Raw genomic sequence first — 144,179 nt, forward strand, 5'->3', positions numbered from 1 at the left:
ATAAAAAACAACAAATATTCAGATAATCAGGGCTGGTCACCTACTTTATCTTTGAGACCGTATTTTCTCCTTGCTAAATAAAACTGTCTCCTGTCTTCTCATTTTTGCTTCATATTCCTTGTACGCATGAGAAAGACCCCTCCCTGTAACAACAGCTGGGATTAATTTGATTCACAGAAAAATAAAATAATACAGCTTCCATTGTTGGATAAGATCCTGGCTGTTGTGAACTGAATGCTGGATCAAAAGAGATTTTCTCCAAGCTGGATGCAGAGCCATAGATTTGCACTCCACTAAACCCCAGGGCAAGAATCTGCTGAGAACACCTGGGTTTCTAACTCAGAAATAGTCTAAATCATGAGCCTAAGAGTGCTGACTAAAAACAGAGGCCTGATGTGATCCAGGGGGCCTGCAGGCCCTGGAGCTGAGAGGTGGCCTTCTTCTTGCATCCTTCTGAAAATGTGCATCCTCCTGTTGTTGGGCAGCTGTGTCTGAGGAGGTCTGTGCTGCGCACTAGGTGAAACCTCAACCTGATGGGGGAGGGTTCTTGACTCTGATTGGGAAAGAATTCTCAAACAGGTCAGAAGAGTGTAGGTAAGAAAGGAATTCATTAAAGTGAGGATAGCAGCGAATGGCAGCAGAGAGAAAGAACAGAGGAAGGAAAGGGAAGCTCATTGAACTCTGTTCGGCATAGCGCAGATCCCTTGCCAACTCCTAAAGCCAGATCACCTGGCGTCCGGTGTCCACTTGGATCTGCACCGTGTGAGGACTAAGCCCCTACCACCCAGGATTAGGGGGAGCCGCAGCACACTGGATGGAGAGAGATCATGTTCTGACAACTTCCCAAAGGCAAAGAAAGGAGATTTTCAGGCAGGCTACTACAGAGCACGATAGCATAGCCACAGTCCTGCCTGGGTCACCCCAGCAACGGGAACTTGGAAGCCCAAATCATAGCTCTCTATAACCCTTCCTTACTTGTCTGAGGTACAACAGAGAAAGAGAAGACTTGTGCTTAAGTCTAGAAAATAGAATGAAAAAGCAAAGAAACAAAGACACCACTGGAAGAGCGCAGAGACAAAAGTTGAACAGTGAGAAATCTTTATTTAATGAAAAGTATCCATTCGAAGAAAGGGGCGTGTGGGCAGCCTCAGAGAGGAGGCACACTCGAGGCCTTAGGGTTCTGTCTTTTAAGGCTTTCAAGAATGAGGAAAAGGTGGGGGTGGGGGAACTGTAGGCTTGACATGTGGTCTCATGACGTCTCCAGTGAGAGACATTGTGTCATCATCTGTACTCTGTCCTCTAGATATTCTGGAAGATAAACAACACAAGAAATTTCTTGATCCTGTTCTTCTCTAAGACAGCAGTTACCCTCAAGCACCGGGACATATCATTTAGGACTGCTTGCCCTGCCTTAAGATAGTGTAGGTTATTGGTTGATTACTATAAAATATGTTAGGAATCTTACTTCCTAACTTCCTGTTTGTTTGTTTTTTTAAATGGAATCTCAGCCTTCAGATGGTGTCCCTCCTGCTTCTACTCTACTATTTATATCTTGGCATTGTCATCATAGGCGGGGAAAATCTATCCTGATGCTTGTCCCATGTCCCTGCCCCACCTCACTCCGTTAGGACAGCTTCTTGGTCCCTGGCAGGCAACAAGCCCTTACCAGAGCTTCCAAATGTGATCATCAGCAACTACAGAGTAGGCCCACAGTACCATAGACAATGACTCTGTTGTAGCATATTCTTACCACAGCAACTATACACATTTATCAAGATGACAATTTCTGTTATACTCTGCTTCTCTGTGTGGCAGAATGTACTTTCTAAAATTCCTACAGCAATATATATGTGTGGACTCACTGCTCTTCCAGATCCTCTTCCTCCTCCTCCCCAAAACTAGGCGGGGCTTGTGGTTGCCTCCATGAATAGAATGTGCCAGAAGTGATACTGCGTCATTTCGAAGGCTAGACTACCACTTGCTACCTGTGCTCTCTCTCTGTCTCTTTCTTTCTCAACAGGTTTGCTCTCAGAACCCAGCCACCCTGCATCAAGGAAGCCCAAACTAGCCTGTGCCAGGGGCCACATGGAGAGGCCCGTGTAAGTGGGAATTGAGGCCCCGGCCGACAGACAGCATAAACTGCCGGCTGTGTGAATGCATGAGGTTTCTGGTAATTCTGGGCACCAGAGAGCAAAGAAAAACCACCCCCTCTCTGCCCTGTTTGACTTCATGACTCTCACAGCCACGAGCATTAACAAATGATTGCTTTACACCGTTTGGGGTAATTTGTTACCCAGTCATAATAACTGGAATGTGCTGGTAGCTTGGAGGTACAGATACTGACTGAATCCATGTTTTTAATCTTCATGGAATTTACAGTCCCATATTTCTGAGATTCCCCTCAGGGCTGCATACATGGAGGGAGTTTCACAGGGCCTGAGTTTAAAATAAGTTGAAAGATATCCTCAGGAGTTTGATGTGTAGAGTTGAAAATATTGAGTTTGTCACTAATAATGTTGATTGGTGAATTTGGCTTCAGAACTGTGGCCAAATGGGTTTGCTAATATCTCACTGGTCAGTCAGACATAAGCGCTCGCCTAGACGCTGGCCCAGCTGGGTAACTCTGGGCCTCCTGCTACACACCTTCCCCCAGGGCAGACCCCTTGCTGCAAGACAGCAACCAGACTGCCCTGAGGAAGGGGCCAAGTGAACGTGCCCATGTCCTTCTCCCAAACTCACTAAACAGGTCACTCCCTCCTCCCCCCAGCGGAATGAGGGCTGGGGAAAGGCACCAGAACTACCACAGTAGATAAGCAACCTCCACAGGGAACTGTGAACCTCACACTTCTCCCAATATTATCAGTACATATTCATGTCTCTAATTTTTTCTACTTTAGCCTTGTTCTAAGCAAACCCTCCCATGCAATCAGGGCTTTGATTTGCTAATTATACATTTTTCCAATGTACATTAAAGTAAGTACTCAACTATTAAAAATTGCTTATCTGTGCAAATTAAATATAATTTAAAGTAAGTACATATTTATTTCACATATATCAGTGGATGTGTATCACCCTTGGGGAATCAGCAGTTGACACAGGTCACCCCACAAAATGAGTAAGCTCCAACTCAGGCAGATAAAGAATTCAGTGTTTGGTCAAAGGCAAACATGATATGTGAAAATTGATATTAAATGCAAAAAAAAAATTAGAGGAGATGACATTTTAGTGTGTTTTTCCCCCAACAGCATCATCCTTAAGTAGAATGATAGCAGAAGATTTATGAAGCAGGAACCAGGTACCATACATTAAGTGAAATCTCCTGATTTTTCTAATAATTCCAGAATTATGGGCATTATTTAGAATGATCCTGGATTCTTCTGGATTCTGAATCTTAGTGCATTTCCCAAGCACCATTCTATGAGCCTTTGAGGCAAATTTTTGTTGCCTTACATGTGCTTTCCCTGACCTGTGACAAGAGCTGTTCTCCATTTCTTTTTTTTCCCCTTCTTTTCCCTGCTTCCAGAGCCCACTGCAGAGAAGTCAGGTGGGGGATGCCAGCCTATAGTGAGATGGAGGTTAGAGTGCTCTTGCCTGCTAATCAAGGTCTCTCGGGGTTGTTCTCAGACGTGATTTAAATATACATTTGAAAGAGGAAAACCTCTTCCTTTACCCTGAGACCCTGACCTGCAACATCTTTCTCCTTGGGTTTCCTTCTGTGCCGCACTGACTCACTGCAGCAGAGGTGAGTTCTGCAAGGCAGCCAGGCCGTAGGAGTAAGCAGTGGCAACAGGAGCAGGAGAACTCCCCTCCTCTACCCCTGAAGAGGGGCTGAGACCTGGGTGATTGTCTCTCGGGATACTGCCCAAGGAAGGGCAGAAACAGTATGCAAGCCATCTAGGTAAGGCTACTGTGAAAACAGGAGACTCCCTTTGAAATGTGGGGCCATTTGCCGCTCTCCAGTATTACTACCAAAGGTACTTTGAAAAGTTAAAATCCAAGCAGCAAGAGCTACAAGTGGTGGTGTGCAGCTGACACACCTGTTCTGTGCTACACTACCCTGTGCTGCTGTGAGGGCTGCAGCTGGAGGGCGGGGCCATGCTAGGGAGGCTTTCTTAAAAATGTACCCACCGGGCCCTCCCTTAGCAGAGGCCAGTGCTGTGGGTCCGGAGTGAAGGTCAGAACTTTTCACAGCTTCCCCCAGAAACCCAGGGCATTCTGATGCAGAAGGTCTACAGAACTTGAAGAAACACTACTCTCCTTGCTATTACAGGCACTTTCTTCCACTATAATGCACATGCCTAAACTCTTTCTTACTAACTCTTCTGAATATAGTCCGTTTCACCTTTGACTTTGTTTTCCCACATTTGCCAGTCACAGCTCTCTCCTGAAAGGAATCAAAAGGACACTCAACCAGGAGACCTGGGTTCTGACCCTGGTGTTCTCGCTTGTGCTGAGATATCCGGCTTCTCACAGCTTTGGACCTTGGTTTCCTCATCTTCCAATTAGAGACATTTTAAAAAATTTTTTATTCTGAGCTCTAAAGAACCCCAGGATTCCTGCATTTTCCCTAGACCCAAAGATTGAATGAAGGGTGAAGGATAGACTAAAGTCTGGGATCAAGGTCCCCCAGTCCCCAGCTCCTCCAGCAACCAAACCGACTTGGCGTTGTATTTCACTTTATATCCTGGAGTTCCAGTAATGGTTTTGTTTGGGTAGGAGTGAGACTCCACTGCTGATGTGTTTTTTTTAATCCACAGGATTTAAAGAGGTGTTTAAAGAGTCCCTTAGCTCCCCGGGGTCTATGATTCCAGAAACCCTGGAGGGAACCCCTGGCAAATGCCCTTCTTTGTGGGATTTTTCTGCCCTGTCCCATGTCCAATCTATGGAGGCCAGTTTTATTAGGCTGGGGAGAAAGGATTTGCTTCTGGAAGCATGTTGTGTTAATAACCAGATGGACTCAAGAGTCATGTAAGCCTCGGAGTCAGAGAAGGACGGAGCCCCATCTGCTTCTGCTCAGTGTCCACCAGTTACTTTTTCCCCTCCATGTCACCCCCCAACACGGTGAGGTCCCTGATAAACTGTCTGTAGGTCATATGACATAGACAACAAGCTGTCCGGAGGACTGCCAGAGCCTTTCAAAGGCATAGTTCTGCTTGGAGAAGCATCACATCATCTCAAGACAAGAGAAGATAAGTCCCCTGAGTCTTTCTCTCTGTTCAAGCACAAGGGCTATCACCCCAGAAGGAGGACTGACTCTTGGGCTTGGCAGAAAACGAGGGAGACATCCTCCCGGGTTGGGCAGCAGTGGCCATGCAGCCATGGTCAAGTGCTAACCAGAAAGGGCGAGGCACCACAGCTTGGCAGGCTTGTGCAGAGTTCTTCCATTGGCGAGAAGGGTTGGGGTACAGAGGGAGTAATGACTTCCATTAATTGAAGGAACAGGGGCATCCTTTCCATTCATGTCCATTAATAAGGAAACTGTAGTACAAAGTAATACCAGCAAACTCTGGCCAGGTTGAAAGACACAGATGGCTCCTGCCCCAGACTGCCAGCATCATCACATGCTGGAAAGGTCTCTGTCCTCTGCATCAACCACCTTCTCTTCAGAACACAGCCTGACAGCCACAAGCACTTACCTGACACTGGACTAACTTGTCCCCACACCACTCTAATATCTCCTGGCCAGTAAGACATGTATCACAGGCAGCCCCTAAGTTGGCCGCTCATACTGTCACCCACAGGAGAAAAAAGCTATGACTTATATTCTCTATCTATTTATAAAACCTGCTTGTATATAAGTAAGCAGTAAACTATATAGTTTGATAGATTTTTTAATCTATAAATGCAGTAAACTTTGCCCAAATTTCAGAGAACCCTATTAGAAAACTAAACTTTGGAATTAAATAGATTGCAGAAAGAAAGTCTGCTCTGGTGAAACTCAATTCAGTAAATGAATTCATTCAGCAGACACCTGTTAGTCCCTCTTAGGTGCCAGATGTTGTGTAAGGAGTTGCAGCAAATCAAAATAGAACCCAGTCACCATCCTGAATAGGAGAATCACACACACACACACACACACACACACACACACACACACACACACACACACACTAAGTATCAAACTAATGTCATGCAATATAAACCAAAAACTGGAAATTGAGAATGGGATGCTCTCCTGCCCAAAGGAGGGTAGTAGGAATTTTATAGGCAGACACAGAAGATAGCATATTGTAGGGAGAAGGAAAATGTCACAATAGCCAAGTCTCACAAACTTCCTCATCACATACATCTAGGGAGGCTTTCCTGTTTAGGGAAATTGTGAATCCAGTTTGAGTAGAGGGCAGAGTGGGAATGGAGGGCTGAGCGAAAAAGCAGAGGGCAAAGGAGTGGGGCTTAAATCTGAATGCAAGGGGGAGTGATCCGAATAGAACAGCTATGTGGTTGGAGCTGGGCATGAGGAAATGTTACCTGGTTCTGGGTGTGACCTGGTTTGGGAGGAGAGCAGGGAAGATTGGAAGCTCATTTTGGAGTTCCCTGCAGGACTCCTGACAGGGAGAACTGGGCCTGGAGTTGGCAGTGGAAATGGACAGGAACCAAGAGAGAGAGGAGCCACTGCTGAGGCCAAATTCACGGGACCAGGTCATGGTTTGGCTGGAGGAAGGGAGCAAAGGTGAAACAGAAATCTCCACCAGGCTCCAGGGAGAAGGGATCTAATGTATTTAACACAGACACAGTGGGGAAGAAACATATCTTGGGAAGATAAAATTAAGTTTAATTTTGGACAGTTTCATAGGGAAATAGAATTTATGAACTGACCTGCTTGGTATTAATTGTTATCAAACCGAACTGCCCTGCTATCATTAGAATACAGCCTGAAGGGAAGGAAGCCTGAGTGAGGAAAACATCTGCAGCCCATAGAGAGATGGGAGAGGCTTTGAGGGACAGCCTATTCCTCTGACCCACCAGGTAACAGAGAGCAGATTCACTCAAGTTATTCGTCTTTTTTTCTTTCAATTAATAACTTTATTTTCTTTTCAATTTTGAGGTGTAATTGACAAACAAAACTGTAATTTGTTTCAAGTGTACAACGTGATAATCTGATATACTCATTCACTGGAAGAATTCCCACCACGAGTTAAGGAACACATCTGCCACCTCACATTTCTGCCTTTTTTGGGTGGGGGAGTGAGAACATTAAATTCTACTCTCTTAGCAAATTTCAATTATACAATCCAGTATTATCAGCCACAGTTACCATGTTATCAGGAGACCTCAGCCTTATTCATCTTATAAGTCAGTTTGTACCCTTTTACACCCCCAGTCCCTGGCACTCACCACTCTGTTTCTAAAAGTTCAACTCTTTTTTTTTTTTAACATTCCAATGTAAGCAGAGTCACTTAATTTACTTGGGTAAATAGCCTGGTATGAAGCAAATGTAACAAAGTCTAATTCTTAGGCACACACAGTGGAAAGAACTGTCATGTTAGTTGTCAGGGGAAAAAAAACATCCCCCTGCAAATCATGAAAGTTGGCTTTAATGCTGCATGAAAATCTCGCTCTGCTTACTTGGCTATTGCTGTATTTTTCTCCAAGATATAAACTTGTCTGCCTGTTAATTCAGCCATTGTCTGCAAGAACATCAAGTTTTTCCCCCAGGATATTTTGAGATGAATGCAATTAATCTACTTTTGAGTCTGATGAATTTTTTCTTTACCCATACCAGATAGTGGCAAGAATTTGTAGCTTCTCAACTGGGAAAGAAAAAATTTTTCTTTAATTTTCAGGGTTTTCACTTTTAGTCTGGGAAGGTCAAACCCAACTTCAGTTTTTAAATTTCACAATCCAAAATGGTTGCCAAACAACAACAACAAAAATGATCTCTTTATAAGTCCTTTACCCTGCCCTCCCAAAATGCAAAGAAACTGGTGAACAAAATTTATCTAAAGATATTTTAAAGATTCAAGTAAACTGAGGTCTGAAAAGCCGGTCCGGTCTACCTCCAGGCAGGAGGTGAAATCCCAAGGAGGTCCTGTGTCTCAGCACGAGAGGGTAGTTTTGGAATTGCAGAGCAAAGTCACATAGGGAAGAGCTAAAACAGGTGCAGGGTGGTAAAGCAGAGCCCCTGGCTAGCCCTGGGCTCCAAGCATTTGGGGCAGGCTGGGGTAATCCCAAGGAATAATATGAATAATAATAATAATAAATGTAAAAATCGCTACTGTAGCATAACTACTTATGCTAGTCACCACACTACACCAAGTGCTAAGGCACTGCGGGCGCCCACAGCCCGTCCTGCCTTTCACTGACTCCTTGCACAGCTCTGCTTCCTTTACAGCCCATTCATCCGTTAGCAGCCAGCACAACTCCAGCCCTTAGTTCCTTCTCCTCCTACAAAATCCACTCGAGCCCTTGATGTATTCCCTGCCTGGCCATGTGTGGAAACATCTCACCCCCACACAAGCAAACACTGAACTGCCGGAGGGGAAGCACGTGTGCTCCTTTGAGAACACTGCCGCGGGTGGTAGAGAACAGGGACAATCACAGACGTCAGCATGAGCAGGAAGGCCAGGGCCACCAATGCGGCCATTTCCACTGAGCCTGACCACATTTAAAGATCCTCAGATTTAGATTTGGCCATTACTTGTCACACATAATTAACTCATTTTGTGTATACTAAAAGTGCTATTTATTAAACATTTAAATATATCAGACATAAAATACATATTTACCAAAAATTTGGTTTTTTTAAAAAATATAATAGCGTTAAAAAACAAATTCATCCAAGTAAATGTGAAGCTCTAATTGTCTTTATTAAGCAATTCATGATGCACGCAGCATCCCTCTAGCAAGTAGAGAGATACTCTAAGAAATTGTACAGAATGGAAGGTTTTATAGACAGGAAGATGGGAGGAGACTTATTACCAAAAGAAAAGGATTGTTTCAGGCAGGTTCACTTTCTCTTAGGGGGAAGAGTGGGGGGTCTTACAAAGCAGATTACCTCTTCATCTTTCAGGGATGATGGAGAGAGCAGATGTGACAGGATTATCTTATTAATGATACTGACCAGACATTCCTGATTGACTACATTTCTGGGGGAGGTTGAAACTAATTGGATTTAAGTATTAGGCCAGGGTTTGGTGCCTTGGCCTAGCAGAAGTGACACCATGTTGGGCCTGTGTGTTTCTTTTTTAACAATAGGAAACACAAAGTTGGAAGTGGTCCAGGTTTCTTTTACTCTGGATGTAAAGACAATGAGTTTTAAAGGAAGGTTGCTTGGTCTCAAATCCCAGCTCTATACTGTCTTGGCAAGGATGACCTATGGCAGGTTTCTCAACCATGCTTTACAAGTCTACCTATGGGGAAGAATAGTGTTCCAGGGTAGATTATAATAGGGCCAACATAAATGATGGGATTGGGGATTTTCAAGGTGATGAGATTTAGATAAGACTTTCGAACTTCTAGTTGGCATGGTGGTGGATCTTGGTTTGGGGGAATTCTCCCTTGCATGTGGGGTGTACATGACTCCTTAGAAGCAAGAGGGCAGGCTGCAATAGACAGGATGACCCCCTCAGATGTCCACATTCCTAATTCTCAGAACCTAGGAATAATGGCACCTCACAAGCAAAAGAGACTTTACATGTAAGGGTGCAACTGAGAGACGGAGACGTGATCTAATCCCTCGAGTCCTCTGAAGCAGTAGAGAAGCAAAGAGAAGGTCAGAGCGCTGAGATACAGGACTCAGCCTGCCATTGCTGGCTTGGAAGGTGGAGGAAGGGATCCTGAGCTAAGGAGTGCTGGCAGCCTCCACAGGCTGGAAGAAACCTACCCAGAACTTACAGAAAGGAATGCAGCCCTGCCATCTTCACTCCAGTGCTGTGAAACCACAAGACTTTTGACCTGTGAAGCTACAGGAAAATAAATTTGTGTTGCTTTAAGCCACTAAGTTTGCGGTAATGTGTTACAGCAGCACAGAGAACCAATACAGGACCTAATTCATAAGGAAATTGTCCTAAAGCCCGACATTTGTTAGTATAGCCTAAGCAACTTAGGACAATGCCTAGTATGTAGTAAGCACTCAATAAACATTAGTCTCCTTCTCAGAGAGGAGGCAAAGATGTAAAGGTATAAAATAATTGTAGAACTGGTGTGATCAGCGCGATCAATGACCTAGATAGAACTACCTTCAAAGGACTTTACTTTCTAATCAAGTTTCCAGAGATAATAACTTCCAAGATTATGACAGAGATTCCTAAGATAATGGCTTCCAGTAAAGGCAGCTAACTCAGATGCAGGTGTGGTCTTTGCATGTAACATAAGAGAAATAGGCAAGTTGGGGCTGCCAGAGATTGTGTGGAGAGGTGACCCCAACGAAAGGCTAGATCCTAGCCTAGCTAACTCGTGTCAATGCAAGAGCAATGCAGGTCTGGTGTTGCCAGATACTTGACATTTTCAAGTAGCTAGAGAGTCACACCTCCTTCTAGAAACCTCCAGTTTTTAATGTTGGAATCCAACTCACATTTAAACATATACAGACCCACATGTAATTCTCAGGCAAAACTGATCAGGTTGGTATCTCTGGCCAGTGAGTGGGCACATGGGAAGCCCAGAAAGGTAAGGTGCTTTGGAATACATTTTTTTTGCTCTCTCTTATTCTTGTATCATAAAAGCATTTTTTTTTTTAGCATTTTTTACAGTCTTTATGGAAAACGTCTATCTTTTATGTACCAGGCACTGATTCTAGGTGTTTGAGATGCAGCCACACTGATCTTCACAACAATTATATTTAGAGACATGTGGTCTCCCCAGAAATCCAGGGCCGATAGGTTGGAGATCCTGGAAATCAGTGGATGGGGAAGAGCTGTGGCTAAGGGAATATTTTCTTTCATGCCTGTATAGGGCTTTGCTTCAATTTCAAGTTATATTTTAAGTATTTTCTTTTTCTTTTTTTTTTTTGAGAGGGCATCTCTCATATTTATTGATCATATGGTTGTTAACAACAATAAAATTCTGTATAGGGGACTCAATGCACAATCATTAATCAACCCCAAGCCAAATTCTCAGCAGTCTCCAATCTTCTGAAGCATAATGAACAAGTTTTTACATGGTGAACAAATTCTTACATAGTGAATAAGTTCTTACATGGTGAACAGTGCAAGGGCAGCCATCACAGAAACTTTCGGTTTTGATCACGCATCATGAACTATAAACAATCAGGTCAATTATGATTATTTGTTTGATTTTTATACTTGATTTATATGTGAATCCCACATTTCTCCCTTATTATTATTATTATTATTATTTTTAATAAAATCATAAAAGCATTTTTTGCAGTGCTTTGGGTAGTGTGCCTAAATCTAAGAAGCTGTCAATTATATGAAATTCAGATCAAGTTAAACAGAAAGACAACTCTAAATTGTATTCAAATTCAGCTTTATTAAAATTATTTGGCAATTTTGGTAATAGCACAAAGTCTTTGACTATAACCACTGGACACAAAAAATACGAGTTTATATATTTGGCTTGTTGCGGGTTTGGGTACATGTACTTTTCTAAATCTTCTGCCCTTCATTTCCTTACCAAACGGCAAAGAGTCTGAAGTTTATCTACAATACCCTACTATTTATAGAAAAGGAACTTGTAAAATAATAAGATTGAAAAAATAAAATCCACAGATTCAAAAAATCCTCTTCAAATATTAAGAACATACAAAGTATATTAAAGACATCTACATTTAGTCCTCCGAGTAACAAGGCTGGCATTTGATGTCTATGGTTTCTGGTTTTTATTTATTGTTAATTACAGGAGAGCACTTGATTTGGCCTTTAAAAGTCACAAGCCTTTTTTTTTTTTTTTAAATGGGATTTTTCTTCTGCAGTAGCTCAGGGCACTATGTGCTTACTTAACGCCCTAGAATTAGCATCTGCCTTACCGGAGATCTAAGTATTGGCTTTGTAAAGTATACTATTGGACAGCAAATGGTGGGAAGCCCTAGTGTCCAAGGCAAAACTTTCAGCAGATCTTAAAGTAAAAGCTCAGAGGATCTGGTCCTCCTTAGTTGTTCTCCAGTGATCCTGAAGTTGTCTGTAAGGAAGAAAAGAAAGAAAGCTGTGTAGGAACCTTTACAGCAAACATTTCAGCTTGTTCTTAGTTCTGCTTTCCAGGAAACCGCTGTGTAAACTCAGCTATGACAATGGGGTTTGTTTCTTGTTCTTATAAGAGTTTGTCTTGGGGATTGGAATGCAGAAAACAAAGCTGGTCAATCACTTGAGAAAATGCTGCACTAGCTTCTCTCAAAGGCTGTACTTTTATAAGATGCCATGAGGATTGTTTTCCATCTCTGTTTTCATGTACTATCTATTTCCGGATATTCCAAACTTACTGATTAAAAACCATTCCCCCCAAATGACCAATTTATTTCACTAGAGGTAGAAGACTGCCATCCCACGTTATTTTGTTTACCTTATTAATTTTAGCTGGAAACACTTGTTCCTCATGGGAGAACATGCTATTAAAGTCTATCCTCATTTATTTGTGGTCTATATAGCATTGCTACTCAACAAAAAAGCAACTTGTCAATCAAAGCAGGCAGGTTTCCTTCTTTGTATCACCATTTTGGGTCTCGACTTTGCAAAAGTTAACTATGCAGGTTATATGTCCTAGCTAATTAGACCCATGAACATTAAGTTACAGCAGTAGCAGTTATGGCAAATAATACAGTTTTCACTCTTATTTCTCTAATAAATGAAGAGAAAACATATCCTTTAGGAATGAGCATACATTTTGAAGTTCCTCAATAAATAATTATTTGGATCTGATTTAAAGGTTTTTAAAAAATACAATTGGGAAAATACAGTCTCCCAATTTAAAGAATTATGATATAAGGGGCCTTTCCCCCAAGTTAAGGTTCATTTTATTCTTCAGTTCAAGAATAGTTAAAACAAGATACTCAAATAATATCTAGAGTGAAAAAAAGCAATGCATACAGTGTAATATTGCCAACCCACAAAACACTTACAACTAGGAGAAAGAAATTTTACTTACAAATGGAGTCTTGATTCCAAATTTGCTATGGAATGTCATGGTGACTTTGTTTTTATGTCCTGTTCTCTGATCAAAGGCATGGCATGTCTCAAAAGGTGGGCTGTACAAGTGAAGGCTCACAGCAGGTTCCGTATGGCTAATATTCTCTACTCGATGTAAGCCAATGGAATCTAAACAATAGTCAAGAAGGAAGAGCTTAGCTGATAGCTGTAGGTAAGAATTATTTCAATCACTGAAGATCGTAAATCAATCTGATATATTTGGAGTTAACAGACATTAGTCAGAATTGAACTTCCAGTTAATGATATAAAGTGACATCACTCTGCTCTTTCCTGAAACCCCCTACAACTGCCGTAAAAGAATAAAAAAGGCATCAACAAAGATAAAGGAAATGAGAAAAGAAGACACCAATAAAAATCTGAAGGCTTGAAACTATATAAATGGTTTTGCAGAGGAGAGAAAGCTAAATCCTCAGCTACCCATGGGGACAGCTAAGAAGTCACCTTATTTATCTTGAAACTCCCAAACAGCTCAGGAATTGACAGCACAGGTTCTTCTGGAAACGAGCATGAAGTGGGGGCCAAAAAAATCCAAGAAATGGTTGAAAGCCCACTTAAATAGAGTCTCAAATCCCTTTCACCACTTCCCCTTTCTCCTTCTCCCCAGCAGAACTCTGAGATCTATGCTCTGGGAAATCATATAATAGGTGAACTCAGGACTGATGGACACCAGGTGGAAAACAGGTGACTTAAGTGAAAATTTACATTTGAATGGTAAGATCTGGGTTTTCTTCACCACCTAGCTGCCAGAATGCTGGTAGATAGGAATTTTTTCTCCAGGCAGCAGATGGGAAACAGCTTCTCAGGGAATCTGATCAGCTCAAGAACAAAGCCCTAAAGATAATGCCATTGGTTGTCCCTCCAGGGAAATGTTCTGCCACATTATCCTAGAGCGAAATCCAGTGGACAAACACCATCCATGTGTTCAGAGCTACCAATTAACTTTTTTTGTCCCTGTTTTTTAAATATTAGCACACAGCCAAGGCCACCAGGCATTTGAACAAAGCCTCACTAGGAAAGCCAGAGCAACACCCCCCTCAAAAAACAACTTGAAACAAGTACTACACAGGAGAAGACGTGAAAAAAAAAGCTTATCATTAATATCTTCAGAGAGATCAGAGAAAATACTACAAAAAGGACCAGAGAATAAAAAGAGCTTTTAGAAATAACAAAGATTAGCAGAAATAAAAACCTGATTAGAAAAGTTGGAGGAAAAACTGAGGGAAACTAAGGAAAACTAAAAGAATAAAAGGACAAAGATAGAAAATACAAAAGAAAGATAAAAGATATCAGAGGAATAGTTCAGGAGGTTTAATATCTGAGCAATAGGAATTTCGGAAATAGAACCAAAAAAAAAAAAAAAAACCACAAAAAACAAAAGAAAACCTTGAGAATATTTTCTTGAATGAAAAGACACAGATTTCCAAATTGAAAGACTCTGACAAGTACCCAGTACAATGAATGAGTCATGAAACTAGGTAGATCATTGTGATACTGGGGCCACAGAAAAGCTTCAAAGGAGATCCCAAAGATTTCTGAAAGAAAAAATAGGTTCCATAGAAAGATTCAAGAATCAGAATGGCACCAGGCTTTCAACAAGAAAACTGGAAAGTAAAAGACAAGGGAGTCCCTTAATATGTCTAAGAGAAGTTGATTGCCAGGTTATGTAATTCCATATCCAGCTATACTATCAAACATGTTGCAAGAGTCGACTACAGATATTTTCTAGATATATGAGGTCTCTACAAACCCTTTCTTATTGAGCCATTGGAGGATATGCTCTGCCAAAACAAGAGCATGTACCAAGAATGGAGCAGCAATGATATCAGAAGACAAGGAGATCAGCAACAGGAAAGAGCAAAGGGAAAGCCTAGACGGTGTGGGGATACCCCAGGGTGACAGCTAAGCCCTGACCTACAGGTCAACCAATCTACACAAAGCAGGTCAAAAGGCCCTGAGGACGATGTCTTCAAGAAGATTAAAGTGAATAAGTAAAGATCAGATATTCAATTTTTAAAGAGTATGTTGAGAAGAAATGTATACAGTTAGAAGACTCTGAGGATTAATCAAGGAAAAGAATTTGGTGCATTTAGTATGGTTAACATAGGCACCTACTTTTTGCATTATGCTTTATGATCTAGTTCCATGAGCTTGCAAATAACTAAGAGTGAAGCCCAGAAGACTTAGGTTCTACTCCCCGCTACAACAACTAGCTAAACTACCTTTGAACAACTCACAACTTCTAGGAACTTCTGTTTTCTCATTTCTAGAAGTGGGGCCTATTTCCCCCAACTGCGAACTCTCTGATTCTGCAGCTTACTGTTTTCATAATGTACTGGCTTATGGACAACTTAGAACAAAAGTTCACCATTCTTAGGAACTGACTGCCCTTTATACAAATTATTATTTGTGTCTCCAACTTAAAGGGCATACACTACCCAATACATGCTGGACAATCCTGCAAGCAAAGACCCCACTAAAACTAGTCATCCAATCTTTAGAGAAGCCCCTGAGGCTCATGTCTGATTGCTATTGTTAATGATCCCAGCATTATTGTTGTTTTTAGGTCTTTGTCTCCTTTCCTTTATGCCCATGGCATACTATCTGTCACAGTAATTTTGGACCTTTCTTGGTGATACTTACGGATGCCAGTTTGGTCCAGACTGTGTCCACCTTTGGCCTACTACAATGGGTAACTTGGTTTCTGTTCCAATTCTCTCTTTGCACACTGTCACTGAATTGATCAAGATATTCCCTAAAATTTTGCTTACCAAAGCAAGCTCTTACTGTAGCTGGTCTTGGAGGCCCATGCCCTGATTTCACTTTACCCTCCAAATGCTCTTTCCAAGCCAATCCTTCCTTCTTCCCTCTAGCTAGACCATTCGTGAATAGTTTTCATTCTTTGCAATGACTGGGCCTTCCCTCATGCTCTTTCTGTACTTGAAACATCCTTCCCACTGATCACTATCTGCTTTCTTACTCCTCCATCCATAAACATCAAAGGTTGAAAATGTGTGGCTTTTGATCATATGGGTAATTAGTCTTCAGAAATATTTAGCTTATCCCACCCATATTTTATCAATTGGCAAATTTTCTCATAAAAATTAGGATTCCCACTCTATGGAAAAATAAATCAGGACAATCTTGCTGGAGCTGGGTGGGCAATGCTGCCCCCTCAGACAGTTCAGCTTGCACACACCAGTTCCCACAGCCTCGTTTCCAGCCTGCATCACTCACCTTACGTGCTTGGCCCCTATAAACTTTGGCATTGGAGACTCTTGAAAAATGTTTGCCTGTTCTTAGAGATTAATCTAGTTTCACAAAGACTCCGTGACTCTAGCTGAAAATAATTATTCTGAAAGGCTTTTGGCTTTATTCTGAGTGACACAGGCAACAAATTTGTTCTTGGAAACTGGGTGCACCTTATATATATGGCAACCCACAAACAAGAAACTCCTGCTACATATAAAACACCTTTGTATTCTGTGAATGTGGGGAAATCTTCCTATACACACTGACTTTGTAAGTGGCTTGCATTCTTAAACTGATGAACAAATTTAAGCCAAGTATCAAGGCCAGTACTGGACTTCAAGATGTAAGAAGAAACTGCTTTGCTGGAAAAATCTCCATAATAATTTATGTAAGTGGGATAGCATCCTGATTAAGACTATGGGCTTCAGAATCAAATTACTTGGGTTTAAATCCTGGCTGTGACTTAAAAGCTGAGTGACTCTGGACAAGTTATCTAATCTTCCTATATGCTGGCAATCTCATGTATAAATGGTAATAAAATATTATCTCATACAAGCTTGAACAAGATTTTTGGAAAGTTACTATTCCCTTTAGGACTAGAGACATAAATCACTCCCTCTTCTGAAAAGCATGTGGCTCTCCCATATCACATTTAGGGGAAAGAACAAATTCTTTGTAAAATATCTACAAATCATCGCTAAATAATGAGCTTTGCAAAGTTTCCCTTGAGAATACTCTTTTAAGTATGCTGTATGCATTTTAGAAAAACAGGGACTAACTAGCATTTTTAATCACTTCCAGAATATTTCCATATATTTTCTAACACAAAGACTAGTATTTCTAACTTTTGCCTTACTCCTTCATTAAAAGACTCTACTTATATAAATTCATATTCGATTCTAACTGTCCTCCGGCTTGGCAGGTAAATGACTTTTCTGTGGCTCCTAATATACAAGCATATGTTTTAAATAAGTGATTCCAATCCAGATGCAAAGCTTTAAAAAAAATGAATCACCTAAATTTCCCAAGTATTTAAAATCATGATTCCATGATCCAAGCTCTACTGACCATGTGTAAGTAAGCAATATTTCAAATGGGCGTTTAGGTTTTTCCCACTTGCCCTTAGGAAAGGGTACTGGATGTTACCGTTGATGTAGGCACACTGGTTTTCCCTCAAGGTTCTTTCAGATTTCTTGATCATCTCATTGGACTTTTTGTCAGGCCAGGCAAATAATGTCTCCTTTAGATTTCCCTGCAGCATCTTCAGAAAGCAGTGAGCGTCCGTGTGATCATGGATACTGCTATATGTACACAAATGACAACTGAGCTCAATAGACGGTTCAGTGCCCAGATCTGCTTGTCTGCCAAAGGCTAAACCTGCACAATTTCAGATGTCCCCCAGGCCCAAACCTGTTTCAACTGAACTTTTAAAAGCCATCATTTTACAACTTAATACTGTGCAGGGCAAACTAATACAATACTGTGTCGTGCATATCAATGCATGTAAGGGGTACAGTTCTGATGCATGCCTCCACTGATGAACAGTTAATTTTTTTAAAGTTTTGTAATACTACCTTGGTAACAGAAACACAAACCCAGAAAACTTTTCTCTTCTCCAAGGCATAGCTTTTACGAACTCAATTAAGCTGGGCTAGAACTTGATTATGAAAATACATGAGACATTTTAGAAAGGATAAAGATAATCATCATTAACAATCGCATCATACTGAGAGGGTCACTTGACAGCTAATGTTTTTTTCCACAGGCTTTGTCTCTTTTCTCCTTCCTTTGGGACACAAAAGGTATGTGCATGTGTGTTGCCACCTGAAAATTATACTGTGGAGAATATATAATGTTAACATGTTGTAGATTTAGAGTATCCAACCTGTGACTACCTCCCAGTATAAGTGGGAGGAAGAAAGTAAATTGGATTTAAGTTTATTAAGTAGTATTAGCTGTAGGGTTGTCAAAAAGATATAAGCTCATATTTATTATTTAGCATTTATTTCATATGTTGAATCCCATTAACCTATATATGTAGCACAAGAACTGTTTCCTAAATTCATACAGACTTGTCCTACTCCTGACATAAGATCTGCTTTCAAAAAATATTGACAGAATGAGTGAAAACAACTCCATTTCATATGAGTAAATACATATTCTACAGACCTAACTTCCCCAAATCTTGTAAACTCATGTCTCCTTTTTCCCATCAAAAATGAGTCTGGATTATTGTTTTTACCGTTCTCACAAGACTGAGTAGGATCTGTTTAGAGAGACAATACTCAACTGGTATTAAGTCTGGTGAATGTATCAACTAAGGACAAATTAAAGAACCAAGTTTCGAAGAATGGGTATTAGTTTAAATTGCCTTACCCTCTACATAAAGAAAGTAAACAATTAATTTGAAGTAGAAAGAAATTTTAAGAATTTGTGAATTGCTTTTCTAGCTCCAAATCTAGACTCTTTGGTCCCATGATTGTTTACATACTTCAAAGCACTATAAAGGTCAAGTTTTAGCAAAATTCCATATAAAGTTTAACTGCAGAGAAGACAGAGAGACTGAGTTAAACTGGTTACTTGCCCCCTTTGACTTACTACTCATGTAGGGGGCTGGTTTTGATATGCACGATGCATGCCTAAACCCCTCATACTAACTGCCAGAAGAATTTTTGTTGTGATTAGGGGATACTATAAACAAATAACTGTAACATGAGAGACGTTAGCGCCCAAAAGACCTGTTGTCACCTTGGCACTATACATATGCTGGAATAGATATTCTCACAAATATTTGCAAGTGAATAGTTACATTACCTGCCATGTCCTTCACCCCAACATAGAATCATTAGATTAAATTTTCCATTTCCTTGATCCACAAGATTTCGGGTATACCTAAAAAGAATGTATTCAGAAGTTTGAATTTGGTTGATGAAAGGAGCCCTGGGAAAAATAAGTGTGTCACATGTATCATTCATTTACAAACGTTAAGATTTCTATCTCTAAGCAACATTAAACATGATTTTCTCATTAGAAACTCAGCACAAATAAAAACAAGTACTTTTTCCACTGTTCATTTTGGACATTTTTGTATTTTGAATGACCACATTTACAACTTCTCCATTTTAATTAATGGATAGACAAGGTAATAGGGGAGAAAGGCAAATTCTTTGATTCGCCACGTGACAGCCTCGAACTGATGAAAAGATAAAAGATTTCTCATAGAAGGTATTGGCAAAGTGCCTTAATACTCTAGACAAGAATGTTACTCTTGCTAGTTTGTTTTCCTTCTGATAGCTGAACCAGAACTTGAGAAACAAGGTTTCAACAAATAGCTGTTCCTAGAATTCTTCTTAGTTTTGTTATAGTCCGGAACACGTTCAAAAGCATTAATAATGGAAAGTCCTCCACAAACAGGGTGTGGGTTAGCAAAAGTACCAGAACAAGGACGACTACATTAAGGAAACAAATAACACTTGAAACCTTGTCAATGAGGAGAAATGAGTAATTGGCCAAAAAAATTCCAAACCAAAGCAATTATAATCACATCACCACAAGCAAAATCAACTTTAAAGTCTGCTGGTCCAATGCGTACTATTGACACCATCTAATCAGCAAAGTTTGATAATTATGAGACTCATTTAGGCTCATTTTTAAAGAAAGGAATCTTTACCTCGGGGTGGTTATTTGTTCACATGTCATCTGTTCACTTATGTCCCATGTGAACAAAAACATCTGAAATGGAGTCAGAAATGTTAAGAGGCCTTAAAGTGGAGATGGGAGGCCACTGGGGAAGTTGGTCTTACATGGGCCCATACCTAAATGGAGCACGGACTTTTTGACTGTGCCAACCACAAGTGGCTATGTCCTGTTGCAGTCCTCAGAATGAGGCTTATTTTGCTGAACTCCATTTTAGCAACTAATTTAGCAATCTATCCTATATGGACCAACATTGGTTTCTATTGTCTATGACTTCATAATTCTTTCAAAGTAACTTACGCAAGCCTGTGGTTTTGCCTTTATGAACTGTCTTTCTCCACCCCCTTGGAGCACATTTCAGGTTCCTCTCAAATCTGTCTCCTGGATTTAAATTCCTAAAGCCTCCAAATGAACTTTTGGTTTGCTTTGTGGCCTCAGTTCTTTATTGTTTAACATTACATGGTGTCAGATGTGGGATCAAAGCACCTGCCTTCTGTCTCCAGTGCTGTTGCAGGTTTGAGTAAGGTACCTATGAGAGTCCATTGTGTTCTGTCATTTCATTGGTGGCTTCGGTTCATTGAGGTAAGTCCTTTTGGACCCAAACCTTCTGTCTTGGTTGGGGTTCAGGTTTATTAGGGTTTCTTCTGTTGCCCGCTTTTGTCTACAGGATTTAATGTCCCTGTCTGGTGAGTAATTACACTTTTGCCTTTCTCCTTTTCTTTGTAAAATGGAAAGTTCATATTCTAAGGGAATGGATACTAAGCAGTCACCTTCTGAAACTCCAGCCAAATATATGTTCAAAATTATGGGCCCCAGGCTTGCAAATTTCTTTCTATATGATTACCTGGGATGACTTACAACTAAATCAGCTAACCTAGGGTTCCTGTGAGATTTCCAAACTTGTTTATCTACACAGTCAACTAGTATAAGGCAACAAAACCAAACAACCTAAAGGGAAGACATATTTTAATTGACATTTTGAGGCCTCTAAATATGGAAGTGACTCAAATAGTGCTTCCCTTCACAATACAAATTCCAAATTGGTTCAGGCTAATTCTGAATTGTCTCAAAATCTCATCAGAATGGAAGAGACTTCTAAAGTCTCTCTGCAACTTTGCTGCCTACTCTGTCCACATCTCCATTCCCAGCACATCTTCTTTCTCTTTACCCTTTGCTTGCTAACTTCCTCTTTACAATGACCTATTATAGCTACTGCTAATCTGCCAATGCACTGTAGAAGGGATATTCATGTGCTCTCATTGACCCTTTATGTACTTCATTCTGTGGATTGCTTAACTCACCACAACCAGACATTTTTCTTTTAAGTAATTAACCTAGGGAATTCTTTACTGTCTTCCTCTCTAAAAGTTCTTCCGTTCCCTGTAATTCCCTAAACCCCTACTCTTCTTCGGCTTTCTACAAAACTCCACAGACTGCTTGACATTGATAACCAGTTACTAACTTGCTGATTTGAATTATAGGAAACACTTCTTGATAACACTGAATTACTTTGGTTTATTGATGATCCTCACTTAAAGAATGAAACAGGTCATTATGGAGCAGGTTATTCAATGTTCTCAATAAATAAAACCATTGAGGCCAAGTCATTGCCTAAGGCAACCTATGCCCAGCAGGGGGAACTTTATGCTTTGACTGAAGCCTGCATCTTGGCCAAAGACTAAACAGTAAACATTTACACTGACAGCAGGCATATATGCCTTTGGTGTTGCCCGTGACCCTGGTGTGCTCTGGAAGCAAAGAGGTTTTTTAACTTTTTCTGGATGAGAGATGAATAGTACTTATATCTTAGAACTCTTAGAAGCCATTCAATTAGCTAAATCCTTAGTGATTATAAAAGTACATGGCTGTTCAATCGATAACTTTGAAGAAAGGGAAGGTAACTATTTGGCTCTTGTTGCTGCTAAGTCAGTGACCTTACAACAATCCCAGTCCATACTGGAAGCACCTGGAACAACCTACATGGGTGACTGGAGATCTAAAAGACATGTTACAGGCACAACACACCGCTGCTTGACAAAGAGAAATGGTTAAAACAAGGCTGTAAATTTGACCGACCAAGAAACACGTGGGTCGCCCAAATAACTGAGTGCTCATTCCAGACTCCATACAAATAGCATATTTTACAGTATATACATGATTTGACTCACTGGAATACAAGCAAAATGGCTTTATGGGGAAAACACTATTACTGGCAGCCATGCCCCAACACTGCTTCCCAAATGCCAAATTTGTCCAAAACATAACCCTAGACAACCAATTCATACCTCTATGGGTCATTTTCCCTTACCCTTGGGCCCTTTGAAGTTTTGGAAATAGACTTGATCCGCTGGCCCTTTCTCAAGGATGTAAATATGTACTAGTGATGCTTTGCATGTATTCTTATTTTATAGAAGCATTCCCATGTCCTCAGCCATCAGTAAAATGCTTTCAGAAAGGATTTTTCCAGCTTGGGGAATTCCTCATGAGCTCCACAGCTACTGGGGAACCCATGAAGGCAAATTTTACAATAGACACGTGAGATTTGGCTGATATTACATTTCCATTGGACTTATTCTCATTCCTCTGGCCTTACAGAATGGACACGTGAGGTGAACAAAACTCAATTGGCAAAGCTCATTGCATCTTTTCATCTATCCAGAACTAGAGTCCTTCCTTTAGTACTGCTTAACCTAAGGTCTATCCCCTTTGTCACACATAGATTGTCTTTCTTTGAAATCACTACTGGAAGACCTATGAGATCAGGCTAAGAATGTATGAACCCTTTCTATTAAAAGGAGACCTCCTGACCTATTATAAATAACTTATAAGAGTCCTTGGAAAGAATTCAAAGCTCATAGAGCAATCTTTGCACAGTGTACTGTTGGGAAACAAAGATCTTCAACATCATAATCTCTGACCTGGAAAGTGTTTACTGGCAATGTCACCTCTACAAAGATTCCCTTCAATCTTGTTGGAAAGGGTCATATTGGGTATTGTAATCAATCCTCATGCTGCTAAACTTAAAGGCATTGACCTGTGGATTCACAGTTCTCGTTTTAAAAAGGTACCCTCATCTAACTGGACCCCCCAATCTACTGAAGATCTCCAGACCACCTCAGGACCAACAACAACCTGGACAAGAAGCAAACAACAAGTAAAGTAGACAGCTTTCCCAACGGCTGGGACCAGTCCTGTATAACCTCAGAACAGACTTTTACTAATGCCCAGCGGTCATGGAATATTTACAATAATCCTCCCAGTAATAAGCATTTTTGCACTCTTCTTAGTCCTATTTGTACTCAGTGATTTTAACTACTTGGGTTTGTTTAATTGGCTTCAAACATGAAACTTTCTGATTCTACTTAGCCCAAATTAGAGGGACTAGATGGCATGGAAACCCTGTGATTCAAATATACCAAGCCATACATAGCAAGCTCTGGAAAGCCTTTCTGACTGCTAGGTATGTCATCATCAGCCCACTGCTGGTCATGGAAAATCAGGAGACCCTTTGGTCACAGACATTTATAATTACACCTTAGTCAAATTTTACTGTCAACCAGACTGCTTCTTTTGATCTCCCCTATCAAGTCAAAGTAGTTTTGCCTCCCAGAAAAGGAAATCCTTACTTTAGGCTTTACTCCTCCCAAAACATAGAAAGCAGGAATTCCAATAATTTAATAACGTGTCAAGAACTTTTAGGCTTCCTACAATTGGGTCTTATGGACATGCCACGGCATAAATAGCAGAGGCTCTTCAGTAGACCCTTCTAGCTGTAGAACCGTCCCCTCATCTATGTAGAAGATTCTTTCAGCTAAACTAAGCTTGCTAAATCTCTAAAGGAAATTCCATCTTCTAAAACTTTTGGTTGATTAAGTTTCAGATTCCCAGGTATATTTAGCTGGCTCCTGACCAGATTTGAGACCACTGAGATCTGGCTACAAATGATCTTACTTACCATTCTTCTAATTTGTTCGATATTCATTATTCTGAAACTGTTAATGCTTTGTATCAGTATCTTAAGTTCTCTGTCAGAATTCAGATAATAGCTGTTCAAAGACTAGAGATGATCAATCAAGCTTTCCTTCATGAAGGTTAACTCACTTAGATTGTGATACAGATTGAAGACAACTCGAGTAAGGTCAATGCCTAGGGACCACTTCCCTAGGACCTACTTGTTGCTCAGATGGGGCCATTACCCCTACAACTATGACTCCTATTCAAATAATACCTCTTTCCCTCTAATGTAGGACACGACATACCAGGAATGAATCTTCCTTGCTATGAGAGACCAAATATTCCTGACAACTCTGAGCTTAAATAGTTGACCATCAATACTTTCCAAGAAAAGATCTTGATCAGAAGGGGAATATGTGAACAGAAACATTTGAAATGGAGTCAGGAATGTCAAGGGGCCCCACAGTGGAGCTGGGAAGCCATTGGGGAAGTTGGTCTCATGCTCATCCACACCTAGACAGACTATGAACTTTTGGACTGTGCCAACCGCAAGCAGCTACAGCCCATTGCAGTCCTCAGAATGCTTATTTTGCTGAACTCCAGTCTAGCCACTAGTTTAGTAATATTTCCTATAATGACCAACATTAATTATGTGTGCGTCAATCATAAGTCTTTCAAAATAACTTATGCAAGCCTGTGGTTTTTGCCTTTATGAACTGCGTCTTTTTCCACCCGCCTCAAGAGCACATTTCAGATTCCTCCTGAATTCCTAAAGACCCCAAATTAACTTCTGCTTTGCTTTGCAGCCTGAGTTCTTTCTTGTTTAATACCCACATGCCCCTCTTCCTCTTCTCTCCTCCCCTGGGCTGGAGGCCAGGTGCTGGCAAGGCAGGGTCACTGACAATGTTAATTAGTGATTTGGGGATGTTAGACATCCTCATTTTGCAGCCCTTTATGACCTAGCAAAGAATTGCACACATGGCCTTCAGTTCCCAGCAACTCTGTTCTTGGACCAGGGTCCTCCTTGCCACCCACTAGTCATTGGGTCACCCCTCTTGTTTCTCTGGGGCTTCTTCCAGAGAATTTACTGTCTGGCCCACAGTGGAACATATTCTGTCTTGGCTCTTCTGTGTTGGCCTTCCTGAGGTCAGAAATCAGAATTCTTCACAGTGCCAGGATACCTATAGCATGCAAAAAATACTATCAAATGGATTTCTCCTCTCCAATCTCCCTCCCACCCTACTCCCACAACTGCCCACCTGGGACTGCACCCATTATCTGAATTAGCTGTGTCTCGGATACTTGTGGGATAGCTCAGTCCAACTGGTTGCACTTCAAGTGGTTTGGAGCTTTGTCAATCAAGACAAATTCAAGGCCCCTGGAAATGCCCTTTTCCTAAAGATTAAGAGCCCTTACAGCCTACCCTGGCTAATTATAATCACCTGGGCAATAAAATACACAGGTAGAAGAAACTAACATGGCCCCATGTGTCTATGGGAAATTTCGCAGTGGTTTAGTGTGTGGGTTCTGGAACGATACTGCTGATTTTAATCCTGGAGCCGCTACTTTATAGAAGTGCTACCTTATGCAGTTAATCCAATCTTTTTATTGCCTACCATTCCTCATCTGTAAAACAGTGATAAAAATGGTACCTTATCTCATACAGATGCTAAGTTAACACATGTGTAAAGTGTCTGGAGAGTACCTGGCCCATAACAAGCTCTCAATTACTCGGAGCTATGGCAAAATGAAAAACTATTCTCCGGTAGCACTGACAGCTACAGAAGGATAGGTATCAAAGGAATTTTCTATAGCCACTTGGAAGTGGAAAATGGAAAATGGGATCCTAATTAGACTTCCCCTTTTTATTTCAGAACCTAAAATATGGTTGAAACAAAAATACGCCCTGTCGACAAAACTTTACCAAAAACACTAGATACCTTTGGGTGACTAACAAACCGCTCCAAAGGAAAACCTCGTCTTTCCTTACTCTTCTCTTTCAACTATCCCTCCTCTCCCAATTCTCAAGCCACTGAAGCCATCAAGATCGAAGCGCTGACTGCGCTTTGGAAAAGTGTCGTCCTTCAGCGTAATCTAAGTTTTACTTCTGGCCCCCCAGAGGATTGGTAGATTCTTTTTCACTTAATCACCAAGCCAGGGGCTGCAGAGACCCAGCTTACCAGGGCATCTGTAACTCAAGCACATGTGGGAAGCGGCGGGCTTCAATTTACATTCCAGAGCCTCAGAACTGAGGATGAGAGAAAGCACACCGAGTAGGGGCTGAAGGGGAAGCAGTGGCTTAATTCGCAAACCAGAGTGAGTTTAAATAAACCCACAGTCCGGGAAGTTAGATTGGTTTGGGAGAGGGCGCAGCATCCTTTGAAATACAGCAGCTGACAACCCCAAAACGCTATTTTGCATTAGTAAAAATGCCTGATGGCAAGCTTGCAGGTGACCGAGGGCGAAGTGATGGAGAATTGGGGTCGGAGAACTGTGTCCTCCACCGTCGCCCCTTTCTCGGGATGGCTGATGTGGTTCTCCTCTGGGTTCACCCTCCATTGTGCAGCCAGTCCGTTCCTCAGCGCACCGGCGGCCACGGGGGTCTCCCGGCACCTCCGCGTCCCAGGCGAGCGACCGCTCCAGAGAGGAGGGCATTGCTCTAGAGACCCGGGGACCGGCTGGATGGGCGGCTTGGAAGAGAGCGGTTGACCAGCGAAAAGAGAACACAAAACTTTGCCGCGGCGCGGTGGCCACCCGCCGGGAGCCTGCCGCAGTCTCAGGCCAGCGTTTCCCACCTTTGGGCGACCGAGCGCAGCGCTGGGGTCGGGAAAACCTCGGTGGCTGCGCGAGGGCGGCGCGGCGGGCGTGCTCTCCCCGGGCCCGACTCCCACCCCGCACGCCCCCTCCCTTCCGATTCCGAGGCGGCGCGGCTGGGCTTGAGGCCCGCGCCCGACATCCAGGCGCGCAGGGCTGGCGCGCGCTCACCTGTACTGGTCGAACTTGGCGTACATTCCCCACTCGGCGGGATCGCTCTCGTAGGCTTCTAGCACGGCCTGCACCTCCTCCACGTTGACCTCCTCGCCGGCGAAGAGCTGGTGCAGGATGCGGATCAGATCGGCCAGGGTGCGCGGCTTCAGCACCTCGGTCTGCTCCATCCCCGCGGGAGCTGGCTGCGCGCGCGTCTCTGCTGGGCGGTGGCGGCGGAGCCGAGCGGGCCGAGGCCGAGGGACCCCAGCAGCTAGCTAGACAGCTACACACACACACACACTCGCCCCTAACTCGAGTGCCACAGCGGAAGGAAACCCGCACGAAGAGATCAAGGCGGGTGTGGGGGCACGCGGTGCGCGTAAATCGGAACCAAACAAAACTGCGGGTCCAGCCTCCCCTGCCTTTTTAAAGCTCTAGGAGTCAGCGGGAATGTACCAACGGCGCTGGAGGGTGGGAAGAGGCGGGGAGCTACCGCGGAGAAGACGCGGAGGCCCCGGGGCGGGGCGGGCGGGGAGCCGTGCACGTGGTCTCGGCCCCCCCAGCCCTGCTCCAGGGCGAGCGCCCGGCTGTCCCGCGGGCCTGCGCCCGCCGTGGGCTTGGAGCATCCTCTCCCCCACCTGGCGGGGCGCGTTCGGCCGCCCAGCCCAGGCACTCCGCGCGCTCCCGCACCCCCGCTCCCGTCGCTCCGGGAAGGCTCCCTTCTGCCGAGGTTCGCGACGCTGGGATGTGGACTGAGGGGTTCAGGAGAAGGCCCGGGGACGGCTGAGGAAGGAAGGGGAAGGAAAGGGGCCCCTCCTTCCAAGTAGCGCTGAGGAACTACTCCCCAGGTGGAGAGCTGCTGTTTTGTCGATTGAAACACTTGGTAACATGCTTGCTCCAGGCTAGATGAAAATAAGTCCGTCTTCCTTCTAAATGGACTGTACTGAAAGTACATTTTGACAAAGGAGACTCGGGTCTCGAGCAAGATTAGTGAAACGATGGAAGGCCAGGTATCCCTCTTTGATTTTCAAATCAAACATTTCCTTAAAAAATAAGATTCAGTGCAAAGCCCTGATGTTCAATCAGTGGTGAGAAGAAATGCTAGTTTTTTGGCTCCTAATGCAGCGATTTAAAGGGTAGTATATTAGGCTATTTAAGCCCTTTAATTCAAGGTGTGTGATTTTTGGAGCCTACCCGTAATACATATCAGGAAACATTTCTATGCTGTGCATAGCACTTAGCACGTTTTGAGAACACCACAAATTAAGTATGAACAAAAATAAAAATGTGAGGGACAAAAGAACTAAATGCAAGTATAGATTCTTTTCATAAATGGACCCAGGGATTAATTTGGATTCAAGGTTATTGAAGGTTTAGACCTGGAAGTCCAGTTTGTTTTTTCTAGATTTTGCTTCAACATGTGTATGTATAAAATATATATATTTAAATTTACTTGTGCTACCTTAAGTCTTAAACATCCCTGGCTAAACTGATTAAACAATATAAGTATTCTAACAACGTTGTTAGTCAAACTGGCACCTCAATCACCCAATGTTCAAAAAGGGCTATTGGTAGAAAGCACCCCTGAAGCCACCCTTTGGTAGAGAGAATGTTGAGTGAAATAGTTTGGGTCACAGTAATTCATCCACTTTTCATTGTTTATGCACAATTATTATTTTTTTAAAAATTTTTATTAAGGTATTATTAATATACACTCTTATGAAGGTTTCACATGAAAAAACGATATGGTTAGTACATTCACCCATATTATCAAGTCCCCACCCATACACCATTGCAGTCACTGTCCATCAGTATAGTAAGATGCCACAGATTCACTCACTGTTTGCCTTCTCTGTAGGCACAATTATTTTTATTCTCATCAGTGCCTTCTGTTGAGTCTCAATTACTGCATTTCAGCTATTCTAATCCATGAGTGTTTGAAATGAACAATGAACAACAAAAGTCAAGTACAGGCTTAATTTCTCTGCATTTCATAGTGGATTGTGTGCCTCTCGGTTTTTTGGACAGACTTTTTCCTATTTTCTCTGGCTCTTCTTGACTCTCAAACACCTCAAGAATCTTTCCTAATATAACAATATTCACAAATTCACGTTCATTGCCTCTAAACAGTCCCTTGAAGTCACAATTGCATTGGTCACTTCTCCCTGGATGCCTCTTACATTACCCTAATTTTTCCACTGAGATCAGTCTCAACATCTCTTGACACCTAACGCGCAACATATTTGAAATGCCTTGTAAGCCTGCTTTTCAAGTGCTGGAGGCTGTTTCTGCAATGAGGCAAACCAGGCTCACCCACCTCACCCATCACTGCCTACTTTTTCCTTATTTCATTTTCAAGCCCTTTCAACCAACTGTTAAATTTTCTATTTCCACAATATTTTATAGTTTTATGAAATTAAAAGAGGCTTGCTTTCAAGCTTTATCCTATTTTGACTGGATTGCTGCCCTGGCCTCCTAAATGGATTCCTTGGTTCCAGCTTTTCCCCATGTGAGTCCTTTACTCACAGCCACTAGATTAATTATCCTAACGCATAGATGGATGATGTAATTTGCTGGTTGGAAAATTTTCAGTTAACTCATACTTCCTACATACCAGGTATGTCAGTATGACATTTAAAATTCCTCATATTTTGACTCTAAATTACTTTTTTCAAATATATCCTGTCAAATTGTTATTTCTCATGCTTACCAAATCCATTCTTTTGCTTAAGCTTTTCCTTCCACCCAGATTCTGGGCCTTTTCAGTATGTCCACATCTTAAAGTCTTAGCTCAGAAGCCTTCCTCTCAAAAAAACAGTATCTCCTCCTGAACACTGGGCCAATATCACGCTTTCCTATGGCCCTTACTAGGAAACATGTATTGCAGTTACTCATGTGGGTCATCTTGACAGTGAGAACCTTTAGGACAGACTCCACTTACATTTTATTTTTATATTCTCCTCAATGCCTAGCACACAGTGCCTTGTGTATGCATAAATGAAGGTAGAAAAAGCATATTAGTAATTGGCTAGAGTAATTCGATTGCTTGTTCTTGTTCAGATCCTGGAGTTGTGAATTATCTAACCATCCATTCAACACATTTTTAAAAGCATGTGCTACATGCCAGGCACTGCTTACGAATTAAGTCTGCTCTTGGAGGGTTTATGTTCTAATGTGGGGATTGTTGGGGATGTAGACATGCCAACAGATAGTACATATAGTATATATGCAGAAATGGACAAATACTATGCATTATCAATGGAGAAAAATTAAGCAGGGGAAGGAGGTGGGCAGTGGTGAGTTTTCATTTCAGAGGGAGTTCAGGGGAACACTTCCTTTATGAAGTGGTATTTGAGCAGGGAAGGAAGGATGTTAGTGAGACTCACAGCTGTCTGGGGGAAGTTTCCAGATGGAGGAAACAGTTTAAGTGGAAAAGCCCTGGGGGAAACACGAAGTTGCAAGCTTAGTGTTTGAGTAACAGTGATGAACACGGATGTGGCTGGTGGCAGGGTGTAAAAATGGGGACTTTTTACGTGGGGATGGACCACTTAGGCCCTTGTAGGACAATGTAAGGTCTTCAGCTTTCAGTCAGATATGGGGAGCCATTTGGGGATTTTGGCCAGAGGAGAGAGCAGGTAAAGGCAAGTCAATTAGTTGGCTATTAACAATTTTAGTGAGATAACGGTGACTTTGGTTAGTGGGAGCAGAAGTGATGATCCTGGACATATTTTGAAAGTAAAAAGCTGCCAGGATTTGCTAACAGATTTGGGAAGTGGGTTGTCACAGAGGGACTGAGAATGAGTCTAAGCATTTGAAAGGAACAGACTTGCCACAAGCAGGAGGACTGGGGTGGAAATGGAAAAAAGACATGCTTCACGAATCTAGATACTAGAACAGAGAACAAATAGCTGGAAGAGGCACACAGGAAGACATTTCTATAGGAATAGAGCCATCTTAAATAAACAGTGTTTCCTTTGTGGCTATCACCAAAAGAAATCAACATATGCTTTATGAGTATCTCCTATAGACATGGAAGCAACTACAGGAGTTGATTTACAAGGATTCTTCTAAGTGAAGAGTCTATTCACAATCATACACACACATATTTTATCTTTCCAGAAAATACAGGTAAATCTATTATTTGGTATCAAATGTTACTTCCCATTATTTCTAAAAATTCAGTTAAAAAGTCCAAGAATTATTTAAATTATCTGAAAACCTGCTTCCAAATTAGAATGATAGGGCCATAAGACCAAGGGATCTTACTGATCTCATTCCAAATGCTGAGGACATCATAGGCAGCCAGTATGTGAATGAACAGATGGAAAGTATGAGCACATATAAGTTTATATTGTTTCAAGGCTTTTGATAGATTTTGCAAATTGCACTAAAAATGTAGTGCCAGTTCACATTCCATACACCAAGAAGATGACAGGGCATTTCCCCACAACTTTGCCATGACTGATAATTACATTGCTTTTAATTATTGCTATGATGGGTGCTAATCAGCATTTCATTTCTTTTTTATAACTTTTTGTGCTTTAGGGCCATCTTTTTCTTTATCAATTGCATTTTAATATTCCCACCTCCCTTTCAGATGTCTTTTTTCTTATCAAATGAGTTCTTCACATACTAGACACTAAAACCCTGTCAGACGTTGCAAATATTTTCATCTCCTGCCATACAAAGATGTCTTTTATTGTTGCTTTTCTAGGTTAAATCATACTTTGCAAGCCACACTATCATTCAATATAAATAAATGATTATATATGTGTAAGGAAATGTATTAAGTATTATATGTGTGTGGATACCAAATAAGAAACAAAAAAAGTCCTATTTTAAGGAACACTAATCATGAAAGGGCATTGGACGCCTGCTTGTAAGTGTTGTAATAGTGACAGTTTGCTCTAAGTATTCCACTGAGACAGTATCTCCTCCTTGATTGATTCACACAAACTAAGTTAAAATCTGAATTAAGCAGAGAGGATTGGAAGGGGTGAAGGTGTAAGTACACAGATGTAGGACAGACAAAAGGCACATTCAGGGAATAGTGAACACTCACACATCCAGTGTGGGTTGGAAATGTAGGGAAACAGTATTTATAAGACTAAGCCTACTGTATTATTTTCTGAGTACTTTTCAATATGTGGTTTGTAGCCGACTTCCCTAGTGCCAGCAGCTTACTCCGTGTATTATAATCCTTGGAAAATGAAGCAGAAGCTGCATGAAAGGCAACTTTCATTTTTAAACTCTTTACACCAGACTTTCCCATTTCTGGTTACACACAACTAAGTTGACTAATGCTATTTAACCTAAAGCATAGTCTGTACCTCTTCAGTTTTCTAATCTGATTAGAGTAGGTGATATTTAAGGTCCCTTCAGGGTTAAAACTTCTAGAAATCCTAGATTCCAGGAAGTACCTAATCTCATTTTGATTACAGATAAACATTCACTTTCCTCACACACCAAATATTGGGAATTCATGAAGTCCTTGGCATAGGTTATCTTCAAAGATAGACACACAATATTCTAATATTATACACACTGTATGCCATAGGCCATTTCTGCACAGTAAGATAAAGCATGACATTGACACAGATTTCCTCATAAACATGGGAAACTGAAAATAGAGCCTGAAGGTTCAACCCCTACCCCTCAAAGTTCAATTATAATTAACACAGTTTAAACAGACATCTGCAAAAATATCTGTATTATGTTTGAGTTTCTAGTCACTCAATAACTTAGGGGATCCAGGCCTGTAAACTGAGGGTTGCAAAGTTAGTACAGAATGATTCTTTGGGCAAGGATTAAGAGATAAAAATGTAAATATAGCTTGAAAAAGTGTAAAGCCCTGTAAATTCTTTAAGGTCATTAGGGAAGAAAACAAATAAGATACCTATTTTGCTAACCTTAGATTTAATAAATACATTATTTAGATAAAATAACAATTCAATTGATGTCACAAATTCAAACTCAAGTATTTCTGACTGTTGTGGTAGTGAATATTCTATCATCTGAAACCTTGGCAGCAAACATATAAACACATTTTTGCTATCTATTAAATACAGAAGCATATAAATATATCCACATCTTTCAGTGAACTGTAGACAAAGCTGGGTAAGAGATCTTTTCTGTATCTAATTTTATTTTCCAGCTTTCAACATATATAAATTTCCTACCAAGTCTTACAAGATGAACTTGCACAATTCAACCTGTCTTGTTCCAGTGCTAACTATTAGCTGTAATAAACTTACTACACAGAGGCACCACTATAAGGGACTTAAAATTCATATTGGTCAGAAAATGAGAGATGAACAGTGATTTCATCACTGTAAACTGAATTGTTCCTTAGCACCCCTATTGCTAATGTATGGCAAATCATTAACCATAAAGTACATTTTGGTATTTAAGGGGCCTAAGTGTAGTTATTCTGACAAAATCGTACCATTTCTATTATCTTTGAAAATAAACACTTTGTTTTTGGACACACCTTAGATCCTGTTTGGATATTGCATTTGATTTATTGGAATGCTTTTTTTCCTTAATGCTCTATTGCCAGTATTATACAGAATGAAGAAAAATTAAATCTCACTTAAAGCAATTACTATCCCAACAGCATCTGCAAAAACAGTACTTTTAGTCATGGCGTGAAATGCACATAAAATCTAAGGCTATTTTTTAACTGTTTTTGAGCATTTTCAAGTTGGCAAAATGGATTATAAAAAACTCAATGATGTTGTCAAATTTACTCACTGAATGCTTTTGACACTGTAATAACAGGGACAGGATAACACCACAGTTATAACCACTGGGATCAAGAATCAAATGATAGGACTGAAAAGAGCTATATGACTCATTTGTACACAATTTGTAAAATTCCTTGTTTCCCAATATAATAAGTAAATCTCAACCACACATTCTCTAAAGCAGAATTCCAGTGTGTCAACACATGTGCTCTCTTGTCCAGATGTTTGCTAGAAATTAGCAGGAACAGCTTTTTTCCTCCATCATCATCTGGCAAAGATGACTGAAAACCAATTCTGCCAAACTGGGCTGCCCTCTACTGGACCACGCGAGGTATCAAGCCAGCTGGTCAATGTGACTGTTTCACAACACTGAGGACATAGATGTAAATAAGAAAAGGCATTTTCCATACCTCAAACAAACTGAACTTTGCTGAATAAGCACAAAAATAATCCTTCAGTAAGCTGACTGTTACAGTGGAAATAAATCAGCAGAGTGCTCAAGTAAATAACTTTAGTCATTTTGAAAACTGCTAATAAAGAAGCTGTATACCATCTTAAATTTCCTTTTCAATCCCTCAGATGCAGATCTGGAGCAATTGCTGTAGTAATAGGTATACTCTAATGTCAATCTTTTATGATTGTGTATTAATACAAATCACCCTTTTCTGAGTCCATCTATTCTATGGAATTTTTTTATGCATAAACATGGACCATAGATAAATGCTGAGCAGATCATATCCACAAGTCTCTTGCCACAAGTATCAAAACTTCTCAGGGCCGTTTCCTTTGTGAAGATTCATTTAAGTAGTAAGATCTTTTTCTCTGTAGTTCATCCCCATGCCTGAGATTTGCAGTAATGTAGGACCAGTTTACCATCACTGCCAAAACACTACAAAAATAAAAAGGCAATAAATTAAACTCCATTTTTGTATTGCTTAGGTAAAACTAACAAAAAAATGTCATACCTATCATAAATATCGTCAAATATAAACATGTAAGTTATCTGCAGGGCTACTTCTTTTAACAGAGTCAAGATGCTATGCTCTCAGACACTTACCAGTAATCACAAATGTTTTAATCTTGCCCCTTCTGTACATCTCTAACTATAAAGTATGTACTGTTTTCCAGTAGCAGTGTTAGTATATTTACTCTAATGATTACTGCATTGAAGATGTATGACTTGACTACAGTCATTCTTATGCAGTCTCCTTTTCAATTTCCTGGAGGCAGATCTGGATTAGAGTACTTCAAAGTCATCTTCTGTTAGTATTATTCATCCCTTAATTCTTCAATCACCGCATAATTTACTGATATCCAACTATGTTCAAGGTGTTATGTTAGAGATGCAAGAGAGAACAAAAATATAATCTCTTCTTTCCTGATAGATGATTAAGAATGGTATATCATCTCTTAAAACAATGATGTGAGTTAATGATCACACAATATACAGATGTACATATTCTATTAAGAAAATAAAGCAGTAATGTTTTACCTCATAGAGGGTTCCAACTTCCTGATCTGGGGAGGGGGCAAAGGACTGATTCACATAAATAAACTGCAAGAAAGAAACAAAAGTTATGGTTACTCATTTTTTAAGGTATCCTAATTAATCTGCAATTTTCTGGGTTGCAATTAGCCAACTATTACAAGTTTTTTTCAGAATCGAAGAAAGCTTCCTTAAACTCATTCCTTCTGATTTTCATAAATTAGTCAACTAATGAGATCTTTATAAAGATCATGCCTTTCCTCCAGAAGAATAACAGTAACAGAATTTTTGTTCTTAGAACAGGTTTCCAACTTTTTATAAGAAACTTCTGAATACTGTTTTCACAAATAGCTTTTCAAAGTTTAAGAAATCACATTATTGAAAATACTAATTTTCCCATTTACTCACTAGAAACAGATTCTCTCCTAGCAAAATTTCACACACACAGCCCCAACATCAATAAATTTGATACATTAGATAGTCTGCATTTTTCTTGGGTAAAGGACATTTAGGGTTGTTTTTTTTTTAGCTTTACCAGCTTTGAAAACTCTTGAAAGTACTGGTTTAGGCAGGGTGCCACTACTGTAGTCATCTGCAGCCAAACGAGAGAAAAAAAGTAATGTAACTGAAACCTAATGTCCTTACATTGTTCTTTGAAGGATTCACTGTTCAATGTTTCGGTATAGTTTTTTACTAAAACATTTCTAGTACTTAAAAATTTTTCTGAAGATACTGAAACAAAAGGTCAGTGTTAAAGTGGCCTTTGATAATCTTTTTAGAAAACAAAACATTATTTGCTAGTAACATTTTCAATTTTTATGTCTCTGTAACTGTTTTCACGTTTGCCTTGTCTACATGCTCTTGGAGGCCAGTCCTGCTGCTCGCTTGCTTCTCTCAGCACGTCTGCTCACTGGTACCACACAGACCCTGCAGTTGTTGCTGTTTGTCCCCACCAACTTGCATTTTAGGGTTCATGAGGACACTGTCATCTATGTTACAAATACTGATCGCAGGTTTTTGGTTTCACTATCTAGTTGAGTGTTTTTGTGGGGAAATTTGGAGATTCAACCATGCCTTCTGACACCACTGCTATATTCCCAGAATCCCCAGCATTATTTCTTCCCTTAAGATCCATTTTGCTTAAAATAACGTGGGGTACAGCTAGATGAAAGTCAGAAGGTGTGAGTTCAAGTTTAGTCTATTAAAGTGACGAAATGATTCTATTTTTATTTTCTATTGCTTAACTGGGAAGGGATAATCAGATTGACTACAAAGGTTTATAGTTGAACCACAACAAATTGCTGGTTTTATAGGTTAAATGGTTGACTGATGGCAATTTAACATGGTTCAACCTAATAACATGTTGTAGCCATCAAGTCCTGTCAGATTATGAATATAAGCAATACAAAATGTCAACAAATACAAAACATTAACATAGAACATAGCATTGTTTCCATCTTTTCTTCCATCTGTAAATTTCTGAATGTAAATGCCTTACTTGGTAGCTTCTGGTTTCTGACTTTGCTATCTCTTCATGTTAAACCCTTAGTATAGACTGCTCATTTTTCTCACGTCTATGTCCTCAGTTACCTAACTTTTCCATTTAGACTTGGACTCTACTCCGGAGGTATTAGCTGCCATACACATGAAGATGACACGTAATCGTCTTCCTACCCATCTCTGACATTCAGTTAAATTCTACATGGTGTTCTTACAAAATTCTTTTCTTACTCTGATCACAAAGGGAGATGGTACACCTGTAAAACTTAAATACTCCCAACACCTTTCCCAAAGAACTGCCTTTGGAAGAATCTCTGGCTCTTTGCTCTTCTTGCCTCAAACAACTTCTAGTAATTAACCTATCTTGAACTTACTTTTGTGCCTATGTTCCTTATGTGAGAGATATTTATAGCCAAACTCTTAGGTCAGTTTTCTCTTCCTCATGGAAAAAGAAAAAGAAATTCCAAAACATCCTGCTTTTAATAGATCAGTCCACTCATTGTACCCATTCTCATCCTAAGTTCACAAGCAATTATATCTCTTTCCAACACTTACACATACAAATTCTTAATTTGTATTTTAAAAATACTTAGTGGTTCTTCAATTAACTATCTACTCCTATGCTATGTGTTAATAATGACCAAGATTGTGATCTGCAGTAAAGGTGTCTGATATAGTAATATAATGTGACAAAATGCCAAATAAGGTGTATACATTAAAATTTCTGTAGTTGAAAACCAGGGGCATTTAAAATATTGATCCTTACAATTGCCACCATGAAGTTTTTAACATGTACTGTACTATGAAATAAATTTCTCTTAATTTTTCTACAATGCATGGCAAAGATATATTGCTTACCCCAAGAATGGGAAGGAAGCAATATTTGTAACAAAACAAAACAAATAAAATAATCCCCAAACTTTCTGTACTAATGTTCTATGAGTGATCTTTCTGTATGGGCTTTCAGTGACTTTCAGAGGACAAAAATCAATACAGTAGATAAAAAAATTGGTTCACATTGTAAAAGAGTATCTAAAATTCACTGAAGGGTTCCACAGAGAATCCTTCAATAAAATACAGAAATCCCACCAACAGAAGAAATAAAAGGACATCACTGAAGTAACATGTGGCTCCATCTGCATTTCTATATTCAACAGTTATTCACTGTTGCCTATGAACTACTGAATTTTTGCAGGGAATTTTTGCAGGGAAATGATCACCATTCATTTCATACCAGCTGTTCTGAGGCCACAAGTTTAAGGAATTTTTTGATGAAGTCAATGAGTCCTTGGATGGTTCGGGTTCGCTCTACAGCCCACTTCTTTGTTTTCATTATAGGAGTGTCTCCCACAGCCTTTAACAGGATGTCAACTGTAAAGAAAAAAAAAAACAAACAAAAAAATCCAACAATCACACTGAACAATCTAAAAAGAATGTGATATAAAAGCTTTTAGAAAACTTAAACTTTGATCTACATAGTTTATGTATTTATGATACTGGAGGTGTGTCCAAGATGTAACATTCTTTATCATCATGCTTTTGTGGGTTTTTTCCCCCTTGATCCTTTAGTCCCAGAAAGGTCTCCCCATGAAATAACCTTTAAAATGTTTTTTAACAAAACAGGCAATTCCAAAAATAAGAAATATAAATGGTCAATAAAGATATGAAAAAAAAAATAACATCGTGGCCTTCTTTTTTTACCAAACTAGTAAAGATTAGAAAAGTAACAGTGTAGATGATACACTGTTGGGAAAACAAACTGTATATACCCTTTTCTGGACTGCGATATGGTAATACATATCCAAATACTTAGATATACTTCTCAATAAAAGCTTCTAGGAATCTAGTCTAATAACAGATGCGAAGACTCACTTAGAAGGATTTCACCTTTGTTGAGGCATTTCTTTTATAGAAAAAAAATGGTAAACCTAAGTATCCAACAAGGATATTTAGAGGGGATTGGTTTAAATGAAGGATAGTATACTCCATGATAGAATTTACATAATGTAGTAAGAGCACACACTCTAAACTTCCCAGGTTCAAAATGCCAGCTTTAGCACTTGCGGGATATTTACATCCGGGTCAACTTTTCAATTTCTTTGTGCCACAGTAAAACAAGGATATTATCACCTACTCCCTAAGATTGTTGTGAGAATTAAGTGAGTTAATACACAGAAAGCGCTTAGAAAAGAATCTGCTTGTAACTCACACAAAAGATTAAGCTGCCAATGAAGACACATACTACAAAAGCAAGTAACAGTATGAAAAGGACACCAAAATGTATCAAATATAAAACCATGTAAAATATGGTCTCAGTTTCATCAAAGCTGTCATAAGCACATATTCACGTAAATGTGGAATATGCACCAAAATGCTATTTCTCAGTAATGACATTATAGGTGATTACTATTTGGGTTTACTTGTGCTTTTTTGCAACCAAGTTTTCTAAAATAAATTTTTTAATAAAGGAAAGCAATGAAAATTATTAAAAAGAAAGTACCACAACTAGGAGCCAAAAAGGTTTAGAGAAATCAAGTTTCAAAAATCCAAATACAAAGATACAAACCCAAGGACGATGAATTTACCTCCTGAAGTTACTTTGCTAAAGAAATACATCTACAATCAAAAGTAACATTGAAAGCAAAGTAGTGCACCGCTCCCCGCGAACATTAACTCCATTTTATTACAGCCTGCTTATCCTGTTTCTTGGCATTAAAAATTGGGACCCAATAGGGGTCACTGAAATCAATTTATTCATGTCTACCTCTGAATGAAGGCACCTAGAAAACATGATGCACACAATTTATTTTCCTGCTAAAGTTTATCTTCCTTCCTCCACTTAATGGTAGCTTCAGTTATCTAGGATAGTGATGAACTGGGACATAACAGGATTTTGGTTACCTCATCTTCCATATCTCCCCATCCCTGCTCTCTAAATTCACTGGGGCTATCAATAAGTCAGGTGTAACTGAGCAACACAAGAAAGTGAAGCAGAAAGTATGAGTTGCACTACTGAAGGAAGAACAGGAGGGCAAGGACTTAGCAGAGGCAAAAAATTTTTTGTAAATTGTAGCTGTACTTTTTCTAATCCTATAGATGATTTTCTTGTAGTTCTTAATTCCAGCTACATGTTATGTTCTATAGCTCCCACCAGTGATCCTAATGTGCAGTCAGGACCAACAACCTGGTTCTGACTCTGTCATCTTTCTTACATAGATTAAAAACGAAAGATGAAGCATTGGAAATGTTTAAACTTCTTTCATCAAAAAGTCCTCAAAAAAGGATGAAAACTTCACAGTGGAAATTCAAAAGCTACACACTTAAGTTTTATAGAGGCAAACTCCAAAGCTCAAAGGAGCCAGAAAATGAAAATAACCATTTTTCAATAATGGTTAAATGAAAAATACTGTGCAGATCAAAGAAAATACGCCGTGTAACCATGTGCCACATCCGGGTGGTGGGCCATTATTTTTTAGCCTGTTCTACACAGCCCTTTCAGGGTCAAGTATAAAGTTTTTGACCAAGGCTCTTAGAATTTAAAACAAACCCTTTGAAAGTGTGTTGTTCCTGCTTATAGTAACATGGAAGAAAATGAGCAACAAAAATCTAAAACTCATGGAATTCTTCAGAAAGATTCTCGTGGTTATCCATACAAATAATCACGGTGTCCCTTTCTCTACCAGCGGAAATTGGCTGTGCCAAATGTACAGGCAGTCGCACGCAGGTGGGGACAGTGCCGGAAGAAATGTCCTCCATAGCAGCAGAAACTGCAGTCCGACGAAAGGTGGAGATGACTGAGCCACACTTACACTTTAAGGCTGCACCAAGAAAACCTGTCTGTGGCCCAGGGTCAACGCCTCAATCCTAACTACTGACTTGCTGCTTTTCTCAGAGGCAACGCTAAGGAGGGCTCCAGAACAAGTAACTCCCTTAGGAATTTCTATATTTTACAATGGCGAATTAATACTCAAGCACTAAAGGGTTCAGGCAGCTAGCTGAAGCGGTGAAATAACGCTTCCAGAGTGGATTTTTTTTAAAAAAAGGCGATGCCTATCCTTTAGTTTTCCCTTAGCATTTTTTATACTGGATAAAATTTCTGTTATTTTCGTTCGAGGAGTGAATTTACGCGCCAATTGTATAAAAAAACAGCGAACTAATCGGAAGGCGTGGTTTCCAATCCAGACTCGCCACCGATCACAACTGTCACTTTGACTCATCACTCAAATGATTAGGCGCCGTGTTAGGCCCCCGGAGCTAGGGATCCCACCCGGCTCCCACTTCCAAGGAGCCGGCAGTTGGCCAACGCGAGGGAGCCGAAAGTGTGGGTCAGTCCGAGGTGCGCGCAGACGGCTTTCTCAACGGGCACTCAACTCAAGGGGTCTTTAAAGCCGAGATACACACTTCTCTACTCTGGTCAAAAATCACGCTTGGGCTCGGCCCTCCTCTAAATCCTGCTTCTTTATTGGCCTCCACCCGTCGTCGGAAGCAATCTAAACCTCCCGCTGTTGCCCAGAGGCTGCTCTCAAAATTACTTTTTTTCTTGGCGTCACCGGCAGGTTCCTCTGTTCCCGGGGAGACTGCAGCGGAGGAAGGGGGCTCCGGAGTGGCTGTTTCCGGAGAGACCTCCGTGGGGCCGTCGCCGTCAGCGGCAGTCGGGGGAGTGAGCTGCAGCGCGGACTCCGACTCCTCAGCCATCTTGCGCGGTGGGAGACGAGAGCGGAAGTGGCGGCCCCGCGCTCGTCGTGGGCGCGCTTGACGCTGGAGACCGTCGCTAAGGAGGCGCTGTTGTAGGGACACCCAACCCAGCAGTGAAAGTTGACGTTGCTGGCTGGTCCCCCGTGTCGAACCTGTCGCGAACCCCCTACCTGCTGTTTTCCCACCGCAACACACCTTCGGAAGGGGTCAGGGGACAATGTCCCAGCGTGCCGCCGACTGCGCAGGCGCCCCTCCGGCTGGTGGCGCTAGGCCCGCAGATATTTCCTCTTCCCTCCGCGATGGCCCCGCCCCAGTCTGGCCCCGCCTCGCGGCCCGGGAGCGCGCGCGCGCGCGCGTGCGAGCGGGAGAGGGGCGGGTGGGGAAGGATCGCAGGCAACATCCCGAGGCGAGGCTCGCGCGCCCGCCCCCGCCCTGGCCCCCAGCGCCCACCAGGTGGGCCCGGCTCAGCCATGATCAAGGCGATCCTCATCTTCAACAACCACGGGAAGCCGCGGCTCTCCAAGTTCTACCAACCCTACGTGAGTATCCCGCTGCCGCCGCCGTCCGGGCGAGGGGGTGTCGTTGGCGGCAGGCAGCGCCCTCCGCGCGACCCCCTCCGGCGCGCCGCGGCCGGGCTCGCGCGGCCGGGCTGTCAGCCTCCGGTGGATGTGAGCCGGCCGCCTGTCGCCCGCCGCGCACCCATCCGACGTGGCTCTGCCTGGGCGGCCCCTCCGCCCGTCTGGGCTGGGTGGTTTCCCGGCTGCGCGGGCGAGGCCCTGAAGACTCGCGGGTGCGGGGCCGGGGCCGGCCGGCAGCCTCAGCGCCCCCGCGCCCGCGCGCCCACCCGGCTCTCGGGCCTTCCTGCCGCCCGCGGTCTGTTGGCTGCCGAGGAAGCCCGCGCCGAGCCCGTTGGGCTCGCAGCCCCCCTTCTCTGCCCCCAGCCGCCCCTGGGGGACTCCTTTCTCTCCTCCGGTGGGCACATGGGCTCCTGGTTTCCACCGTGAGTCTTCATCGCGCAGGGACTTGGGCGCCTTGCCTCTGGACCACTGCGCGCTCTGTACGATCTCTCCGGGTGCCGCTATGCCTGATGGACCGTCCAGTGTGGGTTTCAGGTGCCTCCTTATTAACGAAAAAATTGAGGACCTAACATTTTGATCCGTGTTTTCCCCTAGTGGCTGTAAATTATTCGCTCCTGCAATAACTGGCGACGTTTGTTATCGCCCGGTTAGAGCTGTGATTCTTAACTGGAAGTTACTATTTCAGCGGCTGGACTGGCATTTGTAAACGTAAGGGAATTTGCGCTGTAGTTTTTCCTCTACTCGTGAAGAATGGTAATATTAGTGAAAGTCTGACAAGTGTAAATAAACGTTGTTGAAAAAATGCAGGCGACTTTAAGGTAGTAAAGGTAAGTGATTTGTTCATTTAAATCGAGGAAGGGTTAGAGACGCATGTACCTGTCTGAGAGCAAAATCCACCACTAGTTAAGACAACATTGGGCTCTCAGCGATAGGATTAATGTAGATATGTAACTATTGCATCGTCCTGGGGGCATTTTGCTTATAGCTAGAAATGAACTTTCAGTTAAATGGTGAAATCGTGCCAAGACTGCCACTTTTGTGCAGATAATTCCCATATGGAAATCATTCGTGTCATTAAAAATTAAATGTGAAAATGTCACTGCCTAAAATAATAATGCAATCTGTGGAGGTGTTAGCTGAAGTGAGAAATCTTGAGCTGATTCCTCATTTCCTTAAGTGGTTTTGCTTTTGCTAGTGATAAAGGATATTTTCTACATTGCCTGTTTGGTTTTAGTATAGTATAATTTAAATACTGATGGTCTATTTAAGAATTCCATGTTCTTTTACTCCAGGATAAAATCCCAGTTGATACTTCTGTGTGAAAAAAATGCCCATAAACTCACTGTTACCTATTTGCCTAAAATAACAGTACTAGCTATTACTGAAGGAATCTTTCTGTAGTCATTTTGCCTGTGACATCCATTCATCGTGTAGAAAAGGTACGGTCCAAAATTAGTACAATAGAATTAAAAAATGTGTTTTTCCATATGGACACTTACTAATTAAGCCATTCAAAATAGTGGGTTTCTTGGCTAATCCATGTCAGTCTAACTACTCCTGTACTGTATAATTTAACCATCCACAGAAAAAGGCATTTAATATGGAAATCCAGGAATACATTTCTCTTGCCCAAAAATGCGAAAAGAAATATCTTTACTTTTCTTAGTAGGTAGTAGTGGAGGTTAACGTAGGCAGAGGCAGTACTGGCAGCTCTGGTGTCATTTTGCCATTGCCTGCAAGTGATAGCATTACTGGAGCAGGGAGCTAAGAGGTTTGGGAAAAAAAGAATGTGCTGGTCACTGGATGTGTAGATGTGGAAATGCCAGGAGCTGTTTCTGTGCATTAGTCTTCTATAAATTGGGTTTTGCAAACTGTATTTTTGGTCATTCAGTAATAGTTTTATTTATGTATTTGTTTCCTCTGCTAGATCATCACCTATTTGAAGGCAGAAATCCTTTTCATTCGTTTATTCCATCAGTCGGTTTGTCAACAGATAACTGATTTCATGTGTATTGTGTGCAGGCGGTCTTTAAAAACCTGGAGATAAACAAAAAAATAACTTTTGATCTTTTAGCAGGGGGATTGACAACATTAATATGAAGTAGACTATATACCATATCAGTAATACATGCTGTGGACAAAACAAAACAGGGATGAGAGATAGGGAGTGCAAGGTTGACACTTTAAAATAGAATAGCAAGTTCTCACTGAGCAGGTGACATTTGAACAAAGACTTGTAGGAGATAAGAAGGCCAGCCTTTTGAGTATCTGGGGAAAAGTCATTCCAAGCGGAAGGAGCAGCAATGCAAATGCCCTGAGGAGCGATTGCCTGTTTGAAGAACCTGCCCTGTTTGATGAACACCAAGAAGACCGCATGGCGAGAGCAGACTTTGTAAGGAGGAGAAGTAGGAAATGAGGTCTGTTAGTGTTGGGCATGACAGTTTTTTCTGTCCTCACTGCTTGGAATGTCCTTCCCTCCATTGCCAAACGTCCAGATTTGATCCCTTGTTCCAGGCTTAACTTAAACATCACTTCAGCATTTTCTGAAGTCTTTTATCTTGCTGAAGACTTCTCTTGGTTCTTAGGATTTTATTTTTATCTTTATTATGGCACAGTCTTCTGTTTCACAGCCTGTAATTCCTTGGGGCATCCTACAGATTCCTTGACAGAAGGTATCGGGGTTTAGATATATTTGTGTCACCCCCAGCAATTAACATTGAATCTTGGTACAGAAAATGCTCAGTAACTCTTTGCTAAATGCATTCATTAAAGTCTCCTAGCTTGAGATGGAGCGTGGATTAGAAGTGGCTTCCAAAGGTTCCTTCGAACTCTTAAAAATTAGTCCTTTATTAACTAGAGGTTTTAAGAATCCATGCCCTTAGACGCATAAGCACTGAGAAGTGACTAGTGGTTACCAAGGGGTTGGGGAGGGGAGTAGGTGGGGGCGGGGAGACTGTTGAACCACTGTGATGTACATTTGATGATTTTAAAAAATATGCTTTTAAAACAGAAATGATGGTGGAAGAGCTGTTACTTCAGCTGTTTCTTAGTTGACAGGCGTTTCTAAGTATATATCTCAATAAGATTGACAGTTTTGAGTTTAATTTATTAAGCAACAATGAGGGTGTGGCTAGGTTAACAGTTCTGTACTCTGAGACGATGCTGAGATTTGAGTCCAACAAGAGTGGTTTAACACTGAGCACTTTGAAAACTGTTCAACCATTTGCCATCCAGTTTCCCTTACTGCATTGGATTTTCATTCCTCATTTATCCTTCATGATACAACTTATGTGTTCATCATTACCCTTTAATAGTGTAGATTTCTATTTCCTGCTGTAATAAATTTTTAGATTTGATTGTGCCTCCAAGTTGCTGTTATGTGTGAGACAGGAAATCACATGTCTCTTTTGTTAAACAGAAGTTTTTTGGTTCATCTCCTAGAGTCGGACATTAAGAATTCAGGAGTGAACTCAGAATGGCATTCCCTTTTGTTTCTGTTTTCTGTATCCTTGGGCCATGACTATAGCAGTTCAAATGTTTTTCTTGGTTTAATTGTTTCTTTAGTTGATACTTAGCCACAACCACTTGGCTACAATAAATTTAGTCTTTTAATATTTGCCTGGCAATATTTGTGTATTACTGTAGAAGACTAATGACACTTGTATTTCATAAACCAGATATATTTTTACATAGCCATCAAACAAGAAAAAAAACCCTTGGCTTATGATTCCTTTGTTAAATATAGAATATCCTTTGGTGAATCAAGTAAAAATGTTTTCCTTTTATGTGAATTATATTAGTTGTTTCCACAAATATAAAAAATTGTATGTATGCATGCACATGCATGCACGTATACACACACACAGAAAGTACAAACCGGAATGTTTTCAAACTGTTAGATACATGAGTTGCCTCAATTTTCTTATAAAATATAAATGGTTATTAAGTTGTTATTCAACCAAACACAAGCCCTAGAAGGAACTCTAAGATTGTTCTTTGCTTTTTTAAAAAATGTGTTTCCATAAAAAATAGAAAGTGTTTGTTTTTTCTTTTTCAAAAATTCTTGTGAGGAGGTATCAGGGCTTACTGATGTCTTTTTTTAGTGACTTAAGACAGTGTTGCAGATGAGATAAACTTATTTTTATGATCAAGACATAATTGTCAACAGTTCTAAATACTAATTAAGGTGTTAACACATATTAACATAGTATCTGAACTGTTTTGTTAAGAAAATAATACCAAATTATTTGATTTTCTTCCATATTGATTAGGATGCTTTTGCTACATAATTGGATTTTATGTAGCCTGGCTCAAATTTCCTTAAAAAGAACTATGTGTTAGGATACCTAATAGGAAATATAGAGTAGCAGACAAATTCCAAAGTTATTTAATTTAGCAAAGCAACGACTTCATGGTTGATCCAGTTTTTCCTCTTTCTCTGCCTTGTTCTTCACAAAGTTGATATCCAAAGGCTGATTTCCTTCTTGAAATAGTGATAACCAGTTCAGCCCACAAGGAGGGAGTGATATGTTCCTGCCATCCTGGAATCCTTCAGTTTGGTTACTTCTACACAAGACCACTAACAGCTTACACTAACAGGATCCTCCCTTGGAGCTGAGGCTGAAAACATGAATAAAACATACTCACTTGGAAAGGTGGAAGAGAGGAGTGGATGTTAGTTGTGAAAACAACTGTCTACTATTCCCTTTCTTAGCTGACGTTCTTTCTTTTGAATAGAGAGTACTTTTTATTTTCTGTAATTTTAGATTCCTTCTGAGGTTGTTACTGTCAGGAATGTTTCTTGACGTGTGGTTCTGAACATGTACCACAAAAGATCTTAATTCAAGGTGTTCCTTATATCAAAGGATCAATGAACAATTCAAATTCTAATATCACAGTTTTTTTTAGGCAGTATGCTAGAAGACTTGCTTTAAAAAATTAAGATTAAACCTGTTAAAATTAAATTTTAAAAGAAGAATCTATAAACTGTTCAGAATTACAGTGATTTTTGGCTAGGGGGAAATGTTATAAATAGCACAATGTTATAGGTCATTCTCTTGCCTTTCAAAAGAGATGAAGGCCTTGTATAAGGGGGCTATATTATGTTTTTTTAGTAAAATTGTTGATTTTTGAATTATTTAATTTTTGAAAGCATTTCTTTTCTGTGATCATGTGGAAAATATTTAAACTTTGGGATCACTAACATCATTATTTATTTTACTACCTACAGATAACTATTAACATTTATTGTATTTCCTCCAGTGTTTATTTTTCCTTCCAGGGATGTCCCAATGAAGAGTATATATCTTTTATACATTAATCCCACAAAATGAGTACACTGAAGCTGTTGGTGGGTTTATTGAACATTTGTGGCTTTAAGATATTTAATTTACTAATGCTGTTCTATTAAAATGTTAAAAATAACCCTAATGTATATGAGTAGTACTTTAATAATTTGCAAAAATTTTTTCTCTGTGTATGTTTGTCTTAAAAAATCGGACACAATCTGAGTGTATGAGGGCCCTTTCCTTTTCTGATCCTGAAGGGAAATCTTCACTAATTTTTGTTGGAAAGTCAAGGATTCATTCTTTAGCACTTGGAGTCATCTTTGTTCTGGCGGGTTATACATTTTTTCACTGCTGTTGGTAAGCCCAGGTAGTCCTGAGTTGTAGACCAGCTAGAAGAGCCAGTTCCCTTATAGTCTCTGGTTTATGAAATTCTCACACTGGATTAAATTACCCATGTCCTTTCCTTACCCATTCTGCCCTGTCAGCCTTCCCCTTACCAGGTCTGTTGAACTGCAATACGAACAACTTTCTTGACTGAAGGATAAGGCAACTTTCTTATCTAAAAGAAGGATATTACAGTGTAGGAGGAATAAAGACCAGCATTCTAGCTAGCAGGGCTTACGTTCTTAAGACTCCAAGGGGAGGCACTTCTAGACCTAGTCCTTTGAGAGGTGCAGTGGCCTTTTTGGATACTATTGGACCTGTCCAGCACTGTTTTCTGTGCCCATATTCTTCCAATAAATATTTATTTGTTGTTTGCATGGCACTGTTAATATTGTGATGAGTATCTGCCCTATGAGTTTATATTCTAGTGATAGGAAATAGACAATAAACAGATTATGTAAAGTTGTGATTAGCCTGTGAAGAAAAATCAAACAGTGTAAGGGGATGAACAGTGGTGGGGTAGAGGCAGAAAGAGGTACAACATCACTCAGATGGACTTGAGTTGAGAAATAGGAAGGCAAGCTGGGCAATCACAGGGAAGAGTGGCAGGAAGTGAGGTCAGAGAGAAAGGCAGCCAGGTCATGACTCATGACAAATCATACAGCCCCTTCTTCAGATCTTTGAGTGTGATAACGTCATCCCCAACATGCCATGTACGAGAAGAGGTATTTCTCCTTGAATGCTGCTTGTATTTTTCACAACTAAACTATGCCTCTGACCTCTGTAGGAGAGGCAGTAATGCTGTCCTCTGCTCCCTTACTGTCATCTCTTCCCAGTTGGGCTCCGGAGAGGTGGAAGTGCTAGCCCAATGAACGAAGGTGTAAAAGTACGTGCCCCAGTTCTGTGTGGCCTCTATGCTTGTGGGACCAGCCACCAAGCCGGTTTCATTCCCTAAGTCACCTGTGAAGTAATACAACTAAAAAAAAAAAAGCCTTTCTTTTTCTCAGACTACTCACAGCCTTCATTGTAAGTGAGGAAAACTCAAACACACAAAGGTTAACTAACTTGCTCAGTAACAATTCATAAAGAGCATATTCAGCAATAGCCCAGATACTCTGGTTGCAGATTCCATGCTTTCCTCCCTCCCATCTTTATTTTTAGTTTATGGAAGCTGCACATACATATGGGTTCAATAATTATTAAGGTTTATTATGCAAAATAACATTCTCTCATTTCCTTCTTCCCACAGGTAAGTACTTATAGCTGATTGCTCAGTATTTGTGTGCTTGTCTCTACATAACTTTCTTGTTTTGCTGCCTGACTTTTCACTTTTGGGCATGATCTATTTATTGACTTCAACTATTGAAAATGATTATCTAGCTCTTCTCTCCTACTTCCTCCCAACATCTGTATTCTTTTTTTTTTTTTTTGAGAGGGCATCTCTCATATTTATTGATCAAATGGTTGTTGACAACAATAAAATTCTGTATAGGGGACTCAATGCACAATCATTAATCAACCCCAAGCCTAATTCTCAACAGTCTCCAATCTTCTGAAGCATAACAAACAAGTTCTTACACCAACATCTGTATTCTTTACAATCCCCTCATAGCTATTTCATAATTTTGGTTAGATTAGTATTAGGTGTTTACATTAACCTACTGTGTAAATACTGAACCATGTTGTAAACTGGTTAGTTTTTCCTTTCCTGACAACATTTTATTTTCCTTGGAGATACATTTGCCCTTCCCTTCACTCTATTTTTCTATTTACTGATCACAAATTCATGCCTTTCCAGCTCTTTCAATCACATGTGTCTTCTACCAGTTTCATGTTCCTGAAGAAATTTCTCCTGGAATCTTCTGACTAGGTCCAATCTGTACTGATTTTATAGTCATACTAGGATCTTTGTTATCTTGGGGATTCCTTTTTGCCTGTTTCTGTATTGGATCTTCTGTTGCCAGATTCCTTGGTTTATTACCTTTTCATGGTGTTGCACACCCTCCAGTAACTTCCTGAGAAAGGATGTGGGAGGTAGAGTTTTTTGAGACCTTGCATGTCTGAAAAGAGCCTTATTATAATTGCACATTGTCTGCCTGTAAGATGCTAGGTTGCAAGTAACTTTTCCTCAGAATTTTGATGATTTTGTTGTATTATGTTTTGGTTTCCACTATTTTTGCTATCAGAAAGCCTGAAGCCATTCTAAACACGTTTTCTTTACATACCTGATTTTTTACTCTACAGAGTATGTAGACTCATGTTGGTGTTTCTAAGGTTTCAAAGCCCCTTGCTCTGAGTCTGTTTTTATTAACTGTGTTGAGTACTTGATGGGATTTTTATTCTGGAAATTCTTGTCCTCTGAAAAATTTCTCAGTTTTCTCCTCTTTTTCAGTCTCCTTTTATTCAGCATTCCTTTGAACAATTCTTCTATCCTTGCTCTTTATTATCCCTGCTCTTCTATTTTCTGTCTTTTTGCCCGTTGGTTCTGTTTTCTGGATGATATTCTCAACCTTACTTTCCAGTCTTTCCCCTGAACTTTTAATTTTCTCCTTATATTTTTAATTTCCATGTGCCTTTTAAAATTTCTGAATGTTACTGTTTTATAAGTCTCTGTTTTTATTTCATAGTTGTGCCATCTATCTTACTTCTCTGATATTATTTATAGATGTTTGTCTTGCCAATGGGTTTCAGTCCCGGGCAAGTTCACTATGGATTCAGTGTGACCAAAGAGATGACAGTAGAATATTCTTGGGGTGAAAGGGTTACAGCCAACTTTATTTCCATGGTGGCAGGTCAATCACTGAAATCCCATCCACTCAGAGCAAGTCTGCCTCTGGGCCTCTCTGCCTGCACAGCCGTCCCAGTCTCTCTCTTTGGCGCTACCACCACTCCAGCCTCTGCTCTGCTCTCCTGCAGCCCTGCAGCTGAGCCACCGTGTTGCGCAGAGCACTGGGCAGGGCTCTTTATATAGAGTCAATAACAATGCATTGCCCACACGTGTAGTGAGCTAGCCAACCAGGGCCAGGTGAGAATCCTGGCCACAGGAACCTTCATTTATCCACAATATTGAAACACTTTCTTCTTCTTAATTGGTTGTTTTATCCTAGTGGCTTTTCATCCCTATTTTGTCTTTAGCTTTTATGTCACATCTGCCTTCAGTTGTACAGTAATCCCTGGTTGCCTGTTCCTGTCTAAGGGTAGGATACTAAAGCTAATTAGGAGCTCTGAATCCATTAATAGAGGTCTTCCATATGAGCTTTACTTGAGATAAGCAGACTCAGCATTAGCTAGTGTAAGAATTATAGTTTTCTACAACAGGCCACTAAATCTTAGTGGATTAACACAATGAAAGTTGATTTTTCACATGAAGTCCAGAATTAGTCTTCCTAATCAGCTAGAAAACCTCTTTTTATGGGCATGTGTTTGTCATTCTTGAGAAGAGGTAAAGAAACTTCTGTAGCTAGCTAACATGGGAGACTGTGCAGGAATTTTTATGGGTGAGGCTTGGATGGTATATTTTTAACAATGGGCTCGCCTGGAAGGAAAAAGCTCTAATTTGTAGCATTTGTGACCATGGTGTAGGTACTCCCATAATGGCCATTTCGGCTTATTAACATGATGGCAGGGTATGTAGAATTGGGATGAGGTAAGCTCAATCGGGTTTCACTTGTGCCAGCTCTGTCATACTACTGCAAATTCCTAACCACCTGCCAGTGGCCACAACTGAGTTGTGTGGTTCCACCTAAATTCAAAATGAAAAATATTGTTGAATTTTGTGTCCAGGAAATAAAGGAACTAGATTTTGGTGAATAGATAACAGTTTCTGCCACAGTTTGGACCTCCAGTGTCATTATCTTCAGATGTAGATAAGAGTTTCCAGAATAGTTTGTTCTGGGCTTTGCCTGGTAGGTGAAGGAGGCCTGCCTGACTAGGTATTATGGGAACTATTCGAAGAAAAGTGCTACAGATTTCAGGGTGTGTGTACATATTCTTAAAATCCCATTTTTCAGTATGGTGCCTGTATTTGCTTTTTATTGCTGCTCCAACAAATGACCACAAACTTGGTGGCTAAAAACAACACAAACTTGTCATTGTACAGTCTGTGAGTTAGAAGTCTGGCACGGGTTTTACCTCAGAGCTGCATCTGTTCTGGAGGTGCTTGAAAAGAGTCCATTTCTGTGCCTTTCCCAGTTCTAGAGGCCGCCCAGATTCCTTGGCTCACGGCCCCTTCCTCCATCTTCATGGCCATCTGAGAAACAGTTCTCTTCTTTTCTCATTACATCTTCCTCTGACCACAGTCCAGGTGTAAGGAGCCATGTGATTAGATAGGTCTACTCAAATGATCTGGGATAAACTACCCCTCTTAAAGTCATTAATTTAATCACACCCACAAAGTCCTTTTTGCTACATAAGGGTACCCCCTTATGGGTTCTAGGGATTCAGATGTTTCTTTAGTGAGCCACTGTAGTGGCTGCCATAATGCTCCTTGCTCTCCCAATACCCTCTTTTATTCACTCCCAGATAGAGAGTTTCTTGGCCATGGTGGAGGAATTTAATGGTCCTTCTGCTTTTTAAACAGTCCTCCTCTCTTTATCTTCACTTCCAAAAGTGCCTAAAAGCACCAATTCCTGAGCCTTTGTTTATTTTGTGGTACAAATTTTTGGGTTAATCCTTAGATTTTTCTGTCACCAATTTAGGATTAAATTTTCTGAGGTTTATGTAATACTTTACCACTCATTCAACCACCTTCCAAATTTTGTTGTCCTTGTATTCCTTTCCCATTCTTCTCATCCTTGTGGGTTTGTACCCTTTAAAAAAAAAGAAAAAAAATCCTCCAACCCTTTAATATTGTTTTAGTTGGGGTTTGAGAAGGCAACAAAAATAAACGTGTGTTCAATCTACCATCTTAGTTACAAAAGAACTCATACCTTTAACTACTACACCACACTGCCTTTCCTTTCGTGTGTGTGTGTGTGTGTGTGTGTGTGTGGTCTTGCCAATGGGTTTCAGCCCTGGGTAAGTTCACCATGGATTCAATGTGACCGAAGACAATGGCAGTAAATGGGGTGAAAGGACTTATTACTTGTTCTCTCGGTGGTAGGTCGAGCACTAGCGTCTCTGCCTCGCCCAGAACACTGGGCCAAACTGTCTATATAGTGCAGTAATAGCTTATTGCCTACAGGTGTGGAAGCAGTAGCCTAGCAACAGGCCAGTTATATCATCAAGTGCTTTAAGTTCAGTGAGGATCCTGGCCATAGGAACTCCAACTTCCCCACACTCCACCCCTTCAGGATTCTCCCCTTAACAATCTACACACTATCAATCTTCCGTAATGGTCCCTGTGCAAGAAAGCTGGAGCACTGTAACCAGATTCCACAACAGCAACAGAGGATAATAACAACTTAGGGATAATAACAAAAATTAAGATACAAGAAGATTTTGATACAGGTAATGAAAATTATAATAATCCTCAAACCAGAGGAGGCTCCCAATCCACAAAGACCTTAGGGGCGATAATGAACAACTTAGAGATAGTAACAAAAATTAAAATGCAAGGTTTTGAACAAAAATTATAACAATCCCCAAGCCAGAGGAGGTTCCCATTTCACAAAGACCTTAGGGGCAATAAGACACATGTTTTAATGACATCAACATAGGCAAATCTTGTCCATCAGGTAGGATGCATGCAAGAGAGTCGTCCTGTGATAGGACTGTAGTAGGAAAGGGGGTCCCTTCCAGGTCTAGTATACCATACTTTTACTCCTCTCCCCGTGGGGGTTACTGAAGGGTCTATATATAGTGTGCTACTGGAGGTGCATAATGATAAAACAAAATTCCCTGGTAAGATGCTCCTACCTTCTGGCCATTCAGAATATACTACTGTGACCTTTGGGGGCCACTCTTCTGTTATTCTAGGAATACACAGGGGGCCAGCTTTCAGGCCTTGTCCCCAGGTTGCCAGGAGAATCAGCCATCATTGGTCCATGTGTCAAAAGGTCCAAGGCCATGTCCACTCAATGGAGTCTCCAGGGTTCAGTGCAGTTGGTGCTGGCAGCAAGATATTATTCTGGTGGCCGAACCTTGGCTTCAGCGATTCTTCCTTGGTTTGTACTTGCAGTTGTGGAGGGGAGGCAGCCATATGTGTTAACATGTCTAAGGGGCTGAGAACTCCCTTTCGGAGTCTCTTGTTCAAATGCCATAGCATGGACCATAAATAGACTGACCATCCCTGCAGACTATTGGTATCTGACTTTAGTCTGGATTTTAACAAGCCATTGTGCCTCTCTATCATGCCTGCTACAGTAGGATTGTATGGCACATGAAACTTCCATTTGATTCCCAGCTGTCGTACCCATTCTTGCAGTGTATGTCCAGTAAAATGGGTGCCCTGATCACTCTCAATTACCTGTGGTCGGCCATAGGCAGCAAAGAGACACTCCAGGCCTCTTTTGGTCATCTGCTGATCTGCACAACGGGTAGAAAAAGCAACCAGAAGTCCAGTAGCTGTATCCACACAAGTCATGGCATACCGATATCCTTCTGACACAGGTAGAGGCCCAATATAGTCTATCTGCCACCTGATGAGGTCTATAGGCCCCTTAACTCTTGTCACATGTTACAGTGGAACTTGGTGTAAGTCCCTTTTAGAGCATACAACACACTTCTGCTGGGCTCTGCTTACTTCTTCAAAGGTCAAAGGCAAGCCCCACCAAAGGGCTACAGCCCACATTGTCTTTTGCCCTGCATACAACAAACGCTGATGTAACCATTGTGCTACATCAGAGGCAGGCTTTCCTTCTAACCAACATATCTGGGCCAATTTATCTGCATCATTTCCTGGGGATGCCAGTGGCAAATGACCTGTGGCATGGTATACTGTAATTATTTTGGCTGGACCGCAGGCCCATAAGTCTTGCTGCAATTCTTGCCTCCAAAGGGGTCAGTGACCAACCAGCCAGCTGGCATGGTACCAAGTTGGTAGCCACAGGGTCAAGCCCCAACAAGACAGCCCAGTTGTCAGTGCAGACAGCTATTGGGGAGGGCTCCTGGCTGATAACAAGCCACACTGCCCACAACTCTGCCCATTGGCTGCTCTTTCCCTCACCATCTTCCATCCATATTGTCTCAGTTTTAGAATGGAAAGCTACAGCCCTCCATTTTGGGGGCTGCCCATGGCTGGATCTGTCTGTGTACCATGCATCTTTGGGTATAAGGGCTCTTCCCTCCCAATAGGGACTCTGCTACAAAAGCAAGTTCTCCCTGCTTTTCAGTAGTATATGTCACTGGCCCCAATAAGCATTGGAGTTCTTCACTCAAGGGGCTACTAGAGAGGGCACTATGTTGCTATAGGTAAGCACCCCACTTGGCCAGTGTGGGCATTTGTGCCACACCAATTCTTGGCTTTTGGGTCCAGTCTTGTACTCACCCCTAGATGGAATAGATGGTTATTACCTTTATTGGGGCCATTCTAGTGTTGGGTTCTGTAGCCAGCAAGGTGTGATACATCGCAGCCAGTTGTTTTTCTATCAAAGTGTGTCATACCTCTGCCACTTTCCAGAGTTGTGACCGGAATCCAATAGGTTGGCGAGTTCGTTCAAGCCACTGCCAGAGACCCCAGCCATAACCATCTTCAGTAACATGAACATCCAGCTCACAGGGCCTTGATGGATCTGTCACACTTAAGGCTTACATGGCCTTCACTGCCTGTTTTGCTTTAGTTAAGGCAGATGCACATGTCTCATCCCAGTCCCACCTGATGCCCTTTCATACCAACTGGTATAAGGGCTTCAGAATTTGTGCCAAGTGTGGGCTAAAAACTCTCCAGTAGCCTAGAAGACCCAAATACTCCTTTAGCAATGCTACAGTTCTAGAGGTAGGAAAGGCCTGGACTTTATCTATGACTGCTTCTGGTATAACTTTGGTCTTACCCGACCAGATGACACCCAAGAATTTGACAGACAAACCAGGTCCCTGAACCTTGGTACTGTTCACTGCCCATCCTTTCTCCTATAGATGTTGCAGCAGTCTAGGTGCTGCACCTTCTAGATATGAAAGAGAATTGGACGTGAGCATGACATCATCAATGTAATGGTACAGCCGCACTGTTGGCGGTTTCTCCCATGTAGCCAAGTCCTGGGCTACAAGTCCATGACAGATGGTGGGGCTGTGGGGGTATCCCTGTGGAAGGATTGCGAAAGTCCATTGCCGTCCTTCCCACGTGAAAGCAAACTGTTCCTGACTTTCCTGGTCAATGTCAATGGAAAAGAAGGCATTAGCAAGATCTACCCTATAATGGTATGTTCCTAGTTCATGGCTGAGGATACCCGTTCATGGCCTGCAATAGAAGGGACAGCAGCATGCATAGGGGGTATGGCTTTATTCAATTCTCTGTAATCCAGTCATATGCCAGGAGCCATCTGGCTGGCCACACTGGGGAATTTGAAGAACTGTGGGTGGGCTTTATAATACCCATCTTTTTCACTTCCTGGAGAGTTTCTCCAATCACTTAATGCCCTCCAGGCAGTTTGTAGTGTTTGGTATTACTCACCTGCTGAGGCACAGGCAAAGCTGTGGGTGGGCGCTTAGCATGTTCCTGCAGAACTGCCTTCACCACACGTACTCTCAGTCTCAGCTCACCTGCAGTGGTCTGCAACCACAGACCCTGCAGGATATCAATCCCCAAAATATACTCAGGGATAGGAGATACATACACAGACAGTATACTCTTTTGGGGGTAGATGCCCTATTCCCTAAGGAATTTGGGCTTTTTTCACTCTGATGGCCTTCCCCCGTATCCATCTATGATAGTGGGGGTCCCGGGAAACCGCTGAGGGTTACTACAAATCAGTGAACATTCAGCCCCTGTGTCCACCAGAGCCAGGACATGTTGTATGTTCACTGGGGACCAATGGATAACTATTTCAACATGTGACCTCTGGCCTCCCTTGGTCCCTCAGGACAGGTAGCTTGACCTTCCCCTCAGTCCAACTGTCTTCTCCAATCATCTTCCTGTGTGGGCTCGAGTGAGGTTGGCTCACTCTCCAGCAGGAAGTCTTACAAACACAGGCTGAACTTGTGACTCTGTCTCTGGCCTCTGCCTCTTTTGTCTTAATGGCTGGAACTGCTGCTCTGGGTTCAGTTGTTGCCATAGCTCTAGTAAGATCCTATTTGACTTCCTGCCTAATTTCCTTCCATTTTCTCCTGCCCATATTAAATCAACCCACATCTGGGTCCTCGTAACCTTCATGGGGCCCTTTAAATTCTTCTTGTGAGTAGCAGACCTTATTTCTTTCCATGTTCTCATTGCTTCAGTCTCTCCTGAGTTTGCTACTGTATGTGGCACCTTGCTTATGGGCTGCCCTAAGTGAGGGGAAAGAATGGCCACTAGAGACCCAAAGAGGGATGTGGGAGCCATTTAAAGCACAATATTTCTCATCCAAGTAGTGAAAATCTCTTCATCTGGGCCATAATTCTCTGGACTATATATAGATGGTATTTCTTACGCCAAGCTCTTGTAACACCTGTTGGATCTCAGCATACATCTGCCATCTAACAGGAGAGGATGGTAGATCACCCTGATTGGGCCACACAGCATGAAGTGCAGCCATAAGTCAGTTGAGGAGGGAGTGACTCCCTGTGGTCTGATGTGCATTTTGTAGTCGCTGCCTCAATGTGGGCTGTACTTCAGGGAAGCCAGCTTTCCCATCTCTGATCCTGACAGAACAATTCCATCCACCCCTAAGTCCCACAGACTAAGGAGCCGAGCTGATATTGACTCCCAAGGCTTCTGCCTAAACTGGGAGCCGAAATCCACCAGCTCAGCCTGAGTATAGGTGTGGAGCATAGAGTGCTCCATGACCTGGGGAGGGGGCTGCTCCTCTCCTTGGGGAACTTTCAGCTGCTCGGTCTTTATTTTCTTTACAACCACTGGGTGTGCTTTCAGTACAGGAGTGGTCAGTGCCCCCGGCACTACCCCTTCATCCTTCCCCAGCTCCTCCATTTCCAGGGCTGATGGCACCTTTCTCTCCCCTCCCCTGAGTGCCTCCTCTGCTACAACCTTTATGTTTTCCACCATGCCCTGCAGCAATGCTAGCTCAGTCCTCAGCAGCTATCTTACCTTCACCTCAATGCTTTGCAGCTGGCATTCTTGTGCCACCTCCACCTGTGCTTCCCTCAGGAGTTTGTCTTTTTCCTTGATGGCCTTTTACTCCTTCAGAGCACCTGGCTGTACTGCTGTCTCATTCTGTAAGGAGTCTTTTACCTCTTCAGTGGCGCCTCCCTGCCGGCATTCTCATGCTGTCTCCTCTCGCATCAATGCCATTTCCTTCTTCAGTGAATCTACAGCAGTTTTCAGCTTGCATTCTCGTGCTGCCATTTCTTGGGTCTTTTTCAGGGGCATGTCCTCCTCTTCTGTAGACTTTTTTAATACTGTGAGATGCAGCCAACCCACAGTCTCCGCTGCCTCACAGGCACCCTGTCTCTCAAAAGACCTACTTACTATATCAAGGGCCACCCCTGCTGCCTCAGGTATCACCTCCACTTGCCTCCAGTCCTGGGGTGGGGCACAGCCCTCTAGGAGGCAAGCCACCTCAGACCACATACCCACTGGGGGACAATCCACTCTCTCCCCATTCACAGGGGCAACCTGCTGAAGCACCCCTCCCATAAGGGCAGTCTGTCTTTTTCTTTGGTCAACAGTGAACCCTACTGACCATGCCAATTGTCTTGCCAATGGGTTTCAGCTCCGGGCAAGTTCACTATGGATTCACTGTGACCAAAGAAAATGACAGTAAAACGTTCTTGGAGTGAAAGGGTTTATTACCTGGCTTGTTCTCCTGGCGATAGGTAGAGCACTAGCATTTCTGCCTCCATCCAGAGCACTGGGCAGAGCTCTTTACATAGTGTAATAATAGCTTATTGCCTACAGGTGTGGAAGGCCAGTTACATCATCAAGTGGTTTAAGTTCAGTGAGGATCCTGGCCACAGGAACCCCAACTTCCCCACAGTAAGGTAACCCATATATTTGATAATCTATGTAAATGGATATGGATGAATCCCTTCTTCTCCATTACAAGTACATTTATTCAGTGTACTTTTATTGGTTATTCTTTGCCAGCCACTCTTGGGGGTTTCGGATTCAGAGAAGATCTAAGGTAGCTCAGAGTGTCATAGAATTCAGGTATCTGCAAAGAAAACTTGAGTGTATTGTTCAAAGTGTGTTATAGGAAGAGAAGCAGTACCAAGGAAACTTGAGGAAGAAGGAACCAGTTTTTCCTGTGAAAGTGAAAAAACGACTTCGTGGAAGTAATCACATTTGAGCTGAGTCCTAAGTGGGGGTTGCTAGAGAATGGGGTGGACGAGGAGAAGCGTAGGAGGGACTGAATGGTGCAAGTTCAGTGTGGTTGAAGTAGATCACAAGGGAGAGAAGAAATAGATGGTGGAACTTCAGAGGTACATCTGGATTAGATTCTGGAGGGCTTTTTATGACATGGTAGGGAGTTTGGATTTTAGGTTAGATGGAAACGAGGTTTTTAAGAGAGGAAGTAACATACTGTTTTTTAAGAAGCAATTCTGATGATGTGGCATGGTCTGGAGTAAAGAGACAGGTGGCATATAGTTAGCACTTGTGTGGTTCTCAACAGTATTCTGGGAAAGAATGAGAATCTGAGTTGAGATGGTATCTCTGAATCCAGCTTCACTGTTGTTTCTGAAGTAGAATTAACAGTACTGGGTGACTGAATGGATAAATGGACATAGGACGTGAAAGAAAAGGAAATATGATCTTTGGCTTAAAGATTGGATGAACACTAATGCCAGTAACTGAGATTAAAAATACAGTAAAAATAGGTTTTAGAAAAAATAATGCTTTTTGTCTTCAGAATGCAAATTTTAATATAACTTAATGGAATATAAGTGGAGATGTCTATTTGGAAGCTGGAAATACTTGCCAATGATTCAGAAAAGAAGATAGTCTTCTTTTAAGCACTAGGGTAGAGCATAATTAAAGGTCAGGAAGATAATATGGTTGAAGCCGCAAGAGTAAGGTCATCCAGGGGCACAGGTAAGGTCCAGGTGAAGACGAGAAGGAGGTGGTGAGATGATCGAGAAAACCCAAGGAAGGAAGAGGGCAACTGTCTCCTACAGTGGTGCCCCTCCCTCTTTTCAATGTTTTTATAAAATGTTGACTAGATAAAAAGAATACTTGCGTATTAAGTATACATAAGGTATAGGAAATAATACACTTACTACTGTCTATTTGTTACTCCTTTTAAGGAAAATTACCAATACCTTTGAAGTCTTTCTGCACCTCTCTTGTATCCTGTTCCCTCTCTGCTCAGAGATAACCACCATCTTGAATTTTAAAAGTCATTCTCTTATTTTTTCAACCACATTTTTTTGTCCTTAAGCAGTTTATTGCTTACTTTTACTTGTTTTTGAACTTTAAAATAGACAGATTAATATTATTTATATTTTTCTGTGATTGAATTTTTCTAAGGTCTTTATTGGCTTTATGTCTGTAGTGATTTATTTAGTTGCTGTTTAATAGTCTATGTATGAATAAACCACAGTTTATTTATACATTCTAGCATTGATGGACATTTACATTGTAAGCTTTTTGCTAAATCATTCTTGTAATCTTTTCAAATTTCTCTAGGGTATAACTAGGAGTTGAATAACTTTGTCCTAGGATATGTGCATGTTCAGCTTTACTAGGTAATGCTGATCCATTTTCACAAGTGGTTGTACCAGTTTACAGTTCTGGTAGTGTATGGGTGCTTTCTTGGGCCAAGTACTTGCCAATGCTTGATATTATTAGACATATTTATATACCTTCAGTAGGGGTACTTAATGTCATTGCAATTTTAACTAGAAGGGTTTTTCTTTCTCCCTTTTTTTCTTCTTACTCTCTTTTTTTCTACATGAATTTGAACATCTTTCATAGTTATTCACCATTCTGATTTCCTTTTTTGGGGGTAACTTATCGAAGTCTTCTGTTTTGCCAAGTCATTTTTATGTTGAGATGTTTATTTTTTTTCTTACTGATGTGTGAGTGTTCTTTGTATATACTGGATGCTATTCTTTTGCCAGTTTTTATGTATTGCAGATATGTTTTCTGTGTTTGTGGCTATCATTTTTTCTGGTGTCTTTTGAGCATTAAAAATGTTTGCTTTTGATGTGACCAAATTTGCCAATTTTTCTCTTTATGGTTACCTTTATTTTGTGTCTTACTTAAAAATCCAACACTATTACAAGGTCATAAAGATGCTACATTTTTAAAGTTTTATAGTGTCACCACTGACTTTTTTTTTAACTGAAAACATTTATTATCACAAAATGTTGGTGCTACATGATAGTAGGTTGCCACAAACTGGTGGGTTTGCCAGACGTTGGAACAGGGGCCAAGCTCCCAGGGCAGGGGACCTTGCTGTCCACTATGGGCTCAGCTCTTGCCTGGGGGGACCCCTGGCATTCAGCTGGCCCAGACAGAGGACAGTAGAGGGTCAGGAGGGCCTACTGAAGATGAAGTGGGGAGGGCAAGTGGGCAGCCTCCTCCTGCCTTGCTTGGTCTCAGGCTGAGTTGTAGAGGGGCTGGGTTTAGGTCATCGTATGGCTGACAGCTGTTGGTGATGCAGGGCTACTACCAGCCTGACCAGAGACATTCATTTTTAAGCAGCTTAGGACTGCTTTTGAAGTTTATTGTATTAAAACAGAACAAGACCAACAATTTTTATCCTGGCACCATTCATAGAAATGTCCTTCCTTTCCCTATTGATCTGCTTTAAATTAAATTACCTTATATATGTGTGGGTGTGTTTCTGGTTCTCTATTCAGTTTCATCAGCCAGTTTCCCTATTTCTGCACCAATATGTTGTCTTAATTATTGCAGCTTTATAATAATTCTTATATGGTCAGCAGATTCTTTCATATTCTACTTGAAAGTGTCTTGTTATTCTAGTCCCGTGATCTAATGTGTAAGTTTTGGAATCAGATTCAGGTTTTCACTCTTCCTCTCTCCCTGTTGGGATTTTTATTAGAATCACCTTGACTATTTGGAGCATTTTGGGGAGATTGAATATCTTCATAATATTGAATCATTCAGTCTATAAACAATGCATTTTTCCATTTACTTAGGTCATCTTTATCTTTTTCAATAGTTATGTATTTTCTCCATTGAAATCTTGCATGCTTTTGTTTCATTTTTTCCTAGGTACTGCATGTTTTCTTATGGCATTGTAAATGGAATCTTGTAAAAATTACATTTCCTAATTGATAGTTGCATAAGTTTAGGATTCCAGTATAATTTATTTACATTGAAGTATCATTGATATACAATCTTATATCAGTTTAATATATACAACACAGTGGTTCAGCAGTTACCCACATTATTAAATCCTCAACCCCACTAGTGCAGTTACCGTCTGTCAATACAGAAAGATGTTACAGAAACACTGACTAGAATCTCCATGCTCTACTACCATCGCTGTGACCAACTTATATTATGATTGAGAATTTCTGTGCCCTTTTATCTCCCTCACCCTCCCCACCTACCCACCCCAACCGTTCCCTGTGGTAACCACCAGTCACTTCTCAGTGTCTGTGAGTCTACTGGCAATATAATTTTGTATACTGATTTTGTGTTCTTGCTAATTCCATTAGTTGTAACACTTTTGTGTAAATGATATTTGATTCTCTACATAAAAAATCTTGTAATATGTGAATGACAGTTTTGTTTCTTCGTTTCAGATCCTTGTATCTTTTACTTTTTAAAATCTTTCTTGTAGTGATGACAACTCGTGTGCCACTGAATAGGAAAAGTAGTATCAGTTATCCCTATCTTGTTACTGATCTTAAAAGGGAGAAACTATTTAAACATTTGTGAATTGTTTACAAAAGGCGTTTTATAGGGATACCCTTAGTTAAAGGCAATTCTCTTTTTTAGTTTGCTAGCAACTTTTTTCTGTTTTATTCAAGAATGATGTTTAATTTTATCAGATTTTTTTTGTACCTACTCAAATGATGTATTTTTTCTCCCTTAAATTTCTGCAGCATATATAAGTAGGTCTCCCTTTCTGTTCCTTATGTTCATACCTTTTTCCTGTCCACCATTTCTGTTGATTCATCTTACCAGATGTTTATATATTTTTAAGTCTTTCCAAAGAAGCAACTTTTAGCTTCATTTATCTACCCTGGTATATTTCATTGACTTGTACTCCAGAATTATGAGAAAATAAGTTCTTGTTTGTTTAACCATCCAGTCTATGGTATTTTGTTATGGCAGCCTGAACTAAAATACTTCCCTTTTTCACATTAAATTCCTGAGAATCATTCGTATTGATGGGTGTACTTTACTTCTTTAATTTTTATTTCTTACAGTATTCCATTGTATGAGCATACCGTAATTTATCCATTTGGTGATGGGTGGAATTGGGGTTATTGTCAGGTTTTTTGTTGTTACAGTGCCTGTGTGATCATTCCTCTACAAGTCTCTTGGTATGCAGGTTAAGACTTTACTGTATATATATATGGATATGTATTTGCCAACGTCTTGTTGCTTTTGACCTTCAAGAAAAATGTTTTCATTTGGTTTAGCATAGTAACCAGGAGTGGAAGTGCTGCTATAAAACTGTTTTTTCAGGTGATTTTCCAAGTGATTTACCATTTACCTTCTCACTGATGGGAAGAGTTTCTTTGGTTTCACATTTGATATTGTCATATTTGTTAACATCGGATATTGTCACAGTACACTTTTGCTAATATGGTAAAGGTAGAGTTATCTCATAGTTACTATAATTTGTATTTCACTTAATTACTAATGAGATTTAATATCTTTTCATTTACTTATGGACCATGATACTTCCTTTCTTGTGAACTACCTGTTTATGATTTTGTCCGATTTTCCAGTTTGCATTTAGTTAAACTTAATTGGAAGCTCTAAAATTCTGTCTTTATTCCATAATTAAATTAGTTACATGAGTTATTTATAACTTTACCTCTGAGTTTACTCGTTTGTAAAACAGTGGGCTTTAACTAGTTAATATCTAGTGTCCCTTTTACCAGTGTCTGTAACTCATCTGTCTAATACTGTCTTCATGGTTTTGAAACATAGAAATAAGTTAGTTTATTTGTAGTGGTAAACTATGAACCATTGATTTTTTATTTTTGTTTTTTTAATAAAAAAATGTTGGGCTTTGTTTCTTTAAGATGTGATATGTTAATTCACTAAGGACCTCTTTCTTAGATGAATTTTCCAGACAGATATTGCTACTTTTAGTTTTTAAATTCTTAAAGTGCTGTTAGACTTAGAAATTCAGTCCTAATGCATATGAATTATTCTTCTCAGAGTGAAGACACACAACAGCAAATCATCAGGGAGACATTCCATCTGGTATCTAAGAGAGATGAAAATGTTTGTAATTTCCTAGAAGGAGGATTGTAAGTAAATTATTTCATGGACATTTCTAATCTTTGACTATATGATTAAAATAGGTATTGTTAAAATGGTTATCGTAGAAGTTTCTTAATTTAGATTAATTGGATCAAGTGAATTGCCACCTATGTTAGCTATAAACATAACTTAAAGAATTTTTTTAAAATATGCAGTCTTTTTCTTTTTTTTACTAAGGTATCATTGATATACACTCTTATGAAGGTTTCACATGAAAAACATTGTGGTTACTACATTCACCAATATTATCAAGTCTGCCCCATACCCCATTGAAGTCACTGTCCATCAGTGTAGTAAGATGCCACAAAGTCACTATTTGTCTTCTCTGTGTTACACTGTCTTCCCCATGATCCCCCCACACCATGTGTACTAATCATAATACCCCTCAATCCCCTTCTCCCTCCCTCCCCACCCGCCCTCCCACACCCCTCCCCTTTGGTAACCATTAGTCCCTTCTCAGAGTCTGAGTCTGCTGCTGTTTTGTTCCTTCAGTTTTGCTTTGCTGTTATACTCCACAAATGAGGGAAATCATTTGGCACTTGTCTTTCTCCACTTGGCTTATTTTACTGAGCATAATACCCTCTAGCTTCATCCATGTTGTTGCAAATGGTAGGATTTGTTTTCTTCTTATGGCTGAATAGTATTCTATTGTGTATATGTACCACATCTTCTTTATTCATTCATCTACTGATGGACACTTAGGTTGCTTCCATGCCTTGGCTATGGTAAATAGTGCTGCAATAAACATAGGGGTGCTTATGTCTTTTTGAATCTGAGAACTTGTTTTCTTTGGGCAAATTCCTGGGAGTGGAATTTCTGGGTCAAATGGTATTTCTCTTTTTAGTTTTTTGAGGAACCTCCATATTGCTCTCTACTAGTCTTTTTCTTTTAAAAAATTGTTATTAAGGTATTTTATATAAAGGTACTTTATTCATATGGCAAAAATGCAAACATTACAGAGAAGTATAAAATGTAAATGAATAAAATTCTCTCTCTCCCAACTTTACTCCTTCCCAGTTTCTTGAGTATCCTTCTAGAAAATTAATTTTGCATCAAGTATAACCTTAAAAATTTTTCCTTATGGGATCACACTGTGTATGTTGGTTTGCAAGTTGCTTGCTTTCACTTAATAGTGTGAAAAGCTTTGCGTATAAACACATCTAGAGCAACCACATTCTTTTAAATGGTTATGCAGGGTATTCCTTAGGGTAAATAGACCTGTTCATATAAATTTAATTACATCCTTTATTTTATTATTATAAAGACTGAAGTCTGCTTTTCAAGTATATATCTGTATGTGTGTTTATGTATCTCTGTATAGACACATCTATATATATAGATAGATTAGCATATAGCTAACAGATTTTTCTACTTTTAAAATGAATAATTAAGGATTACTTACAATTAGCTTGCCATCTGCTGTACACAGATACTTATAAGTTAATGGTCCTATGAAGACAATTGCACTCAAATAGTTGCATAAATGTTCCCTCCCATGTTTATATGACAGATTTCTTAATAAGTTATTTTCTCATTGATAATCAAAATCTAAACTTTAGCTGAGCCCCATTATTAGTCAGAAAGACCTATACCTTTCTGTATTTTAACATGTATGATGCATATTGTGAAAAATAGTTTGGGTAATTGAGAATTCATTCTTATCTGACCATAAATTGCTTTTTAACTTGTAGAAAGTTCATTGCATTTCTTTAAAGGGTATATCATGCTGCACTTAAATTTGCAAATACACCCTTATAACTTGTATATTTTGCTGTTATTATTGAGACAGGCACAGCTGTTTTTGTATTTGAATTGTACTTAATTTCTCTTAAACTTCTTAGTTGTTTTGCCATTTATATCACTTCCCTTTATCTCAGCCTCTTAATCTCTTATCTAATAGGAAACTTTATCACCCAGCAATGTGCACTGCATGTAGTACTTTTGCAAGAACCTGATTGATCTAACCAGGGCACTGTTCGAACTGGAAATTATGGCTTGAGTTTCTGGTTGTCCTTTTTCAACCTTATAAAAAGTAGAGATGAAATACTGCATCAGACGAAGGGTACACATCTGGTTTATTCCTATTTTTGGACTAACAAGCTGGTTTTCTTTGTCAAGTCACTTAAATTCTTGTAGTTCAGTTTCTCCTTTGAAAATGAAGTATTTGGACTGATGATTTCTAAAATTGTGTGGTATTGTATGCTTTATTGGATCCCATAAGTAATTTTTATCAGTGTTTATCAGTATTATACTGCAGTTTATAGATGAAGTTATATTTTTAAAAGCAAAATACATACTTGTCACATATTAATATTTTTGCTTTCATTTTAATAACATTAGTAGCCATTTTGAAAATTAGTTTTCAAAAGTTTGAACTTCTTTTAAAGCAGAGCCAAACAAAAATTTAAGATAATTACCAAATTGCTGATTTAAGATCAATCCAAGCTTGATATTTGCAATTGTTCATTGAAAGAGACAGAAAGAACACATTGTCTCTGTCAGAAAGTCTGTAAAATGTACATCCATATTTTTTAGTTGAATATCTTAGAAACATGTCTAGCTTTGTAGGAATTTTTATTTCTTGTCCAAGATCATTTCTACTTTTGCTATTAAAGAACATAAAAATAGTGTATACTTAGAGAAGTTATTTCCATGAACTTGTGAATTTAGTGTTACTTTTACTGAGCAAGAAATAGATATTTTCCCTTGTTCTGTTTGATTGTTCAACTAGCTTTGATTACATTTAGTTTTGATTTTTTTAAAAAGAAAATGTTAGTGTTAAAGGGTCTTTTGAGAAGATGAACGAATTAGTATAAATTTAACTATGAAATAGTTAAGATATATTTAGAAAAAATAAAAGATGCTTGGCATGATCACTGTTATTATTTTTAAATGCTGAAATTCCAATCAGTGTAAAAAATATTTGGTGAAAGACTTGAATATCTCTTAGCACAGTTTTTTTGTATTTATATTCTAAAACAAATGTGTTTTTGGAGGAGATCCTGATGGTAAATTTGTTCAAAACTTAAGAAATGTCATTTTTTTTTCTAGTTGATAATCAGTCTTTTGCTGTGTAATTTACTGTGACCTATGAGGTTAGTAAGCACTTTTAAAATGCCGTGTGACCTGATTTCTCCCTACTTTTCTGACCTCACTGTTTACTAGTCAGTCATTGTCCACATGCCTTTTTCCTCTTCCTTGAACATACGTATTTGTTCTTAATGAAATGGCCTTTTTATTAGTTGTTAACCTTTGCCTGAAATGCTCTTCTCTAAATTTTTTCATAGCTGACTCCTTGTCATTAGACCTTAAGCCACTAAATAGAACTTTTAATACCCAGTCTGAAATAGTGAATCCATCCATATGACATCATCCTGTTTTGAATCTCTAAGTAGTACATATTACTTCCACTTTGATACATTTTTTAAATTTATTTGTTTGCATATTGTTCCTTATGATCAATGCCTGTCACATAGTCAGTACTCAGTGGATAGTTGAATGAATGAATGAATGCATTAAAATTAAGCACCTTAATTTACTTAGTCCCTAATGTGTTTACTTGAATACTGTGCCATTAAATGCTATGCCAAAACAATTTATAAAATTTTTTAAACAATTTGTCAGTTTGCTTGAGGTAATGAAAATGTATTTTGTTTTGTTCCTATAACATTCCAATTGTTTTGTTTTGTCATTTAGATTAATAGGAGGATCTGACAACAAACTGATATATAGACATTATGCAACACTCTATTTTGTCTTCTGTGTGGATTCTTCAGAAAGTGAACTTGGCATTTTAGATCTAATTCAAGTAAGTTAACACTTGGCTCTGTCTGTCTTAAATCACAATTTGGCATTTATATACTTCAATTGTACTTTTTGTATTTTCCAAAATCATGTTTTATTTGGTAGGAAATATATTGTTCCATAGAGTTAGATGTTGGATAAGTAAAAGAGGGGTGAGGGATGTGGACACAGAGACTAATTTAATCTGTTTATGACTAATCATAGCTAATTTCATCATGCCCTGTTTTCCTGTTCATGTAAGTCACCACAAGAAGCCCAAGACTCATGGGTTTCTTATCAGATGTATCCAGATTTGACTCCAAAATCCATCCCTCCTTGTCTCCTGAAAAATCTTCTATAATGTCCTGGAACTCAAGGCCATTCATCAGCAAATTCCTTTTTGTAAGATAAATTTTAGCCAAAATAAGCAGGCGAAGAGAGGCAACAAAGGGCCAGGTAGTTTATTTGAGTGCAATTCCCGGGTGATGTTCCGTGGTCTGGGTATTACAGGCCGAGGAAGTCACAGCCGGTCAGGGAGGTGGGGGCTTATAAGGGATTAGGAGGGGGAGGAGTGGGCAAGCTATCCTAGGGGGCGTGGAGAGGTGTGATTGGCTAAAGGTGACATGATAGACAGCTAGAAACTTTTTTTCCTTCCAAGAGGGAGGAGGCTGACATCCCGGTCTTAGTTGGCACATCAGGATGGAATTCAGGGAGAGCTGTCCCCTTTCCATATACGGCACGGACCTTGGGGTCTGTTCTGTTCTTCCCCTATGGCATCTCTCTGTTCTGTTTGCATGTACTTGTTTTTCCTTCAGCCTAACACTTTTTATCTTCAACTCTTCTGTTAATATTTCATTCACTTCTTTGCTTTCAGTTAAATTTAGCTTCCTTGGTGACACTTCCTACAACCCTCTCAAGTAGTAGGAGTTTTCTCTCCTGCTTCCTTCATACTGTTGAACCCAGAGGAGTCTCTTTGTTTCCCACTGCTTTTTCTAGACCATTCTGTCTTCTAAAACACCACTTTCTACCCATCGTGTTTCAGAAATCTCTCCTCCCTACCTCCCATTCATTGGAGATTTCTGTCAAAAACTTCAAGTGGTCTGAGATTTTTACCCTGCTCAAACTAACAAGTTAAGTGCTGCAGTTTCATGATTGCTGGCAAAAGACAGGAGACTTCTGGGCCAGAGTCAAAGGGCTTTATTACTAACAGCAAAATAGTAGCCATAGCTTTTGCTTACATTGGTTCCCCAAGTCCCAATTCCCAAAATGTGGCTTGAAGAGGACCAGGTGATACTTGCATACACATTGGATTGGCCTATGTGAGAGGAACCCCAAGCTTAGGGAACTGGAATGTTTTATATTGGACGAGCATGTCTGCCCATGTTATGGAAGAAAACAGTATCTTCCAAGGGTGTAAGTAAACCTACTTTTTGCTTTGGAGAGAGAACTCTTTATTTTCCAGGGATGTTTGTTACACAAGTTTACTTGAAAAGGTAGTCCGCATAAAGGCAGTCTGTTCCTCTGCTTACATGATGTACAGAAATGGAAAATCTGTGGAGAATCATCTCCTAACAGATTTTAGTTCTTAGTTCATTGATATTCACTCCAGTGCTACTTGTGTTATAATTTCTGGTGATTTTAATATTCACATGGCTAATTCTAGTACCCTGGCACAACATCTGACACCAAGTGCATTGGTATATTTCTTCCCTACATATAACAATATTATGTGCAGCAGTAATAGTAGTGTAACTTCATTTGGTTACTGGGACCAGATTCCAATGTGTGCAAATATGTGGGAGGGGGTCTTCCCACACATACTTATGCCAAGTGATTCTTGAACACCAGTAGGGTATTGGAGAACTCAACTCAATTCTGATGCTTTCTGCCCAGGGACAGCACTAAATTCCCAGGTTAAGGGCTCTGTCCTACAAGACTGCCCTCCACCCCCAACCCCCACCCCAGACACGTGTAGCAAGCCCCAGGTAGTTACTTGTGCTTGTGCTTTTGACCTACTGGCTATAGACTGGAGGTTCCCATGACCTCTCTCCCCCTTAGGTTCAATTAATTTCCTAGAGCACCTCTCAGAACTCAGGAAAACACATTTACCAGTTTAATAAAGGATACCGTAAAGGATACAAGTTAAAAGCCAGATGAAGAGAGACATAGGGCAAGGTCCCAAGTAAAGGAACTTCTATCCTCATGTAGCCTGGGGCCTGGCTTTGTGGCATGGGGAGGTGTTCTGGCTCCCCAAGCATAGAAGCTCTCTCTGCCAAGAAGCCGGATCCAGCCGAGCAGAGCAGGCAAAGCAGAGCTCAGAGCAGAGCAGAGAGCTCTTCTAACGGGTTTTGTGAGGGCTTCATTGCATAGTCATGATGGACTAAACTACAGGCCATTGACTGATCCAGCCTCCAGCCCCCACCCTCCCGTGGGGGTCCAAAAGTCCCTCATTAACATGACAAAGCACCTGTTTACCTTTAAGACTCTGCAGTGTTTTCAGGAACTGTGGATGAAGACCAAAAATACCTGGAAAATACAAATATGTATTTCTTATAACTTATTATATCACACTGTAAGTCCAGGGAGAGGAAATCCCGGAGCAAAATACCTCTAAAAACCGAAATTAGTCAAAGGGAGAAATAAAGTTTAAAATCCATTTATTGCTTACAAACTGCAGTCTGGGACCGTCTCCCTTTCCTGCTCCAGCAGAAGCAAAACCAGCCCTCCCCCTCACCTCTGAGGTACAGACAAGCCCTCTGTTGCCCCGGTAATTACCCATTGATATGGAGAAGAACTTCTCTCCACCCCTGAGGAATGATGCAAATGCACTAAAGCCATACTTGTTTCCACCTCTGAATGCCTACTGATATGCAGATATACTAAAGCCAGGGGAGATATTCTGGAAATACTACAATTTTACCCACACTGACTTGGTATCTTCACACCTGGAATTTCTTTTCCACTGAATTTCACCCTCTACCTTACCTAACCTTACTGCTTATTTCTAGACCTTGTCTTAATCCAAACTGCAGTCCCTCCATAATCTCAGTGTCAAAGTTTCCACCTCCTATCTTTTTGTATCATTTTCTATAACTCCATCAATTTTTTGAGCCTGTTGGGACCTGCAGTCTTTTAAATCTTACCATTTTTTCACTGTCCCTGATCTTCCTGATGTCTTACTTTCCTCACCCACCTCAAACTCCATGGTCAGTCATGATAATTGTAGTCTTGTACACAGTCAGCTCCTTCCCTGTACCCACACCGCTCAATGTACTTAGATTGAAGACAACATACTGATTTCTGTTAAAATTTATGATTCCTAACCTCAGTGGGTCCTTAATGCTACTGAGAAATCATATTGTATTTCTCTGATCCATTCACTCCCATACTCCTAGACAACTACTGATACATTCTCTCTCCTCAAACCTCTAGCACTTCTAGCATCGTGGTTGCTAGTTCACTGAGAAGATTGAAACAATCAGAAGAGAACTTCTGCAGAATCTCCATCTGGTCCATGTACCCTACTTTTCTTTGAGGGATGGACGCACTATGCTCCTAGCTATGACCACCTTACTCATAAATAGTTTCCTCCTCCTCATTTCTCTAGCATATTCTCCCTTTCTTCTGCATCATTTCTTCTCTTTCCTAGATCATTTCCTCTAGTCTATATGTTCTCCCATCTTAACAAAAAAAATCCTGTCCTTGCTTCCCTCTCCAGCCACTGCCTCATTTCTTTTCCTTCCCTCACACCAACATGCCATTAAAAAGTTGTCTGTATACACTGACTGAAAATTTTCTACTACCATTCTCTCCTTAACACACTCCCATCAGGTTTTCAGCTCTGCTGTTGCTGAATCCGTGGTTTCTCGCCCATCCTTAATCTTTTTTGGTTGTTCATTGATCTCTTCTCCATGAAATACTCTCTTCACTTGGCTTCTAGGATGCCCACTCACCTGGTCTTCATCTACCTCTTTGTTGCTTCATTTCAGTTTACTAATCTCTCTTACCTCTTCTCCTTCAGGAAACCCTGTAACATTTACACAATCAGACCGCTTGCTACTCTCTGCACTGCCACCACATTGGTCCAACGTGAACTCTTTGGCAGCTTTTCCTCTCAGAGTTCAAGCCAGACTCCTTACAAATGACCCATGAAGCCCCGCATGATCTGATTGCCCTCCCCAAACCCAACTACTTATCTTACTTTATCTTCCACTCCTTCCCCGTTGCTCCAGCCACAGTGGCCTCTTGCTGCTCCTCAGATATACCAGCCGTGCTTCTGCCTCAGAGCCTGTGTACTTGCTGACCTTTGTATCTAGATTGTTCTTCCATTTATGATCCCATGGCTAGCTCCATCATTCTTTCAGGTCTTGGCCCAGATGTCATCTTCTCACTATGGTATTCCCTGACCCTTCTTTAAAATGTTCCCCTTTCTTTGACATATTCTAACCCCTTTCCTGCTTTATTATTTTTTCCTCAGTACCTATCACCATCTAATATATATGTGACTTACTTTATCTAGCTTATTGTCATTTACCCTTACAAGACAGTATGCTCTGTGAGGGCCAGGATCTTTGTGATTTATCTCCAGTGCACAGGATGGCATCTGGCACTTGGTAGATCCTCAACAATAAAGTGTAGAATGAATGAATGTATTTAATGCCTAATATTTACCATTCCATGTAAAGTAACTGATAGGAAAACCCAAAGGTTAATTAGAAGTAGGAGAGTTAGCTAGAAAAATAAAACATCTTTGTTACATGCTAGTAATTTTTTAAAAAATCTGAGTGCTGGTTACATTGGTGTGTTTAATTTATGAAAATCATTAAATGAAGATTTTTATACTTTGTGATATTTCCATAAAGTTAAAAAAATAACACCCACAATAAAAAATGTACTTGCTACAAAAAAATTGTAAGATTATATGAGGAAATGCTCTGAACTTATGTTTTCTTTCTCTTTCTTGATCCCAGACAGAGCACAAACAAAAGAGCATGGAATAGGCGAGTTGTACTAGATTGGAGAAAGCTGTAGGTAAAAAGGGAATTTTCTTTGCAAACAAATCTCATGTTTTTGAAATCAGCAAGGAAGCATGGTTTGAGATCTAGTTAGTGTTAGAGAGTAAATGAGAAATTAACCAAAGGAGAAAACTTTGCTAGTAATTCTTTTTTTTGGAGAGCAAGGCAGAGGCTTTTATTTAGAAATTAAGTGAGATGACAGAGCTCCTGGCTCAGACCAGGAGGGGACAAGAGAGCCCCCTCTTTGCTAGCAATTCTGAGTACCAAAGCTTAAACATATTGGAAGTGACTAGCTAGTGTAAGGTTTTTGGTATCAAATATTGTTGATAAGGAAAAAAAGTGGCACCTGATAAATGGAGCTGTTACTAATCCAGATTACTCTAAATCCATACTTCTTAAACTGGGCTTTGAGAAAGAACTAGATATGTGAGCTAAAAGAACTCACATTATAATCCTGGCAGGCATTCATTTTTTTTCTCAAATTGGAGGTGAGGAAATGACACTTTTAAGATAAACGTGTCTATTAAGAAGTAGAATAGAAATTTTTTATAATATTTAAAGGTTTAAGAGGAGACTTTTGAGCTTAAAGTTGATATGCCCCAAGGTTCCTTTGGATATGTGTTCACTTTCCTCCTAGGATCACTTGAGAAACACTGTTAAGTTTTGTGTTTTGTTTTCCTAAAGGCTTTTCCAGTATAAAGTAAGAGAAACCAAGTTTTACTTATATATAGGTAACACGTAAGGGTTGGTCAGAACCCTATATTGCATTGACTTTCTTTTTTTTATTCATTTTGTTATCATTAATCTACAATTACATGAAGAACATTATGTTTACTAGGCTCCCCCCGTCACCAAGTCCCCCCTACAAACCCCATTATAGTCACTGTCCATCAGCATAGTAAGATGCTGTAGAATCACTACTTGTCTTCTCTGTGTTGCACAGCCCTTCCCATGCCCCCCCACCACATTATACATGTTAATCGTAAGGCCCCCTTTCTTGCATTGACTTTTAACTTTGTTGACTATTACGTTTCTTCATTTATCCCACACAGGTAGTAGTTAATTCATCATACTGTTATTTCAAGGAAATTTTGAATTTTTTAGAAAATGGTTGTTTGATATGGAACTGTGATTTCTATTTCTCTTTCAATTATCCACAACTAAAGACAGTGGTAGACATACACATTACATTCCAAAACAATGTTTTTATTTTCCTGTGCTAGGTACTAGTGTTATAAGAGGGAAAACAGGAGAGAAGTAATCTGTTTCAAATTTAGTCTGTTTCATTGTGGTTAAAAAAGACTTGTTAAAACAAATGTGAAATTTCCTAGAGGCAAATCAGAAGTCCTTTACACAATGCAAACTGAGACTGAAGTCATCATCATGGATTATTATTTTGATACTGTGGCTGCTCTTAATGGTTATGGTAGCATAGTTGTTATATCTCATAAGGAAATTATATGAGGAGTTGTCAAATAACAAATATCCTATATCATATTGGAAGTAAATTCTATTATATGTTTGTGGAAAGTTGCAACTGTCTTGTGTTTTGCATAATTTTTTAGCTATTGCTGTTCAAATGTTGATACTTTGTCTTAATATTAAATAAGATGCAGAAAAGAGGTTTTCAGGAGAATTGTGAAATCTTCCCACTGCTAATGTAAGCTACAGCTGTTGTTACCAGAAGACCCTGTTGAGTTATTGTGTGTTGAACAATCATATCACAAAAGAGAAAAGTTCTGTAATTTACCTTGCAGGGACTAATTCTACGACTTCCATGAACATGTTTAAAGTTCTGTAGTTGCTATCTTTCCCCTGCGATTACCACAAATCATTAACTACTTAAGAGGGACTGCTGAGCATGCACGAGTCATTCACTTTAAAAACTTTGAGTTGCTTATTATTTCTCCTTTTGTTTCATGAGCTCATTTATTATTTTCAGAGCTTATTTACAGCTGGTGTTCTTGCTTTGTCCGTTCTCTGATTTTGAGAAAAGCAGCTGTAATATAAAAGTTAAAGCAGAAAATTATAAACCAAGAGAGTTTAGGTTGAAACCTCTTGGTCTTGCATATTCTTTAGAGAATAATAGATCAAGAAAAATTAAATGTCAACATGTAACTACTAAACATATGTTTAGTGTTTATTTTTTTTGAATCTTGGAAATGATACCATTGAGGTATTCATTAGAAGCCTGTATTTTTTTTTAAACATTTTTCTAGAACATGATTTTTAATGGCTCCATTAAAAAAGTACATCTTTTTTCTTGGTTTCACTGGAGATGGCTGATAATTATAGATCTGCTTTGGTTATGTAACTGTATTCCTATTATGTTAATGTGTGTGCGCAATTTAATTAGTAGTCTAAAACCTATCCATGCTGAAGTTACTCTACAAGAAGATATGTCAAAGAAATAATCAGTCTTCCCATGTTTTCTTCCGTCTGCCACCTCTATAGCTTTTCTTCTTCCTTCCTAATTACAACCCTTGAATAGAATTCGTGCCTCATATCGAATTTACCGGGTATCATAATTCCTCCAAGTGCTAAAGATACCTCAAGACAAATGCTGGGCATAGAAGCCACAGGGCATAAATCTGCAAAGAAGTAAAAAGCTAACCTTTTCAAACAATATGGCTTCTCTCTCACTTACCAACTTTACATTTCCCTGTATGGCCCCGGAAGATGACTGGTTAGCCAGAGACGGGTAAGATTCCTCAAGGGAGGAACAACCTAAGACAGGCACAGTCGCAGGGGGGCCATCAGGTGAGAAATTGGGGATCAACAGAGGTGAGGCTTAGAACCTCACCCCCCCGTTCTGAGAGAAATCTTCTGCATCCGTGGATGTTTTATTGCCCTTGTCTAGCTTGGATTAACACATAGTCTACAGGCACACACCTGATCATCTACATTTGCTCTCTTACAACACTAAACTATGTTTTCTACCTTTATCTTGCATCTACCTACCACTTCAGCATTTTATTTAAAAAAAAAAAATAATAATAATAATAATGGAGAAATGTGGGACCCACATATAAATCAAGTTCAAAAATCAAATGAATATTCATATTTGACCTGATTGTTTATAGTTCATAATGCGTGATCAAAACCGAAAGTTTCTGTGATGACTGCCCTTGTACTGTTCACCATGTAACTTATTCACTATGTAAGAATTTGTTCTCCATGTAAGAACTTGTTCGTTATGCTTCAGAAGATTGGAGACTGACGAGAATTAGGCTTGGGGTGGATTAATGATTGTGCATTGAGCATTGACTCCCCTATACAGAATTTTATTGTTGTTAACAACCATTTGATCAATAAATATGAGAGATGCCCTCTCAAAAAAAAAAAAAAAAGGTACCTTTAACTAGGAAAAAAAAAAAAGTACATCTTTTATATACACTATAACTTATTTGATGTTGGACATTCTGGAAATTCGTGTTGTTTCCCTTTTTGTATGTGCGCTCTTGTTAATCCTGCTGTGATGGGTATTCTTGCATTTATATCTGGATCTACCCATTGGTTACCTTTGCAGAAATGGAGACCCTGGATTAAAGGGTGTACACGTTTACTCAAAACTAGCCTCTGACGGTTCTCTTCCAATCTCATCTCTAGAGTTTGCAAAGGTGCTTGCCGTGGCCTGGGCAGCACTGGGCTTTATCATTTTAAAAAACTTTGCCAAAATTTTCCTAATTAAAAAAAGAAAGAAGTATCTCTTTATTTTAATTTGCATTTCTCTAATAAACTGAATAAATATCTTTTACATTTATTAGTCATTTGTGTATTGTCCTTGTGGAAGCCTGTACTTCTCTGCAAAGATTTCATGTTTCCAAAGTATGTGTATGTTGTCTCAGATTTGACTTTATATCTTGTAGAAAATTTGAGAGAAGGCTAACTGTTAGTAAATTCCATTTGGAGTTGTACCAGTATTCACAAAATTGAATAATCAGTTCTGTTTTCTTTTGTTTCTTACTTTAATTTGTGTAAGTTGTAAAGAAGGCAGTTTTTTTTTGTTTCTGATATGTGCTATTCTAGTATGATATTGACTACTTGTAAGCAAATTTCAGAGTTGAAATCTAGCTTTTGTCAGTCCTTTCTATTGTAGCTTATCTTCATTGAAAGTGTTAAAATATTTACAGAGTGAGAAAAGAAGTTCATTAAATATTAACGTTAGTTGTTTGAGTTATTTATAAGCAGTCATATTGTCCTCATTTAATTTATCGTGCTACACTGATAATGGAGGCATAAAGTCCATTAGGTAATTCTAAATTCAGTTATGGTCTCGGTACCACAAGTAGCAATTATGTCAGCATCAGTCTTGTTGTGTTGTAATTAGGAAATAACTGAGAGCTAACAGCTAAACTTATCTTCAGTTTCAGGAAGATGAGTTCCAGCCACGGTGGTAGAATGCGTATATAAACTAGAGCTCCAGGTATAGCATTTGGAATTACTGTTTTATTGAGCAATAAATGAGCTTTTGTGAAATTCCTTTACTTATGACTGCTAATGCTAATTTGGCATGATACTGAGCAAGGCATTTACACTGTATAGACCTTGAACTTTTCACCTGTAAGGTATGCCTGCTTCAATATGCTGCCTAACAGACCTCACTCATGAGGTTGCTAGTTCAATAAAGCAGGGTGGTAGTGCTTTAAAGCCTTGCAGACTCTACTTTGTATTGCCTATAACTTTGGGCAAATTATTTCACCTTTTTGACCCTAATTTTCCTCATCTTCAAAATGGGAGTAATAATAATAGAAACCAACTCGTAGAGTGGGTGCAAGGATTTAAAAAGATTTTGTGCATGGCTAAGTGCCTGACATAGACTAGTCAATGGTTTTAGCTCACATCATTAAAGCATATCTTTTTAAGGAATGCATATAAAGTATAATTTCATTAGTATACAGAATGAATTGGGTAAATAAGTCCCTTTATCTTTCTTTTTCATTTTTATAAGAATTTGTGAATCTTCTCATCATTGTGTGATGGCTTAGGATGAATTCTGTATGATAGAGTTATGTGATAAGAAATGGGCTTCTTTGGGGAAACTTGTAAGCCAAGAATACTTCAGTGAAGAACAATCCCCTGATCTTCCCCCTATTTCATAGGAAATAATGCTGAGATAGGTGCTACTGAACGTACCAGCGGAGCGCCCCCTCCCTTCCACCCTGCCGTTCTCTTTTCTTAAAAGTGTAGGCTTGAAAGCACTCTTACCAGTAAGGTGACATATATTCTTCTAAAGCTTTGGACTATATAGGTGTAGGTGCCACCTATTTTAAAGAATTGTCTGGGAGAACCAGCTGACCAGCACTTGGGGATTGTGGAAAGTTGCAGCTCCCCTGTTGGGGTGGGGAGGGGGAGGAATAAACCCCTGGTCCCATAGGAAGGTGAGTTCAGTTCTTCCTGCTGGAGAAAGGGTGGCTTATTTTTCAGGCAATCCAGAGTGAATGCCCAGAATCATTTTAGGAAAACTCTGCCTTCTATACCAAACTATGTTACCAGAGTGTTAAAAATTGCCATTTTCAGAAAGGTTTGTTTTTTATATATAAAACAAAAAATGTTTCTGTAAACCACTTGAATCAGACACTGTTAGAGTGACTTGGCATCCCCAAAATTCTGTTCCTGTCTTACTTTCATTGTTGAGAAGTCTAATTTCCAATAACTGGAAATATAATACTCACTTTTCAGTTATTTACATTGCTACTTTTTCAAGATAAATCCTGGTATCAAATTTGATGATACTTGCTTATTCTAATTTACATGTTCTGTTGAAATCTCAGCAGTCCTCTTGGGAGGCATCATAGTGTCAAGTTGGTGTTTGGAGTGAGATGGTCTGGGCTTGAATATTGGCTCTGTATCTAACAGTTACATAGCTCTGAGCAGATTACTTAGCCTTATCCATCCCCCCTTCCCTTGTCCATGGGTACTGTTACTCATACCTACTCTACCAGCATTGTTTTAAGAACTAGAGCTGATATGTATAAAGCAGTCAGCATAGGTAGAATATGGTAAACTCACTATTATTATTTACTTTATAGTGATGACGGGAGTGTTTTGGAACTGAGGTGCTTGAAGTCCAAATTTTAGTTCTGGAAGCAACTTAAAATTTATTGTTTTCCCTTCAAGGTAGGTTAGAGAGAGAGAAAAAAAACAGCTCATGTTTGATCTAAGGTGAAGTCTTTATTTCTTGGTGTAGAATACCAGGTTTTCAGGAAGGAATTGGATGCAGAGAGGAAAGTGTCCTTTGAGCTTGGTTTTTTTATTTCTTTTTTTCTTTAACAATTAATAAAATTTCATGTCGAAATCATTTCAGACTTAGGAAGGAGTGGCAAATATACTACAAAGAATTCTTGCATACCATATCTTTATTTATACTCCCCAAATTTAACATCTTCTATTACCTTGGGGCAATGATTAGAGTCAGTAAATTAACATTAATATATATTATTATCTAATCTGCAGGCCTTATTCAGAATTTGCCAGTTGTCCCAACAATCTCATTTTTCTCATTCAGAGTTTACTGCTTTTAGTTTCATGTTTCCTAAGTCGTCTGTACTCTGTAATAGTCTTTGTCTTGGTTCATTTAATCTCTTTCATACCATCATACTTTGACGAGTACTAGCCATTTGTTTTGTACAATATTTTGCAGTTTGGGTTTGTTTCAGATTTCTTAATGATTAAATTCATGTTATGTATTTTTGGAAGAATGCAAGAGAAGTAATGTTATGTCCTTCTCAGTATTATTGTGTCACAAGATACATGATATCATTTTGTCCCATTACTTGTGATATTTATTCTTATCACTTGCATAAGGTGGTGTCTGCCAGGTTTACCTACTATTTTCCCCTTTGTGCTTAAAAATACATTATGGGGAATAATTTTAAGTCTATATAAATATTCTTTTCTAACATTTTTGGTCATTAATTTTAGCATCTATTAGTGATTTTTTAAGTGTAAAGAATTATTATTGGGTTTTGTCGTGACAAATGTTTACTTTTCCATCATTCCTTCTGTATTTATTAGTTGAAATTATATATAAAGAAAATCTAAGATTTTTATTAACTTTATTTTAACGCAGTGATTAAAATATCAATTGTACCATATTCAGTTATAGGCAGAAGACTGTCTTTCAAGACCAAATACCATTTCAGAAATTAGCTTTGCTTGGAAGTTTAAATATAGTTCTAACAATTTGTGTCAATATAAGGTTTTTTTTAAACTTCTTGCAAGTAGCTCTTGTGCATAGAAGGAAATAATTCAGAGGCTACTTTCATTTTAAAAGTTAATATTTGATTTATTAGCTTTACAAATTCAAAACCCTAATTCTTCCTTAGACTTTTAAATCCAACATACAAACCATATTAAGACACTTTAATGGTGGGGCTACAATGCAATTTGGCTTCCTTAGTACAGGCAGTCTTTACCATAATACCGCATTAATGTGGGTGGTAGATGTATGGTCAAGAAGTAAAGTTAATACTACACCGATGGACAGTGACTGCAGTGGGGCATGAGGGGAGACAATAATATGGGTGAATGTAGTAACCACATTGTTTTTCATGTGAAACCTTCATAAGAGTGTATATCAATGGTACCTTGATTTTTAAAAAGTTAAAAAATTTTTTTACTTTATCGTATTTTCCAAATTTTTGAAGTAATCACTTTTTACTGCATTAAAAATAAAGTACTACATGTTGTTGTAGAGGGAACCTGCCCCATGAATAAGAATGTGGGTTCTGGAGTAAACAATCTATTTAAAGCATGTGGAACCCAACAGCAGTGCCATACCAGAATATACTCAGTAGTCATTATCATCATCACTAACCTTTTTTAAAAATACAGAAATCTCACAAAAAGAATCATTGAGGTGAATTTTTTCAGAATCATTATGACATGAATATAGAAGACAGACCGTCCTTGCATCAACTCTTAATCTCTTCATAGTGAAGTCAAGAGTTTGATATGTGTAAAGTGCCTGGTATAATAAATGTCTCTGGTTTTTACTGAGTGGCATCATTGGCTTGTTAGTGTCCTGGTGTGCTTTAGGGGAAATACAGCGCAGAGTGCACTGACATGCTGAGTCGAGTGCTGTGTATGCACCTTGACCATCATACTTTAAAGATTCCTAATACTACAGATAGCCATACAGATTGGGGAGTGTACTCAGGTTATACCCATAGTTCTTAACAGGTCATTGATCTGATTTCAAGTTCGATAAAAACAAATGAAAGTTTAATAAAAAGAAATTTAATTTAAAAAGTCTATTTATAGTCAGTCGTCTGCCTATAATTGAATATGGTACAATTGATATTTTGGTCACTGACTTAAAATAATGTCTGTCTTTTCTAGCACTGTCAGTATATTTTTAGTAGTATTTTTTATTCTTGGCTTGAGCTAAACAAGTATCTCTTTAGAATATGTTCCTGGCTAAAAAAAACGTCTTTTTAGACCTCTTGGCATATTATTAGTATTCCTAAATTTATACCTCCTGTTCTTGGGCTTAAGACTTTTCCTGTCTAATAAGATGCAAGTTTCACATTTATGCATTTCACCCAGTGTTACAGATTAGAAATAGTAGGATCAATTACTCCTGAAATTTAACAGAAACCCCCCAACCCCAGGAAAATAAAAGATTTTTTTTTTTACCTGGAAACTTTAAAGGAGGGTGGAAGGATGTCTACTGAATAAGTGATCATGCTTAAGGACATTTTGTGACATCAGTTTTACTTAGTGTACATTTTTATTTCTTCATGTGTGTATAGTATAATACTAGCTAACATATATTGACTACTTTTTTTTGGCAAGACACTGTTCTAAGCCCTTTGATTTATTCATTTAATCACTAAAACAACTCTAGGACATGTGTACCACTATAATGGCCAAATGAATAAACAGGCTTAGAGTTCAGTAAGTTGCCCTAGATTTCATAGTTCGAGGCTAAGCTAGAATTTTAATAGGCTTGAGAACGCTTGTGCTCTTAAATACTAAGCTGCCTCATAATAGATTCCTGTTACCTTTGTGGCCCAGACATATAGATTTGTAATTAAGGACAAAGGAAATACCAGGAAGTTCTGTTTATAGAAAGACAGGGGAAGGGAGACTGTTTATATGTGGATGTGGCATTTTTCTGAATATCTCCTTTATATTTATTTTGGGAAGACTATTTAATTATTTAAATGAAGGAAAACTTAAACTCTGATTCTCTTAGTAAAGTAAAAATAATTTTTCTGCCACTAGTCTTAAAATTCCTTGAGGCTAGAGATTAATGAGTAGCTACTTAGTAGATAACTGTTACATTGAAATTTACTTTAAACTTTTACATTTAAAAAATGAAACATAAGAGAGTGCTATTTACCATGTTACTTCTAGTTCTTTGCTCTTTTTAGCCTTCTCCTTGTGAAATAACAGTGCAACAGCAACTATTTTTGTTCTAGCTTGAAACCCCAAGGCCCGTTAATTTGTTTCCTTTAATTTCTTTACTTCAGTTTGTAGATTATTAGCTTTATTTTGGTCTTGTCACTGTAACAGATTCAGCAGTGTTTATATTCCTTGGAGCTCTAGATTTCTAATTATATTAAGTAGTTTTTTGCTAAATCAAAAGAAAATTAATGGGAAGTTTTTTGAAGAGGGTTTTATATTTTTTTAACCATTAGGAATTTTTTTCCCCAAATTAAAAACATGTCTGACTTAATAAGCAAATTCCAAGGGCTTGGCAACCTCGGCATATAGTTACCTTGCTTTTATATCAGTGTTTATGAGCAGATTGAGACTTTGCTATTTTATTTTTATAAGCATCACATCACATATTTTGAACAGCCAGATAAACAATACTGGCTTCCTTTTATTTGATGTATTTTTGAGCACTGTGCTAGGCACTTTATCTCAATTTTTTAACTAAATCTTTAAGATGACCCAGAAAGATATTTATCACTATTTTATAGTTCTGATATTTGGAGGAGTTAAGTGATGCTTGTTCACTCAGCTAGGTAGCAGCAATGTAGGACTTTGAAGCCAAGTCTTTCCTTCTGGTTTCCTCACTACTATACCCTATTGCCTCTATAGGAAGCCTTATTTTTTTTGCTGCTCCATAATTCATCAGTGGCACACTTAATGCTACCAAGAAAAATGTGTTTTTCTCTTTGCCCAACATAGCCTGAACATTAATTCAATGGAACCACTGATTTTTCAGTTATATGTAAGTAAAGGGAAACTGTTATACAGAATTTTCACCAAAATAGTTATCTTCTTTCTCACGGTTAAAGAGGAATGGCTACAATATATGGGTAATCACAGCAGTGGATCTGGAAAAACTAAGCATGAAAAAATAAAGGCATATTGGAAACTTTTTCTGATGAGTAGCTCTAATGATTTTACATTAAGGAAGACCACCTCATACCATACACAAAAATCAATTCCAGATTCAGTCCAAACAATAAAGCTTTACTATCTTAGGAGAGTATCTTCCTGACTTTGCTGTAGGCAAAAATTTCTTAAATTGGACATTAAAAAAAGATTAACCATACAGAACAAAAAGCTGAATAAATTGCACTCTACTGAAATTTTAAAATTTCTGTTCTTCAGGAACTCTATTAGAGGAAAACAGGTAAATCACAGAATGGGAGAAGATATCTGTAAATATGTATGTGTAAATGACATGACTGTATCTAGAAAATATAAAGAATTTCTATATGTCAGTAAGGAAAAAGACCAGTGGAAAACTGAGAAATCTTGAACAGACATCACAAAAAAAAGATACCTAAGTGGCTGATAAATATAAGATGGTGCTCAGTGTCATTAGCTATCAAGGAAACACAAATTATTATCAAGATGACACATCATAACACACATAGGAGTGGCTAAAATTAAAAAATTGACAACGTAAAGTGCTTACAAGGATGTGAGATTGTGGGAACTCTCATAAACTACTGTTTGGAGTGTAAACTTTTATAATTGCATTGAAATTGTATTTGGCACTGTCTATTAAAGCTGAAAATATGCTACTCTGTGACCAGCAATTCTATTCTAGGTACACATTTAGTAGATATGCATACATATATTCACTAAAACGTATGTGTAAGAATATTCTTTGCAATACTAATTGCAATGGCCCCATACTGGAAACAACCCAAATTTCTGTCAATAATGAAATATATAAATACATTGTGGTGTATTTATGCAATGGCATACTGTACAACAAGAATATATGAGTTATTGTATTACATAATAACATAAATGAATACCACCAAAATCATGATAAATAATACTATATATAGTATGATCCCATTTAAATACAGTTCAGAAATAGGCAAAAATGCACCAATAGTGTTAGAAAGGAGGGTAGTGGTTACCTTTGATAGTGATAATAAATATGAGGGGCTTCGATAATGCTGCTAATTATTCCAACACTTGATTTGGGTGTTGATTATACCGATATGTTCACTTTGTGCAAATTCATTAGGTTATATGTTAGGATTTTTGTACTTTTCTTTTTTTTTTGAGAGGGCATCTCTCATATTTACTGATCAAATGGTTGTTAACAACAATTAAATTCTGTATAGGGGAGTCAATGCTCAATGCACAATCATTAATCCACCCCAAGCCTAATTCTCGTCAGTCTCCAATCTTCTGAAGCATAATGAACAAGTTCTTACATGGAGAACAAATTCTTGCATACTGAATAAGTTCTTACATGGTGAACAGTACAAGGGCAGTCATCACAGAAACTTTCGGTTTTGATCACGCATTATGAACTATAAACAATCAGGTCAAATACTCGTTTGATTTTTATACTTGATTTATATGTGAATCCCACATTTCTCCCTTATTATTATTATCATTATTATTTTTAATAAAATGCTGAAGTGGTAGGTAGATGCAAGATAAAGGTAGAAAACATAGTTTAGTGCTGTAAGAGAGCAAATGCAGATGATCAGGTGTGTGCCTGTAGACTAAGTGTTAATCCAAGCTAGACAAGGGCAATAAAACATCCACATATGCAGAAGATTTCTCTCAAAACGGGGGGTGAGGTTCTAAGCCTCACCTCTGTTGATCCCCAATTTCTCACCTGATGGCCCCCCTGCGACTGTGCCTGTCTTAGGTTGTTCCTCCCTTGAGGAATCTTACCCGTCTCTGGCTAACCAGTCATCTTCTGGGGCCATACAGGGAAATGTAAAGTTGGTAAGTGAGAGAGAGAAGCCTTATTGTTTGAAATGGTTAGCTTTTTATTTCTTTGCATATTTATGCCCTGTAGCTTCTATGCCCAGCATTTGTCTTGAGGTGTCTTTACCACTTGGAAGAATTATGATACTCGGTAAATTTGATATGAGGCACGAATTCTATTTAAGGGTTGTAATTAGGAAGGAAGAAGAAAAGCTATAGAAGTAGCAGGCAGCAGAAAACATGGGAAAATTGATTACTTCTTTGACATATCTTCTTGTAGAGTAACTTAAGCATGTATAGGTTTTAAACTACTAATTAAATTGTGTACACACATTAACATAATAGGAATACAGTTACATAACCAAAGCAGACCTATAATTACCAGCCATCTCCAGTGAAACCAAGAAAACCAGTTAGGCACCCTAGGCATTTGTGAAAACTTATCTATGATATGGTGGATATTGTCCAACTGAACATGAACAGTCTGAGAGAAATCAGACAAATTAAAACAACCCATTCCTGGGGACTGTTCACATCCCATATGTTCTTTTTTAATTTTTTTTATTTTTTAGAGGGCATATCTTACATTTATTGATCAAATGTTTGTTAACAATAAAATTCTGTATAGGGGACTCAATGCACAATCATTAATCAACCCCAAGCCTAATTCTCAACAGTCTCCAATCTTCTGAAGTATAACGAACAAGTTCTTACATGGTGAATAAGTTCTTACATGGTGAACAGTACAAGGGCAGTCATCACAGAAACTTCCGGTTTTGAACACGCATTATGAACTATAAACAGGTCAAATATGAATATTCATTTGATTTTTATACTTGATTTATATGTGGATCCCACATTTCTCCCTTTATTATTATTATTATTATTATTATTTTTAATAAAATGCTGAAGTGGTAGGTAGATGTAAGATAAAGGTAGAAAACATAGTTTAGTGTTGTAAGAGAGAAAATGTAGATATCAGGTGTGGGCCTGTAGACTATGTGTTAATCCAAGCTAGACAAGGGCAATAAAACATCCATGGATGCAGAAGATTTCTCTCAGAACAGGGGGGGTGAGGTTCTAAGCCTCACCTCTGTTGATCCCCAATTTCTCACCTGATGGCCCCCCTGTGACTGTGCCTGTCTTAGGTTGTTCCTCCCTTGAGGAATCTTACCCGTCTCTGGCTAACCAGTCATCTTCTGGGGCCATACAGGGAAATGTAAAGTTGGTAAGTGAGAGAGAAGCCATATTGTTTGAAAAGGTTAGCTTTTTACTTCTTTGCAGATTTATGCCCTGTGGCTTCTATGCCCAGCATTTGTCTTGAGGTATCTTTAGCACTTGGAGGAATTCTGATACTCGGTAAATTCAATATGAGGTAAATTCTATTTAAGGGTTGTAATTAGGAAGGAAGAAGAAAAGCTATAGAGGTAGCAGATGGAAGAAAACATGGGAAGATTGATTATTTCTTTGACATATCTCTTGTAGAGTAACTTCAGCATGTGTAGGTTTTAAACTACTAATTAAATTGCACACACACATTAACATAATAGGAATACAGTTACATAACCAAAGCAGATCTATAATTACCAGCCATCTCCAGTGAGGCCAAGAAAACCAGTTAGGCACCCTAGGCATTTGTGAAAATTTGTCTATGATATGATGGATATTGTCCAACTGTACTTGAACAGTCTGAGAGAAATCAGACAAATTAAAACAGCCCATTCCTGGGAACTGTTCACATCCCATATGTTCTTTTAACAGTAGATAGTCTGTAGTTGTAAGATTTTGGAGCGCTACAACTTGCACTTCTCCTAATTCTTGGTTGAGTTTCAAAGAGTGTAGATCCAGTCAAATTTGTTGTTTTACTGTATGCACAGGCCAGCTTAGATATCTCCTTCTTCATCCCAATGGCAAGTCCAGGAACCGGTGGGATGAATGCAGCTACAACTGCAGCATCGCCTGGATCTTTGTTGAGGTTTTTTTGACGATCATCTTCTGGTATGACTCTTCCAGAGAGTGGTGATGTTGGAAGTTCTTCTTCATATCGTATCTTAGTTCATTTTCTGGGTAGCCAAATTAGGCTTTGATCCTCTGTATAAACACAAACAGACCCTTTGCCCACACTTTTATCTGCCCTTTATACCATTGTGTAGAACTCATTGGAGGTCACCACACAGGAACTGCTTTTTTTTTTTTTTTTTTATGAGAAAGGAATATTATCAGAAAAGTGTACCTCCATAGCCGATCATCTGACACCCTTTAAGTGACCAAAATTAAGGATGTTTAAAGCATGCATTAATCATTGATTTACAGTTAGTTTTATCCTATCATGGAGTAATCCCCCTTTTCTTTCTTTCTTTCTTTTTTTTTTTGTTATCTTTAATTTACACTTATATGAAGAATATTATGTTTACTAGGCTCTCCCCTATACCAGGTCCCCGCTATAAACCCCTTTACAGTCACTGTCCATCAGCATAGCTAAATGTTATAGAATCACTACTTGTCTTCTCTGTGTTGTACAGCCCTCCCCTTTCTCCCACCCCCCCATGCATGCTGATCTTAATACCCCCCTTCTTGCTCCCCACCCTTATCCCTCCTTACCCACCCATCCTCCCCAGTCCCTTTCCCTTTCGTACCTGTTAGTCCATTCTTGGGTTCTGTGATTCCGCTGCTGTTTTGTTCCTTCAGTTTTTCCTTTGTTCTTATACTCCACAGATGAGTGAAATCATTTGGTATTTCTCTTTCTCCGCTTGGCTTATTTCACTGAGCATAATACCCTCCAGCTCCATCCACGTTGCTGCAAATGGTAGGATTTGCCCTCTTCTTATGGCTGAGTAGTATTCCATTGTGTATATGTACCACATCTTCTTTATCCATTCATCTACCGATGGACATTTAGGTTGTTTCCAATTCTTGGCTATTGTAAATAGTGCTGCGATAAACATAGGGGTGCATTGGTCTTTCTCAAATTTGATTGCTGCATTCTTAGGGTAAATTCCTAGGAGTGCAATTCCTGGGTCAAATGGTAAGTCTGTTTTGAGCATTTTGATGAACCTCCATACTGCTTTCCACAATGGTTGAACTAGTTTACATTCCCACCAGCAGTGTAGGAGGGTTCCCATTTCTCCACAGCCTCGCCAACATTTGTTGTTGTTTGTCTTTTGGATGGCAGCCATCCTTACTGGTGTGAGGTGATACCTCATTGTAGTTTTAATTTGCATTTCTCTGATAGTTAGTGATGTGGAGCACCTTTTCATGTGTCTGTTGGCTATCTGTATTTCTTTTTTGGAGAACTGTCTGTTCAGTCCCTCTGCCCATTTTTTAATTGGATTATTTGATTTTTGTTTGTTGAGGGATGTGAGCTCTTTTATATTTTGGACATCAAGCCTTTATCAGATCTGTCATTTACAAATATATTCTCCCATACCATAGGGTTCCTTTTTGTTCTGTTGATGGTGTCTTTTGCTGTACAGAAGTTTTTCAGCTTAATATAGTCCCACTTATTCATTTTTGCTGTTGTTTTCCTTGCCCGGGGAGATATGTTCAAGAAGAGGTCGCTCATGTTTATGTCTAAGAGGTTTTTGCCTATGTTTTTTTCCACGAGTTTAATGGTTTCATGGCTTACATTCAGGTCTTTGATCCATTTTGAATTTACTTTTGTATATGGGCTTAGACAATGGTCTAGTTTCATTCACTTACATGTAGCTGTCCAATTGTGCCAGCACCATCTGTTGAAGAGACTGTCATTTCGCCATTGTATGTCCATGGCTCCTTTATCAAATATTAATTGACCATATATGTTTGGGTTAATGTCTGGAGTCTCTAGTCTGTTCCACTGGTCTGTGGCTCTGTTCTTGTGCCAGTACCAAATTGTCTTGATTACTATGGCTTTGTAGTAGAGCTTGAAATTGTGGAGTGAGATCCCCCCTACTTTATTCTTCTTTCTCAAGATTGCTTTGGCTATTCGGGGTCTTTGATGTTTCCATATGAATTTTTGAATTATTTGTTCCAGTTCATTGAAGAATGTTGCTGGTAATTTGATAGGGATTACATCAAATCTGTATATTGCTTTGGGCAGGATGGCCATTTTGACGATATTAATTCTTCCTAGCCACGAGCATGGGATGAGTTTCCATTTCTTAGTGTCCCCTTTAATTTCTCTTAAGACTGACTTGTAGTTTTCAGAGTATAGGTCATTCACTTCTTTGGTTAGATTTATTCCTAGGTATTTTATTCTTTTTGATGTAATTGTGAATGGAATTGTTTTCCTGATTTCTCTTTCTATTGGTTCATTGTTAGTGTATTGGAAAGCTACAGATTTCTGTGTGTTAATTTTGTATCCTGCAACTTTGCTGTATTCCGATATCAGTTCTAGTAGTTTTGGGGTGGAGTCTTTAGGGTTTTTTATGTACAATATCATGTCATCTGCAAATAGTGACAGTTTAACTTCTTCTTTACCAATCTGGATTCCTTGTATTTCTTTGTTTTGTCTGATTGCCGTGGCTTGGACCTCCAGTACTATGTTAAATAGCAGTGGGGAGAGTGGGCATCCCTGTCTTGTTCCCGATCTCAGAGGAAAAGCTTTCAGCTTCTCGCTGTTCAGTATAATGTTGGCTGTGCGTTTATGATATATGGCCGTTATTATGTTGAGGTACTTGCCCTCTATTCCCATTTTGCTGAGAGTTTTTATCATGAATGGATGTTGAATTCTGTCAAATGCTTTTTCAGCATCTATGGAGATGATCATGTGGTTTTTGTCTTTCTTTTTGTTAATGTGGTGGATGATGTTGATGGATTTTTAAATGTTGTACCATCCTTGCATCCCTGGGATGAATCCCACTTGGTCATGGTGTATGATCCTTTTGATGTATTTTTGAATTTGGTTTGCTAATATTTTGTTGAGTATTTTTGCATTCACATTCGTCAGGGATATTGGTCTGTAGTTTTCTATTTTTGTGGGGTCTTTGCCTGGTTTTGGTATTAGGGTGATGTTGGCTTCATAGAATGAGTTTGGGAGTATTCCCTCCTCCTCTATTTTTTGGAAAACTTTAAGGAGAATGGGTATTATGTCTTCTCTGTTTGTCTGATAAAATTCCGAGGTAAATCCATCTGGCCCAGGGGTTTTGTTCTTGGGTAGTTTTTTTATTACCGTTTCAATTTCTTTGCTCGTAATTGGTTTGTTTAACTTTTGTGTTTCTTCCTTGGTTAGTCTTGGAAGGTTGTATTTTTCTAGGAAGTTGTCCATTTCTTCTAGGTTTTCCAGCTTGTTGGCATATAGGTTTTCATAGTAGTCTTTAATAATTCTTTGTATTTCTGTGGAGTCTGTCTTGATTTTTCCGTTCTCATTACTGATTCTGTTGATTTGTGTTGATTCTCTTTTTCTCTTAATAAGTTTGGCTAGAGGCTTATCTATTTTGTTTATTTTCTCAAAGAACCAGCTCTTGGTTCAATTGATTTTTGCTATTGTTTTATTCTTCTCAATTTTGTTTATTTCTTCTCTGATCTTTATTATGTCCCTCCTTCTGCTGACCTTAGGCCTCATTTGTTCTTCTTTTTCCAATTTTGATGCTTGTGATGTTAGACTATTCATTTGGGATTGTTCTTCCTTCTTCAAGTGTGCCTGGATCACTATATACTTTCCTTTTAAGACAGCTTTCGCTGTGTCCCACAGAAGTTGGGGCTTTGTGTTGTTGTTGTCATTTGTTTCTATATATTCCTTGATCTCTATTTTAATTTGTTCGTATATCCATTGATTATTTAGGAGCATGTTGTTAAGCCTCCATGTGTTTATGAGCCTTTTTGTTTTCTTTGAAGAATTTATTTCTAGTTTTATACCTTTGTGGTCTGAAAAATTGGTTGGTAGAATTTCAGTATTTTGGATTTAGCTGAGGCTCTTTTTGTGGGCTAGTATGTGGTCTATTCTGGAGAATATTCCATGTGCACTTGAGAAGAATGTATATCCTGTTGCTTTTGGATGTAGAGTTCTATAGATGTCTATTAGGTCCATCTGCTCTACTGTGTTGTTCAGTGCTTCCGTGTCCTTACTTATTTTCTGCCCGGTGGATCTATCCTTCGGGGTGAGTGGTGTGTTGAAGTCTCCTAAAATGAATGCATTGCAGTCTATTTCCCCCTTTAGTTCTGTTAGTATTTGTTTCACATATGCTGGTGCTCCTGTGTTGGGTGTATATATATTTAGAATGGTTATATCCTCTTGTTGGACTGAGCTCTTTATCATTATGTAGTGTCCTTCTTTATCTCTTGTTACTTTCTTTGTTTTGAAGTCTATTTTGTCTGATATTAGTACTGCAACCCCTGCTTTCTTCTCGCTGTTGTTTGCCTGAAATATGTTTTTCCGTCCCTTGACTTTTAGTCTGTACATGTCTTTGGGTTTGAGGTGAGTTTCTTGTAAGCAGCATATGGATGAGTCTTGCTTTTTTATCCATTCTATTACTCTGTGTCTTTTGATTGGTGCATTCAGTCCATTTACATTTAGGGTGACTATTGAAAGATATGTACTTATTGCCATTGCAGACTTTAGATTCGTGGTTACCAAAGGTTCAAGGTTAGCCTCTTTAGTATCTTACTACCTAACTTAGCTCGCTTATTGAGCTGTTATATACACTGTCTGGAGATTCTTTTCTTCTCTCCCTTCTTATTCCTCCTCCTCCATTCTTCATATGTTGGGTGTTTTGTTCTGTGCTCTTTCTAGGAGTGCTCCCATCTAGAGCAGTCCCTGTAAGATGTCCTGTAGAGGTGGTTTGTGGGAAGCAAATCCCCTCAGATTTTGCCTGACTGGCAATTGTTTAATCCCACCATCGTATTTAAATGATAGTTGTGCTGGATACAGTATCCTTGGTTCAAGGCCCTTCTGTTTCATTGCATTACATATATCATGCCATTCTCTTCTGGCCTGTAAGGTTTCTGTCGAGAAGTCTGATGTTAGCCTGATGGGTTTTCCTTTATAGGTGACCTTTTTCTCTCTAGCTGCCTCTAAAACTCTTTCCTTGTCCTTGATCTTTGCCATTTTAATTATTATGTGTCTTGGTGTTGTCCTCCTTGGATCCTTTCTGTTGGGGGTTCTGTGTATTTCCGTGGTCTGTTCGATTATTTCCTCCCTGAGTTTGGGGAAGTTTTCAGCAATTATTTCTTCCAAGATACTTTCCATCCCTTTTTCTCTTCTTCTTCTGGTACCCCTATAATACGGATATTGTTCCTTTTTTATTGGTCACGCAGTTCTCTTAATATTGTTTCATTCCTGGAGATCCTTTTGTCTCTCTCTATGTCAGCTTCTATGCGTTCCTGTTCTCTGGTTTCTATTCCATCAATGGCCTCTTGTATCTTATCCATTCTGCTTATAAATCCTTCCAGAGTTTGTTTCATTTCTGTAATCTCCTTTCTGGCATCTGTGATCTCCCTCCGGACTTCGTCCCATTTCTCTTGCATATTTCTCTGCATCTCTGTCAGCATGTTTATGATTTTTATTTTGAATTCTTTGTCGGGAAGACTGGTTAGGTCTGTCTCCTTCTCTGGTGTTGCCTCTGTGATCTTGGTTTGCCTGTAATTTTGTCTTTTCGTGGTGATAGGAATAGTTAGCAGAGCTGGGACGAGTGACGGCTGGAAGATCTTCCCTTCTTGTTGGTTTGTGGCCCTCCTCTCCTGGGAGAACAGCGACCTCTAGTGGCTTGTGCTGGGCAGCTGCGCGCAGACAGGGTTTCTGCTTCCTGCCCGGCTGCTATGGAGTTCATCTCCGCTGTTGCTGTGGGCGTGGCCTGGCTCGGGCAGCTACTCCAACATGGTGGAGCCCTATTGGAGGGGGAGCAGCCTGGAGGCTATTTATCTCCATAAGGGGCCTCCGTGCTCCCTGCTGCCCAGGGGGTTAGAGTGCCTAAAGATCCCCAGATTCCCTACCTCTGGACTAAGTGTCCCGCCCTGCCCCTTTAAGACTTCCAAAAAGCACTCGCCAAAACAAAAGAACAACAACAAAAATAGAAAAATAATGAATTAAAAATTAAGAAAAAAAGAAAGAAAAAAAAAAAGGCCACTCACTTTTCTTTTGTTCTCTGGCGCCGGCCTCTGGTACCCGCTCACCGGTCTTGCTGCCCTGTTTCCCTAGTGTTGAGGGTCCCTGTCCCTTTAAGACTTCCAAAAAGCACCCGCCAAAACAAAACAACGACAACAAAAAGAAAAAAATAATGGCCACTCGTTTTTCTTTATTATCCGGCGCCAGCCTCAGGCACCCGCTCACCGGTCTTGCTGCCCTGTTTCCCTAGTATTGGGGTCCCTTTCCCTTTAAGACTTCCAAAAAGCACTCGCCAAAACAAAGCAACAACAGCAAAAAAAAAATGTCCGCTCGCTTTTCTTTTGTTCTCCGGCGCCGGCCTCTGATACCCGTTCGCCAGTCATGCTGCACTGTTTCCCTAGTATTGGAGTCCCTGTCCCTTTAAGACTTCCAAAAAGCAGTCGCCAAAACAAAACAACAACAACAACAACAACAAAAATGGCCGCTCGCTTTTCTTTTGTCCTCCAGCGCCGGCCTCCGGTACCCGCTCACCGGTCTTGCTGCCCTGTTTCCCTAGTATCCAGGACTCCATGCATGCACTGTGTCTGCGCTCTGGTCCGGATGGCTGGGGCTGGGTGTTCGGCAGTCCTGGGCTCCGTCTCCCTCCCGCTCTGCCTGCTCTTCTCCCGCCGGGAGCTGGGGGAGGGGCACTCGGCTCCCGCGGGGCTGGGGCTTGTATCTTACCCCCTTCGTGAGGCGCTGGGTTCTCTCAGGTGCAGATGTGGTCTGGATATTGTCCTGTGTCCTCTGGTCTTTATTCTAGGAAGGGTTGTCTTTGTTATATTTTCATAGATATATGTGGTTTTGGGAGGAGATTTCCGCTGCTCTACTCACCCCGCCATCTTGGCTCCACCCCCGATTAGATTTTTGTACTTTTTTCAGTAAAAATTTACTGAAGGGCACCAAACTTAAATGGCTTTATTTCCAATAACTTATTTAGCTATGGTTTTATAAATTGGTATTCAGACCATTTCCAAGTTAAAGACACTATTTCAAAAGTGAATATTTTCTTCTTTCTCAATGGGAAAAGTTTTTTCTTTTTCATTCTCATTCTTAATTTCCCCAAAAAGTTCATATTTGTTAAGTGCTTATTCTGTGTTCAACAACTTTATTCCAGGTGAGTAATCCTCATAACAATAAATCTGTTTTAACAAGAAGGAAAAAGAATCTGAATTAGAAATAGAATGAATAATGTCGTTTCAGGGACCATGTCACCAAGACCTTGAGAAGAAATAGATAAATTTGGGATTTTGGGTGGATACTCAACAATATTTATTTTCTACTTATCATAAAATTGAAGTAAATTAGAAACTCCCTTGAGGCTGATGTATATGCCCCACACTTGATCATCTTAACAACCTGCCTTCTGATAAATGAAATTATGTGTAAAATTATATTCTTGGTTACTACAGACCTCTTATTTATCTTACTGACTTTAGTCTAAGAGTCAACAAACTGTGGCCAGCAGGTCAAATCCAGTCTGCTACCTGTTTTTGTAAATAAAGTTTTACTGAAACAGAGACATGCTCATGTTTATGTATTGTCTATGGCTGCTCTTGTGCTCACAAGGCCTAACATATTTACTCTCTGGCCCTTTTCAGAGAACGTTTGCCAACTCCTGGTCTAAGACAATATTGATTATAGTCATATATTTACATATCTACATTGTTTCACCCTTCTTATCCATTTACATTGATGCTAGGAAGGAACCTTGGGTAGTGGATCTCTGTAAACGACCTGAGGTTGGAGAGTTACAGCAAGAAGCCTGCTGTAATTCTCTGTTTAGATTTCACTCTTTGTCCTATAGTATCACCTATGAATAGGGTGACCATACATTTCACTTTGCTTGGAACAGTCCTGGCTTGCATCTGTTGTTCTGGTTTGTAATTATCATTGATAATATTACATACTATTATTATAACATAATAATAACTGATGGCTGTTTCCTTCTACTCTTAACATCTCCAAGTTTGAATGACAAATTGTATGGTTGTTCTAGCTCTGAAAGTTGTCACTGAGAAGGGTAGTGGAAATAGAGATAGAATAGTCAGTGACATCTATGCAAGGTAGAATTTAACAGGTTACTTTTAAAAGTTCTGTCAGGGTCCCTGACATCATTCCAGTGACTTCCTAGGATTCACAAGACTCAGAACTTGTTGTGCTCATGGTTATGGTTTATTACAGTAAAAGGATACAGAATAAAATCATCAAAGGCACACATGATAGGAAGTCTGGAAGAAACCAGGTACAAGTTGCTAGGTGTTCTTCCCACTGGAGTCACACAAGATGTGCTTGATTCCCTCACAAATGGTATGTGATGGCATGAGCAAAGTATCCCAGCCAGAGAAGCTCACCCTAGCCTTGGTGTCCAGGATGTTTATTGGGGGTCAGTCACATAGGCATGTGGCACCATTATGACTGACCTTGGTTATTTAAGTTCCAGAACCTCAGAGAAAAAGAGATGTTCACCATAAATCACATTGTTAGCATGAATTTATTTGCTCCAACTGAGTGTGGCCCAAGACCTCAGGCATGCAAAAACACTCTTATAAGACAGAACTTCCCAAAGTCTCAGAGCTAAGTTCCTAAGGGCTAGTCTGAAACAAGCCATTTAGGGAATATGTACGGTTTGAACAACCTAGGCTGGCTGAGTTAACTGTTTCCCAAACAAGGTCATCCAAGGTATTCAAGCCAGAATTTGAACCCAAGAAAGTCTGATTCCAAAGTCTGTGCTCTTTCCATGAGTAATTTCTAGTTATCTTCTATACTGATCTGCTAATTAAAAATTATTGGCTACATTAGATATGGTAGTTTCTTAATTATGCCTGTCTATCTCAATAAATATTTCTAATAAGCCTTCTTTTTTCCTCACATGAAGATAGCCTGATTTGAAAATTTTTCACTGCTTTAGTAACTAACAGTGCTAAGAATTTCTAGTTGTTAGTTATTTTCAGCAGATTGAAAGCACATGAAGTATAGACTATAATTATTCCTTTTGCATTTAATAGGATTTTTAATTTAAAACAAAGAAATGAGATGATAGAGTCAGAAAAGTTTTAGTTCACAATTAAGAATTGTCTGCCTTTAACCTCTTTCTTTTTTTTTTTAGGTATTTGTGGAAACATTAGACAAGTGTTTTGAAAATGTCTGTGAACTGGATTTAATTTTCCATGTAGACAAGGTATGACTTCTATATTGTCAAATCTTCTAAGCTTTTTATCTAAGAAAAATGTTAATTCATATTTGTTAAAGTAAAAATGGATTTAGTGAATAATAATGGTTTTACTCTTGTATTTATTATTCAATCAATATATTATATTCCCTGTGAGCCAGGCACTGTGTGTTTAGTGAAGAAGATTCAAACCCTGCTCTAGAGGAATTCACATCTAGATGAGGAAACATGGCTTTAAGAAGTAACTATATGTTTAGAGTGTTACTGAGAACACAACTGAACTACTTGTGCCTAGGACATTGTAAATGGAGGGAATTACATTTAAACTGGATTTTTTTTGAAGGATTAGTAGCTGCTTCACAGAGAGAAAAGAAGATGTCTCTACAGGCAGAGATAAAATAAAGGCTTTTTGTGAAGGGGGTTATTGATATTGATCAAGAGGCCTAATTTTAAAGTGCCTTTAGTGCCATGGATTTTTGGCTTCATTCTGAAGCACTGTAATGTTTTTAAGCAGGTGTTTATTGACACTGTTGCTTTGTTTGTACAATTTTTCAAGCAGATAATTTTTTTCTGCCTTAACAGAGGTTGGCTTGGTACATGGGAGATTAAAGACAGGGAAATCAGTTAGGAGTCTGTTGCAGTAATCCAGCAATAAATGAACTAAGGCAGTACTGTAGGGTTGGAAGAAGGTAGGGGTGACAGGACTCGATGGCCTGTTGAACACTGGACTCAAGACAGGAAGAACGACTGGGTGTTGTAACCAGTGTTACTGTGTGTTGGCGATGGGGGATTTAGGGGGAAGACATTCCACTTTTACATATACAGATTTTTTAAATTCTGTATTAAGTTTATATGATGTAACATTGTTTTGAATGATTAAGCCATTGAATAAAGGTCTGAAAATAATCTTCTAAGAGTTCTAGTGAAAAATGTGATTTTTAAAAATCAGCTTTATTGAGGTATAATTTACATGCTTTAAAATTCAGTTTTGAGCATACAGTTAACTAGTTTGAGCAAGTGTATTTATTTCTGTAATCAGTGCCACAATTGAGATATAGCACAGGAATGCATTTTGGTATTTGTGAATATCAGAAGAATATATTTGTTGTTAGCCAATCCTCTAGATCATATTTCTCACTAATCATCTCATATATTAACTCATTTTGGACAAAGGGTTTAAACTTGATATTTTAAGAGTCTACTTTTAGTTTTCTATTGCTTTCCTCTATTATATCTTATGCTTTTTCACACTTAAAAAGACTTCTGTTATTTTTAGGCAATGTGGTTCACAATATTTAAAATTACGGTTTACTACATGATTAAAATGCTTTAAAAAGCTCTTTTAAAATGACTGCTCAAAGACCATTAGCTTATATAATACATCTAGTGATTTTTTTGAAGAAAATTGAGGATTCTATTATAAAACACTGTGATAAAAGTAGTTTTCACATTTGTAGTAGAGAATAAACATTTTCCTTAATAGGGAAATTAAGCTGTGCTTTATCTGCAACTTCTATACATGACACATGATGTTTTTAAAACTTCTGTTTTACATTAATGTACATTCATTTTAGAAAAATCAGAAAATACAGAGAAGAGGAAAATAGAGACCATTTCAATTTCAGAGATTGACTACCTAGCATTATGGGATAAACTGAGGCATATTAAATATTTTATGAGTTTATTTTGAGCAAAAGTTGATTAAAATCAGGCAGCACCAGACTGGAAAGTGGTTAGGAGCACTTCCCTGACAGGAGCTGGGGACAGATTTAGAAGAGGCCGAAGCAAAGCGAGGGAGTCTGCTTGGCTATAGCTTAAGTGGTTGCTTTTTTGGAAAAGCCAAGTTGACTGTTTGTGGTTGGTTGTCCTTATGTTTGATTTCTTAACTTTGAGGCATGTACAGGTATTGGTGGGTTTCCATTTTAGAGTGTGAGTATTTGTAGACTTTGCGTGCAAGTAAGTACAGAAATAAATGAATTAAAAATAAACAAAAATGGGATCATATGATCTGTAGTTTTTATAGACTGTTCATTTCACTCAACAGTGCATCACAATTTTGGAACCTGCCAAAATTAACTTTCTTCTTTCCAGGCTAAGCCCTTGTTTTAACTGGTTTCAGAGCAATCAGACAAAAGCTTCAGGATATCAAGAGTCAGAGACAGGTCAAGTAGGTATTTCCTGGCCTTGCATTCTCTGTAAACACAATGTTTTGTTTGAAGCCCTTCCCTGAAAGCAGGATTACTTTCAACTTGCAAGCAACCCTGGGTCTTCCAGCAGTTAGGGATCTCCTTAGTGGCTCCACTCATTTTTTCTTAGGGGCAGATAGAGGGGATTTTACACACAACTCTTAACCTGCTTTTGGATCACAACTGAGAAGGTAAGAGGAAGAAGTTGTAAAGTATGCCCCATTTGTTATCAGTCAGGAGAGGCAAGTTTATGCTGCAGTAACAAGCATCAAATTATTTCTCATTCATGCAGTACATTTGTCATATTCCACATGCTGTCACAGTGGGATCCCTGATCACCAAGCTGCCACTATCTGGAACATTGTCAGTTTCTATGTCAAAGAGAAAAGAGTTTTCATGGGTGAGTTTATCTGCTTTGTCAGGTATCACAGATGATAGTTTTACCAAATGTTTTGCCACTGCAAACAAGTATCACTAACTTAGCCTCCAGTATACCAGTTTCCATGTGGTCTACCATCCAACCCCTAAGCCAGTGTCTTTTTTCCTTTATTGTGATTGTTACCAGTTTCTCATTACAAATCTTTAAGTATTAGTTTCTGTATCAGTCACATAGTCACCCTGAAGTAGTGGGACAACCGCCTACCCAAATTGTCTTAGATGCAGATGCGACTGAAGATCATACCCACACACCACGAGATCTGATATGAAAAGGTTTATCACTCACATGAGGTTTCATAAGTAATAATAAAGTCATATCTATTTAAGAAAGCAAAGAAAGAGATAGTAATTGTTAATGAAAATTATAAACAGTAGAACTTCTGATTTAAAAGAAGGGGAAATAATATATAAATAAAATTTGGTAAAATCAGCCAATATTGTTGGAATTAAAGTAGGTAACAATTTAAAATAGATATATTATTCAATACACTGTGTGAGTCGAATGAAATAATCCATTAAAAGACAAAGATAATAGGTTTATAAGTTACAGTTAACATAGGAAAGGCAGGATACATTTTAAAGTTTTTTCCTGTATTTACTAGTCTTTATAACAGTTTGGCTCCCTAATACCCACCAAAAATTGTCATTGAATTTTTTTTTAGTATCCTAGTGACTTAACGAATTTTAACATTAATTGATTTATTTTAATCCACTGAAGATATTCTTTTGATGCTCAAATTGCCCCATCTTTAGCCAATGGGAAGCCTTTCAGGTTGTCTTCTGAGTCCTTTTGACATGACATCCCATCGTAGACTTTGGTAGCTGCTTTGTGCTCTGGTACAACTAGATGTTCCAGACTTATTTCCTGCTCTAGACATGCTGTCCACTGTTCCTACTAGGAACCCTAATTCCTTTTAGTGGAAAATGATACATAGAAACCATAGTCTGGAGTTGCTCACAATTATGAGGCTAGTCATTGTTTCTGTGCCTTTTCTGTGGACAGAGTATCCTACGTATTTTCTGCCCAGCCCTCAAGTCAGCCATTCCTTTTAGTGGAAGGTGATGTTTAGAAGTGATAGTCTCAGCGCCATATATGCTCATTGCTGCAGGCATGATATTACACCTGGTTCTCAGGTAACCAAGCTGGGAAGTAGATATATGGACACACACACACTGATTTCTGTATCTTTGTATATTTTAAAAATCGTTGAGTTTTTTTAATACCTCAGAGTCTAGTGAAACACTACAGAATTTGTTATAGTTATGTTCTTTTCCATATTTGCAATTTGCTTCTTTGACAGAGAGGTTATTCTGATTATTCTCATTCTATTATTCCCTTTATTCTTGATGCATTTACTTATTTGCTCAATCCTTCCTTTCTGTAACCAAATTCCTGCTGGGCCAGTCAGAAACTAAACCACATTCATGCCAGTCTCCACCCTCCCCTGCCAGCACAGCCCCAGACACAGCAGCCTATCTACTGAGCAAGTTGTTAAAAAGTCAATGCTGATAAAAATTGCAGTGAATGCTAAAACAAAAAACCTAGAGGATTTGAAAAAGAACTTAATGGGGTTTCTAAGAGAGGAGAAAAATGTCAAAATTAAAATTTTCATTAGAGGGATTTAAACATAAATTAAGAGATATCTGAGAAAATGGGAAGATAGAACTCATTTTCCATAATGCAGCATGAAAAGACAAGAAAGATGGAAAATATAAAAGGTAGTTTCTATGTTGAGGAAAGATGCCAATCCATAGATGAAAAAAATCACAAAGTAAAAAGAAATCTACAGTTAGACTAATGATAGTACAGTTGAATAGCAGAGAAAGAGCTCTTAAAATCATCCAGAAATAAGAGAGAAATTAACCTTCACAAGAGCAGTGGTTAGATTGGGAACTAATGTCTCAACAGCAACCACAGAAGTAAGAAGACAGTGTGTTGAAAGAAACGAACTGCCAAACTGTAACTTGAAAATCAGCAAAAATATCTTTCAAGAATATTGATGAAATAAAGATGTTGTCAGAGAAACAAATAATGAGAATTTGTTACCAGCAAGCTTTCACTAAAAGACGTTCAAGGAGGGTACTGTACACAGAAGGAAGTCTGAGGTCTGAGAAGGATTGGGTTAAAGAAGGAACAAGAGCAAAGAAAGTAGTAAATTTGTGGGTAAGGATAAAAGAAAATTGACTGTTAAAGTACTGTGGGATTAAAACCAAAATAATGTATAGCATTAAAGTGCAAGTGAACAGTTAACACATAAGCCAGGAAGGGTAAAAATAGGATTGGACATGGACACTGAGAAGTGACTGGTGGTTACCATGGGGAAGTGGGGGGAGAGGGATAAGGGAGCACAAAAATTATAATCATGACATATGTTGGTCATGGGACAGTAGTACAGCATGGAGAATGTCAGTGATTCTGTAACATCTTCCTTTGTTGGCAGTAACTGTATTTGGGGGTGAGGATTTAATAATATGGATAACTGTTGAACCACTGTGTAATGTATACTTGAGACCAATTTAAGATTTGTATCAACTATATTTCAATAAAAAATACGAGTTGGAGTATGCTAAGGTCTTTCAGTGATCGTCTCTGACTTTTATAATAAACAGCTTTCAAAAAGGATTTCTGTATAACCATCCCAGAATACAGAATAGAAAGTAGAACAACCTTCTAGTTTTTCAGTCAGACTTGAATATTTTGAATTTTAAGGTCTTGAGACTTTCATATTCAATGTAAATATAAATGCATGTGTGCTAAAATAGTATTTCCCTTATTTATTATTTTGAATTACTGTACTCCTGTTGCTTTTTACTGGTCAGCAATTAACAAATGTCATCATTATTAAATATTATATACTTTCCCTTTTTATGTCTTGGAATATTACCAAAGTTTTGATAGGATAACAAAATGTATTCCTAGTTCTTTTCAAAATTGTCATACGTTAGAATTTCCTTTCATAATATAATATGTAAGAAAACAGTAGTTTGTGGGGACATAGTACTCTTTAGCAACAGAACCTGCCCAACTGAATCAATCTTAAGCTAATATTAACTAGACTACTGTGGAACTGATTATTTTCCTAACAAGACTTTATTAAGGTTAATAACATTACCAAATGAAGGTTTTGCCTGGCATTTCACTTTGACATGTCAGATAGCCTGTTGGAGGATAATTATACTGCAATTTAAAAAATTTTAGATTTACCAAAATGCTGATAATATTTTGAAAGGACGTATTTCTGAAGCTCAGTTTCTTTTGTTGTTGGCTGTGTCTACTGTAAAACCCAAAAACATGCATTTCCTTACTTACGCTTTTTCATTATAGCTTTTATTTTATCTGTTAATCCCTGTGGAGGCAAAGCATGAGGAAAAAATACCATATTTTATTGATTCTAAAATGCAGATTGTCTTTCATGTTTTAACATTTTTGAGATTTGGAAACGTGACATTCTGTATTTTGCCGCAGTTTAATTGGCATTTTTTTCTTTTGAATAGTATGCCAAGAAATGACGTTTTTAAATAATGACAGCATAGATTTGAAGAAACATCAAAATGTGATGAAAGATCTATTTTGACCATTTAGAATTATAAGTAAAAGTATTAATAGATTACTTTAGGTACATTATTAAAAAATTTCATTAGCAAATAAATGTATTAAAATTTTGTTACTAGTAACAGCATGACCCACAGAAGTGGGTAAATGGAAACTTCCAAACATAACTTAAAATAATTCATTTCATCTTAATTTTAAAAAGTCATATTATAATTTTTAGAGCAGACTTATATTACTCTGCTTTGTACCCCCACCCTCATCCTTTTTAAAACTCCTGTTCAATTTCTTCTTGCAAGCAGAGGAGGAGGTGTGTCTTGCAAAATAATTTTACCAAATATTTATTGAATGCTTAACACTCTGCAGGGATATGTAAAGAATATTCCCTTATCCCAGTTCTCAAATAGTTTGCAATTGTTTTAGGAAGATAAGTGATATCTTTCTGCCTGTGTCTGTGTCTGTGTCTGTCTGTCTTGTAGATGCACAACCATAAAAAAAAAATTACAGTGTTATCCATAGTAAAATACTTTTTATTTTAAAATAATAATACCTATCTCCAGAAATAATGTAGTCAAACAATACTGAAGGCTGTCTGATTAAACATGAAAGTTCTGTTTACTTTGTCCCCTCCTGATACCCACTCAACTCCATCCCACACTGCTTCCCTGAAGTAATTTCTCTTAATAGTTTGTCTAGGTAGGCTTCCAGACTTTTCTTTTTATTTTCAAAGATATGCTTAGTTCTCTTGGTTCAGTGAGTGCTGAAGTTTATTTTTATCTCACATAATGTTTTATGTCTTGCTTTATTAACTTCACCTATATTTAGATCTTTCTGTATCCATTCATACATACCTGCTTTATTCCTAAGTGAAGAATGGATATGCCATGTTTTACTTGACCACCTCTCTAGTCAGATCTTAATGTAGTCAAATCTTAAAACAGTTAATGCAGAGGACCTGATTGCTAGCATAAATTGTAATAGAGTAGCTTTTGTGCTCAGAAAACAAGTAATAATTCATAAAAAGGAATCTATTTGATTAGAACTCTTTTATTTATTCTTTTTTAGATGTTTGGTTCAGCTTAGCAGAGAGTGTGTAACTATTAAAAAGTAAAATGTGTTTGATTTAATCTTCATTTGACTCTCCAGTGTTTATGTAGGCTTTGCTCAAACCAGGATGGTGTTTTCTGTAAGCACTATGTGTAAATATTTAGTAAATATGGTCTTTGTTAGGGTTTACTGAAAGCGGTTAAATACAAATACATACCTAGTTTTTTAACTTTTGACAGAGCCAGGGACGCTGTCTGTACCTTCCTCTCAGTTTTGCTGTGAACTTGAAACTGCTCTTAAAAAAAAAAAAAAGGTTTTATTTTTTAACTGTTTATGTACCTTTCCAGAAGTTTGAGTATGAGCGTGTACATGTGTGATTTTTTTTTTAAACCTCAGTGGGACCATAAATGTTATATAGATAAAGTTCTGTCCCATTTGTTTTTTCATTTAATAACCTATATATATTTCTGAGAAATCTATAGATTTTTCTCATTTTTAGGTGTGCAATAATTAATAGTATAGATTCACCACTTTAGTTTTATATTTTTATTTCTTTGCTCTTATCAACAAAGTTTCATTGATCATTCTTTTACGTAAATCTGGTACCAGTGTCATCTTATTCTTAAGTGACATCCTTATTCTCTGTTGCCTCTTTCAATCCATTATTTTCTTGCAGGACTGTGAAATACTGTACATAATGTGATCTCATTTGTGTAAATTAGATATATATACACACGTTAAGAAGTATGTGCATGACAAGTTTTCTAGAAGGATATCAAAGACATAATTAACTTATTATCTTTGGGTAGAGGGACCTAATATCAGAAGTAGAGGGTGAAGACTGTTACTCATATATAAGTTTCTGTAGAGCTGAACTTTTAACCATTTGCTAATCTTATGATTAAAAAAATACAATGAAGTTTAGAAGTTATGGTCTATGTGTAGAATAAGCTGTGTGGTTGGGTAGGTAGGGCATACATGTATCTTTTAAAGCAAAGATACAGTTAATGTGATATTTGCTATTTTTAAATTCTTTAATACCTGTATGAATTCAGAAAAAGAAGGTAAAAGCTCATGGAACCTCTTATTTTAGGTGACCATCAAGACAGTTTAGTAGATGAGTTTATTGCAATCATTTTGTGGCCCTTGTTTTTCATAAAAATCTGTTTTAAGTAAAATTTGTAAAAGAAAATACTGGAATATGTTAACCGTATGAATTAGAGCTAAGCTAAAAGAGCTTTTATCGTTCTCTTTCTCTCTCTTCCTAAGTCTGCCAAAAATCTTCCCAGTTCTTGGAACATTAATTTTTCTGTCACTGGACATGTCATAAATTTCTCCTCCTCATGTCACATATCTTATTTTGGACATCATAACCTTGATAACATTGGAGTATCCTCCCAGTTAATTCTCATTCCCATACTGTTTAACTCCTTGAATTTCTACATAAAGTATAGTACCTCTTCACTGAGAATACAGTCTTTAGGTGTGTATTATCTTTATAATAAATGAGACTGTGTTTAAGGATTTAGCTCACAGAATATTTCATTTGAATTTTATGTTTCTAATCTGGATTTCTGACTTTGCTTTCATAGGAGTCATTTTTGCTTTGAGGAAAAATTTATATTCTAGCCTTTATCTCTTAAATTGATGTACATTCTTAGAATTTCTTGAGTATGACTCACATTTGCAGGCTGCTTATATTTTGATACCTCTAAACTTGTAGATGTTTCTGTAATGCTGAAATCTATTGTTTCCACTGATACACTGCTTGGGTTCTGAGATGTTTCTGGAAAGGCAGTAGTACAATATACATAGGGATGAAACCACGAGAGAGAAAGCCTGGCAAAGTGGGTGTTTGAAGTTGCTACACTTTTATCAGCATGACAAATTGTGCCCTTTCATGAGAATTTGTTTTGAAAAGACGAGGGGAAGTTGCACTGCTAAAGCAGAAGTTTTAATGCATCTTTGTCCACTAGCCTTGGCCTTTCTTAACACTTTTCCTGCACACAATATGTACTAGCTATTGTATAATTTTACCACTTAATCATCTTCTTGACCTTTAATTGAATTTTCACAGATTGTAACTAAAAATTAGATCCCGGTATCAGTTTCATATATTATTTTTAACAGAGAAAGCAAGGAATTAATTGGATCACTCAGATTTAGGCTTGAATTGTTGGTTTGCTGGATATTAGCTTATATGTCTTGAGTAAGCTGGTTTATTCTCTCAGCTGTAACAAACTTAGTATGAAAATTAAATTAGATAACCATAAGTGTAGCATCAAAATATAATTTTAATAAATGGTATTAGTAACAGAAAGGATGGCAGTAGAAGTGTTGAGATTTAGCCCCTAAAACAGTTGTGGCTTCTGGTTTTGCTTTGTTTGTGAGGAAAAATAATTTCTGTAATTCTTTCTCCAAAGTTTGTATGTTAAATGTTTATCTTCCCAGCATGAAAATTAGTAAATAATGATATTTTTTAAATCGTGAATACATTTGCATGAAATCTTATAAAGGGAATGCAAGTCAAATAATATAATTATATATTTAACAAAAAAGCTTTTGTTTGAAAAAGATAGAATTACTTAGTAATACCTATTAGGTACTGTGCTATGTATACACTTTCCATAAATTATTTAATTCTTAGTGTAACCCTACGGGGTGCCTATACTATTTCTATCTCTTGTTTTACTGATAAGGTAACAGGTCAGGTAACTGCTGAAGGGCATACAACTAATAAATGGTGGAGGCAGTATTTATATGGATCTAATTTCAGAGTCTCCACTCTTAAAGCCACCACATTAAAAAAAAATTATAACAGAGTATACTATTCTGTGAAACCAATTTCACTTTTGAATTAGTGATTTTTTGATCCAGTGAATACCTTATGAAAAAACACTTGGGTTGTATTTTCTTTTCCCTGATGGAAGATGCTGGTTTTAGTCACTGTAAGATATATTTGATGATACAAAAAAATCACAGTATTACATATGTAGAGGGGTTTTGGGGTGAAAACATTATTAAAGTACCTACAATAAAAAGAAAATTTAACTTTTTTGGAGTTTAGAGCTTTGTAATGCCATATAGCTTCATTAAGTACCTTGAGAATAAAACAATACTCATTGGTTAAGAATCTGGTATACAAGGCCCTTGTAGATCATTTCTTTTTAGCATTAAACTTGATACAGTAATAATGGTAGCTAATGTTCCTTGATCATTTACTTTATCTTGGGCATTTCCATGGATGACCTCATTTAATCCTTTCAGCAGTGTTTGAAGGAGGTACTATTATGTTTTACAGCCCATTAAACTAAGACTTAAAGAGGTTGTATACTCTCTGAGCTTCACAGTAGTGATGAATGTGGATTATGAGCCCTCCAAATTATTTTTATTTTACAGCTCATACTTATAAAATTGACGCTGCAGTATTTGAAGCAAAAACTACTGGAATCATGAAACGTTTTTGTTGTGAGTTTTCTTTGTATTATTTTTTTTCTTTTAGGTTCATAATATTCTTGCAGAAATGGTGATGGGGGGAATGGTGTTGGAGACCAACATGAATGAGATTGTTACACAAATTGATGCACAAAATAAACTGGAGAAATCTGAGGTAAGAATGGAGAGTGCTCTAGTTAATGAAGGTAGTAAGCATGATCATGAAGGATGCATGATACGTAGCTTTCGCTGTCCTTCAGTATCACCCTTTAGGTACATCTGGTAGGCCTATTCAGTTTTAAAAAATGAAATACATACATTTTAGTATGTTAAATGTTCTGTGACTACTATCCACCTAATAGTTCTGTGTATTCTCTCCACAGTTGTAACCACCTTAGATGGTAAACACAATTCCAAATTCTTACTGCTTAAGAAAAGAAGTATTTACTTGAATACTGGAATCAATATTTATTTTTTTTATCAAACTTTAGTCAGTAATTATCAAGGAAATCTTAGAACTGATCCTTTAAAGATACATAAGTTTAATGTTACAAAACTATCTCTGGAAAAGGAAAGGAGAGGAAATGGAATTCTCATGAGGAAATACTGTTTTAAGTTATAATAGGTGCTTAGCAAGCCTGAGTGCATGTTGAGAAAAGGAATTGAGTGTTTGAATGTTTTAATTCTGGATCCTTCCCAAAGGTCAGTGACCAGTTAGCTAAGTCACATATTTATACGATACATGTATTAATGGCTTTTATTGCATTCTATAAAAGAAAGATTCGGTTAGTTATGCATGGCTACCTTTGTACTGTTTGGGTGAATGAGGATCAGCTAGCCCTCCTGTAGAACTTCAGCACCTCTTACCTCAAGCACTAGGGTGAATGTTGGTAACAGGTGCTGTAGCTGAACCATTCAAATTCACACTAGTTGGGTTCTTAATACTTTAGCAGAAGTTTAGAAAATGAAGATTCTTGATAACTCATTCAACACTGTACTTGTTTGAGGACACCCTTGCCTTTGGTGTTTATAATCCTAACCCAGAAGAGAAAAACTGATTTTATTTATGACTTTTAGTCAAATTCAGTTGTTTGGTTGATTCGAAGTAAATATTACTATTAAAGAGCAAGATACTAAAAATAAGCTATCATTAGTTTAAAACAGGTGAGTTCTGAAGAACTTTTATCTTGCTGCCACTTTAAGGTATGAGTTTAATATAATGCAACACAGTGGATAAGTCTGAAATCTGAGGGTGAGAAATAGTTGAACCTTTATATAAAAACATTTCTTTTTTTAAATAGTTGTCCATTTTTCGTTACCATGATTTACCATCCCTATTGGTTTCCCAAAGGAGAAACAGTTACTCTTAAGTAACCGTATATATTTTGGTGTCTATAGCCAGTTTTAAAATGTTGCATTTTGAAAGGGGAAAACAGAAATTAGAGAAAATTTTAGGTTAAGGAAAAGCACTCAAAATATTTAGTACAATAAAAGATTTACTATAAACTCTAAGCTATAGCTTTTAAAGTCTTAAAATGATAACTCGAAATTTATTTAATCTGCTAAACCTTGCTTTTACAAAACTGTATGTATATAGATTTTAAATTCCAAGGGGCAGACAGTACTATGTCCACTTATATATTACAGTCTAAAATGAATGGATATGTGGTCATTTGTGAAGTCTGTATAATCATCCAAAAAATAAATTGACCTCTTGTCTGAAATTTTCACATTTCTAAGTAAATTTAACACCTTTCAATTGGTGATATCATTTCTTTTTTTCTTTTTTGCCTTGTTTGCTATTGACAAAAGTTATGAAGGACCTGTAATGATTGCATAATGAAATTTGCTTTTAGATTATTCGGTAAAACTTTGTTGAAGAGGCCGTTTTACTTATCTGAGCAATAAAATACAGAATTCACATCTTCGATGGAAATAGTTTTAAGAATACTACAACTTAAAAATCTTTTCACAGAAAGAATGCTATTTAAAATGGTTTTGAGTACTGATGAATACTTCTATTTTTCATCCACTGATCATCTTTTAACATGTATAATCAGTTGTTATCTGCTAACAAATTTAGTGTTTCTTTTTCTCCTTTACAAGAATGTTTTAAATCTGAGGATAAGCCACATTATATGTTTATCAAGTGTTTCTCTTAATGTGACGTCTGCTGCTATTTTAGTTATAAAATAGGATTTGAGTTCAAAGTGAGGTCATTTAGTTCCAATCATATTTTAAGAAATTGTGTTGACTTTGTCTAATTTTTTAGTAAATTTTATGTATTTTTAACTATGTTTGGAAGGCTACCAGCTTTATTCCAGACACATTGAAATATTGGAAGTTTTCATATGATTTTCATTTCCATGTTACTTAAACTGGTTATATCTACCCAATGTATGACTGTAGAATAATCCAAAATTACTTGGGAACAAACTATGAACTTTTATTAATCTTATTCTTATCAAATTTTAGTTAAAATTTACTAAGTATGCAAAAACTTGCTAACAAAGATTTAATTAACTGAAGTCCAGAATATAATGATTGATGAAAAGAGTTGATTATTATATTTTAAAAATTAATTTAAGATATAACTAGAATACCATTTATCTCTTAAAAATAATTTGGTTTTATAATTAAGGTACCTGTTAAAATACAACATGGATCTATGTAGGTGTCTTTGTCAGAAATGGAAGCTTTTATTATTTTGGCTTAAAGGTAGTATATTTCCAGTGAAAGTCAAAAGTGAGTCAATTTAATTCTCAATATCTAGATAAGTAGAACCAAAGGTCACCGAGATCTTTAAATCAAGGAGAAGCAAAGATATGCTCTGAATGTATTTTCATCTATCCTGCTTTGATAGAAAAGTGGTTTCTATATCACTGGGTCCTTGGGAAAGAAGGGTCAAGCTGGGGGGCCGGTGGGATTTGGGGGAAGCATAAGAGGCACTCAGAATCTGCTGAGGAATAAAAGACTCCCTGGGGGTGGAGGTAGAGGGGTGGGGTTGGGGAGATTTGTTAACTTTTGTTTATTTTGTGTTATTTTTAAGATGAATAAATGGGTCTGAAATTAGTCACTACTTTGTAAAAGTCAGTCCTCTTTTTTTCCTGAACATCCTGATCTTTTTAGCTCTTTCCATTCTTCTCTCTTACAGACCTTTATCTTTCAATCTCCCAGACAGGACAGGTAGACAAGGTATTGCTGACTTTGAGAAAAATGTACTTTAACAAAGGGAAAGCAAAATGATGTCAAAGGCAATTAATTATTTAGGCCAGACTCAAAAATTCTTTGTGTTAATGAACCCATATAGTCCCTGTAGCCTATTTTCCATTCTAGTTTCTCCTTGTAGTTTCTTCATCTTTTATTGGACTTAGTGTATTTTACTAGTATATCATTGATGTCATGTTTGTTCTGTTCTGTCTGCCTGCATTGTAAAAGGAAAGTTTAAATTTTGTGTTCTTTTTTTAAAACGTCATGTAATTGACAAATTACATTTGTAGAAATGACAATTTACTTTGTATGTAAAAATTTATTAGAGTTTATTTTGAGCATCATGTGGCAGAATAAATCTTAATTTAACTTTCACAGATATTTTTTTTTCTATCTTTCTAAGTTAGGATTCTAACATAAAATCGCCTGCTGGGTTTCGGAAGGTGTGAGTTTAAAAACCAAAAGCTGAACTTTTAGAGTTTTGCATACAAAGTAGAAGCAGTAAAGGTGTAGAATAGTGACTGTTAAATAATTCCCCCCCCTACACACACCATAATGGTTTTCAGTTCCAAAGTCTTAACAGAATTGCTTTTACAATTTTGACTAACAGGAGCATATTAAAAGGGGCCAACAAAAAGTAAGGTCAGAGATCTTCTAAAATTAAATGCTCTAAAAAGTGCAATTAAATATATTGACCCAAATAAAATATATTTCAGCTTGTAGCCTCCTGATATCCAAGCATGTCCTAATAAGACTCAATAAAATATGGTAAACCTTGAGCATTTTTGTAAAGCATATTGGCAAATATTGGAAATGTTTTTAATAGATGCTTACCTTTTCAAAACTAAATTTTCTCTGGTATTACTTATGCATTTTTTTCCACACCATAAGTTAACTGTGTGAATTACCTTTTTAAAATTTCTATGTAGATGGTGACGAACAACTTTTTTTTACAAAGCCATTTCAGGAAAAATGAAAATGTTTATAGGCCTCCATTTAAAAATTTCAAAATGGAAATATTTTATTGAGTCCCGTGGAGGAATAAACATCTGTAAGCTGGACTACCCACTTTACTAATTTAAAAAATGCCACTGAGAATTTGCATTGCTTTTTAGCCACTGAATTATTACTCTCTGGATGTGTTTGAGGAGCAATGGGTGGCTTTTTTCTTAGACTGAGATCGTGAGCTATATCCTCAAGCTGGGAGTACCACTTTTAGTCCCTGGATCCGTATTTCTTTATGTCTGAAATAGAGAATACATAGTGGTCTCATGCAATCTATTGATCCAAATCCCTGCCAATTTCTGGGTTCTAGTCTTTAAATTATGTTAAATTGCTATTGTCTAACAAAGAACTATCAACCACTTGGATTTCTTAACTTCCATCACTAGAACTAATAATTAGTGTTCTTTTTTTAAAAAAAATTAAATAACTATTTTCAAACAGCAGAGAATTTAAAAAGTGGCCCAAAGATACAGATGTTGGAAAGTCAGCTTCCGAGTTGGTTCTGCCCCTCTACCCTGGCATACAGCTTCACTGTTCTTCCACAGAGTTAATGACGAGGGTCCCTGAGGGCACTGGGAACGATCCAAACTAGGTATATTAAATCCATGAAGGGCATCAGTCCGCTGTGTTTATCTTACACAAGCCAAGTCCTGTGCTAGAAATTAAAACTATAACCGAAGGTTCTGTAAAATGAGTATTAATTTGAAAGGTCTAAACATTTTTGAATATTTTAATTTTGATAAAAATTTTTGATAAAATGCCAAATTAATTTGAGTAAAATGTAAAATTAATTTGTAAAATGAGTATTAATTTGAAAGGTCTAAACATTTTTAAATATTTTAATTTTGATAAAAATTTTTGATAAAATGCCACAGTTCTTGTTCACTACAGGATTGTCATATTTCTAATGTTTGTTTACATGCAGTAGTAAAGCACTGCCTTTAAAGCAAAGAGTAAGCCTATTATAAATTCCCAGATTAAAAGTCATTCTACCTTATATTCAGAAATTAAAATACTGACATTTTCTGTTTTGCTCAAAACATGCTTTCAGAATCTTCCATTATTTTGTTAATGATTTTGAGTCTGAAACCATTTAATACTGTGTTTGTTAATGTTGGTGTTCTTTCACTTTGCTGTTAGGTCAGAATTATGAATTTGCAAATAGCAACTTCCAGCGGAAGAGTGGGTAAAGGTTTTAGTACAGACAAATTATTCCAACTACCATCTTATTATACTATATTTCAAGCTGAAACAAATATTTAAGATGGTAGGATGGTATTGTACATCTTAGAAGAAATAAAGATCTAGATTCTTTCCTTTCCCTTCAGGAAAGTTAACTGCTTATTGCATGAGGAAAAGAGAGCCTTTAGATTCTTTTAATCTATTTTAGTAAGCTGCTTTTTCAGTTTTGCTTGCACATATTTTGTTTATTTTTGGGTCTGGCAATTTAAAAACAAAATAAAAAACAAATCATATCCATCCATTACTATCTTTGTGATTCAAGTGCTTGAAATTTCCGAGAGTATGTCTGTATAAGTCTTCTATCTGTTTGGCCTCATTTTGGTAACCTGCAGACTTCATTTTGTTTTCTTTCTCTTAATTCTGTTAATTTATTTAATCTCATGGGAGAGAAAACATGATCATTCTTTTATATACTGTACTTCATTCTTTCATCCAGTTCATACTCTTAACTGCTTTGGATTCATGTATTTTTTTTTGTTAGTGAACTTGCTGCAGTTTACCTGCCATGGTGGTGCTCAAGTATAACAACATAGATGGAAACAAGTTATTTCTCCAGTAGGGTTTCATTCTTTTTATTTCTGCTTTGTGTCAACTGTGTGATCTTAAATCTTTTAAGAACTATGTTGTACTGTTCAAAAGATCTTATTTTTACATTTCACATTGTACATACTACTAAGTCAGGGAAGCCCAATTTCTGTAAATTTGAGTGTCAAAATTGTTAGTAAAATTTATCTTGTTGCTTTGAGCATGTCTTATGGGAGAAAGAAAATCTTACTAAGATGAAAATTACTTTACACCTCTGTGTTGGCAGACTTATCTCCTAATGGCAAGTTACATCTTTTACATTTTATTCTTAAAAAAAAGTTTTAGACTTCACTTTCATGGGAGTCTGATAATGAAATCTGTGCCATAGCAGTTCTGAGGTTGACTACCTGAGTAGTCTTTTTCTTTTTTAAGCCCTAAGGTTTTATAAATAAACATTGATAGCTCATTGAAGCATCTATTTGCTGATCAACAATCTTTATCATTTTTCCTTTACATTTTATATTCTGTAGAATCTAATTTCTTAAAATGCTAGTTTAATTAAAACCTAATTGAAATACGTTTTACAACTTTTTTATTTCCTACCATTTAAATTCATGACATACTACGCAAGAGTTTTGAACATGCTTGAGAAATAATTTGATTCTTTTAATTCATTTGCGTGTTCTGAATAGTTACCATCCTTTGCATGTCTATGGCTTGCTGCTTATGTTTAGAGGAATTGTAGTTTGTTGTACTTAGAAATTTCTTTGTTTTACATAATAAGAATTTGGCACATATATGCTATTTAAATCAAATGCTATATTGACTTTATGTATTCTCATTAGCAGCCAACAGTCGACACCATCTTTGGTCACAAAGAAACAACTAAATCTAATGAAATATAACAGGATGCATTTTTATCCTCATTTTCTTTAAGTTCAGTGTATTACTGAAAATAAGACTTCTTGACAAAGACATTTAATTCATAACAGAAATTATTTTTTACTATTTATAAATGTAAACCATAGCATATAGCATCCAGTAAAACATACAATCTACCTTCTCTCTCTTTCTTAATAATGCAACTTTAATAGTTCATGTCTTTGAAAATATTTATATTCAGATATCAATACTTTTCTATAGTCTACTCAACATTTGTACCCTATATAGAAATTCCAAAGTAAAAATAGTGGCAAATTGATTTTTTAATTTAAAAAATTACAAAGTCTTTCTACCTGGAAAATGATACTAATTCCAGGATGTCTGTAAATTTTGCTCCCTTGGCTGGCAACATACTTCCTGGGAAAAGGAAAATAGCCTACGAGATGGTAAAGCTCTGTGAACTGGATTCTTCTGTGATTGTAAACCATTGTAAATTTTGGTAGCTAGACATTGAACTTGAAAGGATCAAGTTAAAGACCCTTTTAAATATAGTTTGTGCTCCCTGGAACCCTAAATAATACTCATTTATTCATAATATTCAACATTTTGGGGAGCAGTGGGAGGGAAGGGTGGGTTACAACAAAAACTGCATTGCTTCAGGTAGGTATAAATATGGAGGTGAATCAGATTTTTAGTTATATATCAGAAATAACTAACATCCATTAAATTACAAAAATTGAATACTCCAGCCCTGTCAGTCTTTAATTGGGTATGGGGCTTTTCATCCATATCACTCTTACCATTGCCTGTGTGGGCCATATCTATTATTAATACTACTTGAGTGATTTTTATATTATTTCCCATTTTGGCTTGATAATCCATGGCTTTTATTTCACTGCTTAACAATGTTTGTATCCTTTATTCAGCAAATAGTTTACACTGGCCTATTTTGTATCAGTCAAGATTTTTCTCAGGTAACAGCTTTATTATTTTATTTTATTTTTTTAGTTAACAAGAGGTAGGATTACATAAGAGAAGAAAAACTAAAATTACAAACAGAAACTTTAAAACTAGTGTGTCTGGTTACTTGGACATTGCATCATAGATGTAATCTAAGCAAAGTGGAAGATCTGTCTTTGTTACTTAGTTGTCTGCATTTGTACAGGACGATGTATGCCACTAAATTTAGATGTTTGTTGGCTTTATTATATAACCTGAATAAAAATTGATGAAATCTAATCGGTATACAATTAAACCTTAAAAATATGAAGACTATTGATGTAGCTATTTAATGAAAATTATATATATGCATTTTTCTTTTCTAAGCATTTTTTCTTTTAAAATTATTTCACAAATTATAAACTCTCCTACTAAGATGAAAGCCAAATACTGTACACTAATGGTACTGGAAATTTTAAAATTCATTTACTTGTATATACTACCTTTTGCAAAATGCTATTCTTTGCGTAAATTTGTATATTGTAAACTGAACCTATGTTGTTGAATCTACTGTGTATGACAAAATATTTTTAATCATTATGCTTTTACTAATGCATTAAAGGGTTGGAATGATCCTCTTGTAGTTGTATTTTTAAGCAGAACTGTTCTCTCTTTGTATTGAGGCTTTAGCTTAGAAGCCTAATTTTTTTTTAATGTTCTAGAACTTTCCTAGAAAAGTTAAGAAGAGCCTCCATAATTTTTTTAAATTTATTGTTTTGAAAGAGGGTTTAGCCCTAAGAAATTAAACAGGCATGATCTATTACTTTCAGATCTATATTTCACAGCGTATATTGATAAAAAGTGCCATTTAAAAAACCCCAAATGTCCAACTCTATCAATTGTTACAAGAAATATTTAATGGAGAAGCTAATGTAAAATATGCCCTATGCTTCTATCATAAGCCAGTTAAACAAGATATAGGTGAGGATCTAGATTTGTCATTTGAATATTGTAACATATAAGCAGTACAGGTTAATTTGTACTTAAATATTTACATTGTTGTCATTGCATGTATTCACTGTATTTTTTAATGTATCAGCTGTTTTCTCTTTATAGATTAGTATTTCAAAGTAACCATCCCATGCCAATTCAGACTACCATTGGTCTCTAAGCTTGTTAAATGAAAATGTTTTATTACTGTCTTCCATTTTTTGTGTGTTTTTTTGATGAGCTACACCTGAGTTGTACATTTTCTTTTTCTTTTATTTGCTTCTGTATACAGGCTGGCTTAGCGGGAGCTCCAGCCCGTGCTGTATCAGCTGTAAAGAATATGAATCTTCCTGAGATCCCAAGAAATATTAACATTGGTGACATCAGTATAAAAGTGCCAAACCTGCCCTCTTTTAAATAACAAATTAAAAAGGCCATTCCCAGGTAAAATCCAGGGGGAATAGTCATCTAAGTTTACCATGCAGTTGTTTACCAAAAATAGAGGAAGAGAGTCTCAACTTTTGCTCTTGGATTTAAGTCAAGGTACTATCAGAAGTTGTATAAAATTAGTGTGGAAGTTTAGTGTTGCTTTTCTTGCTCAGTGATTTTGAAGAAATAGTGTGATTTTCTTTCTTTTTTAAACTGCATTCCTGTGCCCACCTAAGGCATGCCTCTCTGTATTGGCTACTAAAGTGTTTCAAAAAGTGTTTGGACATTTCTTTAAATTATTCACAACCCAAAATGTTGGTGTTTTTTATGGATCCACAAATGCAGCATTCCTTAATTCTTTGTTATTTGTCAGAATTGTTATTTAAGGAACCAAGTATGTATTGCATGAAAACATGACTTTTTTCTCTTAGTTTAAATAAACTCCAAGGTAACTGGACTTCTAAAGCACCTTTCTGTTTGCCTGATATCTACTTTAGCAATAATTTTTTTACAACCCTCTGACTCAACAAAGTAAATAAAAGTATATTTTATCACTGTTAAGCAGCTGTTAATGTTGATTTATTTAATTTATACCTATGTTTTTAATATTCAGAAAGTCACTAAATTATTCAATATTCAATTATTTCACAAGTCAGTAGTAGTGCATCTCATAAAGTATTGTGTAGGATGAGATCTGGATTGGGGGTGACAAATCTTTTTCTAAAATCTATATTGAGAAATTGCCAAGTCGATTTTATGCACACTGGCTTCAGCTTTGCATCTGATCCCTTCTTGCTCAGATAAGGAAAAATAACTTCAGCATATATTTATTTGCTTTTGAAACAAAACCCTTGAGGTTCTACTTCACTGTTCCATGCCAAAGTCAAAGCTGAACTGTTTTCTTATGTCCTAACACTGTTGTATTCTGATTTCTCATAATGGTCCCACATTTTCTTATATGGTCATTCTTGTGAACCAGGAATGGGATCCTCTTAGACTGAGGTTTTCCTTGCAATTCTAGTCCTCTCCCACAGATGTTCCTCACACATTTCCTTAGGTTTGTGGCATGTGTGAATTTTACCTCAAGAGCTCTGGGATATTAAAAAAAGTCACTTTGTTTTTTATAAATAAAATTAATTTGACTCTAAGCCCCATCCAGTTGAGACAACAGGGAATTCAGTCTGTGATTACTGGGATTTCTACCATTTCAGAGATGTGTAAAAGTCCTAGAGGAAGGCTGTGCAGGCAGAACATCCAGGGAGGTCCCTGGCATTCAGTCATTTGACGGATATTGTGTAAGTGCCTGTTGTGCCAGGTGAGTGAATCCTCGTCCTCATGGGGCTCTATGCAGTACCAGAGTGCAAAAGACCCTCCACCCCCTTTTCTCTTTTCCCTTTGTATTGGGGGGAAGTTAAGGGAAGAATAAGTTTGGCTTGATTAGGATGTCCCCAAATTAGGGAAACCTCTGAGTCACATCATACTTTAAGAAATAGTCAGAAGGGTCTAACCTCCCATTATATTCTAGTAAGAAAAAGAAAACCCAGTAAAATGCAAATGACAAATATTGGCAAGTCATAGAAAACAGTCTCAATAAGTATGTAGCTATGCTCAATATCACTAGTAGGGAATGAAGTTAAAATGACAGGTTTTATTTTCCTCTGTCATATTTTCAAAAAATCAGAAGGGATGACAACATCCAGTGCTTTAGAGAATGTGAGGAATAGGAACGGTCATATATTGCTTGTGGGACTGTAATTTACTATAACAGTTTTTAAAAACATGCCGAATTCTGTGAAAAAATTCAAAAAATATATATATATATATATGTATATTACCCATACCCTGGGACCCTCTCTGGGGACTCTATATTCATATAGCATTCTTTATTATCTTTATATACAAAGGTATTTATTGCATCCATTATTTTGTAAAGCAAAAAAATAATAAACTGGAGATATTTTAAATGTCCACCAGTAAGGAAATGGTTGAGTAAATTGTAGTTACTACCACAGTAGCTGTAATAGCAAAACACTGGAATGACCCAAATGTCCATTAGAAGATTGGTTGAAAAGCTAGGGTATATCCACATCGTGGAATCCTGTGAAACTATCAAAATGAGAAATATCTGGGTATATTGCTACAAACTGATCCCTAGAACATACTGATTAAGTGAAAAGCAAGGTGGAAAAAAGCATATATGGTGTATGTGTATTAGCAAGGTACTCCAAATATAAAACCAAAAGGATGTGGGTGTGTATATATACAGACCTTCCTTGATTTACAATGGGGTTACATCCCAATAAACCCATCATAAATTGAAAAATATTGCAAATTGAAAGTGCATTTAATCCACCTAACCAACTAAACATTATAACTTAGCCTTGCCTACCTAAAATATACTCAGAACACTTAATTAGTTGGGCAAAATCACCTAATACAAAGCCTGTTTTATAATAAGTGTTGAATATATCATGTAATTTATCAAATCTTGTACTGGAAGTAGAAAACAGAATGGAATGGTTGTATGGGTACAGAGTGGTTGTTAAGTGTATCAGTTGTTTACCCTTGTGATCACATGCCAGACTGGGAACTGTGGCTCCCTGCTACTGCCCAACATCATGAGAGAGTATTAGACTGCGTATCAATAGCCTGGGGGAAGATCCAAATTCAAAATTTGAAGTTTGATTTTTACTGAATGCATATTGCTTTTGCACCATCATAAAGTCAAAATAGTGTAAGTTGAACCATTGTTAATTGGGGACTGTCTGTATAACAAAATTAACATTTAAATTGGTAGACTGAGTAAAGCAGATTGCCCTCCATGATGTGGGTGGGCCTCATCCAATCAGTCAAAGGCCTGAATAGAAAAAAAGGCCTGATCCTCATTCAAGTAAAAGAGAATTGACTGCCTTCGAACTGGAACATCAGCTTTCTCCTGCCTTCAGACTTGAACGGAAACACTGGCTTATCCTGGGTCTCAAGCTGGCCAGCCTCCAAATTGTAACTGCACCATTGGCTCTCCTGGGGCTCGGGCCTTCACCCTCAGACTGGAACTCCCCTTCAGGCACTTCTAGGTCTCCAAGTTGCTGACTCACGGTGGATCTTGGACCCTGTTAGCTTCCCTAATTGTGTGGACCAATTCCTTATAATAAATCTCTAAATAAAATCATGGTGTTGGTGATATATATTTATTTAATAACATAAAATAGTTTTATTATAAACACCATTCAAATGTAAAGGTAGGAAAAAGCTAATGTCCCAGTAAAAGGCAGACGGGCAGAGGAATTCTCTCCCACTTGGATGAGGGTCAGCCTTCTTTAGTCTCTTCAGGCCTTCACCTTATTGGATGAGGCCCCCTCAGGGAAGGCAATCTGCGTTATTCAGCCTACCCAGTTAAATGTTAATCTCATCCAAAAGCACCCTTACAGAAATACCCAGAATGTTTGGCCAAATTTCTGGGCACCCCTCTGGCCCAGTCAGGTTGACACACAAAATTAACTCTCACAATATGCTACCAGTAATCTAAGAAAAAGGGAGAATGAGAGAGAGATTGTGTGTATGTGGTGTTTATATTTTTAAATGGAAGTATAAACCATATTTTTAAAAATATCTATAGTGAGGGAGAAAAAACAGGGCAGGTAGAAGCTAGAGTTCTTAGAATGTACCTTGTTTGGAATGTTAACATACGTAGTTAGTAATCAAAATTTAAAATGTAACCCCTAAAAATTGAAAGCAAAGGAAATGAACATGTAATGAATTGGCGGCATAATCACCAAGAGGGGAACTTTTCATGTGACTTTAAAACACTTGACTGTATAACACTAAAGACAAAAAGACCTACCCCACCATGACCATCACCAATTAAACTGCTTTCTGTAATCCTGTAAAATTTCTGTAATTTTGCAATTCTGAGTCTGTGGATTGTGGGGTGAAGCAAATGAGGAAGTACCTTGATACCTGTAGTGGATGCCCTCAGGTGCGTCCTTCAAAACTGGGGCACTCATTCGCTCAGCTGCTGACAGAGTTGGTGGCTGAGAGCCCTCAGATGAGTCGCTGGCTGTGTTAGAACTGCCACCAGCTGAAGAGGGCCACTTTACCCAAAGTCAAGACTCCTCTCCAAAGGCATCCTACATCCAAGTTACAGAAGCCTAGCTGTGGGGAAGTTGGGGTTCCTATGGCCAGGATCCTCACTGAACTTAAACCACCTGATGATATAACTGGCCTGTTGCTGGCCTGCTGCTTCCACACCTGTAGGCAATAAACTATAATTGTGCTATATAGAGAGCTCGGCCAGGGCTCTGGGCGCAGGCAGAGACGCTAGTGCTTGACCTACTGCCAGGAGAACAAGCCAGGTAATAAACCCTTTCACCCCAAAGAACGTTTTGCTATCAGTTTCTTTGGTCACATTGAATCCATAGCGAACTTGCCCAGGGCTGAAACCCATTGGCAAGACACTAGCCTTCTAAGATAGGACAACTCCGGAAAACCATCCCAGCTCTAGGGCTACTCGTGAGATCAGCTGAGGGCTTTGTTGTGACTGCATTGCAATTTAACACTTCCCTCCTCCTACTTCCTAAGACACTCAGGCTTTGATCCCAACGGCATGCCACAGCAAACGATTTGCATGCAAGTCTCCATCTCAGTCTTTTTCAGGAACACCCATTTTAAACAATTATAGCCAAGAATGGTTTGAGGAGCAGATTCTGAAATGAGATTTTGAAACTCTATCACTGTTTTGCCTTAGGGTTTCAGCCCCAGGCAAGTTCACTATGGATTCAGTGAGACCAAGAAGTAACAATGGAACATTCTTGGGAGAAAAGGGTTTATACCCAGCTTTATTCTCCTGGCAGTAGGTTGAGCACTAGAATCACATCTGCATCCAGCATTCTGCAGCGTTGTAATCCACCTCCGTCTCTGCCTCTACCCAGGGCAGAGCTCTTTGCATAGTCCCTCAGTCAATAATGGGTTATTGCCTACAGGTGTGGAAGCATTAGCCTAGCAGTAGGCACATCACATCATCAAGTAGTTTAGGGTCAGGTGAGCATCCTGGCCATAGGAACTTCCATTTTCCCCACACTCCACCCCTCCAGGATTCTCGCTTCACAGTCTACACACCCTCAGTCTTCCACAATGGTCCCTGTGCAAGAAAGCTGGAGCATTTTAGCCAGATTGCAAAACAGCAACAGAGGATAACAACAACATACAGATAATAACAAAAATTCTAATACAACAAATTTTAATACAGATAACAAAAATTATAACCCTCAAGCCTGAGGAGGTTATTCCAACTGTATTCAAACCAGTTCTACTCAGATGAGTTCATGACTCACACTTTCTGCAGGAGAAATCAATCTGCAATGGTCCCTGTGCGAGAAAGCTGGAACCTTGTAAGAACAAAAATTACAATAATAGTTGTCCTCAAGCCAGAGGAGATCAGTTGCCACCAAGTGGTCATTGCAGCTGCATGTAAACCAGTCCCAGTTGACGATAGCACTTTTCACAGGAGGCCAGTAACAGTACTGATAGGGAGCTCCGTGCATACCCAGCAAGTAGCAGGTTTTCCTAGGCTGTGTGCTCAGTCCACAAAGATGTTAGAGCAGTGTGGATAAAGTGAAGGTTCTTATGGCCAGGATCCTCACCTGAACCTAAACTACTTGATGATGCACCTGGCCTGCTGCTAGGCTACTGCTTCTACACCCATAGGCAATAAGCTATTATTGACTGAGTCACTATATAAAGAGCTCTGCCCGCAGAGATGAAGGAGGATTACAGACCTGCAGACAGTTGGATGCAGGTGTAATTCTAGTGCTTGACCAATTGCCAGGAGAACAAGCTGAGTAATAAACCCTTTCACCCCAAGAACATTCCATTGTCATTCCTTGGTCTCACTGAATTCATAGTGAACTTGCCCAGGGCTGAAACCCATTGGCAAGACAAGCAGATTAACCTTAAGGGCAATAAGATACTTGTTTTGATGACACTAACATAGGCAAATCTTGTCCATCAGGATGCATGCAAGAGCAGGTCCTGTGATAGAACTGTGGCAGGAAGGGAGTCCTGTCCGGGTCTAGTATGCCACACTGTTACCCTTCTTCTTGTGGGATTACTGAGGGGTCTATGTATAATGTTACTGGAGGTGCATGCACTGGCATAAAGATAAAGCAAAACTCCCCAGTAAAATGCTCTTCTGGCCATTTAGGGGACACTACCATGATCTTTAGGGGTCACTCACTTTGCTGTTACCCCAGGCATACATAGGAGGCCAGCCTCCAGGCCTTGTCCCCAAAGTGCCAGGAGGGCCAGCCATTGCTGGTCTATGTGTCAAAAGGTCCAAGGCCACATCCACTGAATGGAGTCTCCAGGGTTTAATGCATTCGGTGCTGGTAGCAAGGTACTATTCTGGCAGCCAAACCCCAGCTTCAATGATTCCTCCTTCATTTGTACTTGCAGTTGTATAGGGAAGGCAGCAATGTGCATCAGCATGTCTATGGGGCTTAATGTCCCTTTCTGGGACTTTTCATTCAAATGCTGTAGCCCTGTCCATAGCGAACTGACTATCCCCATAGACTATTGGTGTCTGACTTCAGGCCAGATTTTAACAAACCATTGTACCTCTCTATCATGCCCGCCCCAGTAGGATTATATGTCACATGAAGCTTCCACTTGATCCCTGTTGCACCCATTCTTGTAGTGCATGTCCACTAAAGTGGGTGCCTTGATCACTGTCGATTATTTTCAATCAGCCATAGGCTGCAAAGAGAGACTCTAGGCCTCTTTTGGTTATTTGCTGGTCTGTGCAACGTGCAGGAAAAGCAGCCAGAAGTCCAGTAGCTGTGTCCACACCAGTCATAACATATCAATACCCGTCTAACACAGTCAGAGTCCCAATATAGTCTATCCGCCGCCTGATGAGGGGCATTGGCCCCTTAGCTATCATCCCATGTTGCTGTAGGACTCAGTGTAAGTCCCTTTTAGGGCATACAATGCACTCCTGCTGGGCTCTACTGACTTCTTCAAAGGTCAAAGGCAGGCCCCACCAGTGGGCTATAGCCCACATTTTCTTCTGTCCCTCCTGCAACAAATGCTGATATAACCATTGGGTCACATCAGAGGCAGGCTTTCCTTCTAGCCAACATACCTGGACCAATTAATCTGCTTCCTTGTTTCCTGGGGATGCCAGTGGCCAATGGCCTGTCACATGATATACTGTAACTGTTTTAGTCTGACCAGAGGCCCATAGTTCTTGCTACAAATCTCACCCCTAAAGGCGCCGGTGACCAACCAGCCACTTGGCATGGTACCATATCAGTAGCCACAGGGTCAAGCCCCGATAGACGGCCCAGCTGTCAGTGCAGACAACTATACAGGAGGGCTCCTGGGTGATCACCAGCCACACTGCTTGTAACTCTGCCCATTGACCTCTCTTCCCCTCACCATTTTCCATCCATATTATCTCAATCTTAGGATGGAAAGCTACAACCCTCCATTTTGGGGGCTGCCCATGGCTGGAGCCGTCTGTACACCATGCATCTTTGGGTATAGGGGCTCTTCCCTCCTGATAAGGGCTGCTGCTGGTTCAAAAGCAAGTTCTTCCTGCTTTTCACTAGTATATGTCACTGGCCTCAGTAAGTGTTGGAGTTCTTCACTCATTGGTCTACTAGAGAGGGCACTATGCCACTGTAGGTAAGCACCCCACTTGGCCTGTGTAGGCATTTGTGCCACAACACTTCTTGGCTTTGGGGTCCAGTCTCTTAGCCACCCCTTGGTGGGATAGGTGGTTATTACCTTTATCGGGGCCATTCCAGTAACTGGTTCTGTAGCCAGCAAGGTGTGATACATGACAGCCAATTGTTTCTCTGTTAAGGTGTACTAGACCTCTGCTCCTTTCCAGAATTGCAACCAGAATCCAGTAAGTTGGTGAGTTTGTTCAAGCCACTTTCAAGTCCCCAGCCATAACCGTCTTCATGAACCATCACATGAACACCCAACTCACAGGGCCTTGATGGGTCTGCCACACTCAAAGTCTACATGGCCTTGACTGCCCGTTTTTCAACAGTAAAAGCAGACACACATGTCCCATCCCAGTCCCACATAATGCCCTTCAGACCAAATGGATTAAGGGCTTTGAATCTGTGTCAAGTGCATGATGAACACTCTCCAGTAGCCTGAAAGTCCCCCAAAACTCCTGTAATAATGCCACACTTGTAGGGGGGTAGGGAAGGCCTGGACTTTATCTATGAATGCTTCCTGGATAACTTTAGTCTTACCTGACCAGACAACCCCCAAGAATTTAACAAACCAGGTCCCAGACCCGTGGTGCTATTCACATCCCATCCTTTCTCCTGTAGGTGTTGCAGCAGTCTAGGAACTGCCCCTTCTAAATCTGCAAGAGAATCAGATGTGAGCATGATGTCATCAATGTAATGATACAGCTGCACAGTTGGTTTCTCCCATACTGCCAAGTCCTGGGTTACAAGTCCATGACAGATGACAGGGCTCTGGAGGTATCCCGGTGGAAGGACAGTGAAAGTCCATTGCCGTCCTTCCCACATGAAGGAAAACTGTTCCTGACTTTCCTGTTCTATGTCAATGGAAAAGAAGGCATTAGCAAGATCTACAACATAATATGTTCCTAATTGGTGACTGAGGGTGTCCAGAAGGGCTGCTATAGAGGGGCTGGCAGCATGCAGAGGTGATATGACTTAATTCATTTCTCTGTAATGCATGCTCATTCACCAGGAGCCATCCGGCGTTTTTACTGGCCACACCAAGGAACTAAAAGGGCTATGGGTGGGCTTTGTAATACCCGTTTTCTCCTGTTCCTGGATGGTTTCTCCAATTTATGTTTGTGTTGCTTGGTATTAGTCACCCAAGGCACAGGCAAAGCTATGGGCAGGTGCTTAGCATGTCCCATCAGAACTGCCTTCACCACACGCACCCTCAGTCTGAGCTCACCTGCAGTGGTCTGCAACCACAGGCCCTACAGGATATCTATCCCCAAAATATATTTGTGGATGGAAGAGATATACACAGTATACTCTTTTGGGGGTAGACACCCTATTCCCAGTGGGATTTGGGCTTGTTTCACTCTGATAGACTTACCCCCATATCATTCTACAACAGTGGGGGTCCTAGGAAACCTCTCAGGGTTGCTATAAATCACTGAACATTCCGCTCCTGTGTCTGCCAGAGCCAGGACATGTACATTCACAGGGGACCAATGAATTGGTATTTCAAGAGGTGGCCTATAGCCCCCAGTTGTAAAGGCTGTGCCAGATCTTTGTTAGGACAGATTAACGAGGCCTCAAGTAGTTGGTATGTAGCATTGATCTAGTAAATGCCTTCTTTCCCATCCCTGTTAGGAGAAAGGTGGAAGAACCAGAAAATTCATTTTACATGTACACAAGTGTCCTATCAAGGCAACTTCCCTGCCCTCCATCATAGTGTAGTCAGAAGAGGTCTGGATCCTCTGGACATAAAATCACATTGATACTGACCCATATATTGATAACATTGAGCTACTTGAACTAGATAGACAAGGAGTTGCAGGCATGTTGAAGGCCTTGGTAAGATACATGCCCTCCATCGTGCTGTGAGAATTCAAGATCCCACCATATCAGTGATATTTTTAGGGATCAAATGATCAGGGATGTGCCAGCATATCCCTTTCAAAGTAAAAAACAAGGTAGTGCATCTCACAGTTCCCCTAATCATATGCAAACACAATGGTTGGTAAGCCTCTTCAAATTCTGGAGGCAGCATATTTCATCGTGGAAACACTATTTGAGCCCATTTACACCAATGCCTTGTAGCTTTGAGTGAGGCTCAGAATAGAAATGGGATGTAAGTAACAGGTCCAGCCTGCAGTGCAAGTGGTCCTTTTGACCTGACAAGCCCAATGATATCAGAATGTCAGTGATGGGAAAGATGGCATGTCCAAGTTGGGGAATTACAACACAACCAGAGTTGTGTTCAACCAGACCATGCCACATGCAGTGGAAAATTATACATCATTTGAAATGCAGTTCCTTGGGTGTGACTGGGCCCTGGTTGAGACAAGCATTGATGAGAAAGTGATCATACATCCAGCACTCATCCAAGATCTGTCAAACTCATAAAAAGCATAGCGTCAGGCAGACCCCACAGTATCCTGTTGTGAAATGCAAGTGGCACATGGGAGAGAATAGGGCCAGAGGGCACAAAGGAGCTGCTCGAGCCCTGCTCCAATTTCATTCTCCACTGCTGACCAGTGCCTCTGTCAGCTCCAGGGAGGGATAATAGGAGAAACCGCTCCGATGAGTGGAGCTTAGAGTCGTATACATGGGCATCCACTTTGTGTGCAAGTAAGAGCAGCCCAGGGACCCACAGGTGATAGTTATGTATATGACTCAAGCAATGGATAATGGCTTGTGAGGTTAGTCAAAGGCCTGGAAAGAAAAAGATTGAAAGATCAGGGTCAAGGAGGTTTGGGGAAGAGGCACATGGATACACCTATAGGAATAAGCATGAAAATATAAAGATTTTTAAATTTTATGGTACCCACTAGAGATCATCTATCTCAGAAGAGACCATGTACTACCAAACAGACAGAACCACTCATCAAAGTGTCCATATGCCTCTGTCATTGGCCACTGCACTGTTGGCACAAAGGGAACCTGAAGCAAGTGACTAGGGCTGGAGGTTACACATGGGCTCAGCTACTACTCGTTAAAGCTGATTTGCTACTGCTGTGTCGACTATACTATCCACCAGTAATAGAGACCAATGCTGAGTCCTTCACACAGTACCTTCCCTTGAGGAAACCAGGCAGCCACTCGGTAGCAAGTAAACTTGTGTCCCTGCCATCTTAGAAAGGGGAAGGAATTTACCCTGACTAGAATTGATACATTCTGGCTATGAGATTTCCTTTTCTGACCTCATTTCCTCAGCCAACTTTACTATACAAGGACTCAAAAAGGGTTTGACCAACCTATCTAGGATCCTACATAGCAAAACAAAAGACCAAAGAATCCACTTCATAGCCAAGGAGGTACGGTAGTGAATACTGAATCATGACATCAGCTGATCTTGACATTTTCTGCAAAACTCAGAATGTGCTGGATTGATAGAGCATTAGAATGGCCTTTTAAAAGGGCCTGAAGCCTGAGCTTGGAGATGATGCCCAGCGAAGGTGGGGCAACGTTCTCCAGGCTCTAACATATACTATGAACTGACTACACTTACATGGTGCTGCATTCCCAACAGGTAGGCTGCATGGGTCCAGGCACCAAGGGGAGTGGCCTGACTTGCACCCCTACCAGTGACCCACTAGGGGGATTTCTGCTTCCTGTCCTCACAACCGGAATCTATGGGTATACAACTCTTAGTTCCTAGAATGAAAATGCTTTCTCCAAGGACACAGTCACATTAACCTTTAATCCACAGCTGCCAGGTTCTTCATATCAAAAGACCAGTTGGCAAAGAAAAGTCCCTTTCATTTTTCCACGGCTCATTGATGTCAGACCAAAAAAGTGTCTTTTGAAACACCAAAAATAAAAGCTCTCGTGACTTATCTAGTGAAAAATCAGCACTTTTGGAAGTAGGTTTCATTAGGACCCTGTCACTGGAATTCTAGCTGCTGACTTAACACAGCTCACTCTGTGCAACTCCAAAACCAGATGTTAAAATATATAATGTGTGTGTGTGTGTGTGTGTGTGTGTGTGTGCGTGTGTGTAGAGAGAGAGATCAAACTGAAGAGAAATTGTTTATTGCAGGTGAAGAAAAGGTGAGGATACCTATTAGGTTACTACGCATGAAAGATCACAGAATTTGGAGACTATAATTCTATGTCAGAATTACTTTTTGTAATAGATTGCTCCCTAAGAATTGATAAGGAATGATGTCAGCATCGTGGTGATGTAAGCTGTTCCTCCTTTGTCTGTCCTCCCCCAACAATCTTTAACAGCTAATTAAACACCCATCCACAAACAAAAGTGCCTCACTGGGAGCTGTGAGACCCAGCACCCTATGCAAAGGGACCTCAGAGGACTGTAACCCACATGTGCTTCCAAAAATAGTCCTGTACGGGCTGTGCATCCAAGACAGTCAGTTACCCTGTCCCAACTCTAGGGGGAAAAGTCCGAGAGTGCCATTCTGTCTAGATACCCCATGGGCAAGAGAGAATTTGGACAAGTTCAGCCTGCCTGAGGGGAGAGTTGAGCACATCATCTCAGAAGGAAGGATGAGTTGGAGGAGGGAGAATAAGAGGTGGTACCCAGCAGAGAGAGAGAGGAACTGCACCAGAGCCTCTCCTCATCCTGGGTGACACTGCATGGGGCTAAGCTGTCAAGTATTGGTGACCTGTTCCGCAGAGTAAGTGGAAAGCCATGAGTTAGTGCCCATCTACCCCAGTTTTGTGGGGCCTGAAAGGAGGAACCCATTTCTCTCCAGCAGCACCCAGAGTACTGATGTGGGACCTCCATGACTGGGGGAGGGAGGAGAGAGGGGAGGAAGCAGATAAGAACACCGAAGGGCATTAAGAGAATGTGGCTCCTGCTGACTGCTTCAGGGGCTCAGCATTAAGTCCACCCACCAGCATTTGGGGTATAGCACTTGAGAATCTCCCCACTCGGTCCGTGGGCACCTCTGTCACTCCGAGTGCTAAACCTCCACCTCCCTCCACTCTGCAGCTAGGTGCTTGTGAGTGCTGTGAGCCCGGCACTGAGAGCAGAGCCCAGTAATCAGAGTACTTTCAGAAAAATGGACCAGGCTCTGTGGACAAATGAAATAAAAAACTGGAGCTACAGCACCACCTCATGGAAAAGAAAGATTTCCAGAAGCCAACCCGGTGAGTTTTAAGATATAAAAGCTTAAGAATCCTGCTACAAGAGGGAGCAAGGAGAGTGAATATCTGCCCATTCAAAAGCTGAGGAAGCCCCAGATAGAAACACACCAAAAATCAATACCCCATCTGAAGGCAACCAATAAAGACTTAAGGAGCTGTGTACTGCTTCAAGTGGGAAAAGAGCAACACAAAAATATAAAGGACACATGATAAAAACTCTCAACAAAATGGGTATAGAGGGCAAGTTCCTCAACATAATAAAGGCCATATATGATAAACCCACAGCCAACATTATACTTAACAGTGAGAAGCTGAAAGCTTTTCCTCTAAGATCAGGAACAAGTCAAGGATGCCCACTCTCCCCACTTTTATTCAACATAGTACTGAAAGTCCTAGCCACGGCAATCAGACAACACAAAGAAAGAAAATGCATCCAGATTGGTAAGGAAAAAGTCAAACTGTCACTGTTTGCAGATGACATGATATTGTACATAAAAAACCCTAAAAAGTCCACTCCAAAACTACTAGAATTAATATCTGAATTCAGCAAAGCTGGAGGATACAAAATTAATACACAGAAATCTGTTGCTTTCCTATACACTGACAATGAACTAGCAGAAAGAGAAATCAGGAAAACAATTCCATTCACAATTGCATCAAAAAGAATAAAATACCTAGGAATAAACCTAACCAAGGAAGTAAAAGACCTATACCCTGAAAACTATAAGACACTCTTAAGAGAAATTAAAGAGGACATTAATAAATGGAAATTCATCCCATGCTCTTGGCTAGGAAGAATTAATATTGTCAAAATGGCCATCCTACCTAAAGCAATCTACAGATTCAATGTAATCCCTATCAAAATACTGACAGCATTCTTCAACAAACTGGAACAAATAGTTCTAAAATTCATATGGAACCACCAAAGACCCAACAGCAAAAAGAAACAACAGCAAACAATATTGCTTCTCTCTCACTTACCAACTTTACATTTCCCTCTATGGCCCCGGAAGATGACTGGTTAGCCAGAGACGGGTAAGATTCCTCAAGGGAGGAACAACCTAAGACAGGCACAGTCGCAGGAGGGCCATCAGGTGAGAAATTGGGGATCAACAGAGGTGAGGCTTAGAACCTCACCCCCCCTGTTTTGAGAGTAACCTTCTGCATCTGTGGATGTTTGGTTGCCCTTGTCTAGCTTGGATTAATACTTAGTCTGTAGGCACACACCTGATCATCTACATTTGCCCTCTTACAGCACTAAACTGTTTTATATCTTTATCTTGCATCTACCTACCACTTCAGCATTTTATTAAAAATAATAATAATAATAATAATAATAATGGAGAAATGTGGGATCCACATATAAATCAAGTATAAAAATCAAACGAGTAATCATATTTGACCTGATTGTTTATAGTTCATGATGCGTGATCAAAACCAAAAGTTTCTGTGACATGACTGCCCTTGCACTGTTCACCATGTAAGAACTTCTTCACCATGTAAGAACTTGTTTGTCATGCTTTAGAAGATTGGAGACTGTTGAGAATTAGGCTTGGGGTTGATTAATGATTGTACATTGAGTCCCTATACAGAATTTTATTGTTGTTAACAACCATCTGATCAATAAATATGAGAGATGTCCTCTCAAAAAAAAAAAAGAAAAAAAAAACAACAGCAAAAAATGAACAAGTGGGACTATATCAAACTAAAAAGCATCTGTACAGCAAAGGACACCATCAATAGAACAAAAAGGCATCTGAGAGTATGGGAGAATATATTCATAAATGACACATCCTATAAGGGGTTGATAGCCAAAATATACAAAGAGCTCATGCACCTCAACAAACAAAAAGCAAGTAATCCAATTAAAAAATGGGCAAAGGATCTGAATAGACAGTTCTCCAAAGAAGAAATTTAGATGGCCAACAGGCACATGAAAAGATGCTGCACATCGCTAATCATCAGAGAAATGCAAATTAAAACCACATTGAGATATCACCTGATACCAGTTAGGATGGCCACCATCCAAAAGACAAACAGCAACAAATATTGATGAGGATGTGGAGAAACAGGAACCCTCCTACACTGCTGGTGGGAATGTAAATTAGTTCAACCATTGTGGAAAGCAGTATGGAGGTTCCTCAAAAAACTCAAAATAGAAATACCATTTGACCCAGGAATTCCACTCCTAGGAATTTACCCTAAGAATCTAGCAGCCCAGTTTGAAAAAGACATATGCACCCCTATGTTTATCACAGCACTATTTGCTATAGCCAAAAAATGGAAGCAACCTAAGTGTCCATCAGTAGATGAATGGATAAAGAAGAAGTGGTACATATACACAATGGAATATTATTCAGCCATAAGAAGAAAACAAATCCTACCATTTGCAACAACATGGATGGAGCTAGAGGGTATTATGCTCAGTAAAATAAGCCAGGCAGAGAAAGACAAGTATCAAGTGATTTCACTCATCTGTGGAGTTTAAGAACAAAGAAAAAATGGAAGGAACAAAACAGCAGCAGACTGGTGGAACCTAAGAATGGACTAACAGTTACCAAAGGGAAAGGGACTGGGGAGGATGGGTGGGAAGGGAGGGATAAGGGTGAAAAAGGTGCAGTACAATTAGCACACATAAATGTAGGTGGGGGCACAGGGAAGGCAGTATAACACAGAGAAGACAAGTAGTGATTCTGTAGCATCTTACTGTGCTGATGGACAGTGACTGTAATGGGGTATGTGGTGAGGACTTGATAGGGGGAATCTAGTAATCACAGTGTTGCTCATGTAAGTGTATATTAATGATACCAAAAAAATAAAAAAGTATCCAATTAATATGTTGTACACTTTAATATATATACATGAAGGACATGAAAATTCAAGAAAAGATTGGCTTAAAGATGGCAGCATGAGAAGTGAGACAGAAACTTCCCCCAAAAGCACATATAATATGAAAATATAGCAAATGCAACAAACTTGAAACAGTGACCAGAAGGAAGACTGTGACAAACTGCCTGCATCTGAGGAAAGAGCAGACCTCATGGAAAAGGGTAAAGCAGCAAAGCCGTGATCCACTGGGACCCGTGCCCTCCCCCCACCCCAGCTCACTGGCCGGAGGAAGAGAAACAGAGCAAGAAGGGGATACAAGCCTAGGACAGCTGAACACATAGCATTGGAGATCTGCTCTGGGAGCACAAACCCACATTATGTAGTGCTCTGGAGATTAGTGGGGTTCAAAAACAAAGACAGATGGAATACTCAGAACAGATTCTAGCCAGTTGTGGAAGACAGTTACCCACAAGCAGCCACTCTAGGACAAAAAAAAGGCAGGTACTTTAAAAGACTTTCCAACAGTGAGAGGGCTGCTAAAGGGGCAAGGATTACATACAGCTTGCTGCTCAGGGGAAAGGAGAGGTGGACAAAATTGTCCTGGTACACTCAGCCCAGCAGCTTGGGAACTCTCAGGAGCTTCATGGGCTTCATTCCCCTGGCTGGTAATGCACACTCACTGCAATATGCAGCCTGTCACTCCTACCACCCAGCCAGCACCATGTTCACAAACGTGATGCTCCTGCCATAGCGCCAGGCCAGCCAGAGGATGGCTATGCTTATGGCAGCTGCAGGGGTATAACACAGAGGGTCCTCCCTATATGCTCGGCCCACTGGCCCTGGCAGTGGAGGCAGGCACTGGATCTGGGAAGCAGGAAAGAACTCTCTTCTCCTGATAGGCACTGGCACCACATACCTGCAACCCCTCCCCCCACCACCACTCAGGACTTGCTCCAAGTGCTGGGCAGCTCCAGAGAGTAGAGCTTCTAGGCACTAGAGGGAACTGCCTACACAAAGTTATTCTGGAGTAATTAATACAAATGGCAAATGAACCTGGTACAAAATCTCCCAAACACCAGAAAGAGGGCTAAGTGAAACTGAGTTTACCAATATTCCTCATAAAGATTTCAAAATAAAAATCATAAACATGCTCATGGAGCTACAGAAAAATATTCAAGAAGTCAAGAAAGAGAAACTTTGGAAAATATAGTATCTGAAATAAAACAAACAATGGAGGGATTTAAAAGCAGATTAGATGAGGTAGAGGAGACTGTAAATGAAATAGAAATTAGGGAACAGGAATACAAAGAGGATGAGGCACAGAGAGAAAAAGAATCTCTAGGAATGAAAGAATATTAAGAGAACTGTGTGATGAATCCAAATGGAACAATATTTGCATTATAGGGGTACCAGAAGAAGAAGAAGAAGAGAGAAAAAGGGATAGAAAGTGTCTTTGAGGAAATAATTGCTGAAAACTTCCCCAATCTGGGGAAGGAGATTGTCTCTCAGGCTGTGGAAGTGCACGGATCTCCCAACACAAGGGACCCAAGGAAGACAACACAAAGACATATAATAATTAAAATGGCAAACATCAAGGATAAGGACAGACTATTAAAAGCAGCCAGAGAGAGAAAAGTTCACATACAAAGGAAAACCCATCAGGCTATCATCAGACTTCTCAGCAGAAACCTTACAGGCCAGAAGGGAGTGGCATGACATATTTAATGCAATGAAACAGAAGGGCCTCCAACCAAGAATACTCTACCTGGCAAGGTTATCATTTGAATTTGAAGCAGAGAGTAAACAATTCCCAGATTAGGAAAAGCTGAGAGAATTTACCTCCTACAGACCATCTCTACAGTGTATTTTGGAGAGACTGCTATAGATGGAAATGCTCCTAAGGCTAAATAGTTGTCCCCAGAGAAAATGAAACCACAGTAAAGGAAGTGGACTAATTAATTACTATGCAAATGCAAAATTAAATCACTACCCACAAAGTCAGTCAAGGGATACACAAAGAGTACAGAATATGACACCTAATATATAGAGTGGAGGAAGAAGAAAAAGAATAACCTTTAGATTGTGATTGAAATAGTGTAATAAGTGAATCAAGTTAGACTGTTAGATAGTAAAGAAGCTACCCTTGAACCTTTGTTAACCACAAATCTAAAGCTGGCAGTGGTAATAAGTACATACCTATCAATAATCACCCTAATTGTAAATGGACTGAAAGCACCAATCAAAAGATATAGTTAAAGAATGGATTAAAAAAAAAGACCCATCTGTATGTTGCCTACAAGAGACTCACTTCAAACCCAAAGACATACACAGACTACAAGTGAAGGGATGGAAAAAGATATTTCATGCAAAAATATGATAAGAATCTACTGCTATTTTGTTCATTTTGTTTTAGATTCCACAAGTAAGTAAAATCATATGATATTTGTCTTTTTCCACCTGGCTTATCTCACTTAGCACAATACCCTCTAGTTCCATCCATGTTGCAAATGGCAGCATTTCTTTTTTATGGCTGAATAATATTCCATTGTGTATATGTACTGCATCTTCTTTATCTATACATCTATTGATGGACACCTAGGTTGGTTTCATAATTTGGCTATTGTAAATAATGAGGTAATAAAGATTATTTTATGTTTATTGTGCACATATCTTTCCAAATCAAGGATTTTGTTTTCCTGATGTATATTCCTAGAAATGGAATTACTGGGTCGAGTGGTATTTCTATTTTTAGTTTTGTGAGGAACCTCCATATTGCTTTCCACAGTGGCTGCACCAATTTGCATTCCCATCAACAATGTAGGAAGTTTCCCATTTCTCCACATCCTCTCCAACAGTTGTTATTTCTTGTCTTTTGGATATGGCCAGTCTACCTGGTGTAATGTGATATCTCATTCTGCTTTTGGTTTGCAGTTCCCTGATCATTTGTGATGTGAATCGTCTTTTCATGTGCCTGTTAGCCATCTGTATTACTTTGGAGAAGTGTCTGTTCAGATCCTCCACCCATTTTTTAACCAGGTTATTTGTTTTTTTTGGTGTTGAGGTATATGAGTTCTTTATATGTTTTGATGCTAAGCCCTTATCAGATAAGTCATTTATGAATATTTTCTCATATACTGTAGGTTGCCTTCATACAAAATAGACTTTAAGTGAAAAATTATAAGATAAGACAAAAAATGTCATTATGTAATGTTAAAGGTGTCAGTACACCATGATATTACAGTCATAAATATATGTACCCAATGTCAGAGTGCCTAAATATTTTAAGCAAATAGTAACAGATCTGAAGGGAGATAGAGACAACAATACAATAATAAGGGACTTCAATACCCCATATTCAACAATGGATAGGTCATCCATACAAAAAAACAGTAAGGAAATATTGGAATTGAGCCATACTTTAGAGTAAATGGACCTAACAGACATATATAGAACATTCCATCCAACAGCAGCAGAGCACATCTTCTTATAATGTGCACACAGGACATTCTCCAGGATAAATTATATGCTAGGACAAAAAACAAGTCTTAGCAAGTTGAAAAAGTTTGAAATCATACAAACTGTCTTTTTCCCACCACAATGGTATGAACTAGAAATCAATAACAAGGAAAGCTGGGAAATCTACAAATATGTGCAAACTAAACAACACACTTCTGAACAACCAATAGATTCAAGAGGAAATCAAAAGGAAAATTAAAAAATACCTTTAAATAAATGAAAATGGAAACACAACATACCAAAACATATGGGATACTGCAAAAGCAGTTCTGAAAAGCAAGTTTAAAGTGAAATACATCAGTAAGAAATTAGAAAGATCTCAAACAACCTGCTTATTTTTCATCTCAAGGAACTAAAAAAAGAACAAATTAAGCCCCAAGTTAGCAGAAAGAAGGAAATAATAAAGACCACAGCAGGAATAAATGAAATAGAAACCAGAAAAACAATAGAAAATATCCATGAAAGTAAGAGGTGGCTGCTCAAAAAGATTAACAAAATGGACCAATCTTTAGCTAGATTAACCATGATTAAAAAGAATAGACTCAAATAAAACCAGAAATGTGAGAGGAGACAGTAAAACTGATATTACAGATACATAGAATCATAAAAGACTACTATGAATAATTAGATGCCAACTAACTATGAAACTTACATAAATGCCTAGAAACATACAACCTAGCAAGACTGCATCAAGAAGAAATAGGAAATCTGAACACAACACTGACAAGAGATTGAATCAGGAATCAAAAACCTCCCAACAAAGGAAATCACAAAGCTAAACAGCTTCAATGGTAAATAATACAAAATATTTGAAGAAGAATTAATGCTAATCCTTCTCACAATATTCCAAAAAATTGAAGAGGACACACATACAAACTCATTATATAAGACCAACATAAACCTAGTACCAAAGTCATATAAGAAAAGAATAAGGAAAGAGAACTCTAGATTAATATCCCTGATTCATATAGATGCAAACATTCTCAAGAAAATATTAGCAAACTGAACTCAAGAACACATTAAAAGGACTATATACTGTGACCAAGTGGAATTCATCCCTAGGATGTGAGAATGTTTTAGCATACACAAATCAATAAACATTAGTAAATTAAAGATAAAAATCATATAATCATCTCAATAGATGCAGAAAAGGCATTTGACAAAACACATAATTTCATCATTAAAAACTCTCAATAGATTCACTATAGAAATAATACAACTCAGCATAATAAAGGCCATATACAACAAACCTACAGGTAACATAATACTCAATGGAGAAAAATTATAAGCTTCTTTCTTACTGAATGCAATAGAAGTTCTAGTCATAGCAATTAGACAAGACAAATAAAAGGAATCCAAATTGGAAGGGAAGGAGTGAAATTGGCATTACCTGCAGATATGATTTTTATAGAGAAAAATCCCAAAGACACAACCAAAAACCTATTGAACTAATCAACAAATTCAGTAAAGTTGCAGGATAAAAATCAACAACCAGAAATCAGTTGCATTTCTATCTATTAACAACCAAAACATCAGAAATAACCCATTTGCAATAGCATAAGAAACAGTATAATACCCAGAAATAAATTTAACCAAGGAAGTGAAAGATCTGCCAATGAAAATGACAAGGTTTTATTGAAAGAAATTGTAGATGACACAAATGAAAGACATCTTGTGTTCATGGATTGGAATAATTAATACTATTAAAATGTTTATACTACCCAAAGCCATCTATATTCTGACTGTTTATTTTTCACCCTTGTTCGAGTATTATGCACTTTCATTTACTTTTATGCCACTTTGTATCTTTCCACTTCAGTCTGAAGAACACCTTTCAGCATTTCTTACAACGCAGGTCTAATGGTGGTGATCTTCCTCAGTTTTTGTTTGCCTGGAAAAGCCTTTATTTCTCCTTCATATATGAAGAAAAACTTTGCCAGATAAAGTATTCTTGGTGGGCAATATTTATCTTTCAGCACTTTGAATGTGTCATTCTACTCTCTCCTGGCCTGTAGAGTTCCTGCTGATAATCTGATAGGGGTTCCTTTGTAGGTTATTTCCTTTTCCTCTTAGGCTGCCTTTAAGATTCTCTTCATCATTGATTTTAACAGTTTCATTATAATTTGTCTTGGAGAATGTCTTTTTTCATTGAGATAATAGGCTATTCCTTTAACTTCTTAGACCTTTGTATGTCCAGTGCTTTCCCCAGGTTTGGGAAGTTCTCAACTATTATTTCTATAAATACACTCTGCTCCTTCTTCTCTCCCTTCTCCTTTTGGTAGACCAATTATTATTATGTTTGTTTTTCTCATTATATCTAATAGCTCTTGTAAGGTTTCTTCATGTTTAAAATCTTAAGTTCTCTTTCTTCTTTAAACTAAGCCATTTCTAAATTCATTCCTCCAGGTCACTAATTCTTTCTTCAATCTGATCTGCCACATTTCCTAAACTCTCTAATGTGTTCCTTATTGAATTCATTGAATTCTTTAGCTCCAGAATTTCTGTCCTGTTCTTTAAAAGTTTTCGATGTCTTTGGTAAAGAACGCCTTCTGTTCATTAATTTTATTCCTGAGTTCATTTAATTGCCTTTCTGGTTTGTTTGGTTTTTTTTTTTTGTAGATTATTGAATCTCTTCATAACAGCTACTTTGAATTATGTTACATTGCAGTATTCTGTGCCTTTGGGTTTGGTTGCTGGAAAATTTTATTATTTTTTTTTATTGACACCGTATTACTGTGATTTTTCATGTTTGATAAAATCAACCTCTGCTATCACATTTGAAGTAGCACACACCTTTTTTTAGTTTACTCTGTTACAGTTCAACAGACTAGCAAATAGAAATCCTTCTTTTGTTTTCCAGAAGGTGGTGCTATAGATCAGAGCTGAACTGGCTCTGGGGCTGCACTTGGGAGCACATGTTAAAAAAAGCTGATATAGAAAAGCTGGTAGCAGAGAGGTAGGAGGTGTGGGCTTAGCAGCTGGGGCACTGTGGGTGCTCACTGCCCAGAAGGGGGTGACCAGAGTTCCATGGGCAGACCTGCTGAAATCCTGAACAGACCACAGGGACCATTCCTTTGATGCCTTTTGTTAATCTTGTCTATCTTCTTCCTTTCCCTGTTTATGGAAGTTCCTTCTCAGAAATCCAAGCTGCTGGAGAGAAACAGATCCCTCCATGTGTGACCCGTATAGCCTAGCAGTCACTCCCTGCTTTTGCTTTCTGCCTTCCCTGTGAGGGAGGTCACCATTCTTGCTGCTGGTGATAGAGCCCAGCACATTGCAGTGCTGCCCTGGGGAAGAGGACCGACTCCTTGAGATTCTCCTCTCCTGTGCCTCAAACCCATCTCTATCTCACTCCAATGGTGTGCCTGATTCTCCTGTCAGGCTGGCTGGATAGCCACAAATTCTCTCCCTTGCATGTCCACCCTGTTTTGCACTCTGTCATTTCACTTTCTCCCCAGTCTCCTGTTGTGGCAGTGGAAGTGGGACAGGCTCACTGACTCCCCTTGATCCACAGCCCCTCTGAAGTTTTGTCCCACTTTCTGAAGCACAGGTTGGTGGAAATCTCCTTTGTGTTCTGGTGTTATGTACAGAGGCACTTTCGTTCAGTTACCAATGATCAGTTGTTGTAAACAAAAGGGAAGAAGAAGGGGAACAATCCTTGCCACCATGATGCTGACATCATCTCCCAAAGCCATCTATAGATTCAGTGCTATCCCTATCAAAATTCCAATGTCCCTTTTCACATAAATAGATAAAACAAACCTCAAATTCATATGGAACCACAAGAAAGGCCCCCAATACCCAAAGCAATAATGAGGACAAAGAACAAAACCAGAAGATTCACACTTCCTGATTTCAAATTATACTACAAAGCTATGGTAACCAAAACGACACGGTACCGACATAAAAATAGACTCACAGATTGGTGGAATAGAATAGACAGCCCAGAAATAAACCCCTTGCATATACAGTCAACTAATATTTGACAAGGGAGCCAAGAACACCCAATGGGGAAAGGATAGTCCCTTCAACAAATAATGTGGGAAAACTAGATAAACACATGCAGGAAAATGAAATTGGACCCCTATCTTCACCACTCAAAAAAATTAATTCAAAATGGATCAAAGACTAAAACATAAGACCTGATACTATACAACTCCTACAAGAAAACATAGGGAAGAAGCTCCTCAACATTGGTCTTGCTAATGATTTTTTGGACATGATACCAAATGCACAAACCAAAAAGTAAAAAAAAAAAAATGTACGTGGGACTATATCAATTTAAAAAGCTGCACAGCTGAAGAAACAACAAAATGATAAGGCAACCTACAGAGTGAGAGAAAACATTTATAAACCATATATCAGATAAGGGGTTAATATCCAAAATATATAAAGAACTCATACAAATCAATAACATAAAAATTGATTAAAAATGTGCAGAGGAACTAAATAGACATTTTTCCCAAAAACTTCCAAATAGCCAACAAGTACATGAAAAGATGCTCCATGCGTCTAATCATCAGGGAAACGCAAATCAAAACCACAATGAGATGTCACCTCACACCTGTTAGAATGGCTGTCAAGAAGACAAGAGAGAAGTATTGGCAAGGATGTAAAGGGAAGAGAACCCTTGTACATTGTTAGTAAGAATGTAAATTTGTTTGGCCACTATGGAAGACAATATGTAGATTCCTCAAAAAGTTAAAAATAAAACTACCATGTGATCCAGCAATTCCACTTCTGGATATATACCCAAAGGAAATGAAAAATAGGATATTGAAGAGATGTATGCACTCCGTGTTTATCGCAGGACTATTTACAATAGCCAAGATACGGAAACAACCTAAGTGCCCATCAATGGGTGAATGGATAAAGATGTGGTACATATATATGTACAATCAAATATTATTCAACCATGAGAAAGAAGGAGATACTGCCACTTGTGACAATATGGATGGACCTTAAGGACACTATGCTAATTGTGGTAAGTCAGACAGAGAAAGACAAATACTGTATGATATCACTTACATGTGGAATCTAAAAAAGCCAAATTCATAAAAACAGTAAAATGATGGTTACCAAGGGCTGGAGGGTGGAGGACTATGAGAGATGTTACTTAATTGTACACACTTGCAACTAGTAGGAAAATAAGTCCTGGAGATCTAATGCGCAGTATAGCAACTATAGATAACAACATTGTATTATAAACATCAAACTTGTTCATGGACTAGATTTTAATTATTCCCACCACAAAAAAGGAATGGTAATTATGTGATATAATAAAGGTGCTAATTACAATGGCAGTCATACTGCATGACTTATCAAATCAACATGTTGTATACTTGAAACTTAGGCAGTATAATATGTCAAATATATTTCAATTTAAAAGAAGAATTGATAGGACTGAAAAAAGGGAAAAGAAGCTCACAGACCTCTCCCATTTCAACCATCAATACCTTAACAATTCCTTCACTTTGAACCATTATAAAATGAACCGTTAACAGTGCTTGAAAGGGTCTCATATACCGCATATTCCAGGATGATTAATTGCTTGGCCTCTAGAGTCAGACCGCCTGAATTCTAACCCTAGCATCGTCCCTTGTGAAGCCAAATGCTCAGTCTCTCTCAGCCTCACTTTTCTTATGTACAAGTGGGAACACCAATGGTGCTTACCTCATAGAACCACTGTGATGACGTGAACTAACCCCTGCAACGTGTCCAGTGCAGTGCCAAACCCAAGGTCAGCATTTAATGAAACGGTTGCTTATTTTTAAAATTTATGTGCATTTGCTCCGGAAGGAATACATGCAAATATAGAAAGAGCCTGACTGGTTAGTAAAGAGTATTTTTCACTTGCAAGGGTTTGTTTTGCTTGGAACACTGTTCCTCTGGAATTTTCTCTTTCAGACACCTTCCTTAACTCTTCAAGCTCCAGACTTTTGGATCATTAAGACCTCTCCTCACCACTATTCCAACGTCCCCAGGCACTGGGGAGGGGCTGCATAGTGCAACACAGAAATTAAGATCAGAGTATCTTCCACAGTAAAGCTATTTTCACTTCAGAAAGCAGGAATCCTCATTATTATGTTTAAAACCCTCTTTGTAATGTATCTTCCACTTCCTGGAGTTTATTTTTATAAGTGCTTTCATGTTCCCATGAAACTAGAAGAGACAATAATGCCCAAACTGCAAAACCATTCATTCTGGAATTAACAATACATGTGATGTTCTTTCCTGAAGATTCCCTGTCTTCCGCCAAACACGATGGCTAATGTAGATTATGTTCACAATCCATCCTTCGACACCAAGCACCACCATTCCTTCCTCTGTGCGGGCCACCGCCCTGCCCACCGCACCCCATGGAGCTGGCCCCGTGAATGTGGTCTGGGCCTCCCTTACAGAGTTGGCCCATGTTGGCTTTAATTAGATGTCATTTCCTAAACATATGTTATACTTTATACCAGTTATTTGTAGAAACAACAGAAACTGTTCACTGACAGTTCCTTCTACCTGTAAGCTGCTTTCTAGTGCCCTACAATGGAAGGGAAAGAATTAGAGACACTAGTAAAATTATTTGTGGTGAAAAAAGGCTCTTAAACAGCTTTTTTGTTTTCAAGGACTAATGCTACCTGGGTCCCATTCAAATTGTTTTCAAATGTTCTTTAAATCTGACTGTAGTAAAACGTAATAACCTAAAGCTGCAGATTTTGGAGGACTGTATGAACTACTTTGCTATTTTGGAAGTCTGAAATGATTTGCAGGTTGTAGTTCACTTAGAGCAGCAGCCTGGATAAGCCACTGCGTGTCACGGTCTCTTGCACGTTTCCCCAGCCACTGCTTTCAGATTCATGAATAAACTCATTTAAATGCAGCTGTCAGTTAAGCAAGAACTGCTATGGTCTGAGTGTTTGTGCCTGCCCCAAATTGAAGTGTTGAAATATAACCCCAAGGTGACGTCACAGGAGGTGGGGCCTTTGAGAGGTGATTAGGCCATGAGGGTAGGGCCCTCAGGGATGGGATCGGTGCCCTGATAAACGAAGCTCCAGTTTGCTTGCCTCTCCCGCCGTGTGAGGGCACAACATGACGTCTGGGACCCAGAAGCGGGCCCTCACTTCACCATGCCAGCATCCTAATTCGGGCCCCCAGAACTGTGGGAAATAAATTTCTGTTGTCCGTAAGCCACCCAGTCAATGGTATTTATTATAGCAGCCCAAATGGACTAAAACACGAACCTAATTCACAAGAGCTCGTAAATGTTCTATGCTAGGCAGGAAAGGCATGATTTGGGACCATAGCACACAGGACGGGAGAGCAAAGTTGGAGAAGGGCTTCCGAAGAGATTGACACAGTCTTGATGGACACAGCCGAGCAAGCGAAGATGTAGCCGGGGCTTGGTTTCTCCGCCTTGGCCCTGTCGGTGTGGGGCTGGATGACTCACTGCTGTGCATCGTAGGATGATACACGCTAGCACCCTGGCCTCTACCTGCTTGATGCCAAGAGCAGCCGCCCTCTCAGCTGTAACAGCAAAAATGTCTCCAGACATTGCCCAGCATCCCCTGGGATGCAAAATCACCCTTGGTTAAGAACCATCGAAACAGAGAATTCAGAGTTCCAGACAAAAACTTCACACTGCACTTTGTTTGGGCCCCTCGTGGTAGGGGCACAATTATGAGCTACTAAGAAGCATTTGTCATATGTTGTGAAGAGGCTGACCATTAAAGTCAGTTGGGTCCCAATCTACCCTTCTTAGGGCCTTGTCTCTTTCTTGAACACCAGTGTTTTTCAAGATACTCACTGGGAGATTGTGAAATCCAGTTAGTGGGCCCTAGATGGCATTTTTTAAAAGTGGATTAACACAATAGAATAAAATAGTACAGAAAACATCAGAGTATACTTTGTGCAATAAATATTGATTTGCAAAACTTTCAATTATGTGTTTTATATGTGTGCAACTGTGTATTGCTCATTATTCGATATTGATATAAAACGTATTTCTCACCAAGAGCTGGCAATTGAAAGAGTTTGAGAACACTGCTCTATTTTAGTGGATATACACTTCTAATGTTCATGTATTCACAGCTTCTGAAAAAAATTAACACAAACTTATCGGCCTGAAGGAAAGTCCTGGACATCAGAAATCTGAAATCAGTTTTACTGCACTGAAGTCACCGTGTTGACAGGGCAAGGATCTCAGCCCTATAGCTGCAAGGAACTGAATTCTGCCGACAAGCATTGAGCTTACAGGAGGGTGGTGAGCCTCCGATGCGATAGCAGCCCAGCCTGACATGTTAATTGCTGCCTTGTGAGACTGAACAGAGGATTCAAACTATGCCCAGACTCCAGATCCACAGAAACTGTGAGTTAATTGATACTGTTTTAATTCCTTGATATTGTGGTAACTTGTTGTGCAGTCATAGGAAACTAATGCAGGCATTCAAGGGAATCACTAGAGCAAAAATCTAAGCTGTGCTGATGTAGTATGTGGACATTAATATTAAAATTAAGTGACTATATGCAATAACAATGAAGAACCTCACATAGCCAGACCCAAAAGCTACATACTTTATGATTCTGCTTAGATGACACTTAAAGACAAAACTATAGTGATAAAGACTAGGTGAGTGGTTAACAAAGGCTGAGGAGAGGGGTATGGGTTAAATACAAAGGGCAATAGGGAGGAATTGTGTGTGTGGGTGGGAGAGTGACTTGTTCTGTGTCCTGACTATGATGGTAGATGCATATCTCTATACATTTGTCAGAAGCCATGGAACTGGACATCACAGACAGTGACTTTTACTCTGCACAAATTAAAAAATAATTTTAAGAATTAAGTGACTTCAAAAGAATTATATTTTCTTAT

The 144,179-nt window shown here is 38.8% G+C and overlaps 3 protein-coding genes and 1 long non-coding RNA gene across 8 annotated transcripts; 2 read left to right on the forward strand and 2 right to left on the reverse strand.

Annotated features, from left to right (window-relative positions):
• Nucleotides 1-11,410: 11,410 nt before the first annotated feature.
• CDO1 (cysteine dioxygenase type 1) lies at nucleotides 11,411-27,402 on the reverse strand. The gene is made up of 5 exons (XM_036894593.2): nucleotides 26,985-27,402; nucleotides 19,164-19,241; nucleotides 17,496-17,650; nucleotides 13,039-13,208; nucleotides 11,411-12,078 (listed from the first exon to the last, which is right to left on the reverse strand). The coding sequence occupies exons 1-5, from the start codon at nucleotides 27,152-27,154 to the stop codon at nucleotides 12,049-12,051; spliced, it is 603 nt and encodes a 200-aa protein (XP_036750488.1). The 5' UTR covers nucleotides 27,155-27,402; the 3' UTR covers nucleotides 11,411-12,048.
• Nucleotides 27,403-31,297: 3,895 nt separating this feature from the next.
• On the reverse strand, nucleotides 31,298-41,633 carry ATG12 (autophagy related 12). 2 transcript variants are annotated; one of them, XM_036894619.2, is made up of 4 exons: nucleotides 41,231-41,611; nucleotides 37,933-38,069; nucleotides 35,205-35,267; nucleotides 31,298-34,601 (listed from the first exon to the last, which is right to left on the reverse strand). In XM_036894619.2, exons 1-4 carry the CDS (start codon nucleotides 41,391-41,393, stop codon nucleotides 34,542-34,544), a joined length of 423 nt encoding a protein of 140 aa, XP_036750514.1. In that variant the 5' UTR covers nucleotides 41,394-41,611; the 3' UTR covers nucleotides 31,298-34,541. The 2 variants fall into 2 exon arrangements, with proteins under 2 accessions (XP_036750514.1, XP_036750515.1); XM_036894620.2 differs by lacking the exons at nucleotides 31,298-34,601; nucleotides 37,933-38,069 and having other exon boundaries at nucleotides 35,206-35,267; nucleotides 41,231-41,633.
• A 59-nt stretch (nucleotides 41,634-41,692) lies between these two features.
• AP3S1 (adaptor related protein complex 3 subunit sigma 1) lies at nucleotides 41,693-116,618 on the forward strand. 4 transcript variants are annotated; one of them, XM_036894614.2, is made up of 8 exons: nucleotides 41,693-41,932; nucleotides 63,986-64,077; nucleotides 67,787-67,898; nucleotides 96,210-96,281; nucleotides 98,751-98,858; nucleotides 106,996-107,103; nucleotides 110,083-110,123; nucleotides 116,014-116,149. In XM_036894614.2, exons 1-7 carry the CDS (start codon nucleotides 41,693-41,695, stop codon nucleotides 110,116-110,118), a joined length of 768 nt encoding a protein of 255 aa, XP_036750509.1. In that variant the 3' UTR covers nucleotides 110,119-110,123; nucleotides 116,014-116,149. The 4 variants fall into 4 exon arrangements, with proteins under 4 accessions (XP_036750509.1, XP_036750508.2, XP_036750512.2 ...); XM_036894613.2 differs by lacking the exon at nucleotides 110,083-110,123 and having other exon boundaries at nucleotides 116,014-116,618; XM_036894617.2 differs by lacking the exon at nucleotides 98,751-98,858.
• Nucleotides 110,131-115,936, forward strand: LOC130680365 (uncharacterized). Its single transcript, XR_008993353.1, has 2 exons — nucleotides 110,131-111,852; nucleotides 111,962-115,936. It is a non-coding gene; the product is annotated as an uncharacterized LOC130680365 (long non-coding RNA).
• Nucleotides 116,619-144,179: the final 27,561 nt, after the last annotated feature.

This window comes from Manis pentadactyla, chromosome 13 (genome assembly GCF_030020395.1).
Source record: "Manis pentadactyla isolate mManPen7 chromosome 13, mManPen7.hap1, whole genome shotgun sequence".
Classification (NCBI taxonomy): domain Eukaryota; kingdom Metazoa; phylum Chordata; class Mammalia; order Pholidota; family Manidae; genus Manis; species Manis pentadactyla.

Coding starts and splice junctions, on each gene's coding strand:
- CDO1 (XM_036894593.2), bottom strand. CDS start 27,154: ATGGAGCAGACCGAGGTGCTGAAGCCGCGCACCCTGGCCGATCTGATC. Junction 13,209..17,495: donor CCAGTGTGCCTACATCAACG/GTAACATCCAGT, acceptor ACTATTGTTTAG/ATTCCATTGGCTTACATCGA. Junction 12,079..13,038: donor TTGGAATCAAGACTCCATTT/GTAAGTAAAATT, acceptor TCTTCCTTACAG/ACAACTTCAGGATCACTGGA.
- ATG12 (XM_036894619.2), bottom strand. CDS start 41,393: ATGGCTGAGGAGTCGGAGTCCGCGCTGCAGCTCACTCCCCCGACTGCC. Junction 38,070..41,230: donor CGGTGACGCCAAGAAAAAAA/GTAATTTTGAGA, acceptor TTTTCTTTACAG/TTGACATCCTGTTAAAGGCT. Junction 34,602..35,204: donor AAGTTGGAACCCTCTATGAG/GTAAAACATTAC, acceptor TTATTTTTGTAG/TGTTTTGGCAGTGATGGTAA.
- AP3S1 (XM_036894613.2), top strand. CDS start 41,693: ATGGCCCCGCCCCAGTCTGGCCCCGCCTCGCGGCCCGGGAGCGCGCGC. Junction 96,282..98,750: donor TAATTTTCCATGTAGACAAG/GTATGACTTCTA, acceptor TCATTCATGCAG/TACATTTGTCATATTCCACA. Junction 107,104..116,013: donor ATAAACTGGAGAAATCTGAG/GTAAGAATGGAG, acceptor TTCTGTATACAG/GCTGGCTTAGCGGGAGCTCC.